At 41.4% G+C, this 123210-nt stretch overlaps 12 protein-coding genes and 1 long non-coding RNA gene across 13 annotated transcripts; 4 read left to right on the top strand and 9 right to left on the bottom strand.

Moving 5' to 3' along the window:
• Positions 1-5444: 5444 nt before the first annotated feature.
• On the bottom strand, positions 5445-10852 carry stard7 (StAR related lipid transfer domain containing 7). The gene is made up of 8 exons (XM_083983877.1): positions 9908-10852; positions 9425-9588; positions 9216-9265; positions 8666-8776; positions 8364-8446; positions 8153-8252; positions 7972-8056; positions 5445-7797 (listed from the first exon to the last, which is right to left on the bottom strand). Exons 1-8 carry the CDS (start codon positions 10366-10368, stop codon positions 7619-7621), a joined length of 1233 nt encoding a protein of 410 aa, XP_083840003.1. The 5' UTR covers positions 10369-10852; the 3' UTR covers positions 5445-7618.
• A 2909-nt stretch (positions 10853-13761) lies between these two features.
• slc20a1b (solute carrier family 20 member 1b) lies at positions 13762-25860 on the top strand. The gene is made up of 11 exons (XM_083984277.1): positions 13762-14057; positions 15282-15995; positions 16300-16440; positions 16871-16956; positions 17223-17319; positions 20862-20981; positions 22273-22554; positions 22676-23294; positions 23457-23642; positions 23786-23870; positions 24084-25860. Exons 2-11 carry the CDS (start codon positions 15647-15649, stop codon positions 24237-24239), a joined length of 2121 nt encoding a protein of 706 aa, XP_083840403.1. The 5' UTR covers positions 13762-14057; positions 15282-15646; the 3' UTR covers positions 24240-25860.
• Positions 25861-25863: 3 nt separating this feature from the next.
• Positions 25864-27692, bottom strand: LOC310995268. The gene is made up of 4 exons (XR_014595821.1): positions 27607-27692; positions 27361-27399; positions 27225-27257; positions 25864-26089 (listed from the first exon to the last, which is right to left on the bottom strand). It is a non-coding gene; the product is annotated as an uncharacterized lncRNA (long non-coding RNA).
• Positions 27693-32249: 4557 nt separating this feature from the next.
• On the bottom strand, positions 32250-36689 carry pcyox1 (prenylcysteine oxidase 1; the record flags this gene model as incomplete). Its single annotated transcript, XM_083983867.1, has 7 exons — positions 36433-36689; positions 36090-36234; positions 34367-34573; positions 34102-34276; positions 33803-34014; positions 33034-33186; positions 32250-32920 (listed from the first exon to the last, which is right to left on the bottom strand). The coding sequence occupies exons 2-7, from the start codon at positions 36208-36210 to the stop codon at positions 32250-32252; spliced, it is 1539 nt and encodes a 512-aa protein (XP_083839993.1). The 5' UTR covers positions 36211-36234; positions 36433-36689.
• Positions 36690-37431: 742 nt separating this feature from the next.
• Positions 37432-39953, top strand: fam136a (family with sequence similarity 136 member A). Its single transcript, XM_083983869.1, has 3 exons — positions 37432-37675; positions 37802-37942; positions 39120-39953. Exons 1-3 carry the CDS (start codon positions 37589-37591, stop codon positions 39306-39308), a joined length of 417 nt encoding a protein of 138 aa, XP_083839995.1. The 5' UTR covers positions 37432-37588; the 3' UTR covers positions 39309-39953.
• On the bottom strand, positions 39949-49210 carry gmcl1 (germ cell-less, spermatogenesis associated). The gene is made up of 15 exons (XM_083983868.1): positions 48782-49210; positions 47759-47944; positions 47523-47642; positions 47326-47422; positions 47133-47230; positions 46903-47015; positions 46754-46819; positions 46004-46088; positions 45826-45916; positions 45583-45723; positions 45408-45477; positions 45226-45301; positions 44979-45124; positions 43546-43633; positions 39949-43448 (listed from the first exon to the last, which is right to left on the bottom strand). The coding sequence occupies exons 2-15, from the start codon at positions 47936-47938 to the stop codon at positions 43302-43304; spliced, it is 1518 nt and encodes a 505-aa protein (XP_083839994.1). The 5' UTR covers positions 47939-47944; positions 48782-49210; the 3' UTR covers positions 39949-43301.
• A 3197-nt stretch (positions 49211-52407) lies between these two features.
• On the top strand, positions 52408-58567 carry ggcx (gamma-glutamyl carboxylase). Its single transcript, XM_083983304.1, has 15 exons — positions 52408-52653; positions 52923-53123; positions 53501-53659; positions 54011-54176; positions 54296-54374; positions 54477-54583; positions 54699-54862; positions 54969-55270; positions 55893-56024; positions 56197-56348; positions 56428-56597; positions 56712-56842; positions 56937-57084; positions 57440-57641; positions 57732-58567. Exons 1-15 carry the CDS (start codon positions 52629-52631, stop codon positions 57889-57891), a joined length of 2298 nt encoding a protein of 765 aa, XP_083839430.1. The 5' UTR covers positions 52408-52628; the 3' UTR covers positions 57892-58567.
• A 138-nt stretch (positions 58568-58705) lies between these two features.
• snx24 (sorting nexin 24) lies at positions 58706-64328 on the bottom strand. Its single transcript, XM_083983895.1, has 7 exons — positions 64139-64328; positions 62222-62305; positions 61680-61784; positions 61404-61498; positions 61250-61279; positions 60963-61027; positions 58706-60868 (listed from the first exon to the last, which is right to left on the bottom strand). Exons 1-7 carry the CDS (start codon positions 64205-64207, stop codon positions 60798-60800), a joined length of 519 nt encoding a protein of 172 aa, XP_083840021.1. The 5' UTR covers positions 64208-64328; the 3' UTR covers positions 58706-60797.
• Positions 64329-65659: 1331 nt separating this feature from the next.
• loxa (lysyl oxidase a) lies at positions 65660-71013 on the bottom strand. Its single transcript, XM_083983306.1, has 7 exons — positions 70165-71013; positions 69875-69983; positions 69206-69343; positions 67656-67812; positions 66569-66664; positions 66288-66403; positions 65660-66184 (listed from the first exon to the last, which is right to left on the bottom strand). The coding sequence occupies exons 1-7, from the start codon at positions 70811-70813 to the stop codon at positions 66178-66180; spliced, it is 1272 nt and encodes a 423-aa protein (XP_083839432.1). The 5' UTR covers positions 70814-71013; the 3' UTR covers positions 65660-66177.
• Positions 71014-78478: 7465 nt separating this feature from the next.
• mpx (myeloid-specific peroxidase) lies at positions 78479-84151 on the bottom strand. Its single transcript, XM_083982852.1, has 16 exons — positions 84086-84151; positions 83890-83958; positions 83593-83680; positions 83233-83408; positions 82914-83046; positions 82517-82643; positions 82215-82421; positions 81741-82104; positions 81197-81357; positions 80841-81099; positions 80577-80747; positions 80229-80466; positions 79842-80059; positions 79637-79671; positions 79135-79188; positions 78479-78727 (listed from the first exon to the last, which is right to left on the bottom strand). The coding sequence occupies exons 2-16, from the start codon at positions 83954-83956 to the stop codon at positions 78719-78721; spliced, it is 2307 nt and encodes a 768-aa protein (XP_083838978.1). The 5' UTR covers positions 83957-83958; positions 84086-84151; the 3' UTR covers positions 78479-78718.
• A 12823-nt stretch (positions 84152-96974) lies between these two features.
• Positions 96975-102072, top strand: sftpba (surfactant protein Ba). Its single transcript, XM_083983326.1, has 10 exons — positions 96975-97138; positions 97250-97302; positions 98200-98274; positions 98998-99126; positions 99215-99328; positions 99424-99504; positions 100652-100835; positions 101219-101277; positions 101368-101433; positions 101524-102072. The coding sequence occupies exons 1-9, from the start codon at positions 97087-97089 to the stop codon at positions 101422-101424; spliced, it is 804 nt and encodes a 267-aa protein (XP_083839452.1). The 5' UTR covers positions 96975-97086; the 3' UTR covers positions 101425-101433; positions 101524-102072.
• A 375-nt stretch (positions 102073-102447) lies between these two features.
• Positions 102448-110692, bottom strand: mat2aa (methionine adenosyltransferase 2Aa). Its single transcript, XM_083984028.1, has 9 exons — positions 110354-110692; positions 108639-108716; positions 107530-107652; positions 106711-106823; positions 106419-106562; positions 106038-106256; positions 105741-105923; positions 105276-105409; positions 102448-105153 (listed from the first exon to the last, which is right to left on the bottom strand). Exons 1-9 carry the CDS (start codon positions 110448-110450, stop codon positions 105051-105053), a joined length of 1194 nt encoding a protein of 397 aa, XP_083840154.1. The 5' UTR covers positions 110451-110692; the 3' UTR covers positions 102448-105050.
• Positions 110693-114959: 4267 nt separating this feature from the next.
• Positions 114960-122442, bottom strand: inpp5ja (inositol polyphosphate-5-phosphatase Ja; the record flags this gene model as incomplete). Its single annotated transcript, XM_083983475.1, has 12 exons — positions 114960-115436; positions 116363-116467; positions 116558-116623; positions 116765-116902; positions 117545-117755; positions 117888-117997; positions 118223-118334; positions 118569-118744; positions 119254-119370; positions 119462-119570; positions 119750-119857; positions 121805-122442. 12 exons carry the CDS (start codon positions 122440-122442, stop codon positions 114960-114962), a joined length of 2367 nt encoding a protein of 788 aa, XP_083839601.1.
• Between the last annotated feature and the right edge of the window lie 768 nt (positions 122443-123210).

Genomic DNA, 123210 nt, shown 5'->3' with positions numbered 1-123210 from the left:
ATATAGTATGTTTATTAATATAGGTATACTACTATGTAGTATAAAGTAATAGGAAATTTGAAGTCTTGATCCCACTGAATTACAATTACATTCAGCAAATGGGGAGGAACTGTTTTGCACAACCACTAAATGTTTTTTCTGCTCACATGTATAAGAAGCCATTTAATTGTTAAAAGTGGTATTGATATTGTCTATTAATTAGTGGTTGCACTGTGTCTGATTCAGAACAAGGCTGGGTGGTGAACAAGGACTTAGTTATGCAACAGGATTCCAGTTAATGGACATGTGGATATCCAAGTGAGACAACATGCTCATAGCATTTCAAACATCAATACTATGGTTCAATAAGGGTGTTATGTATTTAATGTTACACGCCACAGTTCTTAGTGAAATAATAGCTACTTTTAAGGAAAAGCTGCAGTGGTTGAAGGTAATGGCTGCCTGTCCAGCAGCAGCAAGAGCAGGATCAACCCTCCTCAGACACCGCCTCTTCCCCACCCCCTTTTACCCTGTAAATTATAGCAGCACTTTAGCTAATGAAAGAGTTGAAGACCGGGCACTAATAAAAGCCATTAAGTGAATAAAGCACTTCCCCCTCTAACAAAATTAAAGAATCTACCCATTTGGAGAGGGAGGACTCTGTATTAATATTTATGAAATGCGGAACCGGTGCCCCCCCCAAACTCCCCAACCTACGTCCAATCCCAGCCTGACCAAGTCCTCCTTGCCAGTGCACCTATCCCAAGAGAACATCACCAACCCCTCCTAGCTTGAAGGAGGGGCAGGAGATGGGGACTTGAAGGGTGCTGAGGACGCAGTCAGGACAGTCTGTCTCAAGTAGAGCAAGCTGAAAGACCCCCAAGACTCAGTGCTGAGAGCACCCTACCGCCTTCAACACCCTCAACCGGCTGCACTTAGCATCGACTTTGGGGCCAACGGATGGAAAGGTGGGTTTCTTGGAAAGACCAGATGTGACTTTCCAAAGACAGCAGTTGGAAAGTTATCAGTAAAATACAGAGTAAGTTCTGACTAAGTCTCATATTTTATGTGTTTTATTGACTTTTTACTGGATTTGTTACTGTGGTCTTTAGTCTGAAGAGAATTTTATGTAATTTTGACTTTAAATCAGATATTTTAAGATATTTTCTACAGTCAAACTTACCATAGATTCTGAGATTGAAGTTCTTGAAAGATCCCGATTGAGGTCATCCAAGTCAATTTCTGAAGAAAGAAAGAAACCTCCAAAAACAACAAAAGGTAAGAGAGCATCATAACGTATCAGAATCATCCATAAAAACCATCCCGCCATCCCATCAACCACAACGGCATCACTTTGAAACATCCTCATTGTTCTGCGGGATTCACCGCCACCACCCACCATTTCCACCCAAAGTGCTCCCATTTTCATGCCAGTTGGTCACCACAGATACAGGGTTTTCTACATGGTGCATTAATATGTATTATGGTGTAATTTCATCACACAAAGTGGTTGAGTTGCCTGAGCTCTAAGTTGATTATCGCACCATGCCTTCTCATTTTAGTAAGACCTCCCTGGGGAGCTGAAAGAAACACAAGAGAAGGTAACAAGATTGTCAGACCTTTTGGAGAAAAAGCTCCCTAAGCTTGACTGTTTGACTGTTTCATGATCCTTGACATTGCACTGAGTGACCGTTAACACAGTTAGGACTGAAATGCCGAGAGTGGCCGTGTCTTGACGGTAAATGTCCTCAGATGGACAACAGCGATAAAGCTATAACTGTCATTCTTGGGTTCATTGTGTCACGGGCCACAAAGATTCTTCTTCTTAGTCAATTGTAAGTAAAATTTCAATGGGTGGACTCTATGCTGCCCTTCTTAACAAGATCACTGACAAATTATCCAAACTCTGTTTCCATTGATCAGTTGAAGAACATCCAATAGACTGATGGACAACTAATTTGATTAAGCCACCATTTCTCGGGCCTGCTGTGAATCTCATCTTGAAAATGTTGAAAATTTCAATGGCTGTATCAAAAAGATTTTTTTTTTTAATTTCTCTTTTTATTTTTTGTTGTGTCTAGAAGAGTTGGGCGCGAAGACGAAGAGGGAGGGGTTTGACGCAGTTTGTGCGCAGGAAGGGTGTAGCCCTTTTTTACCGCAGTGAGTGTGACCTATGACTAATCGTTGTATTCTGCAGATGTTCTTAACTGTGTTTCATTTTTTTCCCCAATCACTGCTTAAAACCAGTGGTGCCATTTTTTTTGACAATCAGTCCATGAGCATGGATCCCCTCCCTCACACCTTTGGACTTTTTCGTCTCTTGGACTGTAGATGCTACCAAACGGTGGGACTTATCCTTCGACTGCAAGAACCCAGAATATACTTTATATGTTGTATTTCTTTCTAGTATTGATACTTTACCACATTCGCAGCGATTACGTTAGCTACGCTTGATGAAAGCAAAAAGATATACGGTATTGTATTTTACTGGTTTTCTACCATTTCTTTAGGCTACATATTATATTCAAAGTTCTTTGGGTGCCTAATTCTGACCTGGATCCTGCGTTGGATTTTTTTTTTTCTCTGTTATCGCCCAGGACCCCATTGTGCTTGATCTAACCATGCAGTACATCTTCTGTCCATGGTTGTGCCAAGCACCTTGGAGGCTTCGGAGCACTGTCTGCCTTCTGTTGTGAACTTCAAAGCAATGCAGAAAACTCAGGAATGCATTTTTCACATCACTGATGTACTTCTTTACATTCAAAAATATTAAAGAAATAAAGACTTAAGTGTTGCAATAGAATTTAATGTCTGGAGAAAATTCAAACTGTAGAGGACAAATGCAAGAGAGCAAAAGGTAAAAATATATTTTTAACTACAAATTGCTTAATTTCTTCTTCTTCTTCTTTTTTTTTTTTTTTTTTTACATGATATGCAGATGTATCAATTCCATGCACTAGTATTCTTTCTATTCTCATTGATGTCTTATCTTGTGATGCATAAAGATGTAAAATTGTGACCAATAAATATCATCTAAACATCCCGTATGTTTTTCTGGCAATAAGGTCATCTTGAATAAAAAGAGTGTGAGTGAATGAGTGTGGGTCTCAGAGGGTTTATGGCATTCATGTAGATAAAGCTGTCATTTTCTACAAGCTGGTTGGGTTCAATATGGCAGATTTGTGGAAACGATCAATTAGAGTAAGTGCTCAGTGGCTTTTAACGGTGGCTAATAATTCCATCCGGTAGAGGTCATATATTAAAACAATGTGCACTCTTATAAGTCTGCAGACAGAACACAGATCTATAAATCAAACAACGAGGCATTGCGTAATAGACACACAACCCAAGGTGATTTATAAAATGAGTTCTTGAAATGATAATAAAATACCTTTTGTTTCCATTTAGATTTGGCTACATATTTTGACTTTCAGTCTGTGAAACTCTTAAGTCAAAATCACAACTTGTGCATTAAACTAATAAATTTTAAATGATGAACACCAGACTCCTTTTTTTTTTTAACCACTCTTACTTTTAATGAATTCAGTCTTTGCTTTACATGAGAACATGGCTTTTTGGTTTCAACTTGTGTCATTAAAAACAGCGAAGAACACCAAGATCCTTCATTTATTATGTTCTTCTGTTTTAATATGCTCTATCATGAGTGAAATAATCATGATTCTTTTTTTCTTCCAAAATACCTTACTTTCTTTGGGTTTAACATAACCTTGCCAACTTTCTGATTGTAGATGAGGTTGGGTGCAAGTCAATTATATTTACATGTAAATCATGGAATTCATTTAATAAATTGGTATAAAATACGCGCACACACACACATACGTGTTCTAATACCATGAATGCTCTGTTCTCTTCATGCATCTCAGGAAGCCATGACACTGTGACATTGACTCTTAAGGTGACACTGAATCTATTATACTGAATATTTTTTGCACCTGTGATGTTCTGCTGTTTCTATGTGGTCAAGTGCAGATTCTCCTGGGAAACTGTAATGATTTTTCAATGTATTAATCCACAATGAACACTTACGCACTAGATCAAAACATTTGCGATGGGGCTAACGCTCCGAGGCACTCAGCCAGAATTTGAACTATGAGTCTCTGAATGAAGCCAGTTCCCTTCCAGCTGCCCATTGACTTGACTTGCTCAGTCTGCTTCTTGTTCTAATAGGAACTACTATTTTGTCACAATAAGCCCCAATGTGGCAGATTTGTTTCAATGTTTCTGCCGGCATCAGCCTTGGGCCCGTCTATCATTAGTAAACCCTCAAATTGCGGTAGCAACATTTGAGCTGCAGGCCAGAGCCACAGTTGATATCAATTCATTAATTAGGGACTCCGATATGATGCTATTAAATTTGTCCACTCTGTCAACCCCTTTTCCCCATACATTAATATGAAATCGACTGCACACACACAGGCAACTTTATATGGTTAGAACTTAGGATATTTAAGTTGTAAGCCTGAGTTTGAGAGGTAGGCTATAGCTACCTACATTTCAATTGATTCTCACTCCGTTAAGATGGTAAACTCACCATGGCAACCTCTGAGGCCAGGCTGACACACAGGTGTTTGAAATCAGATTATTGGGAACATTCTTGTTTGTGGTGTTTATCACTATTTACTGTCAAAGTCCAACGCATACACTTACACACTCACAAAAATGGACACAGACAGGTTGGTAGCTCTTTCATGTGTTCAGAGAGAGATGTTAATTTGTCTGACTAGCTCTCGGTGTGCAATGTGGGAGTCCTGCAGGTTGTGGGTTTGATTCCCATGTTGACACAGAGATCACACTCTGAAAGCAGCCTCGTGTGGCACTCCCAAATATTTTGCGAGGAAATTTTCTATTAGGCTTTATGCACAGCTCCACTACTTCCTGAACTTAAACAAGATCCTTAATTTCTTGTCTATATACTATTGGACAAAATGATTAATCCAGGTGTGTTTGACCATTGTTGTGACTACTGAGGTCAAAGTCAGACACACCTTCAGTTTGTCCAATAATGATAGACAGGAAATAAAGGAGCTTATTTAAGTTCAGGAAGTAGTGGAGCTCTGCATAAAGCCTATTGTGCAACATTTTAGATGAAATCTAATTGTCAGCAGCTTTCCAAAGTCAGTTTAACTAACAACCAATATTATGCATTATCATTTCCTAAATTGGTATTCTTATACACTGCTACAATAGTGGGACAATAAGTAAGAGGTACACACAATATAAAATCAGTGTTTATGTCAACAGTTTTTCTTGTTTCAAGCCAATCAGTTGCACAGACAATACTTCCTGTAAACTGTGCGGCTCCTCACTGACCTTGCCCAGACAGGAATATATGGTTTACAGATTATCCCATTAGACTAGACTACGGTGGCTGCTTTGCACAAACGAGCGGCTAATCACCTTTTTTCTCTGCTAAGCCAGGCTCAAAACCAAGGCTTCTCTCTGCCATCAACGTCTGACCACAGAATGACACGCATGAAGTTCTGTTTATTTCATCTGATTAGTCGTTTTTCCATTTCAAGAGCTCTCGAAAACACAGGGTTACAATTGCTTCAGATCATATAATTATCCAAACCGTTCCTAAAGTAAATCACATGTGGTAACAAATCACAACAAATGTTATACTGCCTGCAGGAAGGAGAAGCAAAAACAGCGATGTGTCAACTTTTTTTTTTAGACGGCTGCAGGTGGCACGCAGGTGTCTACATATGACAGAGCATCAAATTATTACATTCTCAAGCTGAACAGAAAACCAAGTATTGCATAATCTTCAATTGGGACATTATAATCTCATTAAAATCAGGGTCACAGTTTTATCTGAGCACACACACGAGATAAATATCAAAAACATTTCATTTCCTCTCTCATATGTAACTGTCACTATCATTTTTAAGCAGCAGCAGAAACTATCTCACTCCAGAGTATAAATATTTTTTGACACAGTGGGCATACAAATAATACTAGATGTGGGAACCCAAACCTGTTATCTTGACTGCTACAGCTGATTGACTTTAATGTACCACCTACAACAAGTGACACTACATTTTAGTACAATATGAGATGTTTTGAGGTGGATTCCAAGATATCTGTACCAGATTATCAGGCTGTAAACAGTGTACTTTATTAGGTGATGTTTAATTCCACAACATGTGGTGCTCTCTGTACATTCATAACCCCTGCAAACAGTTAATGATGATTTGGAGGGATGGATCGTATGGCAATTTCAGGATCCACATAATTAACAAAAACTGTAGAATCACAAAGCAGGAGAAACATGTCACAGAGGTTGTTCCACTCATGAGAACAGGGATTTCCAGTATGCAGGCTATGGCTCTATGAATGTACAAGATCTACAGTAACACAGAAAACAAACACCCATAACTCCATTAGTGCAAACTTAAGTGACAGCTGTTGTGAACACCAGGCTAAAAAAAAATTATTTCTGAGTTGAAAAAAAAAAAAAGACTCAATTTTATTTTTTAACTCATATGAAATGTTAATGGATTATTATGTGGCACGAGGGATCCATGTTTTATTTTTAAAACGGGCACTGATTATTTAAAATGTGTCTCTCTACGGTAGCCTTACTAGAAGCGTGTTAGTACCATTGTATTTGAGGATTTACGTGGTTGTTATAAGACACTATGCCCCTAATGCTGAAGGACTGGTTTATCTTCAAAAGGCTGTTTTGTCAACGCTGGCAGTATCAAACAGTCACGTAGACACGGTGAAGCGCAATGTGAAAGCTCGACTGTGCTGACGGGAAACTAATGCCCTCCAAAAACATACACACACAAAAAACATTAAATTTTACATTTTCAATTCTGTGGACAATTATTCCAATAACTTAATTTTGTTTTGTTTTTTTAAATCCATTCCATCAAACCATATGAGGAGCAAACATTTATGTTGCAAGCAAACAGGAGACCAGTTGCTTTGAGCCCATGAAATGAAGAAACATGTTATGAAGTGCTTTCTGTGGGGGCCTCAGTGCAGGCCTTGATCTGAAATCTTGGCCATAACGTTGTGTTGCAGTGATTATGCTGCTCAGAAGTGAGTCATAGTTACTGTTACATGTCCAGTGGTGTGCAGCCATTTGGATGATCTCTTGCTGAGATCACACCACAGACACTATCAGAGTGAGGAGGTCTGAACAGCCTTCAAAGTCAAGCAACGGAGGGCAAGACGGAGAACATTAAACTGAGAGAAACCGTGCTTTGGCAAGAAGCATTTCTACAATTAGGAATTTTGGCTTCGATCTTACCAGTGGTTGCAGACGACATGTTACCAAATCAGGCAAAAAAAAAAATGCCATTTGGCATTGGTTGGCTGAGTAGAAATCGTGCCAAGGCCAACGGGTTCAATGACAATTTCCATGGCAACATTTTCCCAAATGACAGAAATTGCTGTCACCAATACAGTGCTCTTGTAACACCTCATTTACAACCAAAATACCCACATCTATGGATGGACTTTTCAGTATATTTCTCTTTACTGTAGATGCCACTTCCATTTGCAGTTCATGCAACATACCCAAATAGTTAGTGTTGGAGGGTTTGATTTGGGTTCAAGTGGATGTGAAATATGCCAGCATAACCTCCTGATCTCCAAAATATCCATCTCAAGCATAGATCTGTCCAGGACCACCTGTGTGTGTGGTTTCTCCACCGAGGCGCTCCTGGCTCGGTTGACGGTTGGCGTCGCCGGATTTGATGACACTCGCATAGTCGTGGATCCCCACTTCCAAATTCTTGGCCCTCAAAGCAGCAGTATGCAACTTCTCCAGAAAATCAGGCATGCCTGCCATGTGCAAAGAGATGTCCTTATTAACACTGAGCTCTCACACACACTCAGTAGGCACGCACAAAATGTATGTGAGAAATACCACACAAAATCTGTAAATGCTCATAAATTTGAATGTGACAGCAAGCAAAAACGCTGATTTGCAGGTTTCAATCAATGAAAGAACCTCACCACTTGACACCATCCAGCTCACACAGTAACGGGGAAACACAGTCTGAGGGTCATCACTGTAGGTCAGCAGGTAATCAAACCCATTCTGTTAAAAAAAACAAAGTCAGACTCAGTGTCTACAAGACAAAGTTGAATTAAATGCAATTTCAATTAATTCTGTAGCAACACAGTCACCACAAACCTCGTCAAAAGACTTGTGAGGGCGAATGACCATCTTCGACTGGTATGAGTGGACTCGCACAAATTCCTGAGTCTCTGGGACTCTGGGATGCTGCACGGCCCTGTTCAACAGAATTGGAAAAATGCAAGTTAAAATAGCACAGCCAAAATTATAGTCAAACATTTAGTAATATATCAAACACACCAGAAATCCATAATTTTCAAGGTTGTACCTGGATATCAAGATCATCAGGTTGTTGTTGACATCAACATCATAGCGGCGTACATACACATAGTCCCTCGAGTACATGGGATACTGTAAGGGGACAATCGACCAAGATTAGGTAACATCTGACAAGCTCGAATACAAACTGATGAATATAAAGATATGTAGTATTTGCTCTTGACCAAATGTCATTGTGAGTGTCGTGAATGTTTAGCTTGTACACAAAAGACAAGAGTGCTTTAAAAGCAAATATTAGTAGAACAAACAGCGTCGTGAGTTTAGGCAAAATGGCAACCAACAAAAACTCACAGGGAATTGTGTGGCCCAGTGCACAACTTCAGAGCCTGTATTGACATCTCTGTCCACCACATCAAGCTTGATAACCAGAGAATCCCACTTCTTTCTGTACTCTGTATCCAACTGGGGGAAAGGGGAAAACACAAGTCAAGGATAAGGTGCTTAATATAGCACAACAGTCGTTTTTATGCAGCACGTGTTCAACACAAACATGCAGGTTGTGCAAGAGCACTTGCGTAATGGAAATGCAAAATAAGCTGTCATATACATACAAATCATGAATAAAATAATCACATGTGAAAGCTCCACTTCCATAAATATTTAACTTTCAAACAGAATACTTTAATAACCAGTTGGAACGACTTATAATTACAGATATAAACATTTCCCATGGTTCATAAGTTCAGGAAAATGGAGGCTGCTGCACTATCATAAAGAACCACTTCCTTACGTATTCTTCTGTGTACCTAAGTATAAAATGCTGTTGGTTTCACTTCACCTATTCATGAGCAAAGACAGATATATTCTTAGTAGCACATAATGAGAACTGAAAAGTCTGTACCTGCACATTGAAGAACTGTCTGGGTGTGACATCGTTGTAGGAGCCCAAAACTGCAGATAAACATAAACAAAAGTTGCTGACTCCTCAGACAAGTCATACTTTGTAATGACAACCAAAAGAAATAAAACTCAAAGTATCACGGAGAGTACACTGAATGGGTGCCCTATCTAGATATCACGTAACACTTGTGAGATTGTGCCTTGGCTGACCTCTGAACTCATAGAGGTGACTGTTGGGAATAGGTCGCTTCCACACTTTGAAGTCTTTTTTCTCCATCACAACTTCCCAGCCAGAGTTCTGTTGTCCGACTGCAGAGCCCACAGATGTGCTTAGGTGTTTCACAGCGTCCACAGCTTGTAGTTCAAGTCCACACCTGCAAAGGGATGCAAATATCAGGAGAGACTATTTAGCATACTGTACAGTTAACATCGCCGATCATACCCAGATATGAAATACAGCATTGCACACAGAGCGGTGATAATTTGAAGGGGAAAACCATATGGAGTGAACTAACACTTAATAATTTCAATGCACCTTCGAAAAAAACAAACTGCAATCCTTCTTTTACAGAGAGATAACACCTACTGAACGTGAGACCTTTCAGTGACCCCATGTGGCCACAAGTGTGTCACTCTAGTGTTTGTCTAAGCCTAATTAACTCCATGTGTGCATTTAAAGGAAAGATTTCCAACCTGCGAATTTCTTCATCTTGAATCTTCTCATTCTCCCACATGAAGACACCGGCCAGGGCCGCGACAAGTTTCCCGGTGGGGGCGTGCTTGCTCTGAAATCTGCGCCATATGTTCCCCACCAGTTTCCACCTGGTGCGCTCAGAGTAGAGGTTGGAGTAAAGCTCGCCGATCTGACAAGCACGTCTGAGCCTCTGTCCAGTCACAAATCCGCAGTGGTCCGCAAATATGGAGAGCAAGTCCTTCTTCGCCTTCTTGGTGCGTCCGGCGGACCCCGCGGCCTCGCTTGCACCTGCCCTCTGGAGCCATGACAGCAGCAGGCCCATGCTCCTGCCCAGCCACGGGACCCTCTCCAGCTTCCCTTTGCCCCCCTCGACAGTCCGCCTGAATGAGCTGCAGCTCTGAAGCCTCATTGCGTTTACACCGATTTCGCAGATCGGACGCCGGGGCACGGAGTGAAACATGACAGCTGTGACCGTGACACGAGTTTCTCAAAGACAATATGCAAAAAAAAAAAAAAAAAAAAAGGGGGCAGCAGCTGGCTAAGCTAATGTACCCCGGCCGCAACTAAGAGCTAAATGCTCCGTAGACATATATAGTGCATTACATCTACAGAGATAATACTACTAACTTTGGCAAACAAACGCCATTATTTTCACTCACTCATAGGTTTTTGACGTTAGTTACCGAGATGTCTCCGAGCACGCGACATGAACGGTTAGCATTAGCCACCGTTATCCCTCCTGTTTACTACGTTAACCAGCTGCTACCGCGACACGGACACAGTTCACACACCGACACCGCCTCACTTAGTATCTATGTCCAAATTACAAATAGCTGCGTTGGCTGTTGCTCCAACACGACTGTCGACCTGTACAACCTTTCAAGAAGACAGCCTCACGTTTTTCAAACTGTCTCGTAGGGCATTTGACCTCCTCCTCCTCTTCCTGCTGCTGCTGCTGCCTCACTCACACACACACCCACTCGCTGGACCCGCCCCTACGGACTGCGACCCGGCCGCTCATTGGTCGTTGCTCGGTTTTACGCTAATCTGATTGGCTGAAGCGGAAGCCTGTCTTAGAATGCGGGAGCTCGGGCGTCAGCATGTGCGTATGTCCAGACTCCTCTACCAGAGCTCCCCTTGCCTTTTTTCTAGGTTTAGAGAAGAGGGTAACTTTCAAAACCTTATCCAGGATCAGTGTGTCTGCGGTGGTACGGCTGGCTCGTCCCACACCGGGGAGAGGAAGTCAGAGTCGCCCTCTGTCGGTGCATCTCGGGGGCCAAAGCTTTGCGAATTTATTGGTGTTACATAAAGACTCTACACGTGTACAGACCATGGTACAGACATAGGACCCGTTTCACAAGACAGCACTCACACTTTAATGCCAGCACATACTTGTTCTATTTGCTGTACATTTGTGCCCAGGAGGTAAAGATGTTCTGGTGAGCTTAACCCATGTTCTGATGATAACAACAACAAAAAAGCTCTGCTGTGTTTTGTTGTCACAGGGAAAAGAGCAGAGGCTGGTTGTGTCATTTTCATACGAAAATGATTTTAAGGAAGGGTATGAAGAGAAGTCGTTGATGTTTTGTTTGTTTTTTAAGGAAAAATACGAGGTCTTCACAAGAGAAGAAAAATAGAAGAGAAGTAGTCATAGTCAAACGTCATTATGGTAATGTACGCAAGGTGGCGCCGTTTAACCATTGCAGATGACTAGAGATGTTGCCATCCTGGGGCCTGAGTGATAGAAGCTGAGTGCTTCCATCAAAGCTTTAAAAAACAAAAAACACTAGTAAAACTTTTAAGATTAATGGTTTTGAGGAGCAGATCACTACACTTATTGCGAAAAGGTTAATAAAAGCAATGACATATAAATATAAAGTCTAACCCTGTCATTCAGTCATTTATTCAACCATCCATTCAATTACCATGCCCAACCCAACATTCATGAACAAAATAAACCAGGGGTCATGCTTTTTTTTTTTTTTTTTAACCATGCAGTGTCATCACAGTGATTAAGTTGGTGTAACTGGGGGGAAATGCTATCACCTTTAGGTCCTGTATTAGGTCATTCCGTCCAATTGTATTTTAAGTTGTCTGTGTGTTCTCAGGATGATAGGATCATAAGACCATAAGACAATATATTTTTGGAAAAACCGTGTGAAAACACACCATGTGCTTCTTAGTTGAGGCCTTATCTGTAGAGCAAGCACATACACATAATCATTAGTCTCATGACTGCGCCAGAGAATTGCAATGATATTTGCATGTGCAATGTAAACTATATGGAAAGTGTTTTTATCACACTGCCTATTCAGTTGTATAATTTTACACAAGTAGCCTACAAATAAGCTCAGTGTTATAGCTTTTTCAGACCTATTAGAATTTAAACGATGAATAATATGAACACCTGAAAAACATGAATTGCACATGTAATTTAGTCTGTGAGTGATTAAACTGAGGTAATTTTTCTGTAAGTGGCCTCAGGTTAATGTCAAGGGAGTAAAGACTTACAATTAGTGTGAGTAATTACCATGAGGGATTTGTTGTCACGAACTGAGTTCTATGAATTTCTAGTGTGAAAGTCCCTGATTGAGTAGGGTACTTTTGACACAGATGTACAGCAGCTGTAAACGCCCCTCCTTCTCTTATGAAATGCTGCCTCCAGGGGCTCAGAGAAAAATCGCAATTACAAAGTATCACGACAAACACAAAACATTGCCCGACGGATTTGAGGAGGGCAAAATTTTTCCATGAGCCGCAAAAGACGTGACGTCAAGTAGGGAGAAAAAATGAAAGGCTGGAGCTCGTGATGAATAGATAATAATTACACGTTCGGTTATTGCAACATTTCCCCAAGTAAATGTGGGGTGTGTCCGGTGTGTTCTCGCACGTTTTGGCCACGCTGTTATTTAGATAATTCAAAAATAGTTTGCTATGCGTGTTGAGTAGCCTAGTAGTAGTAGTCCCTCCATTCAGCATATCAATCTTGATTTAACATGACAATCTCTAGAGAAAGCGAGGTTTGTTGGAGGGTGATGTTATTGTCATTTCCGGGTCTATGCACTTCAATGAAAGTCAAATCTTCTGTAATGCAATCGACATCACTACCACCACCGGCTGTATCCTGTAGCCTTGTGACGTGACATTGTTTCCCTGTAAGCATCAGTTACCAGAGGTAACTGGTTTATGTCATGACTATCTGCAGTGTCTGAAAAGTGGTCGCGTGGCAGTTGAGGTCAATATAATATAATATAATATAGCCTAATATAGGCTAATAATAAAAACTTACCAAATTAAAAAAGTACGCTTATTTTAGCTGTTTATCTACATATTTACATTGCACAGGAAATAGTTACTACACTAATTTCTAGTAACGGCAGAAATGGATAGTGGCTATTTATTCAAGTTCTGGACAAAGTGAGAGTATTTTTTATGCTTCTTTATAGGCTACTTCTACTCAACATAATTTCTGAAGGAAATGTTAACGTGTAATTACTCTTATATAACATTGAATCAATTAGGTACTTAAATACCACTACATACAGCAACCAACTGTGTTAAGAAGTCATTCAATTTATCAATAATGTGTATGAATATATCACTGATAGAAATGATTGGGAAATGAGTGACTCTGTAGTGATGGCATTGTATCCACTCTGTTTGTCTCTGAAGTGAGGGGAATGGAGAGAAGCTGGAGGAGACGACCACGCACTAAACACATGACGAGTTGAAAAAAAAAAGAAGAAGCGAGAGGCAGGGGGACGGGGAGGAAGCTTACTGACAGCAGCTTGGGCGGAGTTTCCTGAAGGGTGTATCCAATAAAAAAAAAAAAACCTCCTTATTCCACGGACCGGCAAGCAGCGAGCTTTACACATGCGGCTGCGTCGAAACTCATTCAAACTGAGTCGTGTCTTGATTCGAAAAGGCGGATTTATTTCCACATTGAATCCGACAGACAGGCGTCAATAGTTTTTTTTCCACTTCTAACCTAAGGCAGCTTTTTTTTCCGACGGGGAGATTTTTTTTTTATTAGTTTAATTTTGCATTGTCCCGCGCGCGCTAACGGTACGATCGGAGCGCGCGATAATTAGCTTACTAGTGTCTAACGAGCTCCTTTCTTCTTCCCCGGACTGAAAACTGCAACGTGTGGTGAGTTTTATTATTTAACAGTTTATCTCAGAGTAAGACTTTCTTGTGTTTTTTTTTATTATTATTAACTGAACACCCACTGGACGCTACCATCACATGTTAACGTAGCGCTAATGCTAACGTTAGCTTGAGTGAGTGAAAAAACAACAACCCAAAAAACAACAACAATATTTTGTTACGTCTTTAACAATAACGATAAGATATGTTCCTGATGCGACTTGTTCAGCGAGGACTGACACTTTTTATTTTATTTTTTAAGGCTGTCCATCTTGTTTGACCGAGGACAGGTAGCGTAGCGGCTGCTGCCGGTTGTAACGTTAACATAAGGTCTGAGTAACATTTGGCTCTGAGCGAGGTTGATGGCCGCAATGAAACCTAGCTGTCCTCTTTAATGTTAAGTTACCTTACGTTAGCAGTATTGACCGTCTGTCGAGCAGACACTTGGCCACTGAAAGTGCATCGACAACACACATGAAGAGCTGCTGCTGCTTCCCACCACCACCAGCCGGTCGGTCATTCAGTGTTGGCGCAGCAGCAGCGTTTATGTTCCCTAAACCGTGTCACATCCGGTTGCGTCAAAAAACCACGTCAAACATAATTTAAAAAAATGGAAAAACCTACAGATAATGTGCGCCTTTTTTCCCTATCGATTGATTATTGTTATCATAACGGAGCTCAACGTCGTCGAGTTGTTTCTTTTCTTAACACGAGCGTGTGTTAGTTAGTACGAACGGACGGGGCTCGTGCTCTGGGCTGTGTTCTATGAATGGATGACGACACGTGCACACACATACGCAAATAAAAAAAAATTACAACGTTTCTTATCGATGGGGCAACTCCTTATCACGAAGCGGTCTTTGTGGCCGTTAGTGCTCATTGAAGCCGCCGTAGTAAACAACAGTAAAGTGATCGATCTGGGTGAAGTTTTAGAGGACGTTGATGTCACTCAAACACCGGCTTCTTCCTGCGAACCACGAAAATGGCTTCCCATTGGTTTTACAGACAAGGAAGCACTAGAGATCCTCCTCTCCGCCAGTCGCTTCACCACGCGTCTTACGTTGTCTTCTCACTGAGTTTTCAGAAGAAGCTTATCTATTTCCTTCCTTGTGTTTCTCTTTTATGTTGTATGTGTATCTGTTTGTCTGAGCCTCCGTGTGAAAATAGAAACAACGTCTGCACTTTTGTTATTAAAGCAAGCACCTTTTCTGTCTTTTGTCTTTTCAGGATGTACCCCTGCTCGTCTGCAGTTACATTTGCACAATGGCTGTCTTCTCACTCTGCTTGATAGCCCAGCGCCCAAAGAACAGCAAAAGAAATAGTATAATTACAGGATAGCAATAAGCCCTCATACCTCTGTTTACCTTAATACTTTTCTGGTCAGTCCCAGATAAACCTTTTATAAGTTTGCACTGCTTAATCTCAGAAATCCTGTTTAGACAGGTGGACCTGAAGAGAAGCTAATTATTTATTATACCTCTTACCTCTTTATTTTACTAGCTGCTGTCTAGAAATAGCATTATAAATAAATATTTTTGACGGGCATTCATTCCCTTTAAGATTGTGAAGCAATTCCTTAATAGTCTACAATCATGGTTTCAACAACTGCAACTGCAATAATACTGGCCACCACAGCGGGGGTGGTAGCCCAAACTGCTCTGGTAGAGTACATGTGGCTGCTGATAGTCGGCTTCATCATCGCCTTCGTCTTAGCCTTCTCTGTGGGTGCCAATGATGTCGCCAACTCATTTGGCACAGCTGTGGGCTCAGGAGTGGTCACCTTGAGACAGGCCTGCGTTCTGGCCACCGTGTTCGAGACTCTGGGCTCCGTGCTCCTGGGGGCCAAAGTGAGCGAAACCATCAGAAAGGGTATCATCGACGTGGGCATGTACAACGGCTCCGAGCACGTGTTAATGGCCGGCGCTGTCAGCTCGATGTTCGGTGAGTGTCTGTTGCTTATCTTACATCTAATTAAACGTGCAGTCACTGAACACTGTGAACAGAGTTTACTGGCACACGCAGGTCTCGACACGGTTCGGCCCTTGCAACTAAAATATTTAAATGTGAAATTGTACCTGGGGGAAGTGCTGTAATCATTTAATTGAAATGCGTCCTGAATTACATTGTTTGAAAGATTTTTTTTAACCAGTTTCCACTGTGTTTTGCCTCGTGATTTTAAATCTGAAAAGCTGAGATCAGGTCGACCTGTCGAGATTAATGTGATCAATTTATTTATTCTCATTAGGTTCTGCTGTGTGGCAGCTGGCCGCCTCCTTCCTTAAGCTCCCCATTTCTGGAACACACTGCATTGTTGGTGCTACTATTGGCTTCTCGCTGGTTGCCAAAGGCCAGCAGGGCGTCAAGTGGTTGGAACTCCTCCGTATCGGTAAGTCTGTCTGACTCTCTAATCAGCTGACCCAGATATGTCCTCATTGTTTGAATTGCATCACAGGGCTATATTCAATTAATGACAGTGTCTGGCAATGTAATCATAACACATTAGTCAGTGTTTTTGTCTATGTTGACCTTTGATATCAACAAGTTTAAGTTTTGAATGATGATTGCAGTCGTTCTTTAAGAAGTCCTTAGTGTATGGGAATGTCCAAATGGGGAAAGAGAGAGACTTTTGTCAGATAACATGTGGCAATTGTCCTTGCAGCTTTGTGAGGAGTAACACACGGAAGCAGATCTAGTTTCACAACATTTATGTTTCTGAATTTGTTGCCTTAGACTATGTTCCTTTGCAGAAAGCTTAAAGCCGATGTAAATCAAACTACTGACTAAACTGCAGTGTTTTTTGTTTCTTTATATTGCAGTTGCCTCCTGGTTCCTGAGTCCCCTTCTGTCTGGAATAATGTCAGCCGCTGTTTTCTACATAGTGCGCGTTTTCATCTTACTCAAGGTTTGTTATAAACCCGATAGAGAGTATGTGTATTTGCTTGAGTAAAACAAGAACTAGTACTAGACCAAGTTCAAAATGAATACGAGGAAATGTTGATTACATGGCCACAATTAAGCTCCTGTTCTGATGCAGTTCCTTATCTGCACCATACAGCGAGTTTCAAATTACCATTATACCCTTGTTATGTCATCAGGTGTAACCTTGCAGCAAACTGGCACAGTTTTGCTCTGTATTAGCTCTGACTTTTTGTTGTCTCGTCTCTGTAGAAAGACCCCGTGCCAAACGGACTGAGGGCCCTGCCTGTCTTCTATGCCGTGACCATGGGAATCAACCTGTTCTCCATCTTGTTCACTGGAGCTCCGGGTGAGTATCATTGTTTCAGTCATTTTTGCCCTGAATGACTGTCTGCAGCCACAGCTTAAAAATAAATTGCTCCCTCAGACAGCTGGATGCCCACACATATTCCAGACTGAACCAGGCTGTGTCTACCCTTCTCACAGAAGCTGTGTTTATTTTAACATGTTTTTTTCGGGGGCTCTCTTGCTTGTGGTTCTACAGTATGTGGGTCATAGCTGGAATAAAGTTTTAGAGCGGAGCACAACAGGGAGATGGAAATTAGATTTCACCCAAACTCTTGACATCACTGTCTGTGTCCTTCAGACATGGAGGAGGAAAAGGGAAGTAAAGAGGGTGTATGAATGGTCAGTTGTCTGCTGCCAGTAGTTGTACTGCTGCTCAGAATTAGCATTGTAATGCTCTGAATACTTGTGACTACTGATTGATTACTCCTCATTATTAAATGAGCAACTTTTGCTCCTTTGTTTTTCTTTCTCTCTACAGGGCCTAACAGTTCAAGCTGGCCTGGGCCATTAAATGGCTGCTACAGGCCAGAGTTTGACCAGATATGGTGCGCTGATGTGTGCATGCACATCAGCACACTGACTGAGAGGAGATCACTTGCAGTTCCAGCATGGCCCATAGCCCTGCTTAGTCAGGCACATTCTGTACAGTTGTGTGAAGTCCCTCACATCTCAACATACTGTACATGAGGACCTGTACTTGGGTACCTCAGAGGAAAAAAAAAAAAAAAAGGTGCGAGATTGCATTTTAGACACCAACAAACCCCACTGCATCTTAAAGTTCAGTGTTGATATTGATTGATATTTATTTATCTTTCAATGCACATGAACATAACATCCAATATTTCTAATATGCTGTAGGCAGATTACAACCACACACAGGCTCATAGTTAAAGCAGTTTCTCAGTGTCTTAACACAAAGCACCACAACTCACTCATGTCTATCATTAGATTTAAAATGGTATGTTGCCATCAAGGTCAGACATCCCATGTATATTTCATGGCTCAGTTTGGGATAGTATACTACTCTGGGCAGCTAGGTCAATAACAGCTCGTTGCTGATATGTGCACTCTAATGCAGCTGTAGTATCTGCATCCAGCTAAGTACAGTATGTCTGGTTTCCTGTGCTAGGACTTGGCCTTCCCCTGATCTACACCCTATCGTAGTGGTGCGATTGGACACCAGGCATCCCACAGCACATTCCAATACTCAATATATAGACCGGTGCCAGAGACCGCAAGTCAGCATGTGCAAAAATCTGGGGCCAAAGAATTTGAGGGTCAGCTGTTGGTCCTTTACAGATGAGGTTTAGTGTGACTTGGGTTCTTCACACCTTATAAATCACTCAGCTGCGGCCACACCAGTAACACCCAGTCATTGTAAAGTAAAAAATCTAATTCTTAACCCTCTTAAAAAGCTCATCGCCTGGAGATGAAGACGCATGGCTTCTTAAATTAGCATAAAAATCCCTGTCTGCTCTCCTAGGCATCTCAGATACTAGAATCTGTTGATGTGTCTGCTGCCTTAAGGGAAGTATAACAAAGCCTGCCCCATGTGCACATCTAAACACTTTTTTTTGTTTGCATACCAGTAATTGTTTCACAGGGCTGAGTGTCATAGCGACCGTACATTTTGACCAGCGCCATTGATTAAACTTCAATGCTTTTAGCTGGATACGAATTTTCCGCCTGGCTTACCCTCTAAAAAAACAAACTCTTGGTGGCGGTTGCTCGGGACACAAAACATTCAGCAACATAAGAGATACTTAGATCACAGTGTACACACCGTATTTTAACATGAACTATGGCTGTGAAACTACATTTTAAGGCGCCCTAAGAGGCTGCTGTGATCAACTGGATACTACTCCGTGTTAGGAGTGAATGTTGGTCTTACAGATGAATATCGGTGTTGACACTTGTCACTTAATCCCAATACTCTTGGTAAGTGATACACCGAGTTCTAGACAAAAGTGAGGATGACGGGAGGGGAGGGGAGGCGTTCTCGCCAGGCGAGTCGTAAACTGCCACTTTAACTGACATTGTAATTGAGGTTGGCGGCAAGCTGCACATATATAACTGTGCAAAAACATGTTATTGTGTAATGTAGGCCAGGGGATACAGAGGTTTCGGGGAGAGGTTTGGAATGTAGCCATGGTTAAATTCCATTTCCTGTGCCGTCCCATTCATCCCACTGCATGGCTGTGGTATAAACCCACTCTTTGTTTGGGAGTGTTTATCAGACCGCTAGACACAGGCTAGCCTTTAAATCCTTTCTTTTATATTTTGTAAGAAGTTCCCCCACAAACAAGTCACAGGGACAAAGAGTTTACACGTGAATGCTGTCCGGCCCCTTTTTGTCTTTTTAAGGCTTGTTTTGTGTCCCGTTTCACCGAGTGCCCTGAAGTGTACTGTACTTTGCAAGTAGTGTGCAGCTGCACTACACCTGTCTGTGGATGTCTCGCTACATGTGAGCCGGTGGAGAGGGGACACTCAGCTGTTACAGAGGCACCTATCGTGTGTGTTTTTTTCCCCTTGTATGCCTGCCCCTGTCCTGAAGGGAGTGAGCTTCCATTGCGTAACTAAATAAACATCAGTTAGGTGCGCTGCAGTCTCATGCTGCAGCGTGACTCAGTGGAGAGTGCACTGTGTGGACTCTGCCCTCAAGTGAACGCGGCGGTTGAGACACTTATCATGTAGCCTTGGCCCATCGTTTCCTATTGTTTATCTTGAACTTCCCAAGCAGTCCCAAACAAGTGGAAGTGTTTTTTTGTTTTTGCAGTTACCTCACCGCAGGTGTTGCTGGAATTTTTTTTAGTAGCTCCTGTTTTTTGTTTTCTCCAAACTCCCACACTGCTGGATTGTATCGTCTGTGTGTGACAAAGATGACTGCTTCCCCCTGGGATATTTAAATGGCTGCTTTTTGCCAGCATGTTCTGCATTACATACACCTCCGCTGCACCAGCTTTGCTGCAGTCTTGGCAAGAGGTGACTTTTATTGCTACAGCAAACAACTCAAGTGAATGACTCCCCCTTTCTCTTCCCCCTTCTCCCCAAGTAATGTGGCCTTTTAAGGAACTCATTGTCCATGTGCAGTTGTTAGCAGGGCACTTGGAGGTCACGGGGACATTTTTGCTCTTTCACCTATTAGGCGTTACATAACTGTTCACCTTTAGGGGGTACACACGCTTTCCTTATTTAACTTGGACGTGGCACAAGGCAATGCTGTCAGTCAGTCATGTATTGCCAAACTCTGGCACATGTGGTCCAATGTCATTCAAGTTATTGCCTTGTAGTTTTCATTCACTGGTGCCATTCATGTTTTAAATGAGATGTAAGTTCCCCCTGAATTGTTTCTTTGTCCTCATTTGACAGTTTTTACAACATTTTATAAAACTGCTCATTGTAATATTTAATATTTAACTTTTAATGCAATATAATCTCATGTGGTGTCCAGTCAGGAAGGTAGCACCAGCTGCCTTGTTTTTTAAATTTGCCTTTGTGTGTCTGTGTGTCTTTCTCTGTCCCTGGCACCTGGCGATCCTACAGTGCTGGGATTTGAGCATTTCCCTTGGTGGGGCATCCTGCTCATCTCACTGGGATGTTCTGTGTTGACTGCCCTTGTGGTCTGGTTTATTGTCTGCCCTCGCCTCAAGAAGAAGATTGAACGTAAGTCATGCTGAAGTTTTTAATTTCTGGCAACCTGATAACTCGGTTTTAAAATTCCAGCGGTCACCAGTTACTGCTGACCACTGAAATGATGGGTTTCCTCTCTAAACCCACTGGACAAGTGAGGGATTTAGCACTGCACATGTAACCTAAACCTATTCACAGCGAGGGCTCATATTAATCCAGCAAATGGAGTTCAGGGATATTTTGTCATAATGGAATCACTCTAATGAAAAATATTGTCATCAGTTTTTGTCCTATAATCCTGGATTAAAGTAAAACGCCTAGAGTCCTCTGCATTTCCACACCAATGGTGTGGTTCATGTGTTGAAGGAAACACCATTTAGTCTCTGGAAAGGATTGTAGGTACCTTTACTGCCACCAGTTATTTAATTACTTTTATATTTATGCGTCTTGTAACAGGTTTAGCCTTTCTTTCTTGCATACATAAGTAGGGTAGTTACAGCATAGCTGTATCTTACATAATGCAGGATATACTGATCTATGCATGTCGTTTTCCTCTTTCTTTTTTTTTAAACAGGTTTTTCAGGTTTTTACAAAACAGAAACATTGAAAACTGTACTGTACTTGTAGCCACCTTGATAGCTGTCACTATTAAGAGAGAGCTTATCTCTGCCTAGTTTAAGAATATCCAACACATTTTCTGATTAATATTGACTTGACCTGTCATGTGTTACGTCTTGAACAGAGAAACGACAGGGTTATCTGCCCAAGCATGATCTGTCTAGGTTAGCCTCTATCCCACAGACAAGTGGCCTAATTGGGTCTGGTGATCCACTAATTGGTCTTTACCCCCTTGACTAAAATAAACCTAGGTTGACTTAAGGCGTTGACGTGACATTTGCTGTGCATTTATGGAGACGGTGTTGAAACTGAGTCAGATGGCTCCTCTGATTATCACAGAAAATATTGGCACTGAGTATCTGATTCACGTTAAAACCACAAACAAATGTCATGTGAGCCACGTAGTGTGTTGACTCTTATCGTCTTTCATAAGTTAAGCTGCTAGTGGTAGTGTAAATATGTTCGTTGTAAGGTCATAATCCATTTATCTGATCCTGTGAACACAGGAGATTGCTTTTGAACACGGCTAACGTTGCAGTTTTAGGACAAAGGTTTTTCTGACTCTGCAGTTATGCAACTCCTGCAATTCCCCACAGCTTAGGTTGAAGAGAAACACATGTGCTGTGCTAGTACTTCTCAGCGAGAATATGTATATGTTTGGACACGTCCCAAGCAATATCTCACTTCCCAACTCCTCCCCTACTAGGAGATATGAAGTCTTCCAGCCCTTCTGAGAGCCCCCTCATGGAGAAGAGGGAGCTGAGGGAGGCCCACTGTCCAATCCTGAAGCAGACTTCCAAGGAGGCACCTACGCCCACCGACCCAGCTGCCAATCAAACCCTCGCTGCTCAGCCCCAGGCTCCTGCGGAGGAGCGCAGGGTGGCATTTGACATCGGAGACTCTGACGATGTTGAAAATAATAAGGAGCGCAAGGTGGCATTTGATATTGGAGATTGTGATGACAGCGAGTACAGCAATTCAAATGGGGGTAAGTAAGGCCAGAAACAACACTGGTAATACTTAAATATGAATTTAAACTTTGGCTATTGCTTATGTAATGCAAAGAGAAATGACACACAAAGCTGAATTTATTTTTCCAATGTTTGCAGCTCCTAAACAATCAAACAGTCAGGTCCAAGTCCACAGCAATGGGTCCACAAATACTGCCAATCAGATCCAGTTCAATAATCAGGTTCAGTTCAACAACCGGCCAGCGCAGATACCGAGCAACGGTTACAGCCAGTACCACACGGTCCACAAAGACTCGGGGCTCTACAAGGACCTGCTGCACAAGCTCCACCTGGCCAAGGTCGGCGACTGCATGGGCGAGGGGGGCGACCGGCCCATCCGCCGCAACAACAGCTACACCTCTTACACCATGGCCATCATCGGCATGCACGGAGACTTCAAGCACAAAGAGGGAGAGTTCCGCGCCAGCGAGGATGCAGAGAAGGGCACGGGGTCGGGCGGCCAGGAAGGAAGGAAGCGCGTGCGTATGGACAGTTACACCAGCTACTGCAACGCCGTGGCAGAACACACGACCCCCGAGGGGCTGGGGGAGGGAGAGGTGACACTAGAAATGGCGAAGGAGGACGCCGGCAGCAGCCAAAGCTCTCTGGATGAAGACGGACTCGAGTCGGACAAACCAGAAGTCTCGACTCTTTTCCAGTTCCTCCAGATTCTCACCGCCTGCTTCGGATCCTTCGCCCATGGAGGAAATGACGTCAGGTGGGCAAACTGCTTTTGAATAGTCTTGTTGTTATGAGTCATTTGGTTTCTCCAGCCTGTTGCTGGTGACATGTTTTTTTTTTGTTTTGTTTTTTTTTACAAAATGTATCTCAGTCAGAATCTTTAGTCACCGTTAAAATGACCTCATTCTTTCCTCCACAGTAACGCCATTGGGCCGTTGGTAGCTCTGTGGCTGGTTTACAACACCAGCAGCGTGACTTCCAATGCACCTACACCCATCTGGCTCTTGTTATATGGCGGCGTGGGCATCTGCGCTGGACTTTGGGTGTGGGGCCGCCGAGTAATCCAGACCATGGGCAGGGACCTCACGCCTATCACCCCCTCAAGGTACAGATAACCACAGACAGTGCTGCTGCTGTTTCTCCTTAGTCATAAAACCACATCCTCCGCAGACATTACCAGTCTTTTGAATTTAGCAGGCATGCTCAGAGACGCAAGTGTTTATTTTTATTTTTTTTCTCCCCCTGCAGTGGTTTCAGCATTGAACTGGCCTCGGCCGTGACTGTCGTGGTAGCCTCTAACATTGGCCTGCCTGTTTCCACCACCCACTGCAAGGTAAGCTGGTCAAACACTGCGGTCAGGGAGGCAGACTCCCGCCACACGGGAAGGGACTATTTAGTGTGAGGGAGGCTACGATAAACAGTCTAGTAGACAGTCCAAATATGGTGCAACTTTCTCCATATTACATTTTTCAGTATGCAGACAAATCATGTGATGTTATAAACTTGGAGGAGAAGAGTTAATCTGACAAACTGCTGTGTTTTCCAGGTGGGCTCAGTGGTCGCAGTTGGGTGGCTGCGTTCAAGGAAGGCAGTGGACTGGCGTCTGTTCAGAAACATCTTCATGGCCTGGTTTGTGACTGTGCCCATCTCTGGTCTGATCAGCGCCGCCATCATGGCCATCTTCATCTACGGCATCCTGTGAGCATTCGGCCGCAACCCCCAAAGCCAGGGGAGGAGAAAGAAATCGCTCCAGTGCGCACCAGGAGGAAAGGAGTAAAGTTGGAAGGCCAAAATATATCGCTTACCTCAAGCCAACAACTTCGGGAGAAAAGGAGAAAAAGAAAAAAAATAGAAATGTTGAAAGGACTTGTGATATGGGCCTGTGGTTCTGGCTGCATCATTTTCAACCTAGAATTTGCTGTTCGTTCCATTTGGGCCACATCACTTCCAGTGGGAAGCTTGCATTTCTTTGTTCTGACTTGCTTTTTCATATCACATCATTCTGTAAAGATTTAAACTTAAATCATCAACCTTTTTTTCTAATACTCATTCTTACATTTTTTTTTACTTTGAAATTATGTATATACATCCATGCTGTTTTTAATTTTGTTTTACACGTTAGAAAGAAATGAACAATTAAAATGCAGTATTAGCCTTCTTCGCAGATGTAACTCCAGTCATAACACATAATGCTGAAAATAACGTAGATTGACAAGCAGTATTTTAGGTGAAAATTGAGGTTATTGGTGTGTTTGTGTGTTTTTCCCCCAATTCCAAGTGTTTGTTATTACTGAATTCACATTTTATATCTGGCTTCCTTGTATCCCCTAATTAGGACGTTGTGTTTCCTTTTTTGTAATTGAACAAAGTTGACTTTCACCTAACTGTAAATTTCAGAGAGGCTGGTGAACACATCCCTCCGCCATACTGAGGAATTATTCAGTCACTTTCACAGCACTGCAGTTTGTCTTTATGGCACGCAATCATCTGAGTAATTTTCCGAGGTAGAAGCACTAATTTATAAACACTGGATGACCACCTGCAAAATTATCTGAGAAATACTGTGTCATTAGCATAAAAAGTCAGCACACTTCTGGTAATGAATGACAACGCCCTAGTCGTTAAAGTTATGGATAACGTGCTATCCAGGTCTTTAATCAGAACCTCCTGAGGCTCTACTACCTTCTTGATCACTGCAGAATGAACTGCCTGAAATACCTTGGTTACTTGAATTTGAGAAATGTAACAGCAGAATGTCAACCGATGCAAAAACGCATTCTCAGACAAAGACCTTAAGTCTCCTGTTGAAACTTGATTGCATCATCGATGGTTTAAATGCTTTAGGCCTGCTTCAGCCGTTTCTTTTCTAGTTCACCTCGTGTTGGCTACTTCCCAGTTTTGGTTTTTGTGGCATTTGCACCTGTCCTAGTCGACAACTGGGTCGCTCTAGCTTTCCTCTGTTTCCCTCAGCTTTGACGAGCTGAATCAAAGGTTTCAAGTGAAGAGGAACAGGAACGTAAAAACTAGAAGTTATCTAACTGGGTGGTTTGAGGTTGAGTTGATCTGGTCTTTTTTCTTTGTTTGAATGAGGGCGGACATACGTTGCATGCCACCAGTGTGTGGTCATCATCTGGCTGCAGTACTAAATGCATTTCAGACCTATAGATGCTGTAGTTGCCTTAATTGTTTTACTTTTCCCTTAGCTACCAAAGAAGAGTTGTTTTGTTCTTTTTTTTAATGCACATCAACAACATACTACGATCCACATCTGGATTAATAAAAAAAAACAAAAAACAAATGTTAAATAAAAATGGGAAAATAAATACTCTTGTTGAACTTTTTATTTCTTACCCATTTTGAAAGAGGAAGACTGAAGAGCAGCTCTGAAACGCTGCAGCCTTTTAGTCACAGTGTACACATCAAAGAAGACAAAACAGGTTATACATATAGGAGGGATAGTTCCCTTTTTATTGACAGTAAGTCCAGCGCAGCTCAGGCATCGAGTGTTGAGTAGGCGCTGGGATGTTTCGGTGCTTCCTCACAACAGTGCATCTGTGACGCAGGGACAGACAAGACAAGAGAGGATTCCTTTACGCTAGCTTTACATTGAAAACACACCACAATTCAGTAGTTTTCCAGGGCTTTCAGAGCCACTGTATGAATCATATCTTTCCCAGGTTTTTTTTCTGATATGACTCACTGCCCCTGCCCATGATCTGATGAATGATGACTGCACCAGTGTGTGGTTGTGCTGTTGTAGAAAAAAAAAGCACGAAGCGAGGCCCACTCTACCCCAGAGGTTTTGTATTTACTACAACAGGTCGAATTTCTCCTTTTAACACCAGTACGTGAGGGATTTCCTCCTCAGGCGATATATTTCTAACAGGGACGATGATGACACAGATGACCTTTTATCTCTTCATCATCCACAACCTTGAATCATATAAATTCAATCAATCTTAAACCAATCCTGGCAGCATCTTCGAGGACAGGAGCGCTGCATCCTTGGTCCCAAAATAACCAGAAGCCGATGATACAGTATAAATCAAGCACAATAAGCACCTGGGGACAGACGTCTCACAGTGCCCTGGATTCTTGTCCTAGATTTACTCACATACAAGGAGGACTGTGTTCAAATAAACAATCCTCGCATCTGATTTTTGAGGTCAGGCAGTAAACTGATCATGTGGTGATTTTAATATATCCAGGGCAACTTTTTTTTTTTTTTTTTTGACTGTTTGTATAAATCAAACTTTAAGAAAAAAAAAAAAAAAAAAAAAAATATATATATATATATATATATATATTTTTTTTTTTTTTTAACAAGCTGGTGGGTTGTAAATTTGTAATTACTGCTTGAGGCATTTTACTATTTACTTGATTTAGAAGCCAGACTATAAACATGTTTGACACTCTTCAAGTCTAGCCCAGACTGGCTCTGACTGGCTCTGTTTTTCACTATCCAGTGGATTACATAACCTACAATTTAGCTTTCATTGCTCAAAACAGTTCACCACATCTTCCCTCAGCAGGTACTTTTGAGTCGGCCTTTAAAAAAAAAAAGTCGGCCACAGTCTGGATGATACAAATAAACAGATAAGGACACATTTGACCTTATGTGTGGATTTTTTTTTTTTTTTAATGATAAATTACTGCTGATGTTTGTGTAACTTTTAAAGGCTTTCACCTTGTGACTTGGTTGAATCCTGACTCTCATCACCTACAGGGGAGAAATAAGAAAATCGGGGAATTACAACAGGAAGTTACAGTGTGGGGTTTGTAGGTATGGTGAGTTTTTAAATGGCCATTTAACTTGGTCTTACTCAAACAGCTCACAGTCCCTGTAACTGCCTCCTGGTGCTCTGAGAAGAAATCAAAATGTAGTTTGATGTGATGCAACTTTTACATTTGGCCAGATGGTTCTGAACACTCTGTTCTTATTTAACGCCGTGTTTCAAAAATAGCCTAAAATACGACTTGAGGTTCATGAATATGTGACAAAACAGCATAGTGATTTACATTGTGTTTGTTTTAACTAATAACCGTGGATGTAGATTTACAACACTTACCCCGCCTCTGTCTCCCTGTCAAAAATAATGGAGACGGACATGATTAGAGACACAGACAAGCTTAAATTTAAGCTCAAATGTGCTGAAAATAGGTTCATGTCACAAACTCACCATCTGCCTCCTCGGAGGACTCAGACTGTGACTCTGTGGGCAAAGGAAGAGGGAGGTCACTCACAAAACTGTGATATTTTACAGGTCAGTGTAATTTGAGGCCCAGTCCTTTAATCCAGTGCCTCTCTGAACCGTCCTTTGTTGCCATCTACAGGCCCATGTTTGAACACTTAAACCTCTTACCCTCGTGAGCTGCAGCGTCAGAGTTGCCGCCTCCTCCCTCTGCCGGAGGAGGATTTCACAGTTATGCAATGATGGTGAATGTCAGGTAAAGAAAAGATCACATGATGTGTGCTAAAGCCGGTCCAGATGTGTCTACACACCTGTCTTGTCTTCCTTGGCTTCAACGTGCTCCTCCTCTGTTGGAAACATTTAAAGAAGTGATTCTGGATATTGAAATGTAATCAATATGTAACTATTATAACTATTAACTCACCAGATCGATCCTTTACGGCCTCTGTAAGTGAAAGATAAAAAGAACTGCTTTAGCAACTGAACCCAGATCAGACTTTATTAGCTCTGAATGAAATCAAAGGTCTATAATCTATAATCTCTCTCACCCAAGTAGTGGGTCTCCTCATTCTGTTCCTCTGTAACTGATCAGGGAAAGGGAAAAAGTGAACCAGAAAATCATTTTGCACATGTACTGAAACACAGTGGGTTATAAATATAACTAAATTCAAATTCAAGTTTGTCACATATAATTACGAGTAATTACATTGAAATTCTTATGTACCTTCAGTCGTATAAAAGTACAAACATATGAATAAAAGCAATAGAAGTAGCCTAGGTAATAGAACATTTAGATAGAATACAGGAAACTAAGTGTAAAATAAGAGAAACAGAATTAAATGGCAACCAGTAGTGTGATAAATTAATATTACTGATAGCGCAACGGCAACCAGTACCATTCATCTGAGCAGCCTCATTTTTCTGAGCTGCCTCAAACTCCATCTGATCTGAAACAACAAATAAGGTGAAATTACATACAAAAACAATGTGCAACACTAAAAGTGAAAGAATGGATTGTTACAGATAAACATATGAATTAATTAAATACAACTACAAAGAAAAATATTAATTTCACAAACAAAAGTGTCTTGTCAGTGGCTTTGAGAAATTGGACTTGATTCAGTCAGTAAAATGAACATAAAACATCATCCAATATATAAAACGTTTATTTAAAATAAGATAGAATCTCAACCGGACTGATGCACTGTACCTATTTTCTGCAGCTCACTTATCCCATCTGCATGAAAAAAACATAACATTTAATTGAAATGAATCAATTTTGCTGCATGAAAGTATCATCAGCCATACATAATTGTTAATTCTCACCGTATTGAACAACTTTCTCCTCCTTCTCCGCAGTTTCCAGAGAGGCTGAGAGAGCTAGAAGTCATCACAAGTATATCAATCAGCCTTCAGACACGCACATTACTGAAAATCTAATGTAATTTCACTGTCAATAAAGTATGGATTGTTATTTCTGTAGAAGCACAGTCGAATCTATGATTATCCGATTCTCTTAAAAATCAGAATAAAAACAGTTTGTTCTTCTTACCAGTGTGAAATGCTGCCACAGCGAGGAAAACAAACACTGGCACTATAAATCTCATCTTGACTGCTGGTCTGTAGGTTGTGGACGATTTTGGGGGTGTCACTCCAAACTGTGTGTTGTGTTGTTGTCGCTTGGCCACCTCTTATACCTTCAGTCGCATCACATGCTTCTCATGGACAGGCGGCTCTGGTACCATTGTCCCTCCCTACCTGAGAGGACAGCTGGGTGGCACATCACCACACAGACGTATCCTTATTCAGCCTGTCAATGGCGCCCATTGTCAGCTCCTCCGTCACATGGGCCTCTATTTGGGATGCTACTGTGATTGTCTGATTTAAAAAAAAAAAATGTAAGTCCTTGCAACTGAGTGAAAACAATGTTCATTTCCTTTTGGGGAGTGGAAATGGTGATTTCACCACACGAATGATGGGTCACAATGTGGCTCAGGAAGACAATTCCTACATTTATAACTCAATCATGCAGATCAAAGAGATCCACATATCAGAGCCCTGGATCGGTCACAAGGCTCATATTCAGGAAAATCTCAATGTTAGATGACGGCATGAAATTAAAATAGTGAAATGGGACACGTTATAAAAACAAGAGAACAAATTGGATAGAAGATAACACTATCAAAACAAAACTAATACAACTTATAATCTAAAAAACAAGCTTAAAAGAGTGTGATCTGTTTGAGTGCAAAATGTGCTAAGAAATGACTAATAATAGGACTAATAAACATAATATAATAGGGCTAAATGAGCTCTAAATTACAAGTCAGAGTACGAAGCAGGCAAGGTCTCATCACTTTATTGTGATTGTAAACACTTTCAAAACATACAGTACGTTCCGATAGTTTTCAGTATTGGTATTCAGAATTTAAAGTTTTCATCTTATTTGTCCAGAACAGTCCAGTCATAACACTGCACATTGGTGGGGATTCTTTTGGCATTTGGCAAAATTGACTTCAGTATGAAACTGAAGCTTTTCTCATCAATTAAAGTGCACAATTAATGTTAATTAATAAATATTAATATTAATTATAGAATATATTATATTAATAATATAATACTAATCAATATTCTCCTCAACAGTAGGTCTTGACTCATACTCAAACATCTAGAAAAATACACCTCTAAAAGTGCTTAAGAAACGATCAGCAAACTCTAAGCGGCCTTTCCCAAAGAAGCTACGGCACGAGAAAAAGTGGTCCAGGGTAGGGACAGTGTCTTCGAGCGACGTGACATCAGGTAAATCTCAGGTACAAGGACACACCTCCATTTTGTTACAACAAAATACAGAAACGCATCGGCCTCACTGCAGTTTGGTCCTGGTGGTCAGGCTCTGATGGCAGATTTCACACAGGAAAGCCCTAAGGACACATGACTTCTAAAATCATTGGGAGACTTGTCATCTATTCAACAAAAAGGCCAATTACTTAAACAGCTTAAGGCACCACAGTAGTTTTAAAATTCGTCAGTGTGTTTAGACTCTCTCCAATTACGTTACAGTATATTAACAGTCTATTTAAATACTAAAAAAAAAAATACATTAATTTTGTTAATACTCCTTCATAACATCCACATCCTCTAATTTACAAAAAGAAAACGTCTCGGTGGCACAACTCTCTTACTGACAGCTGCCTGTACTCACTATCAACACATACAGCAGTGTGCTGGGAGGTAGAGAGACTGAGAAAATCAATGGAAGACGCATGAATGACGGGACATCATCATGTTAGTGAACACTACGCAATGATTCAACTACAGGGGGAACAACGGTTTGGTCTGTGTGTGGCACCGACAGGCCGATTTCTTAGATGTACCGTGTTTATAACAGTGGAAATGCACATTTTAAAAAGAAAATTAAAAGAAAATTCGCTCAAGATACTTCTACATATAAAAGGAACATAGTAGGTCGACCCTGCAGTGCAGTGCAGTGTGGTTCACAGTGATTACAGAGTTCAGCACAAATACAACCTAGTCCCACCATTTGTTGCGATCTGTGCTGCTGTTGCTGGTGACTGAGAGCAATGAATGGTGGCTACTGTTGGAGCGATTAAAGGATCATTTCCTGTTTATTGCAACGCTGGTCTTTTTTTTTTTTTTTTTTTTTTTTTAACTATTAATATTATTCTATCCAACACTAATAATAACACTGTACTGATCAAGTTGACTGCTGGGATCTTTAGAGTGGAGACTTACTTCAAGACTTCAGCTCAGGGGGTGAAACAAGCAGACAGGTTTTAACTGACCTCGCAGGTCAACGGTAAAATGAAACCGACGGTCGGTGTACGTGACAACCTGGTTCGGGTTGAGCTGGCTGTGCATGAAGTTTTAACAGTTTTCCTGTGGTGTGTTTTCCCACGTGGGATTTATCTTAAAAAAATCAGCTTAAATTCTTATTCGAAATGTGTTTGTTGGTTGTTTGCCGGCTCTTGTTTGCTTGCCACCCCTTTCAGAGTTCGTAGCGAGGTCTGCCAACTGACCATTAACCCAAACTAACTGTTACTTTCATTACTGATGAATCTGTGGATTGTTTGCTTGATTCTTTGATTGGTTTAGAGAAGACCATAAAGTACAAAGTTGATAACCGAAAGATATTCAAATTATGGTCATGTAAGACGATGACAAGTTGGAAAATTAAATCATTTGAGAAGGCTGACTGATCCTTTAATCGACTAACACTGCAACTATAGTGACAGAGTGTTCCCAGATCTCAGCCGAGCTCACTCTGACTGAAACTATGTTCAAAGTGGCCAAAAAATAAGACCCAAGTTGTAATAAACCAGGAAATAAAGTTAGAGCACCCCGGATACCTGAAGGAGAGTTGGGATAGTTATTACAGTGCAGCAGGCGTGCCCATGAGCATCTGTAAGGGTTTATACTGTGCTTGATTGATAGTGGTTTATTGCTTTTGGTTTCTCATTTCGAGTAGTCCTCCTCCTCCTCCTCCTCCTCCTCTTCACTCTTCAGAGTTCCCCTCGTAGTCGGGTGTGCAGGTCCTCCTGGTCGATCTTGCCGTTCTGCGCGTGCCAGCGATGGTGCGCCAGCAGGGCCACGTTCCTGGCGGAGATGGCGCTCATCTCCATGGCGCTAGCTGCCCACTCCACGGCGTTGAGGTAGTACAGCCGGTTGTGCAGGATGAACGGAGGGGTCTTGCGAAGCGGCGGGCGGTACGCGGGATAGGCCAGCCAGCGGCTCTCGGACACCGAGTCCCAGGAGACGAACATGTCCCGCAGCTGCTCCGGAGACAGCGGCTGCGGGGAGAAAATCTTCCAGACTTTGGCGTGGCTGGCCGGGGGGCGTTTGTAATCCGTGGGGATGTGCACGGGGTCGAGAGAGGAGAGGCTGTTGATGACGGAGCCCTTTGAGTCGGTGGTGAGGACGTCAGACACGGTGAACTCCGAGGCCAGCTGCGAGGTCCCGAGGTAGGACATGTTCAACCGGCCGTGGACGAGCGTGGACACCGTTTGGTGGTAGCGCCCCGGGTAGGTTGACGGGATGGCAGGAGAGAAGCCTGAGAAGGCGATGTCAGACTTTCCCTGGTGAAGCGGCGTCGCTATTACCACGATGTCATACAGAGAGTGAGCTGAGCCCGATTCCCCGACGTAACTCACCTCATAGAAATTGGCTGTGGTGCCTGGAAAAAATGAAATGTTTGGAATTGAAGAAAAAAAGCGTGAACACACACAACAACACATCAGTCACTGCGAGACATAAAACATGTTCTGTGCCAACAGACGTGAACGTTACCTGTCTTGGAAGGTCGAACCTTGACAGCTATGGAGGTCACTCTGGCAGAGATGAGCTCACTTTTACTGTTGTACAGAAGTCCGGTGCAGACTCTTTTGTTACCTCCATCCACTGCCCACAAGCCTGAATCTGCTCCGGCTAGTGACACGGCCCCTTGAAGGAAAGACATACGTGTTATTTTACAAGTTCACACCTTTCAATAACACTCCTGTATTATTAAATATTCATTACACCTTCGGGGTCTGAGCCGATTTTGGCCGTTTTTTTTAATACTTCTGCTCTATATAGCACATAAAAGAAAAAGTTTAACACGCCCATGCTTGGTATCTTTTTTTTCAGCACAACTTCATCTATATGATCTGATAATTATTTTTTCATTTAAACCTACTTTATTAACACATTGGACCCAAAAATACACAGAAATCAATAAATCTGAATTGAAAAAATACGTCAGACGCCTCTGGTATATTCATTACTTCTAGTATCAGGTGATTCGACCACTTTTTCCCATTTTGTAAAATGACAAAATTGACAAATATATGAAAAGAAATGCAACGCCTGCCCCTCCTATCCCATCCCCTGGATGAATATTTTTTTACACTACCAAATTAAAACTATCATATCGCCGATTATCTGGGGACTATCAAAGTCAAATAAAAACTGGGAGAGATTTTCAAATCCGCACTTTCGAGTGAAGTTGACGGCAGCATAGTTTCTTTCTTACAACACTTTGAAGATGCCAGTGTGATAAACCATTACAAACTCTTACCCACAAAGCCGTGGATACGAACACTCTGACCATAGTTGACACGGGTGATGGGAGCAACAACGTCGTTGATGAAGATCTGTGAAAACCCTTCTCCTATCATAGTTTCCTCCAGGGTCTGATTCATCAGGGTAAGAAAACCGTCACCACCCATGGCGTGCAGGAGCCTCTCCACACTGGAGAAGGAGTAGCCATACTGCTGGTACTGGTAGATCCTGTAAATGATGGGATTTCAGTGATTATCCAGACAGAACAGAGCGAGCAGCAGCACTTCTGAATCAAAGCGTTTTTTTCTGCCTTACCTCATGAATTTGTCCAAAACACCCTCCACCCACATCTGCATCCGAAGGAAGTTCAGGCCGTATTGCCAGAGCATGCGCAAGAAGTTAATAATGAACCAGTCACTCTCTTCAAACGTGAGCTCCTTTCCATCAAAGATCGCCATTTTAGAAGAGACGTCTTTCCTTGCAGGAATACCTGAAAGAGCATTGACAGCATGCTGATTATGGTTTCAGCAATTCATGTGTTTGTGCTGAGTCTGTTTAATTCAGGAAACTGTGACATTACCTAATTTTTCAATGAAGTGCTTCATGTGTAGGTTCAAAGGATGGATGACTGAACCTCCCGTCTCGTACTCATTATCCCCGATCTTCACTGTCGCTAGTCGCCCACCAACAGCGCCAGGCTCGAACACATCAATCTTCACCCCGGCTCCAAACTCCTGCCTCAGGTAAAAAGCTGCCGCTGTGCCGCCGATGCCTGCTCCGACCACAGCTGTAAAGGAACAATAAGGTTGTATTATGTAATAGTGTAGTAGTTAGTGTAGTAAGTAGAGTAAATCATCAGTAAGATGAGTAAATCATCTTCATTGCAACAGACTCAGCTGGAATAGTTCAATTCCAGTCATTGCTTACATCATCATATTATGTTGACTGACTAATTAGCTCTTAGATTCACATACAGTATTACTGGTTGGATCACCAGATAGTGATCTAACTCAATGGTTCTCAAAGTGGGGACCCCCAGGGGTCCTTGAGAGGGTCCAAGGGGGTCCTCAACTTTTTCTGGAAAATGTTTAACTTTTTTTATTTTATTTTATTTTTTTAGAAATCTTACCAAAGTTTGCCAGAAATGTTTAAACGTTTTTGGAGAAATTGTTGCACTTTTTTCCAGAAATTTCTCTACAATATTTCCAAAAATTCACGCCATTGGCCCTAATTTGAACAATCATTGACTAAAAAAGTAACATTATTCAGCAGAACAAATATTTGTGTATTTCTGGTGTTTGTCTCAAAATTTTGTCCGTGGTCTAATTTGTGTCAATTTAGGGGTCCTTGATGTAAAAAAGTTTGAGAACCACTGATCTAACTAACATCTAACACATATATCGTACATTAGTTACATTACTATCATACATTTGGGCAATTCCGGGCTGTAACTGATGAGTATGTTCTTTTTCGTTCATCAATAATCGTATTAGTACAAGTAAACAGATATAATCTTATTATTACAAGAAATTCAAAACCTTGTTATTTTCAATAAATCATTCAGTCTGTGAAAAGTATTTCAAAAGTTTAAAAAAATCCCAGACTCAAAATCCCAAGTGAGTCTACTATTGTGTTGTTTCTGTCTGACCAACAATACGAAATTCAAATTCTAAAAAAACAGAAGACCTCTTTGTATTTAAGAGGCTGAAAAAATAAAAAGTCAAACTTGATTATGATTAAAGTTATTCTTCTGTTGATTAAAGACGGTTCGTGGACGTTTTGATGTCTGACAATCTCTTCTGGATCATCTGGTGCTCTTACATAGTGTGTTTTCTTATATGTGCCCACTTTTGTCAGTGCAGTTGTATTCTTGTTACAACACGGTCTCACTTCATATTCATAACATGATATTAACGCCCTAACACTCATTTGTCCCTCTTTCAGTCAAGCTCATTAACGAGCAAACATAAACCTGTACTGCAACTTTGCACAACGTTTTTTGCACATTATTTTTCCTGTATGTTACTATTGTGACTGCCCTCATTTTTGCACTGTTTAACTGTTTCTCATGTTTCACGGTCTCATGTGTATTTATTGTCTTGTGGCTGTTTTTTTTTATTGTCTATGCAGCAGTAGCCTACCCTGCATCCAAATCAATTTCAAGATCTTGACTTGACTTGACTAACATTTTGGGTTGTGAAATGAACTTTAGAGGATGTGAGCGTTGAATGAATGAATAATAAACAGCACCACTGATGTGTTCCTGTTTTTGTGGGGGACTGTTAGTCTGGGATCAGGCTTACCTATCTTTTTGGGCTGGGTCTGCAGCTCTGGAGCTGAGGCGAGACTTCTCCTCCCAGTGTGCCACAGCCCCAGGAGCAGCAGTGCTCTCAGTGACAGGGTTCGTAGACTCATTGTGGACATCTAGAGTTCAGCACCAAGGAGCATCTGTCCAGGAGATATAAACACACAGCAGTTAATAAGTTTCTATGAGTGTGGTCAAAGGTTACACTCTCTAATATACGACTCAGGAAAAGAAGAAGGTATGAAAATGTGACATAAATAACAGTAGCAAGTCTAATATAGCATGTCTGATGTTGTTAATTGTATAAATGTTAATTTTGAAAGCTTACAACGAGGACTCACTATTTCACAAGTCACTTAGGAGGGCAGCCGTAGATCCAGAGGTAGTCAGTCCTCACAGACTTATCTTCACCGTCACACGTAAAGCACAACTTTAAAAGTCTTTAAAACTCCAAACTTAAACAAAAACTGGACGTTTGACGGACGCTGTAACACACGACAAGCGGAAATAAGTTTTGGTTTAATAATAATAAACTCGTTTTACTCGTGAGCCATGTCGGAGCAGCGTGAACGTCGTTGAATATTGAGACACATTTCCGGGCATGCCTACAGTAGAGTTTCAGAATAAAAGCCTGAATAAACTCACGATGGTGCAATAGTATTCAGGTTTGTGATTTTGTGGCGGACAGTGGCGCAGAAAACATTGCACAGATATAATAGGAAATAATGGTTTCTGCTAAACATTAAAACATTCTGGGTGTAACTGTCTTAGAGACTTAAATCATTAAACAACTAACCCTAATTCTCAAAACAGCCCTGGCATGAGACATATTTTTTTAACATCTGTTGGGTTCAGTGATTGTATTTTCATTTTTTATACCAAGAGTGGTGAGCAAACTGTATATCACTAGTCAGTTTGAAGTAGTATTAATGTTGGCTGTTTAAACACAGGATCAAATATTTAAAAATAAAAGTTGGTGTTACACTGTTGTCAAGAAAAAATAAATACACAAGGTCAAGGACAAAAAAACAGCTAAATCCAGGCTGGGATTAAATAAATTTATTTTATTTTGAAAGTTAATTGCTCTGGGCGGTTGGAAACTGGCCGGAAGTGGTCGTTTTCGCTTCTTTTCACATAAAGTATGAATTAATATTATAAAAGAAAAAAAGCGGACGACTTATATTATCCCGTAAGCTGCCTGGATAAAAAACTTTTCTCTTTTTGGAATTACTTTGGAAGTCTGACAGAAACGGAAGATGATTTTTTTTTTCAACCGGTTACGGAAGAAAAGCGGAAGTGACGCAACAACCAGCTCTTCTGGTGAACCATGCTTGAATGGAGGTGACCTTAGTTATTATTATATAGTGAAGTAAATATAGTAGGCGACTGCTGTGAACAGAGCAGGTGCACGTCGCCAATCCCGTCCGGTTTAGATGCTTTTAAAGTTGGGTTCAACATTTCTGAAGAGTTTGTAAGTGAGCAGCACGAGCAGCAGAGATGGCAGAAGCACACCAGGCACGCGTGCAAAATGGGGTGGAAGAGATGGTCCAAAGCCTGGAGAGAGACCACATCCGTAAGATGCAGGTAGGTGTCTTTACCTGTGGACGCGTGAAATGTAACGTGCAGAGCTGCTTTGTGTGTCTACTACCTGTCTTGCTCTCTCTACCTACACCTGTCCACATCACGTGTCACGTTGTCTTGCTGCTGCAGGGTCGTATGTTCAAGTGCAGCGCGGAGTGCTGTGACCGCTCCACGGACTCCATGTCTCAGGTGCACCAGTGCATCGAGAGGTGTCACACTCCGCTGGCCACGGCTCAGGGACTGGTCACCGCAGAGCTGGAGAAGTTTCAGGTGAGAGACGTGACATTGTCCACGGTCACCACTGAGCAAACACTGCACCTGACAACACAACTGAGTATGTGGGATTAAAAAAAGTGGACGTTTTGCATAGTGTAGTAAAACAACATTTAATCCCTTCAGTAATAATGTTATGTCAGTGTGACATTAGTTATTAACATAACAGAGGTGGCATAACCACTGACTGACTACATTAACCCAAAACGGGGCTGGGCCCCTCTCAAAAAGCTCTTCAGCTTCCTAGGGCGTCCCATTTCACATAATGTAAATGCAAACCTTAATGTTTTTACTCTTGGGTTTGTAAAATAAATATGTGAATAAAATAAATTAATGAATGAGGGTGATACTTCTCTATATATTTCTCAATATACATATATCCCACAACCTTATGAACAATGTGTGGACACAATTTAAATACAGTTGTAATTCTAATCTTATAATCATGATTTGTAAGATTGAACAACTTATATTTATTCTCACTACATAGGTTGTATTGCTGTATTTCTCCTTATTGGCCTAAACCTTAAAGTCAGTACTGGTATTTTTGTTTCAGTTTAATTCAATTCAGATTTTTACAATCCAAGCTGAGCAATGTCCCTGAGGATAAATAATATTGAGGCTTGCAGCCAAATAAATCAATCAGTTTAATTTGTTTCAAGTTTAAAATTAGGCTTGAGAGCAAAAAACAAACAAACAAATATTAAGTCTGATACAGCTGCACCAACAACATTGCACATCAGCTCACAAGGGTTTTTTCTTGGAATTAAAGTGAAAAGAACAAAAACAATATAGTTCTGAGACACAGTACAAAAGCAAAACTCCCACGTGGAGATCAATATCATCACCTCATCCTTTTGCTTATGCATTTATAAAAAGCAATATACAAGGCCCACTCAAAGAAATAATTTTCCATGCTGTCATACATCTGATCCCACTTCTCAAAACGTTTTAAAACCGTTCTCGAAAAAAGAGATGTCTCCAAATTTCTGAGAAGGACGCGTCACCTGGCCCCAGTCCATAATGTTTGCAGAAACACGGATTAAATCTCGCTATGTCTTTGAAATAAAAATAAACATGTCCACTTCGACTTCTCCCTTCCTGTCTGTGTTGAGTCTAAAGTCCTTTTTTCTGTCCTCTTTGCCCCCGCCCCCACCCCAACTCCACCCTCCAGGACCGTCTGACCCGATGCACGATGCACTGCAACGACAAGGCAAAAGATCTTTTCGACTCGGGCGCCAAGGAGCCGGCCGTCCGATCGCTGATGGACCGCTGCGTGGGCAGTTGTGTGGACGATCACGTTCACCTGATCCCCAGCATGACCCGAAGGCTCAAAGAGAATTTGGACTCTATACAGCAGTGATGAAGGAGGGGGGGTGGGGGTGGGGAGGGGATGGCTGTAGCAATGTGGGGTTAGTCAACTGTTAGAGGGGCTGGAAACACATGAAAAGACATTTTACATAACATGAAGCAAGAGTTTTTGTTAAATGGCCGTGAGTGTGGGTTTGGGTGTTGTGGAGATTTCCACCTGCTCACTGTGAGATACGTTGTTGTACTGTGTGTGTGTGTGTGTGTAATCTACAAAGAGCCGGCTCCTTTGAGACCGAGAGCTGCAGGTTTTTGTCTTGTTAGATCATGCTTCATCTGCAACGAGAAATCCATCTCATGTCACATTGAGGCGTGTGAACAAGAAACATTTAACATACTCGATACAAATCTGAGTGTAGTATACACTTCATCATGCAGTGTGATTCAGATGTGTGTTATTTATGCATCATTTTGAATGTGCATTGCTTGTCGCCATCAGCAGCCCCCTCATCTTCATTGCTTTTTTTTTTTTTGTAATTTTACTGTGAATCATGCTGTTATTGTCTTACCTCCCACAATGAGACGTGTTTATATAACTGAATTACTGAAGTACTGTAGATGTAACTGGGTTTGGACTGTATTACTTGCATAATATCGACAACATGAGGTCTTGTAATAATAAACACCAGTGATACTTTCATTCCATGTATTTTTAATGACTGCAAGAGAATATTCTCAATTATATACAAGAAAAAGTACAACAGAGGCCAAACTGTATGATGACTTCAGGAACAAAAACACAGGAAGATGTAAACATGTTGTTGACCTGATATAAATCCCACAAACATTTCATTGATCCAAATCTGACGTAGTGTTGGTGTTCTTTAGGAAAATGTTGTAATTATACAGCCTGTCTGCTGAAGAGGGCAAGGACTGAACAGTGGATCAGTAAAACAAAGCATACTGCGTCGAACCTGAGAATAAGAGACACACAGTTGATACAGTGAAATTATTTCTATCAATATTGTAGGAACCAAAGATTTAGTTATAAAGCCAGTTATCAACAGGAGTGAGTGGGATGTGGAGCTATAGACGATTTACATTTTATCAATATGGAATAACAAGTGTCCTCTCTCAACTCACGTAGTAGATAGGATTGATTTTTGTTTTCTTTTTACCTTGTGAGAAACTTTATTAAGGGAAATAACTGGAGTATTACACTGAAACTTTACTGCAGAGGCCAGAAGAGACTCTGGAGAGGAGCCAGCTGAAAACACAAGTCGTACCACCTACACACTGATCTTTGAACCTCTGTGACGGGAAGGCACTGCAAACAACATCCAATCCAACTGTTTAAACTTCTTACATAATTTAATTCATGTCTTATGGAAACTTGTCTTATAGTGCCTCATAGTCAGCGAGAGAGAGAGAATTTCTAATTTGCTAGTATTAAATCTGCAAATTTCCACCACCTGTGGTTCTTTATCTGATGAATGAAAAATGACACAAGTATGCAACAGGAGGTTTACGATTAGAGAATTAATCATCGTTTCAAAGTAATAATTACAAGCAGTGGGAGTAATCTGAGTGCTCTATATGAGATCAGACTATCACAGATCATCACCGACAATATTGGAATAAAACAACAGGTCAGCTCTGTGAAAAATGAGTCTGTATGTTATTTTCCAATTAATGTTACCAAGCACTAAATCAGACCTGGTCCTGGGTGACAGGAGAAATAGTAGCACCAAGGGTTACATTACTCTGTTGAAATTCATTTACAGCCTTGTGGTCGTATTATACCTCCACCAAAACCAGTCAGGTCTCGGGAGGTACGGTCAACACCCCCCCCTCCCCATCTGTTTCCTAAGTTACAGAGTTGAAAAATGACCAGGAAAGTGTTTTTGCAGAACATCATGATGTCATAGTGAAGCTGACCTTTGACTGTGATTAAACCATGTTCACAGGAAGAGGTCACCATATCCTTGATCTTTGACTATCAATTGTTTCTTGTCAGTTCATCCTTGAATCTGAAATTTCCCCATGCCATGACCGAGGCGCTGTGTTAATGAGAATGTAGCGCAGGGACGGACGGACACTCGCGAAACATTTTTAAAAAGTGTCAATATCCATCAGTTCATTAGCTACAAATGCATTAATACAGAATCAACTGAGCTGCTGCAGTACAGACTGATCGTGTGATAGCACCACAGCCCATGTGCATGGGCAGGTTTATTGGCAGTTGATTGAATCGTGTACATGTTTTCCTTTGCAAAAATAAATCCATACAAATACAAATGAAGTAAAAAATAAATAAAGGCCAAATAAAAAAAATCCTTTAACGTTTTAAGTTGTTGACAGCAACAGTTGCAGGTATACAGTCACACTGACTGGGATGAATTACAAGTTGCTTTACAAGTCTGAAAACACCCATATTTAATAGATTTCAAAACAACATGAGGCAATACATTTCCAAAATTGCCACACAAATTTTTCGTAACATAAAAAACACAAGACTGCAAAAGTACTTCATGTGGTGAAGGAGCAGTCTGTTACAATACAAAGTTGATATAATGAAATGAACCAAACTGGAAATGAATAGCTGGGGGTATTTATAGTATGCAGTGAACATCTGAGAGCTGGTGTCAGTCATGGGTTTTCTCACTGTGTAAACTGTGTAAATGAGGCAAAACATCTTCAGACTCCTGAAGCCTTGTGTCTCCTGAAGACAGGTTATTGGTTATTGGGTGAAGTCTGGCTTTCTCACCTCACAATGCTGGTTTTGAGGTTAGGATTTTAGGTCCGTTGTGTCCTCGGGAAGGAGAGCTGCTGTTTTCTCTGGATAACACTGTAGAGCTGGTGAGATTTCCAGTATGAAAGCCTTCACAGAAGTTGCACTGGTGTAGAAAAGCGTGCAGACAAGCCCCGACTTAAGACTGAGACCCCCAAAGTGGGATTAACACAGGGACCCAGTGGAGTTACAGAGAAGGGAAAACAGACACGGTAAAAGCGAGATTTTCAGCCCGTCAGTTGGATGTGTGGGTGGATGCTCTGTCTTCAGCTGCGCTTCATCCACACCTGTTGGTGTGCAACTTTTTTCATGTAGCAGCAAAGGTGAGGGAGTGTAGGCAAATACGAGGCTGGGTGTCTATCAGCAGCAGGTGATATAGATGCAAATCTTTTTTTTTTCTAAGTGCTGGCAGAGTTGAGTGTTCGACAACACCACACAGTAAATAACAGGCCTGGAACTTCCCATACAAGTCGGTGCAGCAGCTGCTCTTCTCACACCGATGATTATAGTTTTTTTCACCATTAACTTCAATTATCTTTGCGATGCAGTTAATCAGGGGACCTGTGACAGTCCGCTGACCTCTGTGTGATGGAAAAATGACAATCTGTTGAGTCGTCTTTCGTCTTGTGTCACGTGGGTTCACATTCGGAGACATCCAAACATTCCTGATAACCGAGAGTGGGATCTGGTTTCCAGTTAATCTTGTGGAAGTCGCTGGGTTTGAGGTTTTGCTCTGCGGTGTGATGTTCAGTTTCACCCCTTTGGTGATGATCCCACATTCCAGGATGATAAACGCTCCCACACACTCACACTCACACACACACACAACACACCCAGTGGTTACATCATCTGGACATTCAACTTTAAAGTTCTGGACTTAAAGCAGATCCCCCCCCCCTTATTTTCACTGGAGGTTTCTCGATGAATGGCTCAACATCTCAGTCATCACAGTTCATGACAGAGATCCAAGTACAAGTGAAGCTGCTCTGAAGGCAAAGAGTGGCCTGATCCTTCCTGGCCACCGTGATGCGTCTCTGTCATACTGGAAACTCCATGTATATGTAACTCAGGATGTACCAGAAAACTTGAATACATAGATACAAAAACATTTTTCCCATCAAACCTCACCGAGTTACACAGCATGCAGACGATATGTCCAATGTGGAAATGGTGTTAAATATGGCAGTGGATTGTACATACAAGCTTGTGTCAGTGTCTCGCCGTCGCCAAAGGAATGCTTAACAGGTGGGACAGGCATCAAGACGACACACCGCGGGAAGTGCTGTCTTGTTCTGAGGAATCTGGACGGATGTCCGATGTCTGAGGAGACGTATACAGGAAGTTACAGCACACGTAGAGGGGGAATGATAACAAGCGGCTGTCCAGGTTCATCACCACGTACTCCTGAGTGATCGAAGGCAAAAGAAGAGCAATGAGAAAGTCTGCGAGGTAAATGAAAATGGATCCATTTTACATCTCTATCTGAGCAGTGCTCACTGACCTGGTCTTTCTCCAGGGTGAGAAGCTGGTAACCTGTTGAACGACTGCACACCAGTTTCCCACGGCTATCGAAAGAGGCTAGACGTAACCTGGACAAATATTAAACAAAGTTAGTTTCAGTGTTTCTCAAACCAAAAGCTGCTGATAAATACACACTGCTCTTATACAAATAGTTGAACATTTTCTATTGACTTTCTTGCTGGGGACTAGTGGAATAGCTTGCCGGAGGATCTCAAACAAAGCAAAAACATAACACAGTATAAAAAGAAATTAAAACATAGTAAAGCTATAAGATTTCTTTTTTTTGGGGGGGGGGGGGGGGGGGCTTTTATTGCCTTTAATTGATAGTGCAGTCGAGAGAGAGACAGGAAATGGGAGGCAGAGAGTGGGGGAATATCACGCAGGAAAGGGCCGTCCGACGCGGGACTCGAACCGGGGCCGCCTGCACTGAGGACTGAGCCTCAACATGGGGCGGCAGCTCTACCCAGTGAGCTAAACGCCGCCCCAAAGCTATAAGATTTCTGCCACTTTCTGTTACACTGAAACCATAGAGCTCCAAAGGTTTAACTGAAATAAAGAATTAAAGGGTTGGCACTTATAAGCTGGATAGCTTCAGCTTACACCTTTTCGATCAATGTAACATTTATGAATTAAGTTTGATTAATGAATGCATTATTGAATGTTGATTGATTGATGACTGATGCCTGACTGTAACAATTTGTGCACAAGATCGAATAAACTACTACTACTACTTATTAAACCTATAAGATAATTAAAACTGATGCACCAAAAATGGAGGATTGGGTAGAGGTAATGCTCAATATTTATAGAATGGAGAAGCTGACTTTCTCAGCTAGACTAAAAACAGATACTGTTAAAATTTACTGGGAAAACTGGGTTAATTTTGTGTCTCCATTGAGAGCAGACTTTGTGCAGTAAGGACACTGTGTATGGTAGATTGTTGATCCCCCTGGTTCAGGCTACAAACTCGTTCATTGTTCATATGTTTATTTGTTATGTTTACCCTCCAAGAGGAGAAAGGGGACAATGCAAGAGAGGTGTGAAAATAAGGATAGGAGTGAAAAAGTGTTTCTTTTTTCTTCACATTTACTCTACTGTAACTTTATTTGAGAATTTATGTCTATGTATGTCTCTGCTCCCCGGTGGAGAAGTATAGGAATGATTTATACTGTTGGAAAATTGTATATGTAAAATGTTGAGGTAATATTGATATGTGGAATCAATAAAAAAAGTTAATTACAAAAACCCCCCCCAAAAAACTATAAGATAATTGTGAAGCCATCAGTCGCAGCTAACGTAGCTTAGCATGATCATCTTTTATTCCATGTTTGAAACTGACTGATATGACTGTCAGTTATATCCATGCTTTACTTTAGGTATATTGACTGTTCAAAGGTGAACCACACCACTGACCTGTATGCCAAATGCCTCCGAGGTTGCAGGCTCACAGCGCCCCCACATGGCTGACTCAGGGTATTCCTTTTGAAGACGATGAAGCGGTTTGTGTAGGTCACCAACAGGTCAAAACCAAAGTTGAAGCCTGTCCACCGCCAGCAGTACTGAGGAGAGGAGAATATCACGTTTTTGTTCTGTAGCAGCTGAACTAGATCAAAGTGTACGAGACCAAAGGTAACTGTGACGGCGAGGCTGTCTGACTCACATCTCCATCTTTCGTCAGCTTCCTTCCACACCTCATGCTGCTCAGCTCAAACTCCTCTTTGTTCGCCTCCTGGGGACTAAGGTCAGACAGGTGACGTTGACATCACACAACCTCTGTAGTTACATCAACAAACCGCAGCAGTTAAAATGAATCCATCGACTCATTATGACACAGATACTCACCCGTTGTCATTGTCAAACTCTGTACGGAGCATGGCAAACCACTGGTTTTTGTACACTGACGTCAGCCAGTCTGGAATATGAAAATGTTTACAGTGTATTGGTACTTATGGAATTGAAACTGTCTTTATTAGCAGAGCATAAAGATGAAATGATTTAATGCAAATTCAAATCTTACCTGGGGGTAAAATGTTATCTCTCTCCAGGATGCGTGCAGATGCCAGGTCGTTGATGATGTACTGGAGGCGAACGTATTTGAACACCGAACGAAAAGCTGCACCTTCATCTGTGTCCAAGAAGGGCTCTCTCTCACACAGGTCTGTAGAACAAGGCCAGGGTAAGATATCTGTTTGTGGCTATCAACAAAACAAAACCATTTATATGAGGACAGTTCTTTCAGAAGACGTGGTTTTAACAGTACCGGTCCTGCGTTTGCAGAGCCAGGCGTCAGCGTCAGCCAGAAGCTGCTTGATGGGGCCGTCCCAGGACGGGTTGATCTGCAGAAACATCCACTACACAGAGAGAGAGAGAGAAATATTAGACAAGTGTTTTTATACAGTGAGTTCATATGAGTTAATATATAAAACCCTTCTTTTTACCTTTTTCAGAGCTGTGTATACATCCATCTCCACCTGCATGACGAACAGGTCTGAGGACTGAATGAGCAGCTCCATCACCTCCGCTCTGTAAATGTAGTGCAGAAACAAATGTTAGTACTGTTTTTACAGTGGGGATTGAGATGTACACTAAAGTTTGGACACACCTTCTCATTCAATGTTTTTCCTTTGTTTTCATTACTTTACATTGTAGATTCAAACTGAAGACATCAAAACTGTGAAGGAACTCGAATGGAACTATGTGGTAAACAAAAGAGCAGAATTTTATATGAGTTTTAGCTTTGATGACAGCTTTTTGCACACTTTTGATTCTGTCATCAGCCTCATGAGGTCGTCACCTAGAATAGTTTCCCAACAGTTTTGAAGGAGTTCCCAGAGGTGCTGAACTCTTGTTGGCTGCTTTGTCTTCACTCTGTGGTTCATCTCATCCCAAAACCATCTCAGCTTGGTTTAGGTCAGGTGACAGCTAACACTTTTGTTTTAATCAACACTTTTGTGTTTACTATATAACTCCATATGTGTTCCTTCATAGTTTTGATGTCCTAAGTATAAAATCTACAATGCAGAAAGTAATAAAAGATAAAGGCAGGCTATTGGAAGAGAAGGCGTGTCCAAAATTTTGACTGGTAGTGTAAGTGTTGTCACACAGTAACCATTTCTTTTCATTGAACGATTTCAGAAAACTGTATGAATGAATGTAAAAACCAAAGAATTCGTGAACGGAGCACAAACCCAAGTTCCTTCATCAGGTCGACATTTTGGTGGGTCATCAGGTTGTTCAGAAGCCACTCAAGACACCTGCACAAACAAATAAAAAGTATTACTACCTTACTTGTCAATTTTTGGTGATTTGAAATAAGTTAGATTAATTAAAATCTGACTTTTTCATGACTGAATCCAGGCCGTAGATACTGGCACAGGCGTAGTAGCCGCACACAGTCTTTGCACTGATGTTTTCCTTCATGGTCTCTCCACACTGCTGGATCAAACCATCCTGTCGACAACAAAGAGGCACGAGACCTGATTTGGTTTTGAATCATCATGTGATTGAATTTACACAAAATCGGTTTATACATTTGTGACAACTGCTGACTTCTATCAATTTACTGACCAGCTGTAGCATACAAGCTGCCGCAAGAATACTGACGACTCTGCTGGGCTTGATCAGGACGTCGTCGCGGTACAGGGATCCAAATACGACCTGTAGGGCTACACACATAAAGCAGCGTAAAGCGATCGGTAAAATATATTTTAATTAACAAACACAGTCAACTGCTGGTTTCTGTGATGTTAAGTGCTCGCACCTTCAGTGTCAATGTTTTGGTCCGGGATCTCCAGGTTGATTTCCATCATGTTGGACTCCTTCCATGAGCCGCTGAACATACTGGAGAAATATCCTGACTGTTGTGAAGTACAAAAGAGACGAGGAATAAGTTGAAAATGATAAAGATAACCTACGTATAAGAATATATCTTAGATGGTTTGTGTTATTATACGTTACCTGGCACAGATAAACTTTGTGGAGGTTCCACTCTTGTCCCAGAGCGGAGATTCGAATGTCACTGTTTTCACCATTCAGGAACAAGGTTTGATAAATGTACCGTGACGTGCTTTTCAGTTTCTTCCTGCAAACCCAGACAAAAAGCAGAGAAAGGACAGAAACCAGGGTTAGATCAAAGAAAACTGATAACTGAAAGACATTTCACAGTGAGCTGATCACAGGCTCTTTGACTGGACTTGCCTGCGAGGTGTATCTAGTAAGGCGTCGTCCTCCTCCTGTTCACTGTCACAGTCACACTGGGCATTTCTTTTCCTCTTCTTACACTCACAGCCGTGTTTGCGGCTCGTACTCGTGCCCTCTGCGACTTCCTCGGGGCCCTGAGAGGGCGACTGGAACCTGCTGCCCAAACTTCCCATCTCCACCTTCTCATAGAAAGACACACGAAGAAAACAAAGCCACTGTCAGAAACAAACAGGCCAACTGTCTTGAAACGTCGCTATGTAAATCAATGTATTGATGAGAGCACAGTCCGTGAGGGACTTTGGATTTTACAGTGTTGTAGTGTAGCCTGTGTTGGAGTTTTTTGTTACTCTCACTTACAGTGGATTTACCTGATTTCAATGAACAGATCACAGTAGCTCATATTCATAATGACGGCTTCAAACTATATGCTTTTACACACCAGAATCCTAAAATATTTAGTTTATAATAACATGACACTTTTAGTGAGTGTGTGTATCCAGCAAATAGTTGGCATTTCGTTTGACAAATCGCTTACATGATTGATTACCATTGTTTAATTATGTTGCTAATTATCTGTTCATGGGCTAATTGACAATTTCAACTCACACATCTTTAATAAAACTCCATTACAACTTAGCAACACGACTATTATGCTTTTCATTTAGTCGATTTGGCGTCTCCCACTATCAACACGAATACGAAGTCCTTCATTAAAAATGATATTATCTAGTTCAGTGTTCAAAAAAACAAAAATGTCATTGGATCATATTTGATTTTTGGATGTGGTGCTGACTGTAGTAAAAGGTCAAATGTAGCGCCAGAGGCTTTGAGATCTGTCCAGTTGCACACTTTATATCTGTAAGGCCACAGGGAGGCAACAAAACAAAACCTGAACCAAGTTTCTATAGCTACACTAATGCTCATACAAAAGTCTCCCTCCCTGCTCATCTGCAACATCTGCAAACCACATGTGGAGTCTGTTAAAGAAAAAACAAAAACGGGCTGCGATAACTCACCTGACGACCAGCACGGGGCAGGCTGAGGCAGAGGAGGTGTTAAGGTGATTTTGGACGGTAAACAGAGGCTGATAATCTCCCAGACAGACAGACAGAGAGAGAGAGAGACAGTCGGACAAACCAGCCGAGCAGGAGCTAACCTCAGAGCTAGCTTAGCTGCCGCCGGATTCACAGACAAAAAAAACACGTCTAGAAACAGTAACAGCGCGACTTCTGACCAGCTGCCCCTCCACACGAGCCTCCAGACGGAAAACGCCCCTTTGGCTCCGGTTACATTTTCTCTAAATTGGCGTTTGATGTAAATACAGGAGTAGGTGATGGTGTGTAGCCTGAACTCTGCTGTAGCTGCTTTTGTTATTCTTCTCCTTCTTCTTCTCTCGCTGGTTGCTGGGCTGCCTACTACGTCACACGCCGCTGCTCCGCTCAACGGCGCCGCCTCCCGCGAGACCGGAGGATTACACCTGTCCGGAAACTACAGCAAATCCTGACTTTATTTTCAGAGATGGACAAAGTAGTCTACTCGACCCCAGTACTTGAGTAAGAGTACAAATACTACTGGTCAAAATTTACTCCGTTACAAGTAAAAGTAGCTCAGTCGACATGTTACTCAAGTAAGAGTAAAAAAGTATTTTTAAAGTAGCCTACATGCTTTTAAATTTACTTTAAGTAAAAGTAAGAGTAAATCTCTTATTTTTCACATCAATGAATTACTCTAATTTTTTCTAAATGAATTTAAGGACCTTTTAACCCTTGTTTCTGAAAATTAACTTTTTGAAACCACCTGCACTGATGTGCTTGCTTTTAGGGTTAGGGTTTCCTTCTTTGACAAACACAGCTTGTGTCCAATAGTATTTTAGAAAAAAAAAAAGAGCAGACCTGAAAGTAACGAGTACTTTTCAGCCTTCCTAGAAATTAACTCGAGTAAAAGTAAAAATATTTGTCTTGGAAATGTATTCAAGTAAGAGTAATAAGTACCAAAGAAATCTAATACTCAAGTAGGCTAAAGTACAAATCCTCTGGATATGTAAGCTACTTAAGTACAGTACTCAAGTAAATTTACTCTGTTACTGTCCACCACTGATTAAGTCAACCTTTTAAATCTAATGTATTTACTTTACTTTAAGTTTATGTATTTTATATTAAGCCTATTTATTTATTTTTCTCTGTTTATTTGATGTTTGTTTATTTTATTTCATCCTCTTATATCTTATGTTTTGTATATTCATTTTTGAATCAAGGTTTCATCTCTTCAGTATGGTGTCTGTTCTTGTTGAAAAAGAAAAAAAAAGTTGTGACTGTTAGCTGTGCAAATATAAAATGTTATCATAAGAGAAAAAAAAACTTGACTTTATTTTCAAAGGATAGCCCCTTGAGATGTGCCATCTCATTTTCGAGGGGATCCTTATTACCAACAAAAATACAAAAACAAGAGTTCAGTCATCAATGGTACAAAATCATAATAGAAAGTGAACACAAAACACACACACACCAGCAAAAATTACACGTCAAAATCAGAGAAATCCTCTGCAATAATACATGTGGGCCTGTGTACACATATGCACACATACGTACTTATACATGCACATACAGTATACATACACACATGCCTACCTATACTCACAAATAAATAAAGTAACAGGAGGAGGACCAGTTTAGATAAACTAAATCCTCGAAAGAAAACCTACCACCATCTGTTTATTTATTTGATTCAATATAAACTTTTAAATCAGATATTAATCATCAAATAAAATAGGCTCATATTTGAGAACTTGATGACTATAATCCGACACATTAGCCAACAGTGCTGAACCCTGCTGACCGGAGTGTCTGGCTCCTCCTCAGTACAAAGGGCACTTCCAAATCAACACAATATTAAGCCATACGTAATTGTATTCAAAGGCTTTTGCTCAGTACAGACTTCTATTACTACTATACTCAATTTCATGTGAAGTGACGCTGATTATTGAACCATTTTGAACTCAGAAATAATTTTATAATTTTATAATTTGGTACTTAAACTTGTAAACATGGCTTTTTTTTTCATTTAACCACACAATGTAGCAGCTAAGCATGCCAAGAATCATACTTAAAATGGAGTGTGCCAATATGCACTCTCTGTCAAAGAAAAGATAACTGAGTAAAAGCTTCACATTACACCAGAACAAAGGAGCAAGTGAATGATGTTTCCTGGAAAGCGTTATGTAATTTGGTACTTAGTATGGGTAAAATGCTGTGGACTCACAGTCAACACTCAGTGCCCATGTGCTCCAAACAGCATGTCTGCCTATGATACTGCAAAGCTTCAGTTTACACATCTGGTTGTCTGAGATAGTGTCACATGAGGCACTATTTCACAAAGCTCTTTCATGTGTCTGTTTTTCAGAGCACTTCAAAACTGCTAACACCCTTCTCATACTCACACAGAACTTTAAATAACCAGCCCAATTAGCCCAAGCCCATGTTGCCAAACCTCTGAGTTGGATATAGTGTTGTTGGTCTATAACAATCTGCAGTGGAAAGAACACACCACCACTCTCCACAGACAATTAGGCTTCATCAGAGGAGGGTGCTTTAGATCCCAAAAGAAAATTATGAAAACCAAAAACTCAACTCTTCTTACCACTGTGACAGAGGAGGCTTTTAACAAACATGAATTTCAATAAAACATTTGTTAATGAACTACATGTTGGCCCGATTCAACTATACAAAACTGATTGTGGATTAATGCAGCAACTCTTTTCAATAAGGCCTGAGAGCTAATCTGCAGCATGATCCCTTCCCAAAGCCTCTGGATCAATAAGCAAATGTTGCATAAAGAGATACAGATATACTATACATGACTGCCCTCCAGTGGTATCCTGTTGTATTGTAGTCAAGGCAGTAGATGGGAGTGGTGTAGCCTACAAAAAAGAAGGTGCATATTGGATTCATGTAAACTACTGCTTTATTTATCAACTTTGTGAACATGGTTCAATGGTTTGATTACATTACATAATTTGGCACTTCAAAAAGCCCAATTCTGGCATAAATAATTACAAAATATTCTAAAGAGTAAATGATGCATTGAGTTGATTTTTGATGATCATTCCCACTCTTTCAGCCCTTTTCAAGTGCCTTGACCTATACATTCATAAAAAATATACTCCCTTTACTTTTAGTGCCAAAACCCTTTGCACCCCACTCTGTATTTTTGTAATCATATATTTTATTATCCTGTCTAAAGTCCAATTAATATATTTTCTGAGGGAATATTTATTTATTTTATTATTATTATTTTTTAATATTATTAAGCAAGTACAATAGAACCATTGATGCAAAGCAGCACATCAAAAACACAGATAGTCAGAAGCATTTTATAATAATAAGTCGTTACAAAGAATAAGTCAAAGATGGGTACAAAAGGGATAAAGAAAAAAAATGAAATAGCCTACATAGAGAAAATAAAACAGCAACAAAAAGTGGGCCAGTCAGAAGCTTCAGGGATTTTAGTTCCATTAGAAAAGGAGCGACCTTAGGTTTTGATTTTTCTGAGGGAATATGAAACAAAAAGGTAGACAGGATGTGACGTATGAGGTGTTCCCTCTGGTGGGCGTATCCGTCGTAGGAACCAGCCAATGAGCGACGAGCGACTGTTTCACAACATTCCAATCCCTCCCAGCACACGTCTTCCTCCTCCTCCTCTTCCTCCCGACCTGCCCGTGTGTGTGTGTGGGACTGTGACACGTAACTTTGTCCGTTTCATTGACGTGACCAGCCTGGACACCTCCACCTTGGGCAGGGAGAGCAGAGAGCCCCCCTCCTCCTCCGTCCCGAGTCCGAATCCCTTTTATTCTGGACGTTTCTCAGCATGGAGGCGAGGGACGCGGCAGCAGGTGAGGTTGGCGGCTGCAGTGACAGTCAATGAGGCGTTGTGTTGTTGTTTAGCCACTGTAATAACAACCAGTTAGACCTGCATTCAACCCGGGATAAGCTGCTATTTAGCCGTGTTTGGGGTGTATAAGTATAACTGACTGCTGTATAAACCGTGCAGGCTTTTGCAGCTTATCTAGCCTACATAAAGCACAATAAATTAAGTGTACTGTAGGCCTATCTTGCTCATAACCATAAAAAACATGATCCATTTTCCCTGTCCAACATCTAGGTGCTCTTCTGAGCAGTGATGGGGAGGAACAAACTGCAAAGAAGGCAGCAGCTCCTAAAAAAGACAAACCACAGACCAAGACCAAGATGGAGCAGCTCTTTGGGTTCAAGAGGGAGGACCTGACCTCCTGGCAGAGCCTGGTGGCCCTGCTCAACCGCCCCACTGACCCCGCATCACTGGGCATCTTCCGCTGCTTGTTTGGTGAGTGAAACCAGCAGCTATTACCTCTGTCTATTCAATAGTCAACAATCTGTTGCAAAATAATATTAATAATTTCATTTTATGGCACCTTTAAAAACACAAGAACGAAGGATTTTACTGTGAAAACATGTAGGCTAATACTAAATCAAAAGCAGGAGTCTAAAATAAGGTTTGTGTCAGCTGAAGTCTTTGGATTTTTTTTCCTGCTGATCCCAGAGTAAAGAGCGTTGCAAGAGTCCAGTCTGGAGAGATAAAAACATGGATCTAGATCTGCAGACCAAAGGAATGACTTGGTTGAACAACTGAGCTGATTACACAGCTTTTACAATAGTGCACTACTTGTTCATTAACTCGTTCATCATATGTCTCTCCTGCAGGTTTGCTGATGGCCATCGATGTCACACAGGAACGCGGCCTCAGTCACCTGGACTACAAGTACCTGGATGGGGCCCCCGTGTGCCGCTTCCCCCTCTTCAATTTTCTACAACCCCTCCCGATGGACTGGATGTACCTGGTGTACGTGGTCATGTTCCTCGGTGGGTATTACAAGTTCACGTAGTTTACACCTCAGTGCTGACAGAGGTTTTAGGGGTAAAGCAGTTATTACAGAGGAGACGGTCTCTGTGGGGCGGCTTCCTTCGGTAAAGATGAAAGCAGGTACACCAGACCTGCAATTTTCCACTTTAATTTCCCCCCCCAAGTCAAATAACTTCCGCACAGTTTGGACAAAAAATAAAAAAAACTGTACTGTAGCTTACACAAGAAAGCAAACAGAAAACAGAATACAATGGTATAAATGGCACTGCTTTGTAGAAATAGAGTTGATATAAACCACTACATTCATTGTCATTATACCTTTAATTATGTGTTGGTGTTCCTAAATGAAGGCACCTTGGGCATCATGTTCGGCTGCTTCTACCGTCTCTCCTGCCTGATGTTCATCTCCACCTACTGGTACATCTTCTTTCTGGACAAGACGACCTGGAACAATCACTCGTACCTCTACGGCCTCATTGGATTTCAGCTCACGCTCATGGACGGCAACAGATACTGGTGAGGTGACATGAATTGCGATGACTTTGTGTATCCTTGTGTATTTCTGTCCTGTGTATATCGCAAGCTGAACAGAAGGAGATATTTGACGCCAGTGTGTGTACTGTATGTGTGTGCAGGTCGATCGACGGCCTGCGGAGACCGTCTATAAGAAACGCTCATGTGCCTCTGTGGAACTACACTCTGCTGAGGATACAGGTTTGAGACTTTTTACCTTTTCAGTCACACAGATTTTGTTTGGTTTGTTAACACACTGCGGTATCAGATCAGTCAAAACTGTCTGTTTGTTGTTCCTTCAAGATATTTATAGTATACTTCATCGCTGGAATCAAAAAGTTGGATGCTGACTGGGTGGAGGGATACTCTATGTCATACTTGGCACACCACTGGCTTTTTGATCCTTTCAAGTAGGTATTATGAAGCAGCACAGTTCACAAGTTATTTTACTTTTTAATATTTATGGTTGGTATCTCTGAACTCCAGCTCTGATCTTATCTTGCTGCACCACACTTTGTGTTTCAGAGTGATTCTTCCTGTGGAGTTAGTGAATCTGCTGGTGGTTCATGGAGGTGGTCTCTTTCTGGATCTAACGGCCGGCTACCTGCTGTTTTTCGACGCCACTCGACCTTATGGATTTTTCTTCGTGAGCTACTTCCACTGTATGAACTCTCAGCTCTTCAGCATCGGTAAGTCCATCGCTTTGCTTCACAGGCTTTTACTTTGAAAAACTTACGCTCACTCATTGGGTGTAATTTTACCTTCATCTGACTGAGATCTGTTGATCTTCCTCAGGCATGTTCTCCTACACAATGCTCGCCACCAGTCCTATTTTCTGCTACCAAGACTGGCCAAGAAGATTTTTTGGCCGTTTCCCAGGATTCCTCAGGGTGGCCCTGCCGCTCACCTCTCCTGTCGTTCAGACCAGTTCCTCCTGTGTTTACAAAGAGACCCAGAGCACTGGAGGCGAACGCCAGGAGACCCCACCTGCTGCCAAAGCTCCCAAAATCAGATTTAAGCACAAACTGGCAGCCATTTTTTCTATAATCTACATAATGGAACAGTTCTTCCTGCCTTACTCCCACTTCATCACACAGGTAATTCTGCCTTATGTAATAATAATACATTTTATTTATAAAACGCTTTTAGAAGTGCTCAATTTTGCTTCCATAAGCAAAATTAAAATACAGAAACAATGTACAATACACAGAAATAGAATAAAATGAAATTAGATAAAACTTGAAGATAGCTGAACAGAAATTAGACATATTTAATTACACATTAAAAGCCAATTTTAGCCAGACTGTACAGTCTCTGATGAGTTTGGGAAGTGAATTCCTGAGGGTGGGGGCGGCAATGGAAAAGGCTCTGTCCCCCCAGGCTACATAAAAGCAAACAATAAGTAAATTGCTGCAACATTATCTACCACTACTAGCTTCTGTTTATTGTACGTGCACAAACGTATGTCAGCTAAAGCCCTGTAATGCTAGTGAGTCCCCAATTGCTCAATCAGAGTCAACAGTCCACAGCAAACAACAGCCGGGGCTGGTGTTGTCAGTAGAGGGGTGAAAGCCCTGGAGAAGCAGATATGGACTTTGTTATTTATGAATTCAAATTCTTTTGTTCATGCACATATTGGATAATAACTGTTAAAATATCTATTAATGTCTATCATTTTTTTTACTAGCATGAAATTATCCTAATTATGTTGTTGTGCAGGGTTACAACAACTGGACCAATGGCCTGTATGGATACTCTTGGGACATGATGGTTCACTCCCGCAGCCACCAGCATGTGAAGATCACCTACAGAGATGGGAAAACTGGAGAAGTAGGGTATCTGAACCCGGGGGTGAGTTTCAGGCATTATGGTAACACCAGTTATTCATTTTGACTTAATAATATATCAGTTATTAACAACACCAATTAAATAATAAAGCATTCTTACTTGATCATTGACAAGATCTATTTCTATTTTTATTTTTGCATTGCAATGCAGCTGATCCACTGTCTGTGTACTGCAGGTGTTCACACAAAGCCGTCGCTGGAAAGATCACGGTGACATGTTGAAGCAGTACGCCTCGTGCCTCAGTCACCTCCTGCCGCGCTACAACATCACTGATCCTGAAATTTACTTCGACATCTGGGTGTCCATTAACGAACGCTTCCAGCAAAGGTACAAGAGCAAAAAGATGTTAATTAATGAGTGATTACTTCTCCAGATCTATCAAATTAATGCTGAATTCTTCTCTAAGGATCTTTGATCCCCGTGTGGACGTTGTGAGGGCTGATTGGTCACCTTTCAAACCAAACCCATGGCTGATGCCTCTGCTGGTCGACCTCTCACCATGGAGGACCAAGTTCCAGGAGATTGAGGGCAGTTTGGACAATCAGACCGAGATCGTCTTTATCGCTGATTTCCCAGGTCAGGAAAGTCCCATGAATCCATACAGTTGGAAAAAGCTGGTTTTGTTTTGTGTTCACTTATTTATCCTTGTTGCTACTTCTGTGTTAGCTGACAGTCTGTGCTACCTTTCAGGTCTCCACTTAGAAAACTTTGTGAGCGAAGACCTCGGCAACACCAGCATCCACGTGTTGCAGGGCAAAATAGATGTTGAGATAGTGGAGGAGAAGAAGAACATCAGTCTGCAGCCTGGTGAGCAGATGAAGGTACAGCTCTGCACCAGCACCACTGTTAACATTGCACTGCCTAACCTGAACACAAGAAGCTTTTACAATACTGTGAACATGTCTGTGTGTGTAGGTACCTGCTGGGGCTTATCATAAGGTGTACACGGTGTCCGAAGGCCCTTCCTGCTACATGTACGTCTATGTCAACACTACAGAGGCGGCACTGCAGCAGAACTTCACCAAGCTGTTTGAGCTCCAGGAGCGCATTCGCAACGGGACAGGTGAAAACATGTCGATACCAGGAGGGGTAGCACTTAGGTGGAATATTATATTGAAAACAAAATTGTCCAAGACAAACCATATAAAATAAGCTCCAGGGTTACGCTCAGCTCCCAAGAGCTCAAAAATGATAAGACATAAGACTTTTTATTGATTCCACGAGTGGGAAATTCACTTGCAACAGTAGCAAATAAGTACAGGATTGTGAAGAAGTAAGGAATAAAAATAAAAGAAGAATTCACTATGTACAAGAATATATAAATAATCGATGATAATAGATAAATAATAAAAAATATATAATATAATAAGATAATATATAAATAATAGATGCTGACTGGATAGTCATTCATCCCACAGAAACCGAGCCTCTTCCTCCTGAGCTGCAGCCCCTTGCAGCGGAAAACCCGGACGGGGCGGAGGTCAACGCCACCGACCCGATTGTGCGTCTGTTCCTGAAAAGGCAGCGCCGCATGAAGGAGGTGAAGAAACGCAGAGAAGCCGGCATACTGGAGCGACTGGATCGGTTTGCCGTGAAGAAGTACTACACGATACGGAGAGGGTGAGCGTGCCACAGAAAACCTCCACTGAAGCCATGTGTGAATGTCTCTGTGGATCTCATTTCCTTCATCTCTCTCTCTCTGTCCTTAAGGTTCTTGATGACGGCCATTGCAATGAGGAACCTGGCGGTGGGCCTGCCTCCTCTGGAGCAGCTGACGAGAGAGGTTGCCTTCGCCAACATTAAGGAACCTCAGGCTGAAGCCAACCAGGACGAACGACTCAAAGACGAAGTTGGTCACGGAGAACTTTAAAACTACAGATCGGGCCAAAGATACTCTGCCGAATTGCCTCCAGGTGCTGGGCCACACATTCCTAAGAAATGTGTGTTATTACTACTGGACTGTTACTTCACTGGGACACTGCTGCCCAGAAATCAATAGATTTTTTTTTTTTTTTAATTTTCTATGCTTCTGAAATATTTGGCATTTCAGATTATTTCCAGAACTTTGTTATAACATTTGTCCATAAATCTCCTTTCTAGCTGAGGACACGTTTTTTGTTATAGCCACAGCAAAACCAGAATACTGTACGTTAACACATATGCATTGCTTTGCCTTGAAAGATTACATTTCATGTTTGTTTAGGGACTTTATAATTGTGTTACGGCTGGGTGATACGACCAAAATAAGAGATTATTTATAAATCCGTGCTCTGAGACAAGAACAGTTCCATGATCTGCAGGAAGATCATATTAGCCATGAATGCTGCTTTGTCTGGGATGAAGATGAAAAGCAGAGGTGGACAGACTGACATCAACAGGTTCAGGTTGGTTTGCTCCTATTGGTACTTTTAAAATATATATATTTTAATGCTCAGCTCGAATTAAAATAAAAAATCTGGCATTATTTACAACTACACAGTACACATGAAGGTTTACAGTGATTATGCTAACCCCATAATGTGATGTAATAAAGACAACAGTCTTGATGGCCTTTTTTTAGTCACTTTTCTAATAAAGAGCTTATGATGTTCAATAAACCTGGAGTGCTTTTAATTAAAAATCAACAGGAACTCTCGGTCGGACAAAGATGGTTTGTGGAAACAATGAATTTTAATGGTGTCAGTATTTTTTTAATTTGATTTTTACATGTAGTCCATTTTAAAGTGCTACAGTAGTATTCCAGTGGTCACTGTAGTTTGACGTTATGGCACATTAATGATAGTTTTCACATAATCAGAGAACAACGTTACATAATATAAATACATATAAATCTACAGGATGGATGTCTAGGAAATGATTTACTTTGTTAAAACATAAAGTTGTGTTGTGTTTAGTTGAGGTTAAGTGTTCAAGAGTCATTTAATGTAAATGTGTAGTTATCACTGTGCTCGAGTGGAGGTCCAGTCACATTGAAAACAACAGTAAAAAGCAGGTCAAAACAAGCGCCGTCCGTTAGCCGACATGCAACATAACGCTCCACTACAAGTCATTCACAGGTTCACAACAGGAGATGGTGGTTTGTAGTTTCACTACTCTACAACAACATTTATCTCATATTGCACAGTATTGTACTGGTTGTGTTTTAAATCACCATATCCCTTTACACCATGGGTGACTATACCTCTAATCACCACAACTGAGAAAAACTGACCTATATTATAGTGTAAATTCAACTTAAAATGCAAAATGACTGGTGTTAGTGTTAGAAACTGGCCTTAAGCAAGTGTTATCATTATTCTTTTTTTTACTCTGCGCACAAATCAACACAATCCTTATTTCTGTTACACAAACTGAAACCTTAATTTGAAACTTCCTGCACTGAAGCAGAATCTGAAGCTGGTTTTCATATTGCAATATAATAGGAACAGGCCTGTGTCAGCTATGATCAGTATTTAATGATTGAATCATTAATAAAGAAATATTTTGCACAGACTACACCGAGATAAAAAGTCCTACTTTGAGTTTTCTTTATGGTCTGAGTAGGAGAGAGGTCATGTGTAGTGTTGAATTACGATAGCAATAGTCCAAACCCTGTGATTTCCAATAAGCTGTTCTTAACAGCTCATATCTCACTTCTTCCTCCCTCATGTCATGTCTGTGAAGAACTGTCGAGGGAGGAACATACATGTATGCAACTGAGGCACGGATAAGTCATCCTTATTCTGTCATTATTGCTGTGTCAACATCCGTTTTCTACAACTCCGCTGATGCCGATATCAAGCTGAATGTGTCTTTTCTCACTCTCAGGTTATGTCACATATTTCTGTCTGTCATGGTTACATTTCAAATTGGCTCTCTGCCCAAAATCAGACCAGACTGAGTTACTCCACACTACAGTGCTCTAATGCTCCATTTAAAAAAAAAGGCCCAAATCACTGACTCGATCTCCTGAAAAAAGCTCAACTGGTTTCCACCCTGCCATGTGGCACGCTGCTTTCCATTCTCCCAGAACACCTTCTTCAGAGACTCGTCCATGTTGTCCCGCTACACTCCCTAAACTGGCTCCGTTTGGCAACTCTTAACAGTGGCACCTCCCTGTTTGTGGGCTGTGATTCCAGCGCTACACTCCCTGTTCTGTGCGTTGTTCTTCCAGGCCAGAAAAAACAAAACAAAAAAACACTTCTCTGTCTCTGGAAAACCTCCAGAGCTGCAGAACCATTCAAAAAGGTCTCAAAAAACTAACTCTACCACTTCAATCGTCCTCATAGTCATATCTCCAACTTTCATCTTAAATATGAATTTCACTCATTGTTTCCTTAGGAAAAAAGGAAAATAAATGACCACTGATCAATATGTATTAACTCTAATTCCTGAAAAATCACTGATTATATTTTATCCTAAATCATTTTGACTGTAGTGTCTTAAAACATAACAATGTTTACACAGTTTAAGTGTTAACTTCGACTATTTTCCGAAGAGAAAAGGCTAATTTGTTGGGATACAGCTTAGTACTGTAGATCTTAGCAGATGAGTGATGTGACGGTTTCTGGGTGTGAGAGTAACGGATGTTTTTATGTTTTAAAATGTGGTGCCAGGGAGTTATTGAGTGATACAGCACCTTCTTTTTAAATGTATGGTTATATGACTTAGGAAATATAAATGAGGCTCAGTTTATCGTATCATGTCATGTCCGTGCTGATGCACACCTAAAATGGTGTGAAAAATAACAAAGCGTCTGTTCGTAGACGGTATTTCCTCAGACGTGGCTCTGCTCCTCTACCTCGGCTGAAGATCTGGATAGAAAACTCCATGTATCACTCCTTCAATCACAACGTTCGAAAAAGCATCTGCAAGGTAAGAGGACACGAAAAGTTTTAAAACCAAAAGATAAGACGAGTACGAAGTTAATTTTCCATAATTACACGAGGAGCCTGAACTCACCACGTGCAGATGGCAGCAGGTAGGGGTCTCTCAGAAACAGCATGACCGGCTGATGTGTAAGTTTGCTGAAAGGAGTCAGAGAAAAGGGAAGTCAGAGAGTTTGTGGTTCATTTACTGTGCATTCACAGCATGAACACAGAGGCTGAGCTCACTGACATGCTGGGTGAAGTTCAAGTGCAGAGCAAACAATGACTAAATTTGGTTAAAGTGCACAGCGGGAACCCGACCTGTCGTTTGATTTATTACTTTTTAGTATATTCACTGGAACAGGGAACTGAAGGACTCACCTGGATCCCTCTGACTCTGTATCGAATGACCTTGAAAGAGAGAAAAAAAAAAAGTTAAAAACCCTCAAGCGGCCTGGGAACAAACTTTCCCACAGATGAAAAAAAGCCACAAATTGCTTTTTTATTTTACAGACAAGCTGCAGTTTGAACTCACCCACAGCTCTCTGTTTTCGGCACTGAAGGAAAGTGGCGGATATTCAGGAAATCCAGGAATATCTTTGGAAGAACCTCATTTTCCATAATTATAGTCTAACAAAACAGACAAAACAAAAGCAAATTGCAATGTGTGTAGCAGGCCGCCCTGAACTGCACTACTTTTTTTTTGTAGTTGGTGGCTTGCGTTTGCGTAACTGTTCTACATTTTGTACTGTAGTTTGGGGGTTGGACAAAAATGTGTATTGTAAAAAACAGAAAGACACTGTCACATTACCTGCAGGTAGAGCTCCAGACCATGTCTCCTCTGCTCCAGGACTTTGGGAACCCAGTTTCTCACATGTTTTGAAGGGATCTCAGGTGGTTTTATGCTCTTCTTCAGCTGTTAGGATACAAAAACATGATGAAAAGAAAGAGTAGGAGTTGAATTTTGTGTTTGGCTTCACACCAGATGAAGACAAATGGCAGGAAGGAACACATCAACAAACAATAATAAAATATATTATTATTTTCAACTGAGCTTCTCCTACTGTGAAGTGTAAAACTGTCAGCTGTTACAAACATCTGTACAGGAAGTAAACAGACAGATGCCTGCGAGGAGCAGAAAGAAGAACTCATCTATAAAACTGCAACCACAAACCAACATTGGTTAACCTCTTCGGCTCATCTATGATTTATGTACAGATGTGATTTTACCATTTTCCACCAGTAAATATATAGACATGAAAAATGTTTTTGAAGGTTTGTGTTCCTGCATCTGTTTTTTCCCCACCCGCACCAATAAATGACCATGAACTCTGGAGATGCCTGAAATCTCACCATTTTATGCAAGGCGTGGAATTCGCTGTAGCGTTTCTCGAGCGCGTGCTGCCTGCCATTCATCAACACGTCAATTTTAAATACCTGGAAGACAGAAAGGAGAAGTCATATCAGTGCTGCTTGTTAGAGAGTCAGTTAAGGGAGTTGGGACTTATCACCCGTCCATCTGCCAAAAAAAAGAAAGAAGTGCCCTCCCACTTCAAAACAGTCAGAGTGTGACTGACTGACCAGCTGACCGTGGGGTGTCAGCCACTGTCAGTTACTGTTGACATCAGCTAGTTGCAAAGAGGAAACATCTGTAGAAAAAAAAAAGATCTGTGGGAGTTTCTGTTAACGTCCTTAAACAGAGTGTCCTCTACTTCCGTCACTTGGCTGGACTCATTGACGCTTAGTCTTACTGCATGTACGTCACTGTTGTTGCCAACATTTTGTAAAGGAGGAAATCCACTCTTAAATTACGGCTGTGTTGTTAATGCAACTCTGATTACTGGTTACTTATGACTACATTTGATAAAGAAAGAGAGCAAACAAGTAATCATTATTGTGGGAACAGCAGTTTCTTCACTGTGGAAACAAGCAAAGGATTATGAGATCAAATGATGAGGTTAGGGTTAGTAATATCTTTTAGGAAATCCATGTACAGTGTGCTATAGGGATTTTCTCCCATTCAATCATTTATCTGTGCACTTGGGAATAATGCTCTGAGTATACAGTCCCCCCCCCCGCCCCCCCCCTTTTTAGGGGACACTCTCGTGCCTTTGTGGACACTCTCTGGTTACAACCAGCTGCTGGTTAGCTCGTCTATGGAAACCTCCTCCTAACCTGACTCACATTCAAGCTGTTTCTTTGAATTTGGGATAATTAAGGAACTGGGGACTGATCCAGGAGAGCGGATCAGAAGACATCATGAGCTGAGGAACCAGGACTAAATTGTGACACAAAGAGGCATAGAGTTTGACAGACATTTAAACATAGTAAAAATACTCGATTTGACTGAAACCCACCCCAGATTAACTTACTTTCCAAAGATAGGGGCTGTATTATATTGGAAAACCAGAAAAAAAGAAGAAAAAGAAAAAGAAAAACATTAGGAATGAATACTTTAATGGCCAGAGTCAGAGTCAGTTTATCTGCCATTTGCAGAAAGAGACCACATTGGAAAAGGATTTGCAAGAGCTCAAACAGGAACGCTTAGGACAATAAGACAATAGACAGTGTTAATAAAACAATCAATAAACAAATACAATAGATAGAATAAATAGAAACAGTAAGATAAAAAAGGACAATTTGCCCCCATGGATAGGCTGACGGTCACCAAGAAAAAGTACAGTACTAATGCATACTATATAAAGTGCAAAGTGCCTGCCACTGGTGCCTACAGGAGCCACAATGGACAGGAGGACTGACTACACCAAGATATTTTTCTGATTCAGGAGGGACAGACGTGAAAAACTGTGACCTGCTCCTTTAACAGGATGTCCCTCTTCACAGCCTTTATTTCTGTCAGACAGCTGGGGGTCCTGTGATCTGGTGACCGGGGCCAGGCCGGGCCGATCCCGGTCTGTTTACACACCCAATTATACATTCATAACAGTCAATATAGAGGTGACGTGAAGTTGTAGTTAATAGCTGGAGGCCTGTATGCTGTATGTTATCTGAACAGCTGAACATTATGTTTACAATGAACAAGGTGAAGCTGCTTAGAGGAATTCCTACAGACGGTGCCACACAGACAACTTTGAACAAAACAGCGACATTTTACGCTGCTGAAACTAATGTTGTTATTGTAATTATATTTCCAGGGTAGAAAAAACTACCACGATAAACATTTCAAAGTGATGACAGCAGCTGAGAGGACGACAAACACACACAGAGAGAGAGAGACAGACAGACAGAGGTTATAGCTGAGCAGCTCACCGTGTATCCTCTCTCGATCGAGTTGTTTTCTGAACGAAACGACGGGATCGATACCTTCACTGGATGCATCTCGACTCGAAAAAACGTATAGTTTTCTTAGTAATATTTGATCTTGTGGCACACGCACGCTCCCAAACATACACACACACTCACATACACTCCCTGCTGGTGGTTTACTCCTGTATCTCTGGCAGTCCCTGATAAAAATCACTGAATTCAAACAAGCGGACGAAGCCTCAGTGGCGCCGCCTGGTGGACCGGAGGGTGAAGGCACGTCATGAGTCATGACTCTATAAATATCTGTTGGTAACTGTACAAATATTAGATTATATAAATAACAGCAGGACAATGTTAACTTACATTCAGCCTAACGGAGATTCATTTAGAAATAATCGTTTATCTTCATCGTTGTAGTGTGAAGCAGAGTTGGTTTTAAAAAAAAAATTTATTTCTATATTCAGGATAAATTTATATTTAATCAAGAGCAACACCATGTAACTATTTACCTTGAAACTGTTACTTTTTGCTTTGATAGCACAGCTGGCCTGATGATGTCATACTTGCCTGCCCGACATCCTCTCGCGAGAACACACACCTCACCTGTCGCCTAGCTACCAGAAGCTAGCTAACTCACAAGTTTCATTATATTTTTGTCGTGGCGGCGGCGTTGACGAGTCCAAATGTCGAAGGACGAGAAGATAAAGAAGCCGAGCAAGGGAAGAAGGGAGGATAAAACTGGAACTGGATTTTAATCGTTGGCGTGGCGAGAGTTCAGAGAAAAGACAGGATGCAAGACGGCGGGCGCCGAAATCGCCATCTTGGTGCTGCAATGGTAAGTAGGCTAATTGGTTGCTATGGTTGCAAGGCTTCTATGATTTGTCGCTATGTTGCTTCAGCTTGTCAACAAATGCACGTGGACCTCTACATCCATGACCTCTGTGGACAAAGGAGCTCAGTTCATGACTTGCATTTACGACAATATTGTCAGGAATTGCACTCTGCAACTGTAGGGGGGGCCCAGTAAAATAAATCAGTAGGGCTTTAAATCTACTCACAAATAGCCTATATGTGTGTTTTTAACTGTTTTTATGCTGCTTGGAAATTATTAATAGGGGAACTGAAAGTGAAGTTACCAACTCTTCCAACTTACAGCCTTATAGGCCTATTATTTATTCAAGGGGCATTCTATCTCTTTTATACATCAAGATCAGCTGACTAATGGTAGGCTACTGAGCCTGGCTGTTATTGTCTTCAAACAAACAAAACAGAGCCTCTTTCTTGGCCAATAGGAACTTGTGATGGACATTTGTTTCTGATATTTCATACTGTCATGAAAATAGTTCAGTAGTTTGAAACCTTGTGTGTGTGTGTGTGTGTGTGTGTGTGTGTGTGTGTGTGTGTGTGTGTGTGTGCGTTGCAAAGACAATAAAACACAGACAAAGTAAAGAAACAAAGGCTAGACAGAGACTGTGAGTTTTTTTCAAACGGACCAGTTTCGAAACAGTGGTACAGTATCACAAATTTTTATTCAAGTTTCATCAAAAGCTTTGAAGTAAAGAGAGTTTCTTCCGTTGCATATAAATATAACACTTTCCTTTAAACAAGTGGTTCATTTTAAAATTGTGATATAGCTGATATTGACTCAGCAGTGAGGGCAAGCTGGCTTATGTGTGTATTTAGCTAGCTATTTTAGGCTTCTAAATTTCATCTATCTATCTTAGAAGTGTTATGAAATGCAAGCATACAGTACGGTGCAATAGAAGTAGAAGTAAAATGAAAAAAAAAAATCTTAAAGAAGAGTTCAGAAAATAATATAGTTTTCACTAAGGCGGAAAAAAAAACTACTTTGGCACACAAGAAAAGAACAACAACACTATCTGGCACTATGACATCAGATGCTAATTTTCTTTCTTAACTGAGAGTATTTTAAATTATAAAAATGAATGCAAGTCTTACGCATTTTATGTTTTTTAATGTTTTCATATGCAGTCCTCTTCAATGTCATTTACAGAATGTCTGCTGTGAATGACTGTCAGCTCTTAGTATCTGAAAAATAGATTTAACAGAACATAAACAGATTGAAGAACAACTGGGAAAAAAACAAAAAGTAGCTCATATAAATATTGGCCATCTGACGCGTGATACTTACGATGACATATGACAACCTGACACGTAGGCGTAGTTGCCGGTGTAGCGAACATCACAGCGCACATTGTTGTTGCTGTAGTCTGATTCTGGGACCTGATAGCTTGGATTTACACTGATCTGTGGACAACAACAACAAAATACATTAAAATAAAGGAACCAAACACATGGGAGCAAAGATAACAGCAGTTGAAAAATGTAATGTGACTCCTCAGAAGTGTGACTCTTTTTAAGTGTGTGTCTCAAGAGGAGGCTAAACATCATCATCTTGTATTTCCAACAGACCTTGAGGGTGTAGTGTCCAGGTTTCACATCTGTGATGTCAATCCACTGGCAGTCGATGTCTGCGTTGTAGGTATCATAGCATCCTGGGCTCAGGCCCTGGACATTGAAGAGCATCAACATTAACATTATACAAACAAATACAAATATGTTTATCAAACAGTACAAAGCAATTTTACATAAAGAGTATCTAATGATTAGAATAAAATAATAAGTAATGTAGAAGTGTTTGTAGATTCAATGTCAACAAAAAAAACGAGAGAAGAAAAAAGTAGAGCCATAAATCAGCCAGTCAAAACACAGGGGGAAAAAGAGCAGGATGGAAAAAGAGAACATGTGCAAAACAACTGATCACAGACGTTCAGGCAGGTAGGGTCATCTTACAGGAGAAACAGGAAATCATTAAATCACCATCACTACTGGCTCGTGCAGAAAAGGAAATACTAAAGCTGTTCCCTAAAAGACAGCTGCTTCGGTGAGAGAGCACTTGTTTGTCTTAGCTCCACTCTGCATTTTTTTTCTTCCTTCAGAGATGTATGAAGCAGAACTCTTGCAACATCTTTTAGTGAGCTAGCTGAATGATTCTCAATTAATAAAAGCTGAATGACTTATTCTTGTAGCTGGCAGCATCAGAAATATGCTGTAAACACAACACTGAAATATTATAACCCCTTAAAGTTTGATAAAGAAAACGTGTTGGCAAACAGTTGATTAAAACATCCTAGAGCAAAATTATAATAAATTTGACTAGTTTCTCTGTTTTTCTCTCACTCTTCCTTTAGCTCTGTGTTGGTTTCCACCATCTTTTGAGGGTGTATGACACACACTGTGTTAGAGCTTTGTCGTCTACTGCTGCAGCTGAAAATGACACTGAAGGTCGTCTAACCAAAACAAAGCTGAAGGAAGCTAAAGCACTCCATAGTGCTGAAAAGAACTGCAGTAAAGCAATAGTTATTTGTGGCCTTGTCACCATGTGCAACCCTTTTACATGAACAGTCGTGATCCACTGTTGATATAAAATGTTATTATGAGCAGCATTAAAGACAGAAATAACATTTGCAGCTCTGTTTTCAGAGGTTATCTTTGACACCTGGGTATGTGAGGTGCAGGCATACCGCCTGTAGTATCCATAGTCACAGGAAGTGTCCTCCAGGCAGAAGCTGGCCTTGTGGCCCTCGGCCACTGACCTTTGAGACTGAGCGTCCAGCAGGTCGTAGTGGCTGAACTCGTCCATGCTGTGGAAGTGCCTGTGGATCAACAGCACAGCATTGAACTGTTAAGTGATTTCTACATCAATCTGAGCCTTTTTAGAAACAACCAGGCCGTGTTTGTCTTGTTAAGAGACCCACCAGGGATTGTTTCTGTTACTAAGCCACGTTATTCATTAACATTTCAATACATTCTGTCGGACGTTTCCTGTTTTTCATTCTGACTGGAAACATTACAGGTGTTTCTATTCAGCGTTTACATGGTGGTGACATAAAGTGATTATGAATTTGGTTTTCGCTCCAAATGACAGAGTTTGTTTAGTGAGAAAAAAACAACAGCCTGGATTGAAACTTAAGTTGACTTCTGAAACACTGGCCAAAAAAAAAAAAACCTATACCGTTTACATCAACATTTAATTGGAGCGCTGCCAAATGTGCTCCATTTCAGGGAGCAGCACAGTGGACTGCTGCTTTCACAACATAACTATGGACTGAGGTAGTTTCTGAGGAATCAAGGGAAAACCAGGCACATTTCCACAACCTCCAGAACGGGACAAAAATACCAACAGTTTCCCCTTTTGGCTCATTATCTCCAACACGCCTTTATTTTACAATGTCTGGCTTTGCAGTTGTAAAATGACTGAATTCAGAGGTCAAGTGAAGTTCGGGTCATCACTTAGTGAAACCCCAAAGCAGGTTTTTACTTTCTTGATGCAGAGATCGTAAAAATAGAAAATTAGATCTTTAATAAGTCTAAAGATACCACTAAAACTAGTGTTAAGATGTCAACTGAGATATCCTAGTCTCTACAAAACAATACACCAGCCAACAAAAATTCTCACACAGCCAAAAGTAGCACAACTGTAGTTCAACAGGGGGTGCCATACCACAACTACAGACTGGAGAGGACCAAACGTGATGAAAGTCTCTCTTGGAAAATAACTAGGTCAGTTATTTATATTTGTACTAAGAAAAACAACTAACAAATGTTTTGCAATTCGTCTTTGCAAAAGTAAATGTTCAGATCGTGTTTTATTGTCAAACATGTCCCTGTAATTTCTCATCCACAGCAGAATTCTCTTTGCTGCTTTGTTTATTCATGGATATTTCCTGCACATGACTCTATTAAAACCCTCTAGAGTCAATGTATTCATCTCTGAATATACTTTTTATTTAATGAGACATAATTTTATTTATAAATTATCTATAAAAGATGCATCAACATTTAAAAGTGCTGCTGTGAAGCTCATTTACATCCAGGACCGGCTCTATGATAATATCTTGTGCAGTTTCATAGGCACCTGTGTGATCCTCCCTGGCATCTGGATACTTTGTTAACCAGCACCTCGGTTTATCAGTGAGATCAACAAATCACAGACGCTGGCTCTCTTTTCTCTGTGTGTGTGTGATTGATGTACTGGATGACACTCACTGGTGACAGCTGTGCCACTCCCAGGAGTAGCGTGGCCTGCTGGGGAGGAAGTCGGCCGTCCCCTGGTTCTTCACTCTCTGTGGGAACCTCAGCAGCATTCGGGTGTCGTAGTCTCTAACGCTGGATCTGTAGGCTGAGCTGCAGGCACAAACCAGAGAAAGTGGATATGTGTGCATGCAGAAAAAAACCCCAAAGAGCCCTGCTCATATATGGACACGGTGACATCACTGAAATTGTTTTTCATGCTACATCCCCTCCTCCGATTGGAGCAGCAGCGTCTGAGCGAAAGCCTGATGTGTCACAGTCGATGTGTAAATAAATGCTGGGTGGAGGGGGGAAAAAGAAGTTTGGGCGAAGATGGTTGTTTGGGTTAGTTTTCTATAATGTGTTTACCATTCAGGCTTTCTCCTCTCATGCAAACTATGATTAGACTTTTACAGAGATCCACCCCTCCACCCCCTCTGCACCATCAGTGGCAGGATTTGGTTAATTTTACCTCATCTCATGCTTTCACAGGGCAGCCCTCACCCACAAACACTTTAGGTGGTTGTTATGGCTCAAAGCTCTCTGAATCACACTCAGACTCTACTCAGACCCCCCCCCCCCCCCCCCCCCCCCCCCCCCCCCTCCTCTGTTGCTGTGGATCAGATCTGTCTGTATAGTCTGTACCTTGACAAACAGTTCTCCTCAGCTGCACATCTCAGGTTGTACATCGGGACTCTCTGGACATATGCCGAGGCTTGAATGTAGTAGGGGTCAGGCACAAGATCAGGAAGACCTACAGCAGCATGATATTAACATTATAATAGTGATATTGGCTGAATAAGAAGCTTTTCACATAAATCAACCAAGAACCAATCAACACTGACAGAGGACAAACAGACCTTCAATAGGATAAACACACTAACTGAATAACTGATTGATAACTTCATCGTCTCTTTGTGTTTCCCCGCTCTTACCGTACTGATGATACCCTGTGCCATATCCAGGTCTCGATCTCGGCCTCGGCCTCTCGTAAACGTCATAGTAATTATAATATGGGTTATCAGTGTCAATGGACTTGTAGGGGTCGTAGGGGTCGTCGCCCACCATCATGTCTTCTCTCCGGGGCAGAGGTGGGCTAACGGTCACCTTCGCCTCGGTCTCATTGGCTTTGTTGCCGCTCTGCGTCCCCGTGCGCTCCCGGTGATGCTGGCGGTGCTCGTGCCCTCTCACGAGCCTCTGGTAGAGAGGCACGGGACCGCCGGAGCTCTGCGGGCTGGAGCCGGTCCGGGCAGACTGCTGCTGCTGCTGCTGCTGCTGCTGCTGCTGCTGGGCCGCCGGGTGGCTCTGGGCGTCCGCATCCCGGATGATGGTGACAGGTCGCGCCTGCACTTGCTCCTGAGGTGCGCCTCTCCGCCTCGGCGGCTGATACTCCGAGCCCTGGCTTAAAATGCTAAAAATCTTGCCGTTGTGTGACCACTGTAGCGTATTCCGCAGAGCCGGTCTCTGGTTATTTCCTTGCTGTGTACCGGGATTTCTCTGAGAGTGGGCAGCTTGCAGGATAAAAACACATAAATAGACGCACGCATATGCGTAAAACGGCGTGCCAAATATGCGTAATCCCATTGTGAGCGCAGTTTAACGAGACGGAATGTGACAAAGCTGATTTTTTCCCCCCCTTCTTCTTCTAATAAGCCTCAGTCGTCACTTGTCTCTCACTTAAATGTCCTTCATCTCTGTTTGAAGGATGTCCAGTGAGCAGAGGAGAAAAGCTAAGTTTCAGTGTAACCGTGTAAACTCATATCGCTCCGCTCCTGCAGCCTGCAGATGCGCCCAGTGAGATGATGATGATGGTGGTGATGATGATGATGGTGAGGAGGAGGAGTTCAGCAGTTTGGAGTTTCTGAAACTGTTACACAAGTCTGGTTCTGGTGCTGCTGCTCATATAACCATACTGGATACGTGATGTCTGATTGGAAGTGTGTTTGATAACTGCTCTGTCTGACCCCGAAAACAACATCACAGTTTGTAAGGGACACAAATGTTAACCTGGTTTCTTCATCCATGCACATTTCACTTGGAGTGTGAAGGAAAAATACTGAGACACAGATGTAAACCTTCATGTGAAACCCACCCGACTTGATGATAGTTTATAAATATTATGACCCCATTTCCTAGAAACTATTGTATATTATCTTCATTTTTTTTCTCCCACTGCCAGATCAGCAAAATGTCTTGATAAATAGCTTTTTCCGTGACTGTTGGATGAACTCCCAACCAAATTGCAACACTCCCTGCCAGAAGTCTCCACTCTCATCCACTTTCTCATAGGAGGATCTCAGAAACCTAAACATGACTCTCTGATGGCCTGCAACATTTTCAGTTTTTTTCTGGGAAGCCATCTGCCCACAACCCCCCCGACACACACACACACACCGGCCGCGCCTCGCTCCTGTCTACTGAAAAACGTGGAAGACTCAGCACAGTAATCTTCTATAAGGTCATAATTAGTCTCTATGAGCAACAGCAACAGAAGGAGACAGTGGTGACACTTGATATCCGCAGCACTGCGCCCGGGGTCATTTTTTGATCAGATCTGGATCATTTGCTGCAGCCCAGTCACATCACCGCCCTGCTGTTAACTCCAGAGGTATAAATGCATAGCTTGGGTAACTTCATCCAAGGTATTCATTTTGCTCTGTCAAGCAAACCAGGAGATTCTTTTTAGCATCGACACAATTGACCGCAGGACGCCTGGCGCTAAACCACAGCAAGTGCTCACCAGGATTTAACGGCCTCTGAGATCACAGAGTTTTATGGGTGCAAACAACGTTGATCGTATCGGATGGATTTATGAGCTGCCGCGACTGAGATCCATAACAGTTTACAAGTCATAAAACAAACAAACAAAAGAAGTCTTTTCCTGACAGATTCCAACACATCCTCTGATTTAATCTCAGCTACATAACAGAGTCCTGTATCCTGGACACTAGGGGGCGGATGACTGCAGTTGATATTGGACTTCTCTGTGTAGTTTTCCCATCAGTACCTGAGAGAGTAGTTGAGGAAGTGAGAGTTTATGGCCTTTCCTTAAACAAACTGCACAATCTTAGTTAGATTGTTTCCTCAGATTTTGTTTTCTGTCTTTTTTTCTCTGTGACATGACGCCAGTGTGGAGAAGCACTGATAGTATTTCCTGACAGTATCTAAAGACACATTGTACACACCATATGGAGTCAAGCGGCTCTCACTATCTATGAACATAACATATCTTTGGAAAACTGCTAGTAGCAACATTTGGAGCAGTTTTTTAAACTTCATCCAGACTGAAGTTGAGAGCGGTGCTTCCTTTTCCAGGAATGCTTTGTTCACAGTCGCACAGTTACCCACATTCAGAAGCTGCCCAGTGCGACCACAGTCTGACTCTGATCCGTTTGCCACCGAGCAGCTGCACTTCAACAGCTGACCGATGAGGGATGAGGTCTTTGCTCAAGGGCAACTGGTAATGAGGGCTCTTCAGAGTTAAAATAGCCGTGTAACTTTCTAACCTTTTACACCTTCACACCTTTACATGTGGTTGCGCAATCAATTCATGTTGAGCACTTTCTAATTTTCTCCTTTTATCCACCACTGACCCGTTTAATGGTTTGAAAGCTCCTTTTTGGGTTAATGTCTTTTACCAGCAATAATGAACAAACAAAGTTGAAAGACTTTTGATTATTACACAGAGAGATTTAATGTTCTAGCTGTTGTTTTTTCCCCCATTGCTGCTCTTGCAGGTTTTAGGTGATGAATTTATGTGCGCGAACCGAGAGTTCTCAATATTTTAATCAAAGTCTTGTGAGGCCGTTTGCTTGTGTTGCCATGAACATTATCAGTCAGCCATACCCACACAGTCCTGCTGAAACAGATAATTGAAGGTTAGTCATAAATAGCAACTTATGATGTTCTTTTCCCTCAAACTTTAAAGGTGCTCCATGGAGTTTTATTACAGTCTGTTTTTGTTGTGTGCGTAACAAATGTTATAACAATAGACAAACTAGTCTTTTGAAACTGGTTTTAACTTTTTTATACATCATTGTTCGCAGACTTGACATTTTATATCCTTCATTGTAATGCTGCATCCGTAATGTGAAACCAATGGCAGCATTACATGCTCAGACTACTTATTATTAGTTGTAAAAACCTCCAAAGAGCACATTTGATCTAGAATTAGACATATTTTGTTCTGAACATTTAATGTTTAAGACAAATATTACATATGAAACTATTGTAGGAGCTTTAAAACATAGTGTGATGGCTCTTTGTGAATGAAAATAACGTGAAAAACCCATTCTGCCTGAACAGTAATTGAAAAAGACAAACATAAAAAATACTAAAAATACTTTATTATCTGAGAATGGGTCCAGTTTAATAGTAAGAGTGAACTGAATAAATTGTGCTGCGAATTAAAGTCAATCTAGTTGAATTGTTCTTGGATAACGGAGGGCACACATCACCTCACAGTCACGTGAGCTTACATTTCAGCTTGTGTAAGCTGCGGGGGCAGGTCAGCGCCAAGTGGCGTTACATGAGCTCCTGAAAATGTGTTCAAACTGCGGATTTATTGAAGTTGGACAAGACCCACAGATAGGTCTCTCATTAATAAAGATGAACTACAAGTCCCTACACGGGAAGCCGATAACCACGTAAACAGTTTCTGAGTGTTAGAAAATGAAAAGAACTTCTGAGTTTTTGACTTATACAAGATTTTTTCCAAACTGAATCAGAGGATTGGATGTGACTGCTCCTTTGTAAAAGGTTTCCTGTTTTGTCCTCAGAGATGCCCTCTAGCAGTGTTTTCTTTCAACTATGTTTCCAGTACGAAACAGCCATGGATGCACTTTTTCCTTGGCCAATGTGTGATAGTGTGTTTTCACTGGAACGATGACTAATGTACATTTCTGTGATTCTGCATACCAACAGTTCCTCCCGAGAGTGAAAACGATGTGCATGTGTTTCTGGGTTGCCTTCGTCTTTATTCCCTGGAACACCAGACAGACACTCAGAACCAGCTGTACTCGGTCACCAGTGTTTTTCGCTCATAACTCGTTGAACTCTCTCTACGTGCAGAGCCCTTTTTCTCTCCAGCGAGGGCAGCACAGTGTTCCCCTCACACAGCTCCGAGACACATCTGCAAGGAATTAGCCGAGTTCTTTTGTCCACGTTGCTGGAATTCGCCCTCGTTCCTGATTTTTGGGCACTCGAATGAGCTGAAAGAATTTGAAATAAATCCACGTCTGAGTTGTAGAATAAGTAGGGAAAGTAGTGACTAGGTCTCCTGCATAAGACACGTCATTGTGTGAAAGGGGGGGAAAAAATAGATCTCGGTCCTTTCATGATGCTAAATTTACCATAAAACCAACACCAATTTTTCTGTGCCATCACTGAGTCAACATCTGGCAGACACTTGTCATTTTGCCTGAGACGTGAAGCCTGTATTTAAGCAGGCAATGTCTGGATTAAAGACAAATATAGATATTTAATTAAATACTTCACACACATAAAAGCATCATTTTATTATGTAAAATCCACTTTTCTGCAACTGTGTTCGCTCCATATCCTTAAAAACCTTTTCACAAATCCATCTTCAGTGGTATCTGGTTGAAAATAAGTATCATTTTCACCAGTTATGATCTTTGTACCCATTTGCATTTAATTATTCATTTTCATGTCATCATTATGAGCTCAGCACAGAAGAAGATGAAGGACCACACACATCTCCAGGCATCCTCTCTCTGATCCACTCCCAGTGCTCTTATATCACATCACATCCCTCTACTTAAACCCCACTTCTATCCCATAACATCTCTCCTTCTGTTTATCTCTTCAGCATTTTACACTCTTAGATTTACACTCTTACATTTCCTGGTGGTTGTAATTTCTCGCCCCACATTGCTGCAAAGCTCAGGCTGCTCTCAGAGGCTGAAGTTCAGCTCGGCTCAACTCAACGACAGAAACAGACAATTCAAATATTTTCTCCTCTTTCATAAATACTGGGTTTCCATTACTCTTGGAGCACCAAGTCGGGGCTTGCACCACACACACACACACACACGCGCACACACACACACACACACTTTCACTCATGACACAAACATACACACACACACACAGTCTGGTGGACTACGTGGCACTCTGCACATGCACTGTAGCCTCTGCAACCAGGAGGAGGAGGAGCGCTTTATCTAGACACAACCCAGAAAACTTTACGTTGCGTGATGACTCATGCAGATGTACTTTCTCTTTTTCACTCTCAGTATCTCTTGACATGTGGGAGACGCCAGTAAATCCACCGATTAAGAGATTTATTTGTTCCTCTGTTTGATTTATGTTGTGCATTGTGCAGTGGTGATTTATTCCTTAGAACACAATAAAATGTGGTGGTGGCCGAAGACGTAAATCAGACCACCTGTCAGTTCTGTTTGGCGAAATAATGTTATAATCTTATGACCTGAGCTTTGATGTCAAGACTGGACTGAAAAAGACGGAAAAATGTAGTTTTGTCCAAAATGTGATTTTAAAAAAATAGTTTTTTTGTCTTTTTGTCACGTTCAAACCTGCAATAATGTTTTGGGCCACTAGAGAGCAGTGGACACAAGCCGTAAAACTGTTGTAACACGTCCAGTAGTAACTGAGCTACATCATCATTCACTTGGTGTTGTTTTTCTAGCCACCTGACAAACGTTTGTCCCATATTCACTTTGTTTTTAGCTCTGGTTTTGGTCTCTACCAGCGCGTGAGGAAAACTCTCTGTCTTGTTAGCTGCTTCATGCTCCACTATGTTCACTCACCAGCTGCAGTGCCCACTGTGTGTCTGTGGTTTGTGTACAGTGGGCTTTTGACTAAACACAGCTGCTCCTTACAAGTGATAACAACATAATAACAACAACAGTGAGAGTGAAACAACTGAGAGTTAGAAAACCTCAGCTGCTTCCGAAAGGCTGTAAAGCTTTGTAGAGGCGAGGGAAACATCTCTCTGCGGCTTCATCATTATCAGCAGCACCTTTCATACACCTGTAGCCAGTGTTGTGTGTGTGTGTGTGTGTGTGTGGCAGGGCTACAAGAGCTAAGTTCACTGAACATGTTTTTGGTGAATGGTGAACTTAGCGTGTCTCTTTGTGATTAAAGTGAAAGCTGGCGTAATGCAACTTTACAAGAACTGTTGATTTATGCGACCCAGCAGGTGAACTGACACTGAAGCACATCTTTTAGTCGCTGTAGTGCAGCTTGTATCAGCCAGTTTTTTGAACTGCTGAATAATTTGATTTATGCAGGCTAAATACAATTTCCATTGCAGTGTATTCCTTGTTACTTCATAATAGAAATATATACAGAGCTGGATTACATTTGTAAACTGATCTGTTAAACTTTTTAGTTTCCTGCTTTATGGCACAATGGTAAAGTAGTAAAACACATTGGTTTTTCTTGGACTTCAAAGGTAGCCTGAGTTTGCAAAGTGGCAATGCCTAGAGGGCTGGGGAGGGAGTCATATTGAAAAATAATCTTTCTGACCAGCTCATTAAAAACTAAAATAAATTAATATGTATGTAAGTTAATTTTTTTTGGACTGTGAACTTGTCAAAGTGAACTAATTTGTTTTAATGTGGGCGATGAACTTGGAGGGAACTCTTGTGAAGCGTGAACTTGCAAAGCATTGACAATAGACGCTTTAAGTTTACATTCAGCCGACCAGATGTACATCTGTGTCCCATAACACCTCATACTGTTTTTATGGTCAACGTCCTTGAATGTAGCTTCGAGTCTGGAGTACGAACTCTGAACTAAAAACATGAAAGTAAAAAAGATCAGATAAATAAAAAACCTTACACTTTTCAAATCTTCACAAAATGTACGTCACTTGTACTTTAAGTGGTTGACACGTTCACCTCTGCAGCAAAAAAAACTCAATTTGAATCTCAGCCTCTTTCTTGTACATAGTTTTCACGTTTCTCCTGGACTGCAGACATTTTCCTCCTGCATTGCAAACACATGTGGCCCAGGTGGGCTGGAGAGGAGACAAGCCAAACACAGGTGTAAGTGTCAGTGTGTCTGAACTTCCCACCCACATCCAGTTCATGGTGGGTCACTGCCAACCTCCTGGTAACTGTAACACAACGACACTGATGAAGACAATGAGAACAAGAGATGAGGCAATGAATTGTTTTCTAGTGAGGACATTTTTCAGATGCACTTTAGATGTTCTGTTTTTTAAAATGAACCAGTTCTGTCACTTCATCTGTCATATATTATTTTCTTTCAGAAAGAACAGTGGCTCCATCTACAGGAGACACACAGTAGTACAGTATAGTGACTGTTAAAGATGGTTAAACTTTGATCTTTATGGCCCCAAAAACATTTTTAAACATTTCTTTTTTCTAAAATGCAAGTGAAGCTTTGGTCGTAATGCTCTCTACATTAGTCCTGTACTTTCATACAGAGACATTCAGATACCAGCAGTAAGTTTTGCTTATGAAACACTTCTCCATGTCTTGTAAATTAAAACACTTGAGCACAATATTTGCTTCATCTCAGCATCTTTTGTTTTTATTGAATGCAAAATACAACAGTTAAGAAAGTGACAGTAAAACGTGCAAGGCAATTAAAGCAAAACATTCTCAAGGCACACTTACATTTCCTCAGTGCATATGTTCATAGTAATAATACTGGTAAATACCACACTCAAAAATTGGCTGCTGATCATTTTGTTTTTGTCAAATAGGCAATAGATATTTTGCTGCTGTAACAGTATTTGACATATTTGGTGAAATCACATTTCAAGGTTTCTAAGCTACTTACTAAAACTATCAAATGCTTGTTCGCTTTTCAGTACAATGTTAAACATGTAAAGTTGCAGGGCGTGTCGTAGTCTGACCCACTGACAAAGAGGAAAAATAAAACAGTAAAAGTATTAATAATAGGCAAAGCAGTGTGACCTGATTAAATTGGAAAAGAACTGAAAACAGATCCCAAAGTAGACGGACTAGTGGTGTCTAAACTGGCAGAATCTCAGTCGGGAGAAGATGTGGTTGTGTCGCTAAGTGTAGAGCAGGTGTCCTGAGAAGAAGCTCTTTGTGCTCAGGCCGCTGGTCCGTTGGTTTACTTGCAAATACACCGTGTCTCCTTCCTTCAGCCGGAGCACCGTGTCCCCTGAGGATGTTCTGCGATTATCTTCATACACCTTGACACTGCTCAGCGCCAGCTTGTTGTTAACCCACAGATCCACAGTCCCTTTACCATTGAAGGTCGTGCAGACGAAGTGGAACTCATAGACACCGGGGATGACGCATGTGAACTTGCCCGTTGACGTGTTGTAGTGGTTCTGTTTGTTGGAGATGACCTGATGGAAACGAATGATTTTCCCTGAAGATAAACTGTATTTTCCCAGGATGACGGAGAAGGCAGACTGTGTGGTATTGATGTGAACACCTCGTGTTCCGGGAGGGCCTGGGGGGCCTTGGGGCCCCGGGGGTCCTCGGGGGCCTGGAGGTCCTATCGGATCTGCAGACATACGAAATAATAAATTATTCAATATTCTGTCAAACTGTACAGAAGATCATGGATATGTAACTGTCCACATTTTCAGCCGAGTCGACACAGGAAAACAGTTCTGTGATCTGCTGTTAATTTGTCAGGGACTAGTTTGCTTGGTGTCCTCAGGGTGAAACGTAGGACTTGTGTTCTTAAATTATTTTATTCTTACTTACTCACTTATTACTTTTAAGTCCCATTTAAGTTTCTCACCAAGCACAATTGTCAACCCTTCAGAGTTGTTGACATTCCTGTAAAATATGATAATAATAATATAGCTGTCTGTCTCAGCTTCTACCATTCTGAGATTAATTATGCAATCATTATACGCATGCGCTAAGAGCATGCCGCCATACACACTATAGATATTAGATTACCTCGTTGTCCATCAGCTCCTCCTGGTCCTCCTGGTCCTCCTCCAACATCGCATCCTGTATATCAAGAAGTAGACGTCAATATTGAGCCTGAAAACTTCAGCATTTTTTTTTTTTTTCAAAATGTGTGTGTATCAGTAAAACTATAGTGTTTCCTTTGTAGTCAGGAACACCTTCACCAAGATGCCCAAATGTTAAGAAGTGTCACATCATATGAATGTACACATTTTAATCCTCCATCTTTAACTCTTGTGCATCCTTAAAGACATTTTTTTTCTGACTTTTTAACCTTTATAGCGTCTACTTGTGTGATTATATGACAGTCTATGTGATGGCATGTCCATATAAGACGATGCAGTTATTGCAGAAACTGTGATGGGGATGAAGCTTAACTTTAAAGGAGATAGATATATATTTATGGCAGTTTCTATAATGTTGACATGACAGTGTTATTTTTTTTTTCAAGAAATGCACAAGGGTTAAAATGTTAGTGCTTAACACCGACCTCTCTTCCACTGACAACTTCAACACAGCCCGGGCCTGCAACATCAAACACCACATATATAAAGAACGATTCCACACAAGAGATTAGAGAAGAAATAAATACACCAGGTTCACCTCAGAATGAAAAACACAGTGAGCACCAAATGATTGTTAATTTGGTGATGAGAGTCTTTCCCGCTCTAAGAAAGTTGGATCCAGTGTTTCACCTGAGTTCGCGGTGCAGGGTCTCTCCCTCCAGGGGTTCAGGTCCAAGCTGCGGAGGTTGTTGCAGCGGACCAGACGGTTCCTGTTTGAGATGACTCTGAAGGCGTCGGTGGGAACAGACGTGACGCCGCTGTTGTCACAGACAACTTTGGACAGCCTGGCGTTCGACAGGGCAGCTCTCTGTCTTGGGGTGAAGACGCCCGGGTTCTCGTACCACAGCCTGAGAATTTCAAAAGGAGATGAGAAAAGAGCAGGTTAGTGTCAACGCAGCGTGACTTTGAAATATACATTGTTTTGTAACAAGACTAACTGGAAAACTATTACTGGAAAACACTTTCAGATGTCCAACATACAGCACAGCATGCATCTTTTTCTTCACACATACTGACCTGTCACCCTGACGGATCCTCTGGAACTGGCTTGCAATGAGGCAGGCGAACAGAGGCCCCACACGGCCGCCGGCGACAAACGGTTCGGCCACACCTCCCATCCAAACGTCGATGTTTTCTGCGGAACCGTAGAGCCTCAGCAGCTTTCGGGCCAGATCGTTGTTGTTCAGCACCCGGCCGAGCTCTGCTGCGTTCCTGGGTTGAGACAGGCCGCAGAATTTGCGCCAGGCGTTGTAGCCTAGAGGATTAAACAGCGAAGAAAAGAAAGAGTGCAATTTAAGAAAAAAACAGATAAAACATTAGAGAGGGGGATTGTAAAAGGATGAAACATTAGGAGGAGCTGTGTACCAGGCAAGCCATGGTCACGTCCCCTCTCCATGTTGAGAGAGCCGAGGTCCAAAGCCAGATGCATCACAAACTGGAACAGCCTCTCCCTCAGAGCGTCCACCATCATGTGATCCTGAGTGTTCAGTTTGGCGGGACGACCCACCAGACCACGCAGCAGGGGGTCGATACCACCTGAAGAGATGGATTGAAAAATCAGGCTGATGTTTCTTAATCTGCTAACAGAATGATAAAAGACTTGCCACAGTTTCCGTCCGAGCGGCTCACCCTCAAAGACGATTCTCCAGGGGGTGAAGAAGGCCTTGAACAAGGGCACGCTGGGGAACTGACGATTCTCCCTGAAGTTTGCGTCCAGGCGGGACAGGAATGGCTGGATGGCCAAGTGGGCGAAGCGGTAAGCTGCTGTGGCGAAGACGTTGGAGACGCTGGGGTCAATGTTGGGATTGTAGCCGGGGTAACGGCCCAGTTGTTTGCGCATGGCGTCGTTACCCACAATGTGTGGCAGGTAGTCCCTGAACACAAACACCTGAGAGAGAGACGGACAGACAGAGAGGTTTGCCTACAGTAGAGGGAACAACAGAAGCTTTGGAGATGGGGAATCTATAAACGTGAGCGCTGCTGACCTGTGTGTAAGCGCCCATGATCTTGCGGGTCTCCTGGTAGAGCGTCTCACCGCCCCAGTGTGGGTTCAGTCGTTTCAGCTGGCGAGCCAGGCGGTTGTGCTCACGTACAAACATCGTGTGGAGGGATGTCAGAGCGATGTTCTCGTCCACACGGACATCACCTTCGAGACAGACAATGCAGATAGAAAAGGTTTGGTTTCGTCTTCAGATTCTTGTTTGGTTCTGCTTTCTATTAGGAGTTCACCAGATATTAACGCGGGCTGTAGAAGTATAACTTCCCTCTAGCAGTAAAGCAGGAAGTTACACCACACCTACAATGGGGGTTGATGGCAAATTAATCAATTATCGCTTAAAAATGTACATGGTGGTTGATTATAAACCATGCATGAAGTGCTTGTGTTTTTTCTATGAATGAAGGTTTCTACAGCCTGGCAACTGAAAACCACTAATTCCTCCTCCCATGAGTTGTCACTGATAAACTGGTGGATGAACCATTAATTAAATATCTATTCATTAACTCAATAGTTTTTGAGACATGACTGACCTGCAATGAAACAGGGAACCTCCTTGGCGTTGGTGTCGTTGGTGACTCTTCTGCGGGTGGCGCACATCTCCACCTGCATTGGATGGAAAGGCAGCAGCTCCCGTCCGTTGTCTCTGAACTCTGTGTTCACTCGCATCAGGCCGTTGTCGTTGGTGAGGTCGCGGAGGTCGCGAGCGAGGGCGTCTTCTGAGCCGTACACCTGGCTGAGGTCCAGGAAGGCGGTCAGAGCGTTGATCTGCTCCCTCTTGTTGGGCTCTCCGCCGAAGTTGTAGGCCGAGAATCCGGTTCCGCAGGTGGGAGCGGATCTGAAGGCGGGGATGCAGCTGTCCGGGCCGGTGGGCAGGCGAGGGTCACCTGGAGGGATCTGTTGGCAGGTGAGAGAGAGAGAGAGACAGAGAGGCGAAAGGTTATGATAAGAACCTTTTCAGAGGAAAACTGGCGTGTCTTTGTTTGAGTTTGTGCTTTGGCACCAACCGGGATGGGGATGCACGGCTCGGTCCTCTCGCAGCTCTCGTCACAGTTCACCCCGTTGCTGAAGGAGCGGATGCTGGGCGAGAAGGGGGTGAAGGTGAGGTCGTGGTCGTTCCACTGGCCGAACAGGGTCACCATGTGCGTGAACTCCCTGTCGTCGACCACGCCCGCATCTGTTGTGCTGAGGATGTTGTTGGACACCTGTCGCACCTGCGTGGTGAAAGGGAGTCGTGGTAAGAAATTATTCTGTTCACTGTGCACGGATCACAGAGCGAGTGCGTGTGTGTGGGATTTCAGGGCCGCACCAGTGGGAGCAAGAAGTTGTTGAATGTCTGGTTGGCTGCTCCTTTAGGCTGGGAGATGCCGTCGTCGTATTCGGCAGCCAGCCAGCGGGCGAAGGGGGTGTTGGAGGCTCCCAGGCGAGGGTTTTTTCTAATGACGAAAAACACCAAATGTGTAAGTTTAGACACACTGCTTGAGAAATCCCACAGAGGTGAACACATCTCCTGTGGTGTATGGCCTAAGATGTGTAGGTGCATTTCACAAAACATGTCATGTGAATGGAGGCACAGCTCAGTTGTATAACCAGCTATGAATTATTCTGTGCCTAGATCCACATGGTGAAAAATTGTGTTTACAAGTGTGTTTCTGCTTCACAAGGTGGTGTTACAAATGCGTTGCCGTCGGCTGCAGGGGACTCACAGGTTGTTGCACACGCTGGTGATTGTGCGATACTTGTTGATGTTTGGTGTGGTGTTGCATTGTGGATTCCTGATTCGAGCTGAACATCCGGTTATACGGGCAAGGTCCTTCAGATCTTCTGCACTGAGCAAATCTGAAAAATAAAAGATGTGTTGTTGTGAGATTGTGTCTACCTTATACCTCTGGTCTTTAATTGCAGCTTTGAAGTGTGACAGTAAATCTCAGACTCAGACTAAACCAAAACCAGCAAAACCTGTCACAAAGACGGTGAGCACTGTGAGTGTGTGTGTGTGTGTGTGTGGCTTGCTGCCTGTCTGACCTGTTGCGTTAAGTGAGCGCTTGTGCACACGATGAACCCTGTCGTGCAGCAGACGAAGAGTTTGAGCCATGTAGTCGGCAGATCTCACGGCGTTGCGGGTGTCACCACGAGGCTGCTTCAGGAGGCGGAGGGCATCATGGGGCTTCACCACCTCCCTGCGGACTCGCCTCAGGCTCCTGGAGGAGAAACAGTCGCCCATTGGAACAACAATCTGCAAACTGCGGTTTCTGTTTGGCAACTTTTTTCCTCACAACAACTTGCACGCCAGAGAATCAGCTCTTCAGAATACATCTATGCTGTGTCCTTTAAGAGGAAAATGAAGTATTTCATGAAAGAAGACGAAAAAGAAGGTGAACTCACTCGTCTCTGGAATACTTGTAGGCGTCATCCACAATTTTCTTTGCCTCCTCGAAACATTTCTGAAGGAAAGGACTGCCAAGACGTTCTTCTGCAGAGAAGAAAAATCTTATTATTCAAAGGATTTGAAATCATACTCAGTATTTTACAACATTTACTACAGTGTGAACAACCCTTTGTTATTTATCTGTATTACTGCTTGTAATTGTAATTTTGCTGCCTCTTGGCCAGGTCGCTTTTGAAAAAGAGATTCTACATCTCAATAAGCTTTACCTGGTTTAATAAAAAAAGAAAACCTACCTGTTGTTTCAGAGTGAGCTGCAGGCACCAGGCAGATGCCCAGCACAAAAAGGACAGAGAGAAGCATCTCTGAAACAAATAATCAAAGCAGAGTCAGAATGAGAATAAAATAATTTCAAATGTCAAGATGCAGAAAATTTTATCATTCAGCATCAGAAAATAATATAATAACGTTATAATATCTAAGTCTTGTTACCTGTGTCCTGTGTGAAGAGACTGGAGAAGATTTCAGGTGCTCTCTGTGATCTGGAGCTGTGAGTGGACTGATGTTGTGTCGAGCTCCGTCTCCTGCTTATATACAGTGAGGCCTCGCCCCTGGGTTGTCCAGGTGAAGCTACTGTCAGGAAAGACCAGTTCCTTCTTCCTCCTCTCGCCACTGAAAGAACCTTTTTATTCTTATCATTTACTATTTTATGGTCAACTGATAAAAACCATGATCTTTTTTAACAATCTAGAACAAGCAGCACAACAAGTAATACTAGCATCACTGATTACAATCACCATGATAACGGTGAGAGTCATGTTGAAGTTGACAGTCTATATTATATAAGTATATTACGTTTTATATATAGGTTTATAGGTCATATTGTTATTCTAGTGTTTTAGCAGCATTTCAGACACATTTTAGAAATTATTTTCATGATATGAATGGATATAGTCTATGGTTTTCTCCTGGCTCCATGACTGTGATTCAACTGTAAAAGGGTGAAAGAAAAAAGATGGGGGAGAAGTTGGGGGATAACCTGCAATATGCAGATAGAAATGGAGATATAGTCATCGAGGGAAGTCATTTTTTGAGTGGATTTTTGCAGTTTTCTGGTGCTTTTCTGTATTTTATACTAGTTTCCTGGTGTTGCCATGCAGTGTGACAACACATACACTTGAGAAAATCTTACAAAAGAGGAAGCAATCACAATTCAGTTTTGTCATAAACAAGTCAGGAGTTTAATCATCTTTAACCTTCAAATAAACCAGGAATCAGTAATCATGTGTTTTTGTTTTAATTTTGTCTTTTGGCAGATTGAGATTAGGAGATCAAATCTTGGCCACTCGAATACAGTAAATGAGAGGTTGTATGTGTACGTGGCCGTGCAATGAGGGAAAGAAAAGCATTGACACATATACAGTCAAATATAAGTTTGCTTTTGTTTAGGGTTGTGCGTGTTTGGGTGTGGAGCCATGTGGCTGTTGTATACACAAAGAAACTCCTCTTGGCTGTCAACACGCTATTGTTAATGATAAAAAGACAAGGAAAAGAGATTCAGGGAAACTCCACTGCGCTGTGAAATACCAGAGCTACAATAATTAACCAATCGGAACTGATAAAAGTCTAAGAGCATAATGTCACCTATATTAATTCCAAATCTCAATGGTAATCCTTGAATTGATCCTTGAATTAAAACTGAAAGTGTGTCAGGAAACCGACGTCACACATTTGAGGGCAGATAACAGCTACTGACAGACACAGTGGCTGCAAATTAAGCCATGACCTCCGCTGATAAAAATTACTTGACCATTATTTCATCCACGTGAGGTGTGAAAATTTAACTCAAGAAAAATGAAAGTGGTTCAGTTGTTACACCCCATAGAGTCAATGTCACTTTGTAGTGTGAAGAAAACCTCTTCTTTTTATTTGTATATTATTTCTGTCCTGCACCTCTCCCTATCTTGGGTTAGATAGACACACATAATGCACTACCTGTTTCTGCTCTAACATGATTACGTTGATAAGAGCTTCATAAAAATTACAGTTTATGGAACATATTATATAGATATCAATATTATTCTCATGTTTAAACTATAATAAATCAATGACAAGCTCTTCCAGAGGATTTAGTTTTATTGTGGAACCGAAACCAGTTTAACTTTAAAATTGATCATTTCAGGCATGAGATGTGACTATTTTTAATTTATTGTCACTTTGAATGAGTGTTGAGTTGGTCGGCTCATTGTCAAAGTAAAATGTCACTTTTCTGTCAGCATCTCATTGTGTTTGCAACATCCACAGGAGAGTTGCACTATTCCTGTCCAGTTCCTTCTTTGAAAAAAGTTGTTAGTCAACCTCAGGGTTTAGCAACAAGTCACATTTCACCAGGGCGCTGGTCAGAGAGCTGATCTTTTGTGTATGTGCATTGAGTGAACGCGGGCTGTTGGGAAATTCTGCTTTTTCAATTAAGTAACAATTAAGTAGGAACTTATTTATCATTTAAAAATAGATCAAAACTGAAAAACTTAAAGTTAAAACAGGAAACAAACAGCAGGTTTTGAGGATCTTCTCTGGGCCACTTAGAGCTTCAGTGTTGCTCAACACTGATGGTGACCCAGGAAGCAGAGCTGTTTTGAACAATGAGTCAGTGAGTAATTTATGCCACATATGATAACAACACTTTGTATACAACGCTGAGGAATCCTGACCTCACCTAAACACAATAAGGAAGGAGTGCTGTTAGTGCTGGAGAGTCACGGTATCTTCCTTAACTCGTTATGGTAACAGGCGTTTACAACCTCCAGGAAATCGTATCCTGTTACCGACCATTGTCTCGCTGTTTTTATTGAACCATGCACATTTTATGAATAAGAATATAAAGCAAGCATGGGAGCTTACCTGTTCATCCAGAAAAACATGCAATTTGCAATTTGCAAAGTAATGTTTCTAACACATCAGCTCAGAGTGGACAATAAGGCAGAAAAAAGTTCATCTCCAAATCGGACCATCAGTCTGGTTCAGTGCAGCAACAGTGAAATGACAGGTTTGCTTATGAGCTCGAGCTGGAACAAACAGGTCAGAAGTATTTCAGTTTCATTCTGAAAACACTGGTTCTAGTTTTTTCCTAAAACTGGCAACTTGTCCGAACACTTTTTCATTCTGACGGTGTTGTTACATAAGCATTAATGAACATTGTGTTACAGTAAATTATGTGTGGTTAACCCGAGCTGTGTGTCAGCTGAACAACAGAGTTATCTGGGTTCTGTCTTTTTGAAATAGAGAGACCTTATGAGGAAAAGTGATGGTTTCAAAATGAATTTCAGTGAGGAAGCCTTATCTGGAGATTTACTGTACAGATAGCTTTTAGACCTTACAAATATACAAATTACTTATTACTCAATAAATTACAATTACTCAGTGAATTACAATAAAAAAGAACAACAACTGTGTAAAAATACAGTACAACAAAGATTATATATCTATGTATATTGGCTAAATACTGACTTATACTTATACTGACTTATACAGAGCATGTGTATTGGACATACAGATGTTTGTGAGTCAGTTTGTAGCTGTGCGTCATTAGTTTATCATATAAATAGATTTTATTATTTCTACAGATATATTTAATGTTTAAAAACAGGGAAAAGTTATTATTAAAGTTACTTAATGGCTACAGCCTGTACAGTATCAGTAGTGACGAAGCAGATACTGTGGGGACATGTCCTTCAACTTGATCTGAACGTTATTTTCTGTGGTTTTGGGGGAGGTGACATTTCACTACTGAACCTTAAAACATGTGGACATCTGTCTCCCAACACTGAATTCACACCTCACAGACCCACAGAGCACAGGTTCGGTTGGTTGGATGTGAGGAATCTTTGTCAGATAAACGCAAAGGTCAAAGATTGGACCAGATAGTGATGAGTCCTTGGCAGCTTTCACTCCTTATAAGTGTTGTGGGTGAATTGCACTGGAGAAAATAAACTAATTCGTCCCGAGGTACTTCTTTAAACTTGCAGGTTGTGTCGCAAATTCAGCGTAAGGAGGAAGCAAGTATGAGCAGAGCGCCAATGCCATTTCACAAGATAAGCTAATGGAAAGAGAGAAAAAAGCACCACCTTGATAAGCAGGAAGAAATGAAGGTGTAAAAAACACATTCATATTGTGTCATGGAATCTGGTCTATTATTATTCTTTCATGGTCGTTGTGGCGCCTGGAATCTGTGGTAGAATCACTGTCTGTCAGTCAGAACCTATTGAGTCTGTTTGTACTTCCCCTTGTAGTGTGCTAAAGGCCACCGACCTCACAGTAGGCCCAGCAGGAAGCACCGTGCTCATTTCTGACAAGGCTGATCTCACCTCAGGCTGATTGACTTCGGTTCATTTATCTGAAACAAACTGCACATTGATTTCAGTTACTGGAATGACCCATTTAAGATATCTACTTTTAATTAGGTTGTAAAGATAAATCTAGAGTCACGTTCGGGGGAAAAAAACTAGGCAGGGTCATACTCGGAAAATGTCTTTCCTGATAAGTTGAATGGGAAATGGTCTTGGACTTTTGGACCCGTCTGCTGTAAACAATGGATGTTACCTAACCCTTAGATGCACAAGTGGGTCAAAAATGACCCGGTGAGGTTGTTTTCTTGCAGTATCTCCGTAACGATCATAAAGTTGTTGTCAGGTATTTCTCAAAAACATGTTATTGATATTATACTATTTAAAATTGTATCTTACCTTTATACATTTTAAGAAATTTTAGTTTTGGTATTGGTATAAAATCTCATATATCTAAGTATTATCTTTTACCTCAGAAAATATGTCATAATATATTTCAACAACATAGCTTACTTGCACATTCATGTGTGTGCAATGCATCATGTGTGTGTGTGTGTGTGTGTGTGTGTGTGTGTGTGTGTGTGTGTGTGTGTGTGTGTGTGTGTTATTCATGACTGTTGTGTGAGTAGGCCCTATCCTATGTCAACATATTAGCCTATTTAATAGTTAACTCCAGCCACAGTAACTGTATGTAGCCTACTGCATGTGTGTGTGTCACTAATGTGTGAAAGAGTATGTGTTTTTTTATCAACAAATTTTCCAAATTTGTTAAACTAGCTAGCTAACTGAGCTACCTGACATTACTGTATTTGTGTGTGTGTGGGTGTGCGTGCATGCGTGTGCATTTATATTGATCAATAGGTTGCCATTCAAAACATTAAAGTTAAAAAAGTTAAAGATATTAAATATTTAAAACATTTAATATTTCTTGTGTGGAGCAAAATATAATACAAGATATAATAGGCTACAGATGATTATTTTTAACCAAAATGACAAAAGCAGCATAAAACCACATTGATTCTAATACGGGTCATTTTTGACCCACTTATGGAAGAGTGTAGGTCCAGTCACTCGTGCATCTAAAGGTTAAGACACTTCTGACTTAACTCAGCTCTGTGTTCAAATGATCACAACTCTCATTAGTATACGATGACATTTGTCAGTCCCAGCTCTACTTAGGCTCACCTCACCTCCATGTTGGAATATAACACCAGCAAAAAAATCTTTGGAGCTGTTTGCTAGTTTTTATGCCAGTTCAAATCTTGTTTGACCCCCAGTGACTTGTAGAGCTGTGTTGACGTCCTTTGCACTTTGTTTTTATCTCGGAAACGCCACCAGAAATATCTGAATTACGAAAATAAAAATGTTGCAGGATTTTTAGAAACACTTATTCCTACGTGTTGCCTATGAGGATAAGCAGATGAAAACTGATGGTTAAAGTACATTATTAGTAATTCATTCTATTGAATTAAAGCAGAAGTGAGTGATCCGGTCGTTTTCGCTAATGCTGCGTTCCAGGCAGGCTTTTGAAATCGTAAATTACAGCTTCAAGTCACAACTTACGACTTTGTAGCGTTCCAGGCAACCCACTCGTGTTTTTCCGACCTGTTTTACCGGTGAAAGTCACTATAACGGCCACTCGTAACTTCCGACCGGTGAACTCGTACCAGATCGAACTGGTACCACTTCACGGTCGGAAAAATACGAGTTTCCTTGAACGCACCATAACAGTCCTCGTCGCTACGTCACCACATTCACGGCGTTCCTTGGCTGCACACACAGCCCTGCATGCCGTTCTCTCTCCTCATTGGATAAAAACTGTAGGATACGATAAATGTTTTCTCTTCGGCTCAGAGCAGAGCAGAGGGACTGACAGACCCGTGTTTCAGTCCAAACACTCTATGTAAGTGATTGCTGTCGGAAGATATAACTATTTAAGACTTATATTAACACAAATATATCACTCACTTCTGCTTTAATCAGTATTTTCTTCCAATGAAAGCATTATGCAGCGCAGGATACGATGGACTTATATGGAGGTAAATGGGATTTGGCCCGACTTCAGATCGCTGCAGTTTTGATAAGTGGAATTACACACATACCCGTCCATAAATGACTGATCATAAAGATAAATTAAAATTCATACCAGCAGCTGTATAACACACGGTAGAAAGAGAGAGTTATGAGAAGAAGAAGAACAGGACTTTCCGGGTAACTTCAGTATTACTTCAGAATGGTGTCAGTCTTTTGGTGTGCAGGCCTAGGTAATTATACTGCACGTGACAACAACTACTGGATTAAAGATTAAATAAGTTACAGCCCTGAAGACGCAGGTTCAGTTGTCGGAAAAGGTGATTTGTGAAGAGGTGTGACACTTACGGGCCTCCACTGTACAAACAGACACGACTGACTGAGTGTGAATGCATTGCACTGACTGAGCACTGGGACACGTGAGACAGAGCTAAACACTTCTCAGGAAACAATAACAAATCAGTTCTGTGAATATGAATAATGTGGCCACAAGGATATTTGTCTGGTGTGTGTGTCACACCTATTGTCAATGAACAATGACAATATGTAAATATGTAAACAAGGCCATCACCATGACAGTGAAAAGAATATACAGTCAGAGCCAAAGGAAGAACTCAAGCAATCACAGTGTATTAATATAGAGGATGCATCATTATGGACTTCAGGCCCTTCAGTTCATGCTGTGGTAAATCCACTGAGCTCTCTAACATGTGACACTGTTCTCTTGCCCTGCTGCACCTGTACCTGCTGCAATATTAAAGTGATATATGCAGTAATGCATTAATAATTACAGTAGCACATAGCACTCATTCCTCTGAAATGACCTAGATGCAAAACCTTCATACCTAACAGAGTATTTACCTTGGAGTAACTGCTAAGTAAATTCTTCAGTGGCTTTACGTTAAGTGTCTGTCCACTTCATCAGCGTCTGCATTTAACCTTCCACCTTGACCGAAGCCATTGACACTGAGCCTGGTGATGGTGAGAGGCGACTCTGCTTGTGCAGTGGTTGGTCAGGATGTGTCACTGGTTTTTGACCTGACAGTCACAAGTGTCTCCGAGCAGGAACTTAACAAAAGTACCAGTCAAACCTGTTCAACAGTGGCCAAAAAGAAACTTTCACCACATAATTTAGTCTGTTCCCCACTGAGCCTGTATCTGACTCTGTTTTATTGTTTAAAGTGCAAAATGTTACGTGTCTTTTTTTAAATTTATTTATTTTTTATAAAGACTAGGTGATAAGTGTGTAAACTTTTGTCTGAGACATTCTGAGCATAATGGTCATACCGTGACTTTAATGTGTTTCGTCCCTGTGTCTGCAGCCTCAAATGCAGAACAGACAATTGTTTCTCCACTCATGTCATAAACAACTTCTCCTTTTTACTATAACATATCTTCAGACGTGAGAACTGACCTGAAAGTCCTGAAGTTCACATGGCTTTGACACTGAGGTATTTTGGTGACCCTTTGAAAATTGGCTGCACTTTATAGGACAGAACATAAAAGCAGGAGTAAACATCTAGTGCAACATGATGGGAGCTACATGTTGCATATACAGTATGCCTTGCTTATTATTTAATTTATGTATATACAGTATATATATACACATAGGCTATATATATATATATATATATATATATATATATATATATATATATATATATATATATATATATATATATATATATATATATATATATATATATATATATATATATATAATATGAAATTTGCATCAGCAATATGTGAAATGCAGCAAATGTTTAGACAGGAATACTGATTACTATGTGTCTAACCTGTTTCATGACAGATAGGTACAGCTGCTGAAGAGCTTATATTCAACTGTCAACAACAGAAAACTGCAGGCTGATGGTAAAAGTAGATTTTTATTCTGATGAGGTCATGGCAGGTGTGTAAGAAAACAGTGTGTATGGTTGTGGTGAAGGTGCTGCTGCAGAACCACATGAAACATTTACAGTATATGATGCATGGTTACTCGGAAAAAAGAAATGTCCAAGTGAAACAAGGTCACCAAGACCAGGAAGAGGGAGTTAAAATGTGCAGTTCTGACTGCGTGAGCCGGAGGAATGAAGTTTTACATGAAGGATGTAAAAGTTTGGAGATAATTCAACGGCCCAGAGTTTGTAACCGAAGAAGGAAACACCACACAATGCCAAGGAACTGACCAATGGGCTTTTAAAAGAAGGATGGAATTGTTATTATATATAGCTATGCATGTATGTGTCTTTTAATATTAAAACATATTTATTTTTGTATTTGATTTGACTACATGGTACAGCAGCCGATCTATGAATTAATAAATAAATAAATAAATAACTCTTCTCTTATCTCTGTGTCGCACAGTGAGGCAGAAGATTTAATCATCTGGTTATCACTACTGTAGTTGAAGAGCGATACGATCAACACATCATTCATGGTAGAATACCTCCTGTTTATTTTTGAGATGCAAATCTCAAGTGATGCAAGTATAAATATTTTCTCAAATCTTTATTGAATGAAAACTGATTGTTGCTCTGCTAAGCAATGATTATACACTGTTGGAATCATTTAGTTTTCAGACACAATCCTCTCTTTATTGCTATTTATATGGACATCAGTATAATATTATGTACAACAGTGTATACTGATAATATTATGAAATTAATTATAGATTTTTTTGTTTGTTTGTTTTAGAATAAAATGAAACATTAGTCAAGATTAAACTTGTAAAAGAAAATTTTAACACGTCTACAGAGTAAAAATCTCCATTACTCCATTACAAGAAAATCAGTATAGTATTAGCAACACTGGCGACAGTATTAACAATTTACTTATAACTAACTGATGTGCAGAAAGGCCCCTATGTGTGTTTCAAACTCTTATTATTATTATAATTATTGATGGTTTAAGCACTTTAGTGTTGTAGTTGGTCTGGATTAACAGCTGTTTAACAGTGTTGGCTGCTGTATTTTAACCTGTAATGATGATGCATCATATATTGATGATATTGATACTTTTTGGACGTTAAATATCAAAATTGAATCACTTATTAGGTAACATTGTTTCCTCTGGGGAACAGGGAAGTAGCAGGTTGAATAAAGGTTCAAGTGCCTCAAACGGCCTCTTAAATTCAACATTTGATTGAGTACTTTGTAATTTGAGTGACTCATATCTGCTCTGGATTACCTGCTGTTTTGTTTCCAACGCTTCTGTTTTCATTTCAGTGACACTGATGCAGCCAAGGAGATTTCAGACATTAAAAATACATACTAAAACATTTGACTTATTTTCACTGCAGCAGTTACGAAGAAGTGTTGCTCATAAATGTGTGTGTAACACATGCAACACCTTCAGTTGAGACTCCTCCTACTGTAGCTTATGTCTAAATAAAAAACACATATATATATATGTGTGTGTGTGTGTGTGTGTGTGTGTGTGTGTGTGTGTGTGTGTGTGTGTGTGTGTGTGTGTGTGTGTGTGTGTGTGTGTGTGTGTGTGTGTGTGTGTGTGTGTGTGTGTGATGTGTGATACTGTACAACGACTAAAATGAAATTTCACAAGGACTTTCTGTGTCCATTTGACCTCAAACATCCTCTTTCTACTGAAACTTTCAACAACATAAAGAGACATTGCACACATATACATATATACAGTATATCACTTACATACTAATTGAGTGGCAGATCATTATGATGAGATGTGTCACAGCCAAGCTTCACCTCTGTTCTGGTGAAAATTGCCAGATGAGCTGACTGTTGAGATTGAACGGCTTTGAATGAAAAAGTGAGACTATCATTTACTCTATAATCTTTGGTTTCGATTTTCATGACAACACGTCTTTGACAACACAACTGACAAAATTCAATTCTTGTGCAGTGTGCAGGGCTGGCAGAAGCTGCGATACGTGTGAAAACTACATTTTTTGTCACTTAGATGAAGCATCATTTATATGTCATAGAGATGACACATCACAAAGTGTCAACCAGATAAAGACTGGAGAGGTGATGTGAATATTTCAACCTAAAGATATAGACATTTGGTAGATGCGACTTTGTCATTATTGATAAAATAATGTACAAAAAAACCTAATGCAACACTTATTCTTTAATGAGTTGGTGTTTGAACTTTGATATACAATTCAAGACAAACAAGTTTGTGAGTCACACGGAGACTAAAAGCACTTCAGTGGAACAAAACGCTGAAACCTGTGATGACCAATTAAGGACAAATGCATGAACAAGGTAAAAAAAAAACAACAACACCACAGCTTCCTCAATTCTTGAGCTGGGTTGTGTGAGTCTAATGCAACATGACTCCACATTGTAAGGAACTGGCTGAACATATGAGAAACCAAAGTGGAAGATTTCATAAAGATGAGTGAGGGTATAAGAGCATCAGAGAGCTACAGGACGTAAGCAGGAACACGGTTAGGAAGTATGGGATGAGTAAACCATGCTCCTGACTTGGCATGGCACTGTGGAAACATTAAGTATGAAGGATGTTGCATGAAGTCAAGAAACCTCTGCAGAGAAAACCAACGATCAAAAAGCAGCACATAAACTGCCAAAGATGAAACTTTGCTAAAGAAACATGAAAAGAAGCTTGATGAATGTTTGGTCCTGCATGCAGAAGGTTTGGTTGAAATCGGCCCGGTGGTTTTGGAGAAAATTACCAAAAACCACACAGGTCATTTTGAAAAAAATGTAACCTGCGGGGTTGTCGAAGAATACATTTTTGACCAAAAATTAAAATTTCTTAAAATTTCTCCAAACTCAGATATATCATCTTGGGGTCCGAGGGGAGTCAAATTTGACATAGTGTCCAGGAGGCGGTGGTGGTGCTGATCGGGCCCCAAGAATGCGACTGTTCAAATATTGAATGAAAAGACGTCTCCCGGTCGGAGGAGTCCCCGGCAGGAGAGGAATTTCCCAGCATGACTCTTGAGGCTGATTTGACAATTGAAAACGTCGCATTGGTTCAACAAGGATGGAAACATTTGAAAAGAACAATAGAGCCAGTGAAAAGGCCTCGGGCTTGATTTCCCTGTGCCTGACTCACTCTGCTGTCCCACATGCTCCATCTGCTGGGCGGAGATCAGAACTGTGCAGGACTGAAGTGAGTCACACTCGTGCAAGGACGGATCAAACATGCACACGTAAAAAAAAAAAAAAAAAAAAAAACACCATCAGTTTGTCCTGTGCGCACACACACACACACACACACACACACACACACACACACACACACACACACACACACACACACACACACACACACACACACAGCACTGTTGAACTTGTGGACGCTCACTTCAATCTCTGTTTTAATCCTCTGCTATAGTGAGACAGTAGTTGTTGTTTTTTTTGTACATGTGCTTGTATCCACACGTGTGAGCTGCAGGTGGCATCTTTTACCATCCACATTCACACTCTCCATCAAAACTGTCCAATCACTGATCAAAATCCCAAAAGGTTTTCAATGTGCAGCTTCTTTCTGTTACGATAATGTGAAACACAAAGAGGCAGCACATTTGAGCAGCATATTTTCAATTATTAATCCATTATCAAAACTGTTATCATTCTTTTTAAATAACCGGCCTGTGGGACCTATATGTCCTGTGTAACAATGTTTTTTTTTTTCCACTTCCTGTCCCTTTTCACTGCTCCTTGTGGTGCTCTGCCTTAGTGATTTCTTCACAGATTGGTACTGGTGTGACATGTCTCTGCATTTTGTTGTGCAACGTTTATATAATCCAGATTCTTGTACTTTCTCAGATTTTAACATTATTTATTATATGAATATTCATTTAAACTAATTTCTATTCTACATTTCAGTCTTCAAGATTTTACTAACTGTTGTTACAGTGACAGTGGAAATGTGATTAAATTCACGAGATAAAAAAAAAAAATCTGATTAAATCTGTTATTGTGGGATCATGTGAATCTGCTTTTTGATACAGAACTGAACAAATACACCAAATACACACCCACTTCTCTCAGCCACCATTGAGAGAAATGTCTCGGAGAAAGAACTATCTGACAAAACATTTTTGTTAATATTTGACTGGAGCTCTGTTACATAACAGGTATCAGGTGTCCGGCTCGTGACAGAGGCTATAGATGATGTTTACCACAAAAAGGAAGTTGCATGTGGAACAAAGAACAGAGCAGTTTCTCAGGCTGAGCAGGTACAAAAGATGAAGGAGTTCAAGGCACAAGAAGAGAGGATTGAATAACAAGTCCTGGAGACACACTGAGCTGTGTGCTGCCACGGTCAAATCAAATGTACAAATCTAAAAATATAACTGTCAAGTTTACAGATTTACAAAAAGTCAGGGATCAACAAATTCCTAAAGATTTATGTTTGGACAATGAATTTGTAACAGGTCCTTAGAATATGGATAAATAAGAGGTTTTTCAGGTGAAGGGCACATCCTCTGGGGATCATGGTATAGTAAAGTTAATATCCCGATGTCGTTTGGTCCACAGAGATATATTTCAGTCTGGTCCAAAATGGTGGGCCGACCTTTAACGTACAAACACTGACACTGTCATCCTTAAGAAATGCTTCTTCTCAGAGGAAACTTGAGAAATAGAAATCAGTCTGCAGTGCTGTGAGACAATTTGCTTCAGTGTACTCAGTACGTCATAGTTTCAATTAGTTTTTTCTTTTTTCTTTTTTTAGTGAGGTTCTGTGATTGAGCTGCTTATGTGCAAAGCTCTTTATATGTAACTGCATACATATACGTTAGTCTTCACCATGTGAATAAACAAAACAGTAGAATAGAATAATTTGAAACACTGTAGTTGCGTGTTTAAAAGATAACAGCATAAATATAAATATGACAACACAACATTGGACTTCAAATACATCAAGTTTTCACACCTTGGTTTGAGGAACTGGGTATGAAACTTGGCTAATATTAGCTGATAGAAAAAAACTGTTCCTCTCCTGTCCTGCAAAAAAAAAAAAAAAAAAAAAATCTTTGGTCACAAATTCTGGTTGGTGGGGATCATCATAGGTGGCAGGGGGGCTGTGTTAAATACAAAGTGCAGTTGCAGTTCCCTGCACAGATCTGAGGAGACGTCCAGCTCAAACCCTGAACTTCACTGAGGAAGAATGGCCCTGTTCACGTTCCTGCTGTTTCTCTCCATTGGTCTGCACTGCAACGGTAAGACACAGCAACTTTATCAGCTGTAATTTATTAATTCTTTTAGTGTGAAATCCAAAATATTCAAGCAATGAGATTAACTATAGTGACGATGCCCATTCATCTCCACAGCTCTGACTCTACATGCAGATGGTTTGCAAAGTGTTCCTGAGGCTACGAGACCAGTGAGTGATGATTCTTTATTACAACAAATAAATTAAAAAACATAAATTAAACACAAAAAAACAATCTGATAAAAGCACGACTTACTGAAACCACAAGTATCATTAAAAAAGTGGGTAACACTTTATTTTAAGGGGTCCTTGTTCCTGTGTATCTACCTAATTAATTACAGTGTAATTACCTATGTAACTGTATGTAATAACATGTACTTACATTGTAAATACATAGTGTATTTTAGTGTACTTACAGGTCCTTGTTACACTTGTAATAAGAAATGCCAAAGTGGCCTCTCTCTTTGCACAAGCATTTCTTATTACAAGTGTAACAAGGACCTGTAAGTACACCAAAATACACTATGTATTTACAATGTAAGTACATGTTATTACATACGGTTACATAGGTAATTACACTGTAATTAATTAGGTAGATACACAGGAACAACGACCCCTTAAAATAAAGTGTTACCAAAAAGTGACTATACAATATCCCCCCAAAAAATGGTTTAGGAAATGTATGCTGTGACCTAATTGTGTATGTTATGATGCATTTATATTTATCATAACCATTTTTTTCATTTTGAAGACCAGTCATGCAGTGATTGAAACTGCACGTAATGAATTTAGAAACAAACTGAGGTGTGTAAGACAATGGTGTTGACCTCTGTCAGAGAGATCTGAGATTTGCATTTCTTCAAAATCGTGAAATTCAAAGTAGCTGCAAAACTTTCACGCTTACTTTGTGTTTCGGTCTTGAATCTTGTGGAACTGATACGACCGTAAATGAATTCATCAGTGTAATTTATCTTTAACAAATGCAACTTAGAATTAGGCAGATGTGAATTGATCAGTTCTAGGTGCTAATTCATTTTCATGATGTGACTTGTGTGGTTTTCTACCCAGAACGGTGACGTCTGCCAGGACTGCACCAAAATAATTGAGCTCCTTGTCGATCTGCTTTCCAATGCAGACATCCAGGTGAGGGTAACAGCTGACCAACAGCAAACACTGATATTTGCTCATTGATAATAGAACTATGTCTATATTCATAAGTCAAGATTAAAAAACACACTCTGCTATCTCAGATCTAGGATCTGTGGTTGAATACTTTTTATGAAAAAAAAAAAATCAATACCCCTGACGGTTGTCAATACCCCCACCTGTTCTTTTATCTGTTGATCACATTCTTCACACTTTGAGATACAAATCATTTGTAATCAGCCATCAGTGAAATACAAACACACAATAAAGGAAAGGGCTCTTTTTGTACTTCCTCTTCTCTATGCCACAGAAAACTGAAATGAAATTAAACAGACAGTTTCTGTTTCTTATTTAACATTGAAAATCCCCTTTCTCTGAATGTGACCTGGTCACTGAGTCAAAACATAAATAGATTGTTATTCTATATCTTAGTGCATGAAAGAGGTTTTGCAACTTATACGAGCCTATATTTTAGTTTGTTGGGTTTCTTTAGAGCGAGAACTTGCAATAACTTTACTGTCATTGAGAGTAATCTTAATTTAAATGATAGATGAATTATAATGTAATGATTTACAATATATTCTATTACTTATTAAAATGAGTTTCTATAAGTGTAACAGTGCTTTCAAAGATCTGAAGAAAATTTGTAGTTTAATAGAAAAAAATCTATTCATGAAACATTGCCACAGTTTTCTGACCACTTTTTTTATTTTATTTTAGAAAAAGATCATGAACGGCCTTGAAAGTGTGTGTGACCACCTGCCTGGGCCCCCCGCCACCGCCAAGCTCTGCAAAGACGAGTTGGAGAAAATGTTCCCTCTGGCCATCAACTTCATTTCTACTATTGCAGTAAGTGTCAGAAACAGCAGCCGTGCGACTGCTCTGCTTTACTGTCTGTGAGTTTCTGTTCTCAACGCACCTGTCTGTCTCTCTGTAGAAACCAGACCAGGTCTGCAAAATGATCGGGCTGTGTGGCTCCTGTGGCAAACAGGACAAGATGCTCAGCTACATTGTGAACGCAGCCCTCCAGGCTGCAGGGACAAGTGAAAATGTAGGTTCAGTACAACACTCAAAAAGAACAACATTGTATGTGTGAAAGATGTTTCTAGTGCTTCACTCCCTCTGCCGTCTGTGTCTGTCGACCAGGCGTTGCCCCAGACACAATGCTCCTTCTGTCTTTTCCTCGTCAAGACTCTGGAGGACCTGCTGCCTAAAGAGAGGACAGAGGTGAGTCACACACACACACACACACACACACACACACACACACGACACAGTGAAGCAACAAACGTGCATATGAACAAACACAATGTCTTTTTGTCCTGCACACAGACATTTGAATGCCTCCAGACCACAGTGCTAACAGTGCAGCCCCCCCCCCCCCCCCCCCCCCCCCCCCTCCCACATGTTATCATGTTGCTGTTCCTTTACATCCTGTGGGCGACTTCATGCCACCATGAATGACCCAGATCTTTCCACATCACACTGCAAATATTCCTACATACCTGCTCCACGCATGTGGCTGCGTGTGTGATAATACGACTTTTCAGATACTGATTTGGTATCTGCCCGCACTCTGTGATTTTACATTGTCCTCTGCGTCCGGTCGGCACCGAAGGAATTTGGCTGATAAACTCTCAGGGATAAAAGGATTATCTGAAATTCAGTTGTAAGAAATGTCACAGAGATATGAAAACTTAACGGCATCAAGAGGTTAAGTTCTGTTCACTCTTTTTTTAATTTTTTTTATTATTATTTATCTTTGATGAAGTTTTTCTTTTATATAATCACTCTTTCTCCCAGTGGTTCCCAGCCTGTTAGTGAGGGCCCACTGCTGGGCCACAAAGGTATTACAAATGGACCAACTATGCCAAATAGGATGAATTGAACTGTAATTACATAATATAATATATACATAAGAAATGACTAAAATATATTAGTAATTTTAACTTTTTTTTATGTTTTACATAATGACCTTTTAAAAACAGGTTAAAAATACTTCCTTTTTCCTTCTCACATGAAGACCGATCACTGTGATAAGCCGGTTACAGAAAGACAAGTGACTCCACACTCATCAAATAAAAGAGAAAAATTTAGTTGAGTTTTGTTCAATTGTAATAGAAAAGAATAGAATATCCTTTATTGTCATTGTAACATATTACAATAAAATGCCAAACCAGTCGATAAATGTCCAGTAGTGAAGCTGTCACTAAGATAAAAAAAAGTGCTCTGACAAGTCATTATTGTTTTGGAGTCAGCACATTTTTGAGATTTAAAGTGGAACAGGCTGAGAATCTCTGCTGTCATGGCTTCACCTCAGTGAGCTCTGATAATCCACACACACAGGCTCATTTTTCCTCTCTGTGTTTTTCAGACGGCTGTGATCAACCTGCTGGAGGAGATCTGTCACATATTTCCCTCTTCCTACCGCGACCAGTGTGAGACCATCATCGGCGAGTTCAGCAAGTCGGTGATGGACGCGGTCCTGAGCTACGCCACTCCTCAGGCCATCTGCTCTCTCATCCAGCTGTGCAACGGGCAGGAGGCAGCTGTTGTGGGTCAGTGTGTACTTTAGTCACTTTTGCACGGCTGCAGCTTTTTTTCATTATGGATATTTCTTTGAGATCGATTGACTCATTTATTTCTCAGGCTATAAAATGTATAATTAAAAAAAAAAACTAGCTCAACACTGTTCACAGCAGATTTTAACTTGTTATAACTAAGTCTAACAAGTGTATCTAATAACACTGGCCCTGTTACATTTGAGTTCAAATGGCAACTGTGAGAGAAATATTGTCAATTTAGTGGCATTTCTAAGAAACTGAAAGCATAAAGTGTTCATCCTAAAGCCTGATCATTGATCAAGTATCAAAATGAATGAACCTTGTGTCTGATAACAAATCAATCATCATTCAAATGTCTCTGTTCCCCTTTTTCTCAGACCCGTGCACTTTGGCATCATACAGGTGCAGAGACACGCAGACTGCCCTGAGATGTGGAGTAAGTGAACAACAGTCATGGTGTTAGTTACCATATTAATGCACAGCAGTGATCTCACTGATTTACATGGACCCGCTCTGCTCCACACAGACCCTGTTCTACTGTCAGAGATTCGCCTGGAAGCCTCTCAACTACAACACACTGTAACGGGCTGAGGTTGGTGGGATTTCACCACAGATCTGTGACATATCAAAAAAGTAAAATATAAAATGCATAATGTCTCTAAACTGCTTTTTTTTCTTCCAGGTTGAGATGAAATCAATGAGTCGACATCAGTGCCACCGTGGATGACTCAGCTCTTTCAAACCAAAACTGCCAAAATGCAAATATTACTCCTCTTGCTCCACAGCTGTGGCCGTTTGTCGGTACTTCATTCAGATAGGGATGTAGTATCCTGCTGCAATTTGTGATTTTTTTTTGCTTTGTACACGCTCTGCATAGAGAAACAGAAATCAGGGACCTGGGCTGAAAACATATTAAAAAAAGATAGGATAGAGGATTACCAGAATGGATCAGAAGGTTAAATGCTTTAAGTTTTGTAACTACGCTGCACACTGATTTTTTTTCTACTTTTAATTAAGATTTTTTTTTCATTTTTGTATTAACCTCTTTACTATATATAAAGTGTCATGGCTTCATCAGCTTTAATGAAGAGTCTTGCTGTAAACTTCACACACAGATGATCTCAGGAGAATGATCTTCATTAACTTTGTTAAATGAGGTGTGAACTGTGTATTTTGGGCGGTGAAACACAGACTGACTCGATCTTTTGCCAATAAAGAAGCTAACCACCAATTTTTCAGAGTTCTTTCAGAGTTTGTCATGGACAAGTGTGATATTATTTCACAACAACACTTTGTATTAACAAATCTAGATCCTAAGCCTGATGACAAGTTAAATCTAACTTCAGTGGTAATGGTTCCTGACTGAGGCGACGGTCAGAATAGAAAGTTTGCTCACTTCTATTCTTTTTAAGTACCTGCATCTACTTTTCACTATTTTAATTTTCCCATCTACACCATTTTATTACAAGTTGTCGCAACAACCACCACATGAAAATGATGATTCAAACTGATTATTAATACCGGCAACATAATAAATCAAAAACATTATCTGAACATAAATATGTTTCATGATACACAATAAATAGCCAAAAGCCAAAAGCATGTAATTTAAGCACAAGCAAGCGTGCAGTTTATTTGAAGGGTTTAAAAGAGAAACTTCAACAACAAATCAGACTTCTCAGTGTGAATCATTGAAGAGGGCAACTTCAAAGCCTTGGGGTAGAAACTGGGAGTGGGCAGGGTGAACAGGTAAGAAGTCAGGTATTCAGGGAGCGAAGGGGAAGGGGCATTGCAGAAAATTAGAAAAAGGCACTTTAACACACATTCGGCGACCACACTGACAGACTCACTTCCAATCTTTTTCTTTGAAAAAAAATTGTTCAACAGAAAAGAAGAAAACATTATCTTCCTCCTTCACCCACAGGAGACCATGTAAACAGGCTGGTTTCTCTGTACAACACCAACCGAGCATTGGCCTCGTCTGTGGGTGAGCTGGAGGACGCAAACATTGTAAAAACAAAAAAATTAAAAAATATTCGAAAGGTTAAGTCAGTTCACCAGATAATGATCACAAACAGATCAATTTTAAAATGCTCTCGTAGCACCAGCCTACAGCTCCTGTGAGGTTTCTCTGTAGTACACTCAAGGAGCCACTAGGTGACGCCAGAGGAGTCAAAACTAAAGACGACGTATCAGTGTTGGAGTAGAAAAAAAAAAGCCTCAGATTCAGTGTTGTGTATGGGGACACAGTGCCATCTAGCTACACGATGAAGACATCTTTAGACGATAACTGTGCACACAGCTCGGAGCAGGGACCAACTGTGGCGACGACGCTAACAGTGAATGCTAATCTCACTCAGGGCTTACGGCTGGCTTAGCATCAACTATGCAACCACATTGTTTGGACAGACATCCAGGGGTACGAGGGTCGAGGAGGAGGAGGAGGAGGAGGAGGAGGGGAAGCATTCAAAAAGGCATATACTGTGTTTACAACAGCTTGGGTTCAGCAAACTGGCCGAGGTGCCTGGCACGTTTCCTCCCTCACCTTGACTACATACATAACATGTCCTACAAAGTGAAAGAAGGAAGGAAGGCAGGAAAAAAAACTTTGTGACTTGTGCCGACCATGACGCACAGTGTGATGGCGAAAAGAATGAATATGGTTCTTTATAAAAATGAATGAATAAATAAATAAATAAAAAAAGAAGTTTCAGCCACAAGCTCAACATTTACTTTGGGAACTACTGTACATGTAACATTGATAACAGAAGCCTTTAACTGTTTCGGGACAACTCCGAGAACTAATGTGCTGTGTAGTTCCAGAGGAAGAGTCACAATAACCCACAAGCATAAAGTTTACATATCTGATCCCTGGTTCCTTCTCATTCATTCATTCATTCATTCATATGTAACTTAACTCGAGAGCAGTAACGTCTTACATTCACTAAGCTGATTGTGCGCTGCTTCTTATCTCTTTGTCTTGGTCTGTCTGCGGCTCTGCTCTTCTTCAATACCACTTCACTTTCTATAATCGTACACCGGAGTGAGTGAAGGTGTCGGGGGAGGGGGGCGGGGGGCCTGAACGTGTGCAACCGAGTGGGAAAACCGTGTCGATAATGTAACTTGTGGGATACATTAATCAGTTGTCCTTCTTTGTTTCAAACTACTAGGTCCCATGCTAGTCAAATGCCACTATATAAATCTTTCAAGTACAGTGTTTGCCATTGGATAGGCAGGCTGACCCTGACCGGACGTCACTGAGCCTGGGTTTCTCTGTAGCTACACCCAGAGCCAGTCTCAGGAAAGGGTGAGTACTGTACCACGGCTTTATCTTGGTCAGTAGAACATCGACACATTCAACATTATCTGAAACATTCACATGACATCTAAAAACCGACGAAAATAAATTACGAGAAAAAAAAAAGAAATAAGAATATGGAGTGATTTCATGGTGCAGCCCAACATAACCACATGGTCATTAGCAGCTTCTGACTTCTCTGTAAAACGTCAGAAAAACATGGTCTGAAGGGACAGCACGGATACAAAAAGATAGCAGATTTTCTTTTATATAAAGTGTTTGACCCCGTTTGTGCCGTTAAAACTTCAAAAGCAGGGGGGGAGGTGTTTGCCGTGAAGGGAGCTGAGGTGGTGCAACACATAACGGCTCTTTAACTTAATAAAGTTTGGTGAAATGTGACATAATGTGTTGCTGTTAGAGAGAGAGAGAGAAAGTGATCTTCTACATCCAAACTGCAGTGAGGTTTTTGATTTTAAAAAGCTGAGGAATACCAGAAATGTTTCCATGACTGGTTAATATGCTCATGGTCCAGTTGGAAATGTGTTTGAATGTGAACTGTGAATAATTCCTTCCTATCAGTGTCGGGGAACTAGGCGACTCATGCGAGTAGAAGTTGGCAACAGAGCTCAAATCTATACACACTCTCTCTCCCCAACAAGCTGTTCAGTTGAACACCTCAACAAACGAAATACTACAGTATGATGTTCAACACCAACAGGTGGGGAAAGGGCATCTTCTCATGTAAGTAGAGGCTGTGGTGATGCGGCTGTATGTGCAGGGAGGAAGGAGGAGGAGGAGGAGGAGGAGGAGGAGGAGGAGGAGGGAGGGAGAAAGGGAGGGAGGGAGGCAGACAAACACACAGGTTTGTCTGTAATACACCTAAGGCCCGCTGGGAGATTAGAGGAGAGGGTTCAATACTTCAGCTTCTTGGGCTCCTCCCATGAAAAGACGTCGCGACCGAAGTGGCCGTAAGCTGCTGTGCGCTGGTAGATGGGCTTCTTCAGGTCGAGGTCCCTGAGACAGAGATAAAATAGTCAGTTAGAAAAGCCTTAAAGTAAGGGAAAAAAGTATACAAGGATTTTTATTGTTTATATTTGTCAGCAAAAAAAAAACTGAAATTGGACACCACTCCGTACCTCACGATAACTCCTGGACGGAGGTCGAAGTTCTTCTTCACGATCTCCAGCAGCTCCTTCTCGCTCTTCTGGGACGTCCCATAGTGGAAGATGGAGATGGAGAGGGGATGGGCAACTCCAATGGCATAGGCTACCTAAAAAAAGTTATCAATGATTCACACATTAAGAACTTCAGCTGAGACGGAAGAGACACGTTGAAAACACTTAACACCATTAAGCATTCAGACTATCTCTTTTTCATTAATGAAAATATTTGGCTTTGGAATTTGCATCTGGTTCTGGATCTGGAATAGTTCAGTGTATTATTATTATTATATATTATCCAGTAACTGTTAAATATCATTATTAAAATCAACATCCAGCATCTGACACATAAGGCAAACACAATAAAACCATTTGTTTGCTCAACAGTAACACCCTCAGGCCTAAAGCTACCAACACGCACGCACTTTGATATTCACTCACCTGAACCAACACGCGCCTGCAGAGCCCGGCTTTGACCAGAGATTTGGCCACCCAGCGTGCAGCGTAGGCAGCCGAGCGATCCACCTTCGTGTAGTCCTTCCCAGAGAAAGCTCCACCGCCGTGAGCCCCCCAGCCTCCGTAGGTATCGACGATGATCTTACGCCCAGTCAGACCAGCATCGCCCTTTGGGAGAGAGAACAGAAACATTCAAATTCATCCAATTAAAGTTCATCACTTTAATGAACTTTAATAACACTTTAACAATCTAAAAGCCATAAAGATGAACTCGTGTCTCACCTGCGGTCCTCCGATGACAAAGCGGCCGCTGGGCTGCAGGTGGTACACCGTGTCCTCGTCCAGGTAACCGCTGGGAACCACGGCTTTCACCACCTGCTCCCTCAGACAGACACGCATCTCATCCAGACACACGCCCTCGTCGTGCTGCACGGACACCACCACGGTGTGGACACGCAGCGGCACCATGGCGCCTCGGTCTTGCCTGTACTGAACGGTCACCTGAAGAAGAAAAGAAAAGAAAAAATCTATGAATATACAAATAATTTACACATTGATGCACATTGATGTTCCCAAAAATCATATCAGATGTGTTGTGGACATCATTATCATTATACCATTATTATACCATTATTAGAGTTTTTTTTTTTGTGTGTGTCTAACCTGGGTTTTGGAGTCGGGCCGCAGCCAGGGCAGAGTTCCATTTCGGCGCAGTTCGGCCATCTTGGCATTGAGCTTGTGCGCCAGGACGATAGTGAGTGGCATGCACTCCTCCGTCTCATCGGTGGCATATCCGAACATCAGGCCCTGTCAGGGGAGCAGTCACAAACCGCAGCATGAATACGGAGCAGAAAACAGCGTGACAAACTCCCATCACCACCGTCGTTATTTCCGGTTCCTGTCAACCCAGCTGTGCGCCCCTCAAACACAAACATAAATGCAAGAACCCTCCGACCTGGTCGCCGGCGCCCACGTCCTCCTCTTTACGATCCAGGTGAACGCCCTGAGCGATGTCGGGGGACTGCTGCTCCAGAGCCACCAGCACGTTGCAGGTCTTGAAGTCGAAGCCTGCAGAACAAGACGACTGAGCCTCAGTAAACAGTTTCAACGCCTGATCCTCCTTCGAATTGTGTATGTTGTACAACTAAACTCATCATCATGTGTGAACAAGCAGCATGGAGCAGGTCTGCCTGGGTTTGTCTCATTCACAATAGCGTAATGCAGGGGCATCAAACATGCGGCCAAGTGTGAAAATTATAAACAAGAGGCAGAATATTGTTGAAATTGTATTTATCTTTCTCAAGAAATTCCAGGTTGTTGAAAATATTTTGTAAAAGAATAGTAATTAACTGTTAACATCTTATACTTGTACTTCTTCGCACTAAAACAAAGGGGAAAATGTAGAGCTGTCGTTATTTATAGGTTATTATGTTCTTATTTTAATCGTCCGGCCCACTTGGGATCGCATTGCGCTGTATGTGACCAGTGAACTAAAATGAGTTTGACACCCCTGGTGTAATGTAACATGTAAAACACTGGTGTCTGCATCTTTCCAGGAATCTCCCTCTGGTTCAGCCTCAGGGAAAGATCATCACCTGGGAGAAGTGCAGAGCTGTCTGCGTCTCCTGAACAGGAAACCTAATTGGCTTTAGGTCATTACTCACAACCAACAGGTCTTTTGCCTTTTTTTTTTTAGTCTCTATTGTTCATTAGTTGCTTTGACTGCATGAATCTCAACCCTAAAACTCACAACAACCAGCTTCCATCACTGTACCTTTGGAGGAGTCGTCATAGCCGATGTGCCTGATGGCGTCTCTGACGACCTTCTGGTAGTCGACGTTGGCCCTGGAGGTGATCTCCCCGGCCAGCAGGATCATCCCCGTCTTAGCAACAGTCTCTGTGGACACACAGACAAGCAGTGTGAGGGAGGAGAGGGAGAATAAAAAGGAAGGTGGGGGGAACAAGGAGGTGGAGGGCACGATTTTAAAGACAAAAACTTATACAAAATGAATCCTTTTTAAGAACAATCATAGAATACACTTAAGGATTATTTTCAGTATATTAAACTGACTTCTATATTGATCAATTACTTGTTTGGTCTGCGAAGCATAAGAAAACAGAGGAAAATGTCCATCAAAACGTCCTTCAGCAGAAATACAACCTCCACCTGTGTCCTGTTTTCATGACCACAGTCAATTTCAATTTCACTTTAATCTAACAAGAACAGTATGTTGTAACTTTTGGGAGTTTGGGACTGTCCAATATTTGGCAACGTCTACATTTTTCACTTGAATTATGAACATCTAAATCTACTATGTAAAACTTTTAGTCTTGGAGCAGGATGAAAACAGTGTGGCACGCCGTCTTCAATTTGCATGTGTGTCGCAAATATACTGTACATATAAAAGTTACTGGTTGTGAGTTGTTGGTGGCATCTTATTAATGTTGGGTGGATCACCAGCCAACACTGGTTAGACTGGTTCTCACAGACAGTTGGACATTTTTCCTGCCAATACATCCTCAGACTTAGTTGCTCAACTTCATACCCTGGCAGTCGGTAACGATCCTGAGGCTTAGGTAAAACCAACAAGCAAAGACCAAATAAAGGTAATTTGGAATTCAAAACATCCAGTCTATTGAGGATTGTATTTTCAAGCTTTCATGACCTTAATCTCTGGGGTATTCATGTGTGCATTATATGGTCATTTCATCGGACCAGAAAATATTATAAAAGTACACAGAGGATTGATGGTTTTAGCTCCAAGAGCTCATTCCTTTGGTTGAGTCTCTGTGTTTTGCTACCTGCCTCGTCTCACACATGCACATTATCATCAACACTTACTCATATAAACAGCCTCTGTGGTCATCTCGCTCTGCACTTACCACATGCTACTTTGGCATCAGGGTCTTGTCTGAGGTGGGCGTCCAACACGGCATCACTGATCTGGTCACAGATCTTATCTGTGGAGTCACACGTGAGAGATTTTTTTTAACACGCCTGTCGACACAAACACTTGATCCAAGTTCTTCTTCCAGAGAAATCAATACACAGTACACACAGTGAAAAACCTGAATAAAGGTCTAAAATAACAGGCTGGCAGTAGCATGCATTCAAGTTGTTTAAACCTCTGTCAATCCTCAGGTCCTGGAGGGTCAAGTCATCCTCCCTGAAATATTCTTTTTATTATCTATTTATTCCCCCATAAAACTCAGGACAGGAGTGACAGCATTACAGGAACAAGTGAAGCTGTTTCAGATGTGTTTGAAATGATTTCTTCAGCCACTAAGTGTAACATGCTACGTATAAAGGAGCACCTTGAAGCACATCATTAATGGAGATCTCTGTAGACGCTCCTACTGTCCTCTAACTATAAAGTGTGTGGATGTGACTACTTTACACCCACAGTGGAGCAGCAGCCCCTGCAGTACCTATATTTAGGAGTACTGGTAAGCCTATTATCTGTTTCAATACAGCTGCCCCCACTGCCCCAGTGTAAGACAGAAAACTGTGCCGTATTGTAGGACAAGCTGCTGAATAAATCAGCAATTAATAAGCTGCATGTAACAGATGGACAAACAACACCAACAGTCTAACACAACAGTCCTGTAACAAAGCCAACGTTAATCAGGGTTCATAATGTTCAGTTTGCAATTTTAAACTGATTTAGGTGTGTTAGTCACTTTGGAGACTAATAATCTGCCCTCGGTAGAGCCTTCAAAATAAAGCTGAAGCAAACAGCTGCACATTGTAGGTGTCATGTCAGGGCTTGTCCTATTGGACTGAATTAGGTGTTAGTGAGGTTTACCAAATAAACCACTAACTGAGAGTATATTACACATGGCATTTTGAAGCTAAGATGCACTGACATATAGGAAATGGAGGAAACTACAGACTACTTTATAACTCACTTATGAACATTGCTCCTGCACTTTGCAGCATTTGCAACATTTTGACGTCAGTCTTATTTCAGTCTAACCACAGCACAGTTTATTTATAAAACACAATGCTAACCTAATGGTGGTAACAAACCTGCTGCTCCTTAATGAGCACATATCACATCTGGTTTCAGCATCACTGGAAACAACTGACATGATGCAACAATGGCTATGTTGACTTAAATTACACAACCTCAGCTTATACTTGTCACCAGCTACACACACACACAGACACACACAGCTTCTTATAAGGAGCAGACACGTTGTAAAACCATATAAAAACCCGGTGTGGAGCCGCATGATTGACAGGCACCAACAGTCCTCACTCACACACACACATGGGGTTAGCTTCTGCAGCTAGCCGCCGTGTTGTTAGCGCCCAAAACCCCGTGTTTCCCTCCGCCTGTAACACGACTGCTGTGTCTTTTCTTTTACTGTCTGAACCACACGTAGTGCTGCTTCTACACTTCACCTGCAGCTCGTGTTTTCAGCGCCGACAGAGCTAAGGAGAGGAGGAGGAGGATGAACGAGGCTCCTCGGTGAACAGCTGACAGACACAACACAACACACATACGGCCACATGACCTTGTTGTGTGTTAGGCTAACAGGATGCTACCAGGCTAATTACGGTGACTGAGAGGTAAAAACACAACTAAACTCACCGGGGTGTCCTTCTCCGACCGACTCGGAGGTGAAGAGGAAACAGTCTTCATCAATGAAGGCGTCGTGGTTGTGGTAGCCGTTGATGTGGGAGTTCATTTTCTGGAAGAATGATTAAAAAGTCTGTGCAGAAACACCGACACGCCGTTAGCTAACTAACTAGTACGGTTCAGGAGGAGGTGGACACGGTGTTGTCGGTCTTTTCTTCTTCACACGGGGTGTCCTACTGTCTCTGTGTCTCTGTCTCTCTTTCCGCTTTCCTGCTCCCCGGATGGATGAACTAATTGCGGGTCGGACAGCTCTACTTATTCGCCCCGACAACTTCTTCGGACCCTTCCAGTCACTTCTCCGCAGCCAATGTTGTTGTTGGGCCCAGACCACGTGGTGCGAGGGGGCGTGGCCCCGCGAGGACAAATAAAATAGATGCTGCCTGAGGTGAAAAGTAAAGTAAAGCACCTTAACGGCTGCTGTAAAGTGTATTTGTTTTGAATAAGTCACTTATTTGATTGTTAAAGTCCTGGTGTGGTGAAAGTGTCCAGCTCAGGCCACTGTTTATTTTAGATTGATGTTAGTATTTACCTGTTTAGGAGACTTTTACAGGCCTATTGTAAAGCCTGGACTCATCAATGGGAAAAGGACAATAAAACATGTTATTTCAAATAAATGCATTAATAACCATCTCTTACTGAAACTGCTTGGATGGGAAAAGGACAATGAAATTTCAGTAAGAGAACCAAGCAGTTTCTTATGTGCAAATATCAGTAGGCCTACTAATATTTACTGATTTTGTTAATTTAATTAATTTTTAAAAGGTGTAAAGCTATCTGTGTTTCACTTTTAATCAGAAGCCCACAGCGATGAGAGTATTAAGCATTTTACTTAGGCCTACTTTAATGGTTCCCTTATGATTTGAAGAGATTAATTCATTCAGTTCAGATTTTTAGAGGTCAGAAGTCATGTGACAGGTTTTAATGTTGTAACTGATCTGTGTATATTTTGTGGAAAAATAATTTAAACTAAAAATTACTGTGAGTTTTAAATCTAAAATGCTTCAAAAAGAATTGTTAAAACAGGACAAGGACATACCACTACATCAACTAGCCTATATATCAACTACAACACTGAAAACAATTACAAACAATTGTTTTTATGTCATCGCTGATCGTGTGTATCGTTTTTCTCTGTTATTTTACGGCTCTTTATGAGCCTAGGGTATCCAGTATCCAGTATTTCCTTACAGCAAAAAGAAGTGAAAAAGTATAGTTTGACACAAAGAAAATCACAAGACAATCAAGACAAAAGATTTGTATAAAGCTGTAAGGATTATCTCAAAGAGCTTTGATATTCATTACTCTACAGTCAGATACTGTCTGACAACTCTCCCTAGGTCTGTGTTCACAGTCTGTCTTATATGCAAATCAATGGACATGGTTGCATGGAGCCTGCCGTGAATACTACAGAGGAAGCTGCTGCTCTCAGGAAAAAAGGCTGGTAAAATGAAAGTAAGGTTTTGGAAGAACATGCAGCACGAACATGAAACACCATCCCACAGGTGAGAAGTCTGGTGGAGGGAGCATCAATGATGTTGGAGCTTTGTTGCCTCTAGGCCTGAACAGCTCAACTTCACTGAGGGGGAAATTAATTTTACTGTATCTCACTGGACGGTATGTATGGGTAGAAGTTATAGGTGATACAACAGGACAATGTCATTTCACATCAAAGTAAATCTATTACAGAAGAGATGAAACGAAGGGAGTCTGCCTGTTGGAGACACCCAGTCATAATCCAGACCATAGTCTAGTGGAGATGCTGTAGCATTATTTAGGCATCCTAAGAATATGTCTGAACTGAAGCTGTTCTGTGAGAATGGATCCCCCACTGAAAGTATAAGTAAGCCAAGTTTATTTATCCACCTCCCACTAATAAAAACATTAATAAATAGTAAAAGACAGAAACACAATGGCGAGACATAAAGTCAGATGGACATTTAAACCCTTGTCTAATTAAAAACCTGTTTGAAACTGCTTTTTAAAAGAAACAACATAATTTTAAGTGACTTAAACAGAGACACAGTGAACTGGTTGCCTCAAGTCTTGACCTCAAGTGGGTATAGGAAATCACTAGCAGCCTCTGACCTGATGACCTACACGAGTGTGAAGTTGTATAAAGTCAGAGATGTAGTTTGTCTTTAAACCAAATGAACCAAATGAATTACAAAGAATATAAAGCAGTGAATGTTATCTTTCTGAAAGATTAGGCTACAATGTGCACCAAGGTGAGAACATGCACATGGTGTATCTCTCTGTTGTATCAGACAAAGAACACACAATACGAGAAGTGAATAAACAGGTACACAATAAAAGTTTTCCAATATGCTGCTTTATCTGAGGAAAACTACTCTCAGGTGGGAAATGATTAATGTTTATGTTTTATCTGAGCTCTGCTGCAGGAAGCTGTAACTGAGCCATTGTTTGACGTTTGGTCAAGCAGATCTGATCAGCAGCAGAAGCTCTTGTGGTGCCAAAGCGGGTTCGACTAGTTACTAAAACCAGGGTTCTCCTACTTTTTGCCACCAGCACTGTGAATATTTAATTGGTTTCTTCAAATAAAGACACAACATATTGTATTTGCTTGTGTGATATCATCTTGAGCACATTGAAGATCAGGCATTTCCAAAGGGCTCATGACATACTTTTTCACTTAGTTTAAAAAGCTTGAATTTAAAAATCCTATTTCAATAGCATACTAACAGGAATTAAATGTTTTTCCTCTTCTGTGTATGAGGAAAGTGAGAAAACAGTTGTTACAGTGGATCAACACTCTCTGCAGCCTGTACATGTGAGTTCAAAAACTGAAAGTATCTGTAATGGTGAACCCGAGCGTTGCTGCATAACAGATGTGATGCATCATTACTCCTACTGCTGGCATGAGTTGATTTATTTTTGGTCGCCCATCCAATAAAAACTCAATAATCAGGTGATTCTTCTCTCTGACTGTGCAGCTTGTTTCGCCTCTCGTTCCTGGTGGCCACTATCTTTGGTTTTAGATCCCCTTGCTAATCCAAAAGTGATTATCTTGATTACAAACATAAGGGCAAACCATAAGCTGTGGCTGTGCACACTCATCCATGTCTCCGTAGAAACCTCAAAATCTCCTTTGTCTAAACTAATTGTCTGGATGTGACTGACGCTTGTGCTTTTGTTTTTTGTTCCGACCCCCCCCCCCCCACTACATTTTATCAGCGGTGAAGCATCATCTCATGCTGTTTTCTGTCAGCTCTGGTCTGTATCAAATTCCCAACTTGAGTCTTTTCCCTTCTCTTTGTAACAACACTTCTAACACATGTACTGTAGTGCGAGATGAAGGTTGTACGCTTGTGTGGAGGTGTGACAGTCAGTGTGCTTGATCTCAAGTCACAAATAAGTAATTATTTTGGCAAGAAGGCCTGTGTCAGCTTGTTGAAGTGTAATCGGCTGTTGGATCTGTTGTCAGGAAGGCTGAGCTGAAGTCGATTAGATGCACTTTAAAAAACAAAATGTGTTATCTTGTTATCTTTGAAGCAGAGGGGAGGATATCGAGTCAAAAGGCTGAAAGTCAAAGCGAAGTCACGAGGAACTACAGGTCTTCTCTCATTTGGTCACATCCGGTCTGAAGTCATTAATCCGTCACTCCAGGGTGACTCAAATTGTTGTATGTGACTTGTGTCGACACCTCGGCACACATGTAAGCACAAATAGATACTTCTTTTTGTTTAGCCAATAAACAGTATTGACTCAGGTTAGCGCCTCCGCTTGTTCTGTTTCTTTTTTTTATTTGCACACTCACACAGATAAATAACAGTGTTTTCCTTGAAGCAAAACGGCCACATTAGTCTAAACATCCACTCACTGAGCTCTATAGAACAGGGGCTGTATTCACAAAGCTGCTAAGAATAAGAGCATTGATCTAGGATTACTGTTCAAGTCACATGTACATTTCAGATTGACTCTGGAGGTGAAGCGCCCCCCTCCTTTCCCGGGATACATTACAATTATTTTATGAATACAGGCCGAGAGCTATAGAGGTAAAATTGTCCAAAATGCACGTTTCACACATGAATGTTTAAACACATAGGCCTGCACAAATCCACAGACACGCACACAAACACACACACAAACACACACTCCCTCTCTCCACTGTGAACTATGATACCATCAATACTTCTGGTCCTGTGTCCTTATTTTGATAGGAGACCGTTTACATCGATCCATATTGCTGTCAGGACTGGCTGGTCAGATCCATCACAGGTTTACTCTAACTTTGGTTTCACATTCAATATGTTTGTTTTACGTATGATATAGCTTATGAGTCTATAAAAGCACTTGTCATCAGGAGTCTGGACACCTCTTTGACTCAGATATACACATAGTGTATGAGATGATGGTAGATTCAGAGACAGAGAAACTGCAGGGCTACAATGTGGAATGTTTGCAAACTACATTAGGAGTCATTGAATGTGCTGCTTCTACGAGCACAGTGACAGTGTGGGGTCAGATCAGACTCTGAATGCATGGGTGCTGCCATCGTCCTCCTTGTGCAGTACCTGCTGTTAACTATTGATGTTTGCTTCTATGCAATGTCCGTTTCCCCTGCCTTCCCTATCTGTTTGACCCCTGTCGGGCTAACCTGAGCTGGTCTGTGTTCACCTAACATGGCAGCGATCAGAGCCTCCGGCGCAGTCACCCCGCCGCCCGGAGACACGGGGCTGCGCGGACTGAGGGGGCTGATGGAGGGCGACGGCACGGCGTCGGGGGAGACCAGCCGCTCCTTCTTAGCAGCAGAGCAGGGCGAGCGGCTTCGCGCCTGGCCTTCTTTAGAGCGAGGACAGAGGCTGAGGCCCTGCAGGGAGGGGAGGGGGTTGGAGGACAGAGCAGGAACAGCGGGGCTGCGGCTACGCCGGTGGCGATGGTGGTGTTGGTGGTGTTTGCCGGTTTTAGGACTCGGGCTGCGGGAGTTTGGAGCCAGCAGGACGAGAGTGCTGTCATCTTCTGAGCTGACTTCAGAGCTGTCAGAGCGCTGTGTGGGGCTGTGGGCTGGTATCTTGATCTGTTGAGGATGGAGGAGCAAGCGGGCTAAAAGGAAACTACATAACCAACAGGTGGGCACACTCCATTACAAGTCAAGCATTCAAAATATTGCTTAAGTAAAAGTAAAAGTGCAGTTATATTGTCATCAAAATGCACTTTAAATATAAAAAGTTTATATAATGGCTGTGCAACAGAATCTCCCCTATCAGTGTTGTATGTATGCCATAAATGTATTGAGTTATTGGCATTATATTTAGTAAACCGATAATATGTAAAACATCAGATACATGCAGGACAAGTAAAAGTAAAGTAATAAGTAATAAGATAAAACTCCCCCCTCTTGAGATTTCCCAAAGGCCAAACGTTCAGGTGTGCATCAGATATCAGTTTATTTTCATGGAGGACAAATAATATTCACATTTTAAAAGCTGTGATCTTTCTGCTTTTAAATGAGAACAATTAATCAATTAATAAGACATTTGCCCATTCATCTTCTGTAAACTGACCAACTGATCAATTAATCGAGTGATCATTTCAGATGTAAGTGCAATTGTCTCAGAAGTTATGTGTAAGAGCTGTTTTTAAGTAAAATACCTCACTCACATTGCATCACCGATAAAGAGGAATCCATTGATACAGATTTCACTAATATTTAGATATTTGCTTTTCTCGTTGTGTGACAGTTTGGGGAAGGCCCCTGTTTGTGTTTGTGATAATGTCCCCATACAGGAGGCCGCGTCCATGAAGAACTGGGTCTCCCAGTTTGGTGTGAATGAACTTATGTAACTGGCTGGCACAGAGTCCAGATCATATTCTCAACATCAGTGATGGAATGAAACATGTGTCATATGTTTTGGTGTCCACATAGTTTTGGGCGAGCTGCGTGTTGATTCATAACGATTAACAAGTTAGGCTGCAACTCCTTCCTCCTTTGACTTTTGTTACCTGAATGGGTGTTGACAATCCAACAATACTGTTCATATTATTGCTGTAGTAACCCAGGATGTATTCACAGTCATCTCTTGGCAAATCTTCATCTGAAAATGTCACCTGCAGACAGAGGGAGACAGAAACACAGTTCAACGAGGAGTTTGGCTGTGGAAACAACAACAGCTCTGTGGCTTTTAGTATGTGACACACCTGTGTTGCGTGCTCTCCTTTGGCCCACACATACGCCTGGTAATCTTTGTGATGTCTGAATCCAACCTGTGCAGAAAGAAACGACGGCCACAACTGTAAATTTTGACACAGGAAGTCACAGTGATGATACATCTTGAGCTTGTCCTGAGAATCTATAGCAAAGATCCCTGTGGGTGTGAATCAGGACAATAATGACTCAAGAATTACCTTGTATATTGCTACCCAGTCCCATGAGCTGCGCTGATAAGTGGACACAACAGTGAATCTAACCGTAGAATCTGAGACTTTACACCACTCCTTGTTTACCTGCAGCTCCACCAAGGGCATCTCCACCTTGAATGGGAACTAGAAGAAAAGAGCATGGGGTACAGAGAAAGAAGTAAACCCTCCACAACCTATACAACTATATTAAGAGAAATATCACTACCCATGTGCAAACATAATATATGCACATATGTTACATTTCTAAACACATCTATAGTAGGCACATATAGAATAAAAACATGCAATTTGAACAATTTCATATCTAACCTATAAAATATGCATGTTTATGTATGAATGCTTATATAGATGTAAGTTATGTAAATGTATTTCCATCCCAACAATTGTCAATATATGTGGATAACATAGTGGGCCTGTGGACCACACACTCACACACATAAAATTAATAAGAAAATAAAATATTACTAAACAGAATTTCTATGTTGTTCATAATTTTGCATATATTAATTAAATCTATGTAATTAAGATACATAACTTTTAACATATATAGCATATCGTTTTTTTTTTTTTTTTTTTTAATATACACTAATTTGTATTATGGGTATTCATATGCTATAAACAATATCTCCATATATCCAGATGAGGGCTATAAGTGTATAAATCTGTTAATACTATAAGCAAAAATATAAACACCACTCTTGATATGGTTGCATATATGTAACATATACGTATATGTTAGATTTCTCTTATGGACAACTGTCTCACATGAAGGGAAAACAGGGCGGAAACAGGCTTGTGGTCACTGATGGTGTAGCCCATGTGACTTCTGTACGTATGCTGCGTCACTTTAGTCGCCCCACCCAACCAAGAGGTGAGACCCCGCTGCAGTGCTGCATTGTGGGTAGGGACTGGGGAGCCTGTACGCCGGAGGCGCCAGAGGATGCGATCGGTCCAGGCAGGTTTCCTCTTCTTAGCACTGACACAGAGAGAAGCCACATGAGACCGAGGGAGACGGAGGCTGAGCAACACTCTCACAGGTCTAAGTCACACCACTGTGAGAATAAAATATCTATAACAATAAATCTGTGATGGGGGCGAGTAAACAGACCTGGTGTCGTATGTATGAGTGCCCACATCAAACTTATAAGTGGGTGGGAAGTTGAGCTGTCCCTCGATGAAGCCCTCCAGGATGGACTCTGTGTTTTTTGCCATGTTGAGCTGCAGAGTAAACAGATGACAGGGGGGAAACAGAGCATCATCACACACGCCTGGATGCTTTCTGATCCAGCCCGACAGAAGGTGATATTTGCTCACTTTGTGCCACAGCACCCTCTGTTGGCTGACGTTTGCGAGATAAAAACAGGTGGCGTTAAAAGCCTTCCAGAAAAATCCATCTGTCTCTGAGAACATGTGAATGTTTTTGAAATGCTGAAGGTGCCTCACCTGATCCCGCTCCCACAGAAGAGGCAGCTTGTTGCTGTCGATGGCACATTTCACCACATGGATGTCGTAGTCCTCAATGCGGAAATTTAAATCTCCAAACCAAAACACAACACTATAGGGACAGGAAGAAATACACCAAAAAAAATGCTGTTGTGAGATTTTAAATTACGTGAAACATTTACACCATATTGTAAAACATCACCTTTTATGATATATTTATTATTGGTGAATGTCTGATCGGGTTAGATCTGAAACATTTAGAGCACTTCTGTGAATGAATATCTATTTGTTAAGGTGAGCAGCTTTATATGGGTGGCAAAAAGGATGTAAGGATGATGTCACTCACTCGTGGTCCAGCACGCCGGTGGCCGTCCCTCCTTCAAACTGCTGCTGCTGCAGGATGCTTTCAAAGTCCTCCATCCGCTGCTCCAGGTTCCTCATGTGAGCCGGCAGGTGACAGTTGAGGAAGCACACCGGGTGGCCGAACACCGTCATCCTCGCACTGACACCCCCTTTATTGCCCTTAGAGCGAGAGGAAAGGGTGAAGAGAGGACACAGTGAGAAATAGATCCTTTATGCAGAGCGTATTTTGTAAGTTAAAAAAAAAAAAAAGAGGTGTGTATGAACAATCAGATCTGTGTTCAGGGACAAGGTCATGCGTTTTTTTTTTTTTTTTTTCCTGCTACTGAGTCACAGAACCAGAAAGCCAGACAGCCTGCTGCTGCACTGACCTCAAAGAGAAGGAGACTGCACCAGCAGCAGCCAGGGGTGATGCTGACATCAACACGCACGGGAAGGTCACTCACACTCACACTCACACTGACATATTCACCCACGCGTGCACACGCCTGCTGACAGGAGGGAGCACACAAGCCACCTATATAAACATCTCTCCACAAGCCCACAGACACACAGAAACACACAGAAACACACACACACACACACACACGCCCCTACTATTTTTTTCCCCCCCGGCGTGATAAATCTCTGAGCAGGATTCAGAGCATCTCCCTTCAATGCGTATCACGTACCCAATATCCCCCGAGTCCTGTGCGCGTGCTCTCTGTCTGCACGCCTCTGAGGAAGGGAAGGTGGCAGAATTTAGAGAAAACCAGCAGCAGCACACCCTGCATTCGCTGGGACGCCACCTAAACAGAAGGGGATGGAGGAAGAAGAATAACAAATTGACATGCAAAAAAGGGATGGGAGTGTGACAAGCATGTTTAATGTCTGACTGACCAGAACATATCCGAAGGGGCTGAGTGTGTCCATGCACAGCTCACTCCACTGGTCTGAGAAGAGAACATCCTTCAGCCTCTTGTTAATCATGGAGTTGACCTCCTGCAGTCTGGGAGGTGCCAGAAAGTAGAGAAAACGTCATTAACAAGAGAAAATGAGACATTAATAAAAAGGACAGTGATGTGTAACAAGGGGGGGAAGGTGGGGGTGAAAACGAACACAGATGCGCGAGTGGGCGCTACGGCTGTCTCTCTGGCACCGCCGAGCCTGGTAGAAACACTGTCTTACCCGATGATGAACATGTCAACGCTCCCATCTGAAACATTTGGTCCAAACAGAGAAGTGATGTCATCCGGGGGGACGGCTGATCCCACGTTCCATGTGACAATGTACACCCTGTGGAAGAACAGAAAACAGTTGGGATTGCTGCATTAGATTCAAGTGCCATATACTGCAGGCTGAAAGAGGACATAATCTGCGCTGTAATCCTCAGGGAAATAGCTTTCATCACTGTTTCTGTATATAGAAAAAAGATAAGCACAATTAAGCACCTCTTTGTACCCTGATGATGACTCAGTATTGTGTGTGTGTGTGTGTGTGTGTGTGTGTGTGTGTGTGTGTGTGTGTGTGTGTGTGTGTGTGTGTGTGTGTGTGTGTGTGTACATGGATGAGTACTAGAAGAGAGAAAGAGATGGACCTGCCCTTCATAACTGAACTAATGGACACACACACACACACACACACACACACACACACACGCACACGCACACGCACACACACACACAATTCCATCACTAAAACAACTCATTAGGGCTGCAGCTTTTTATCTATTTATTTTGGTATTAAATAATCGAGCCTTCTGCTCAATTAATTGTTCAACTGTTTTGTCCATAAAATGTGAAGAAAATATATTAAAATGTCCATCACAGTTTCTAAAAATCCAGTAACCTAAAACTGTCAATTACACATCACACACAACCAGAGTTATATTGCTTGAAAACATATTCGTTATTTTACAAGTATCTGAGACTATTTTCTTGTATTCATGTTTTCAATTTACACCATCTCATCAATTTCATGTGTAATTTTCCTCTATTCTATTGTTTTAATTCATTACCAGTTTTATTTAGTGCTTTGATCTCAAATTGTTCCCTTACATACATTTGCATTATCTGTATTACCAGTTTGTCAGTCATCTGTAAATTACTTTAAATTGAGTTGTGTGAAAAAGTGCTATACAAATAAAGTTTGACAGAATGAACGTTACTCACTGTTTTATCTCTACAGCTCTGAGCATTTGGCTGGTTGCTAAGTGGATCTGTGATTTCTGCTCTTAATAGAAAACTGTTTTATCAGTGTATAGACCATAAGATCTAAGGTTTCTTGACGCTAACGGTACAATTTCCAGGGTCAAAAGACTCGTTTAAAGGACCAGGCCGCTGTTTCTGCATATCAATTACAAATTGTGCAGTATATTCATTCCACTGTTTTCAAAAGTAATACAATAATCTCCCCTCTATTTCCATTAATTCTGAGAGCATATATCATATCGTTTAAAAAAATCTATCCATCAATAAATAACAAATCTATATTAGGCCTACTTATATTTTGCTAAAATTCAGTTTACTGTCACAGTTTTTGTAGCTCTGAACGTGGACAGTTCTGAATGAGACTTCAACATCCCATCAATAGACTCATTCAACCTGCATTATGAGGTGACAACATCATAACACTGACAAAATAAAAATGATTACACAGATGGATTGTGTTTTTAAGGGCACAGCCTATATGTTTATCACATAGATTATTTAAGTATGTGATTTGTTGTTAATGGAATGGAATGAAAAATCATCAATATGATCTACACTACAGACTAATGTATTAAAAAATAAGTCGGGTAAGTGTAACAGTAAAACTGGTGGAGGCTGCTGCTGCCATCTGAAGAGTTTTTGTCATATTTCTTCCTTCACATAAACACAGGTCTACAAATTTAAAGTATTTTTACGGGCAGCCGTTGTTTATGGAGGAGGAACACAACAGAAGTACGGCATGCCTCCGGGAAGGCCGCCAACAAAATACGGCTGTGTCACTCTGTCAGGTTCATAAAGCTCTTAGTGAAATTCGCAGCTTTGATTCATGTGACATGGTCTGGCACACATCAGCTTTCATACAGCCACTGCCTGCAGGACGGCCACTGCAGCTGTGTTTAGACGACGTAACAGGGAATAAACAGTCACAGTGTGGTAAAGAACAGGAACATTTAAAACTGGCGAAGGCTGGACGTGAACTAAAGCTACACCATATAAAAAAATGTTTTAATAAATGAGTTATTATGTGTCTCACCTGAACTCATTGTTCTCTGATGCTGGTTTCTCAGGCTGCTCTTGGCTCTGTGTTAAGCTCCCGGTGGTGGGGGTCCTCTGTGACTGAGGACTGAGGCCGGATTTGGGGCTGAGGCTGGAGGGTGAGTTGGGGCTGAGCTGGGGCAGTCTGGGAGTGGGACTAAGGTAAGGCTGGCTGGTGAAAGACTGAGAGGGGCTGTGGGGACTCTGAGGACTGTGGAGAGGGAAGGAGGACTCTGTCGGGGAATGCGACAGGATGTTGTTGGCACTCTGGGGTCCGGGAATGCAAACTGGGATCAGGTCTATGTCCTTGGGGGCTTCCACTGAGATTCTGGTCGGCTTGGGAGCAAGTTTAGTCCCGAGGGCTGTCGGTCTGGGCCGGCTGATGCTCGTCAGTGCTGTTGGAGACTTTGCGTGCCCTGGCTTTATTTGCTCCGTTGCTTTCACCGGTGCGACTGCAACCTGGACGGGGCTCAGGCCAGACTGCTTCCTGAGCACCTGCTCCGACGGGCTGATGAGGGTGGGCTCCTGAATGGCAAGCTGCGGAGGTAAACGTGGACCGCCTCCAATCAACGCACAGGGTCCAGGCTGCACTTTGGGCCCACATGGGTCCGTTTTCTTCTGCTGAATGCGATCCATCAACCTGCAAAGGAGCAGTATGTGGTGGATCATAAAACAACATGACCTGATTTTTTGCCTTTGTGAGATAAAAACAAAACAGTGATGCTCACACTAAGTGACACAATGACATGGTTTTTGCTTTCTTCGCCTATAATCATGTCTCCAACCTGTCTGCACTTCAGTCCATGGCTCACAGGTGCACAAAGGACGAGCCTGCAGTGAGTGGTATAGGCTGAGAGATTGCATCACATCATATTGAGCACCTGTCCACACACCACGCTCCGCAGGCATCACTGATGATGTTGTCATGAGCAGGCAACTGGGATAAGGGACTAACTTTGGACATGTGTCCTGGATTACAGCCTCATTGCACACACCACCAGCGTTAATTACACCCCTGACCTCCTCACAAAGCCATTTCATCTCACTCTCTCACTAGAAAAACTCAGGACTCAGGTCGGCCTGCAGGGATGCAATGTGATGCCTCAGATAATGAAACACATCATCACACTTCATCAACAGACACCACAGGCCACAAGGCGCATGCAGGGTGCCTGACATTAGGAGGACAGGAGCCACCCACCATTTTGTATATGTTCTCTCCCACACAGAAATTGAACACCTCTTTTAAGTATTCATGATATGCAAATTGGGGGTCTCTGTATCAGAGAAATGCATGTGGCTACAGTTGTAATCTGCAAAAACAGAGCAGAGAGTGAGGGTGGTCATTCAAATCCACTTTAAAAGTGAAAATGCAACTTTCAAGGTTCAAATACCCGAGGACAA

The sequence above is a fragment of the Trachurus trachurus genome, assembly GCF_905171665.1.
Source record: "Trachurus trachurus genome assembly, chromosome: 12".
NCBI lineage: Eukaryota > Metazoa > Chordata > Actinopteri > Carangiformes > Carangidae > Trachurus > Trachurus trachurus.
The sequence above is the reverse complement of the archived record's forward strand: the minus strand, read 5'-3'. Positions and strand labels throughout refer to the sequence as shown.

What these genes read in the sequence shown, in the direction of transcription:
- fam136a (XM_083983869.1), top strand. Translation starts at nt 37,589, where the DNA reads ATGGCAGAAGCACACCAGGCACGCGTGCAAAATGGGGTGGAAGAGATG. An exon ending in ACCACATCCGTAAGATGCAG is followed by an intron (nt 37,676 to 37,801) that starts GTAGGTGTCTTT and finishes TTGCTGCTGCAG; the next exon opens with GGTCGTATGTTCAAGTGCAG. An exon ending in CAGAGCTGGAGAAGTTTCAG is followed by an intron (nt 37,943 to 39,119) that starts GTGAGAGACGTG and finishes TCCACCCTCCAG; the next exon opens with GACCGTCTGACCCGATGCAC.
- stard7 (XM_083983877.1), bottom strand. Translation starts at nt 10,368, where the DNA reads ATGTTTCACTCCGTGCCCCGGCGTCCGATCTGCGAAATCGGTGTAAAC. An exon ending in ACTGGGCCACACAATTCCCT is followed by an intron (nt 8,447 to 8,665) that starts GTGAGTTTTTGT and finishes GTCCCCTTACAG; the next exon opens with TATCCCATGTACTCGAGGGA. An exon ending in CTGATGATCTTGATATCCAG is followed by an intron (nt 8,253 to 8,363) that starts GTACAACCTTGA and finishes TCTGTTGAACAG; the next exon opens with GGCCGTGCAGCATCCCAGAG.
- loxa (XM_083983306.1), bottom strand. Translation starts at nt 70,813, where the DNA reads ATGGGATTACGCATATTTGGCACGCCGTTTTACGCATATGCGTGCGTC. An exon ending in GAGTGGCACAGCTGTCACCA is followed by an intron (nt 67,813 to 69,205) that starts GTGAGTGTCATC and finishes GTTGATCCACAG; the next exon opens with GCACTTCCACAGCATGGACG. An exon ending in CCTGCACCTCACATACCCAG is followed by an intron (nt 66,665 to 67,655) that starts GTGTCAAAGATA and finishes TTCAATGTCCAG; the next exon opens with GGCCTGAGCCCAGGATGCTA.
- mat2aa (XM_083984028.1), bottom strand. Translation starts at nt 110,450, where the DNA reads ATGAACTCCCACATCAACGGCTACCACAACCACGACGCCTTCATTGAT. An exon ending in GGCCCGACTCCAAAACCCAG is followed by an intron (nt 106,257 to 106,418) that starts GTTAGACACACA and finishes TTTCTTCTTCAG; the next exon opens with GTGACCGTTCAGTACAGGCA. An exon ending in GCAGGCGCGTGTTGGTTCAG is followed by an intron (nt 105,410 to 105,740) that starts GTGAGTGAATAT and finishes AACTTTTTTTAG; the next exon opens with GTAGCCTATGCCATTGGAGT.
- ggcx (XM_083983304.1), top strand. Translation starts at nt 52,629, where the DNA reads ATGGAGGCGAGGGACGCGGCAGCAG. An exon ending in ATGGACGGCAACAGATACTG is followed by an intron (nt 54,177 to 54,295) that starts GTGAGGTGACAT and finishes ATGTGTGTGCAG; the next exon opens with GTCGATCGACGGCCTGCGGA. An exon ending in TAGGGTATCTGAACCCGGGG is followed by an intron (nt 56,025 to 56,196) that starts GTGAGTTTCAGG and finishes TGTGTACTGCAG; the next exon opens with GTGTTCACACAAAGCCGTCG.
- slc20a1b (XM_083984277.1), top strand. Translation starts at nt 15,647, where the DNA reads ATGGTTTCAACAACTGCAACTGCAATAATACTGGCCACCACAGCGGGG. An exon ending in GTTGGAACTCCTCCGTATCG is followed by an intron (nt 16,441 to 16,870) that starts GTAAGTCTGTCT and finishes TTTATATTGCAG; the next exon opens with TTGCCTCCTGGTTCCTGAGT. An exon ending in ACGCCTATCACCCCCTCAAG is followed by an intron (nt 23,643 to 23,785) that starts GTACAGATAACC and finishes CTCCCCCTGCAG; the next exon opens with TGGTTTCAGCATTGAACTGG.
- gmcl1 (XM_083983868.1), bottom strand. Translation starts at nt 47,938, where the DNA reads ATGGGAAGTTTGGGCAGCAGGTTCCAGTCGCCCTCTCAGGGCCCCGAG. An exon ending in TAGATACACCTCGCAGGCAA is followed by an intron (nt 47,643 to 47,758) that starts GTCCAGTCAAAG and finishes GTTTGCAGGAAG; the next exon opens with AAACTGAAAAGCACGTCACG. An exon ending in CGGAGGCATTTGGCATACAG is followed by an intron (nt 43,634 to 44,978) that starts GTCAGTGGTGTG and finishes ATATTTGTCCAG; the next exon opens with GTTACGTCTAGCCTCTTTCG.
- snx24 (XM_083983895.1), bottom strand. Translation starts at nt 64,207, where the DNA reads ATGCATCCAGTGAAGGTATCGATCCCGTCGTTTCGTTCAGAAAACAAC. An exon ending in TCCACGCCTTGCATAAAATG is followed by an intron (nt 61,785 to 62,221) that starts GTGAGATTTCAG and finishes GTATCCTAACAG; the next exon opens with CTGAAGAAGAGCATAAAACC. An exon ending in GTCTGGAGCTCTACCTGCAG is followed by an intron (nt 61,499 to 61,679) that starts GTAATGTGACAG and finishes CTGTTTTGTTAG; the next exon opens with ACTATAATTATGGAAAATGA.
- sftpba (XM_083983326.1), top strand. Translation starts at nt 97,087, where the DNA reads ATGGCCCTGTTCACGTTCCTGCTGTTTCTCTCCATTGGTCTGCACTGC. An exon ending in TTCCTGAGGCTACGAGACCA is followed by an intron (nt 97,303 to 98,199) that starts GTGAGTGATGAT and finishes TTTTCTACCCAG; the next exon opens with AACGGTGACGTCTGCCAGGA. An exon ending in AGACTGCCCTGAGATGTGGA is followed by an intron (nt 101,278 to 101,367) that starts GTAAGTGAACAA and finishes TGCTCCACACAG; the next exon opens with ACCCTGTTCTACTGTCAGAG.
- mpx (XM_083982852.1), bottom strand. Translation starts at nt 83,956, where the DNA reads ATGCTTCTCTCTGTCCTTTTTGTGCTGGGCATCTGCCTGGTGCCTGCA. An exon ending in ACCAGCGTGTGCAACAACCT is followed by an intron (nt 82,644 to 82,913) that starts GTGAGTCCCCTG and finishes TTTCGTCATTAG; the next exon opens with AAAAAACCCTCGCCTGGGAG. An exon ending in GGTTCCCTGTTTCATTGCAG is followed by an intron (nt 81,358 to 81,740) that starts GTCAGTCATGTC and finishes TCTGTCTCGAAG; the next exon opens with GTGATGTCCGTGTGGACGAG.